The 117,644-nt window shown below is 46.0% G+C and overlaps 12 protein-coding genes and 4 long non-coding RNA genes across 35 annotated transcripts; 7 read left to right on the top strand and 9 right to left on the bottom strand.

Annotated features, from left to right (window-relative positions):
* Positions 1 to 9,915: 9,915 nt before the first annotated feature.
* LOC120701200 lies at positions 9,916 to 11,265 on the bottom strand. The gene is made up of 3 exons (XR_005686000.1): positions 11,043 to 11,265; positions 10,562 to 10,651; positions 9,916 to 10,464 (listed from the first exon to the last, which is right to left on the bottom strand). It is a non-coding gene; the product is annotated as an uncharacterized LOC120701200 (long non-coding RNA).
* Positions 11,266 to 21,498: 10,233 nt separating this feature from the next.
* LOC120701199 lies at positions 21,499 to 22,992 on the top strand. Its single transcript, XM_039985334.1, has 3 exons — positions 21,499 to 22,017; positions 22,101 to 22,300; positions 22,399 to 22,992. Exons 1-3 carry the CDS (start codon positions 21,588 to 21,590, stop codon positions 22,969 to 22,971), a joined length of 1,203 nt encoding a protein of 400 aa, XP_039841268.1. The 5' UTR covers positions 21,499 to 21,587; the 3' UTR covers positions 22,972 to 22,992.
* Positions 22,993 to 23,489: 497 nt separating this feature from the next.
* Positions 23,490 to 24,502, bottom strand: LOC120700567 (protein ALP1-like). Its single transcript, XM_039984818.1, has one exon. It carries the CDS (start codon positions 24,486 to 24,488, stop codon positions 23,490 to 23,492), a length of 999 nt encoding a protein of 332 aa, XP_039840752.1. The 5' UTR covers positions 24,489 to 24,502.
* A 1,401-nt stretch (positions 24,503 to 25,903) lies between these two features.
* LOC120697361 (translation initiation factor IF-2-like) lies at positions 25,904 to 30,247 on the top strand. Of its 8 annotated transcripts, none has more exons than XM_039980550.1 (7): positions 25,904 to 26,523; positions 27,418 to 27,834; positions 28,282 to 28,626; positions 28,705 to 28,772; positions 28,870 to 29,058; positions 29,138 to 29,406; positions 29,619 to 30,247. In XM_039980550.1, the coding sequence occupies exons 1-7, from the start codon at positions 26,062 to 26,064 to the stop codon at positions 29,996 to 29,998; spliced, it is 2,130 nt and encodes a 709-aa protein (XP_039836484.1). In that variant the 5' UTR covers positions 25,904 to 26,061; the 3' UTR covers positions 29,999 to 30,247. The 8 variants fall into 8 exon arrangements, with proteins under 8 accessions (XP_039836484.1, XP_039836481.1, XP_039836489.1 ...); XM_039980547.1 differs by having other exon boundaries at positions 28,705 to 28,790; XM_039980551.1 differs by having other exon boundaries at positions 25,910 to 26,523; positions 28,705 to 28,790; positions 28,870 to 28,989; positions 29,258 to 29,406.
* A 675-nt stretch (positions 30,248 to 30,922) lies between these two features.
* On the top strand, positions 30,923 to 36,373 carry LOC120697362 (protein AGENET DOMAIN (AGD)-CONTAINING P1-like). Its single transcript, XM_039980556.1, has 4 exons — positions 30,923 to 31,466; positions 32,991 to 33,407; positions 35,292 to 35,708; positions 35,928 to 36,373. Exons 1-4 carry the CDS (start codon positions 30,984 to 30,986, stop codon positions 35,940 to 35,942), a joined length of 1,332 nt encoding a protein of 443 aa, XP_039836490.1. The 5' UTR covers positions 30,923 to 30,983; the 3' UTR covers positions 35,943 to 36,373.
* A 5,297-nt stretch (positions 36,374 to 41,670) lies between these two features.
* Positions 41,671 to 43,671, bottom strand: LOC120697360. Its single transcript, XR_005684453.1, has 2 exons — positions 42,621 to 43,671; positions 41,671 to 42,202 (listed from the first exon to the last, which is right to left on the bottom strand). It is a non-coding gene; the product is annotated as an uncharacterized LOC120697360 (long non-coding RNA).
* Positions 43,672 to 44,997: 1,326 nt separating this feature from the next.
* Positions 44,998 to 54,934, bottom strand: LOC120697359 (pentatricopeptide repeat-containing protein At3g48810-like). Of its 4 annotated transcripts, XM_039980543.1 has the most exons (7): positions 52,851 to 54,934; positions 51,390 to 51,498; positions 51,117 to 51,151; positions 49,784 to 51,033; positions 47,239 to 47,342; positions 46,624 to 46,795; positions 44,998 to 45,378 (listed from the first exon to the last, which is right to left on the bottom strand). In XM_039980543.1, the coding sequence occupies exon 1, from the start codon at positions 54,816 to 54,818 to the stop codon at positions 52,875 to 52,877; it is 1,944 nt and encodes a 647-aa protein (XP_039836477.1). In that variant the 5' UTR covers positions 54,819 to 54,934; the 3' UTR covers positions 44,998 to 45,378; positions 46,624 to 46,795; positions 47,239 to 47,342; positions 49,784 to 51,033; positions 51,117 to 51,151; positions 51,390 to 51,498; positions 52,851 to 52,874. The 4 variants fall into 4 exon arrangements, with proteins under 4 accessions (XP_039836477.1, XP_039836479.1, XP_039836478.1 ...); XM_039980545.1 differs by lacking the exons at positions 44,998 to 45,378; positions 46,624 to 46,795; positions 47,239 to 47,342 and having other exon boundaries at positions 50,914 to 51,033; positions 51,390 to 51,459; XM_039980544.1 differs by lacking the exons at positions 44,998 to 45,378; positions 46,624 to 46,795; positions 47,239 to 47,342; positions 51,117 to 51,151 and having other exon boundaries at positions 50,914 to 51,033.
* Positions 45,945 to 51,690, top strand: LOC120697358 (long chain acyl-CoA synthetase 1-like). 2 transcript variants are annotated; one of them, XM_039980542.1, is made up of 21 exons: positions 45,945 to 46,087; positions 46,220 to 46,283; positions 46,643 to 46,826; positions 47,539 to 47,602; positions 47,708 to 47,797; positions 47,952 to 48,008; positions 48,099 to 48,147; positions 48,315 to 48,391; positions 48,477 to 48,516; positions 48,595 to 48,689; positions 48,857 to 49,024; positions 49,108 to 49,218; positions 49,313 to 49,400; positions 49,486 to 49,552; positions 49,636 to 49,711; positions 49,825 to 49,942; positions 50,323 to 50,568; positions 50,641 to 50,780; positions 50,871 to 51,053; positions 51,273 to 51,392; positions 51,472 to 51,690. In XM_039980542.1, the coding sequence occupies exons 3-21, from the start codon at positions 46,666 to 46,668 to the stop codon at positions 51,532 to 51,534; spliced, it is 2,013 nt and encodes a 670-aa protein (XP_039836476.1). In that variant the 5' UTR covers positions 45,945 to 46,087; positions 46,220 to 46,283; positions 46,643 to 46,665; the 3' UTR covers positions 51,535 to 51,690. The 2 variants fall into 2 exon arrangements, with proteins under 2 accessions (XP_039836476.1, XP_039836475.1); XM_039980541.1 differs by lacking the exon at positions 45,945 to 46,087 and having other exon boundaries at positions 46,105 to 46,283.
* Positions 54,935 to 56,901: 1,967 nt separating the features above from the next.
* On the bottom strand, positions 56,902 to 60,454 carry LOC120697357. 2 transcript variants are annotated; one of them, XM_039980538.1, is made up of 4 exons: positions 60,270 to 60,454; positions 58,211 to 58,885; positions 57,404 to 57,551; positions 56,902 to 57,259 (listed from the first exon to the last, which is right to left on the bottom strand). In XM_039980538.1, the coding sequence occupies exons 2-4, from the start codon at positions 58,743 to 58,745 to the stop codon at positions 57,199 to 57,201; spliced, it is 744 nt and encodes a 247-aa protein (XP_039836472.1). In that variant the 5' UTR covers positions 58,746 to 58,885; positions 60,270 to 60,454; the 3' UTR covers positions 56,902 to 57,198. The 2 variants fall into 2 exon arrangements, with proteins under 2 accessions (XP_039836472.1, XP_039836473.1); XM_039980539.1 differs by lacking the exon at positions 60,270 to 60,454 and adding an exon at positions 59,470 to 59,673.
* Positions 60,455 to 75,497: 15,043 nt separating this feature from the next.
* On the bottom strand, positions 75,498 to 81,140 carry LOC120697355 (cycloeucalenol cycloisomerase-like). The gene is made up of 8 exons (XM_039980537.1): positions 80,989 to 81,140; positions 80,726 to 80,904; positions 80,475 to 80,558; positions 79,596 to 79,637; positions 78,727 to 78,837; positions 77,378 to 77,569; positions 76,375 to 76,472; positions 75,498 to 76,073 (listed from the first exon to the last, which is right to left on the bottom strand). Exons 1-8 carry the CDS (start codon positions 80,993 to 80,995, stop codon positions 75,893 to 75,895), a joined length of 894 nt encoding a protein of 297 aa, XP_039836471.1. The 5' UTR covers positions 80,996 to 81,140; the 3' UTR covers positions 75,498 to 75,892.
* Positions 81,141 to 83,322: 2,182 nt separating this feature from the next.
* On the bottom strand, positions 83,323 to 86,566 carry LOC120697356. 7 transcript variants are annotated; one of them, XR_005684451.1, is made up of 8 exons: positions 86,278 to 86,561; positions 86,097 to 86,179; positions 85,524 to 85,694; positions 85,016 to 85,087; positions 84,628 to 84,760; positions 83,963 to 84,043; positions 83,819 to 83,873; positions 83,323 to 83,567 (listed from the first exon to the last, which is right to left on the bottom strand). It is a non-coding gene; the product is annotated as an uncharacterized LOC120697356 (long non-coding RNA). The 7 variants fall into 7 exon arrangements; XR_005684449.1 differs by having other exon boundaries at positions 85,016 to 85,694; positions 86,097 to 86,190; positions 86,278 to 86,566; XR_005684450.1 differs by having other exon boundaries at positions 85,016 to 85,694; positions 86,278 to 86,566.
* A 116-nt stretch (positions 86,567 to 86,682) lies between these two features.
* On the top strand, positions 86,683 to 89,886 carry LOC120697354 (solute carrier family 40 member 3, chloroplastic-like). 2 transcript variants are annotated; one of them, XM_039980536.1, is made up of 12 exons: positions 86,684 to 86,898; positions 87,002 to 87,276; positions 87,379 to 87,503; positions 87,600 to 87,689; positions 87,799 to 87,978; positions 88,087 to 88,161; positions 88,246 to 88,347; positions 88,461 to 88,590; positions 88,695 to 88,841; positions 88,931 to 89,037; positions 89,162 to 89,275; positions 89,366 to 89,886. In XM_039980536.1, exons 1-12 carry the CDS (start codon positions 86,765 to 86,767, stop codon positions 89,645 to 89,647), a joined length of 1,761 nt encoding a protein of 586 aa, XP_039836470.1. In that variant the 5' UTR covers positions 86,684 to 86,764; the 3' UTR covers positions 89,648 to 89,886. The 2 variants fall into 2 exon arrangements, with proteins under 2 accessions (XP_039836468.1, XP_039836470.1); XM_039980534.1 differs by having other exon boundaries at positions 86,683 to 86,898; positions 88,087 to 88,347.
* Positions 89,887 to 100,334: 10,448 nt separating this feature from the next.
* On the bottom strand, positions 100,335 to 101,678 carry LOC120701198. The gene has a single exon (XM_039985333.1). The coding sequence runs from the start codon at positions 101,525 to 101,527 to the stop codon at positions 100,391 to 100,393; it is 1,137 nt and encodes a 378-aa protein (XP_039841267.1). The 5' UTR covers positions 101,528 to 101,678; the 3' UTR covers positions 100,335 to 100,390.
* A 1,137-nt stretch (positions 101,679 to 102,815) lies between these two features.
* On the top strand, positions 102,816 to 105,557 carry LOC120697352 (beta-carotene isomerase D27, chloroplastic). Its single transcript, XM_039980533.1, has 8 exons — positions 102,816 to 103,007; positions 103,107 to 103,202; positions 104,049 to 104,153; positions 104,270 to 104,369; positions 104,473 to 104,564; positions 104,661 to 104,741; positions 104,971 to 105,039; positions 105,199 to 105,557. Exons 1-8 carry the CDS (start codon positions 102,867 to 102,869, stop codon positions 105,340 to 105,342), a joined length of 828 nt encoding a protein of 275 aa, XP_039836467.1. The 5' UTR covers positions 102,816 to 102,866; the 3' UTR covers positions 105,343 to 105,557.
* A 106-nt stretch (positions 105,558 to 105,663) lies between these two features.
* On the top strand, positions 105,664 to 108,088 carry LOC120697351 (UPF0481 protein At3g47200-like). The gene has a single exon (XM_039980532.1). It carries the CDS (start codon positions 106,318 to 106,320, stop codon positions 107,830 to 107,832), a length of 1,515 nt encoding a protein of 504 aa, XP_039836466.1. The 5' UTR covers positions 105,664 to 106,317; the 3' UTR covers positions 107,833 to 108,088.
* Positions 108,089 to 108,984: 896 nt separating this feature from the next.
* Positions 108,985 to 111,155, bottom strand: LOC120697353. The gene is made up of 8 exons (XR_005684445.1): positions 111,036 to 111,155; positions 110,788 to 110,939; positions 110,318 to 110,566; positions 110,069 to 110,158; positions 109,866 to 109,937; positions 109,588 to 109,694; positions 109,328 to 109,458; positions 108,985 to 109,224 (listed from the first exon to the last, which is right to left on the bottom strand). It is a non-coding gene; the product is annotated as an uncharacterized LOC120697353 (long non-coding RNA).
* Between the last annotated feature and the right edge of the window lie 6,489 nt (positions 111,156 to 117,644).

Here is a 117,644-nt window from a genome sequence, read left to right as displayed (position 1 = left end):
AGATATGATGGAGACCCCCAAAAGCGTTTCAAGCTGATGGGAAGGGCGTTGGCACGCATCGCGCGCGTCGATCAATCGGCCTCTTCTAGAGAAGTCCGTACCCGGCACGCGCGTTAGTTTCCGTCCCGAACTTGCCTTGCGGTATATAGTTTGTTATAGTTTGTTGCTAGCTAGCCAGTAGGTTCTTCCAATGGTTTCTTCCATGCCACCCACAAAGTGAGAAGGACGGTCGATGAAGAAGAAGTCTCCGTCAATGGCGATGGGAAAGGGGGTCGGTGAACCGGAGAGATCCCACCACCACCACCGTACCCCTTGCTGCTGCTGCTGCACCGTGTATGTACACACTCGTGTGGTACATTATGCCTGCTTCTTGTTGGACCATGCATGCATGCAAGCAAGCAACCACCGGCCGGTACGCACAGTGGCAGCGTCAAAACTACTATATGCTTGTTGATCGACCGGGTCCGGGGGCATCCAAAACCAACTAGGATTCGAGAACTTGTGCTTCAAAAAAGCTCTGCATGCATACTTAAACGTCTTGACCGGCCGGGTATTAGCTACGGACAACAACTTTACTAATTAACACTCGCTTCTGCGTAAGACAAAAACAAGTAGTAGTGTCATAGAGTTCTTCCTGGAACTATTGTAAAAATAATTCAGCAAACCTACATTATCTTATTCTTTTTTTCTTACTGCCATGTTACCTTCATTTCATATATAGAAAGCATTTAGTACGTATGAAGGTGGAGTGTCATACTCCGTACTATACAACTGCGTCGATCGACTTTGTGTAATTTTGCTACGCGTCAAGAACGAGCGTTTACCTCGGCCTTAATTTCCTCGCGTGGTAAACGTGGGGTCGGCGCCGCCAACCACCTAGCAGGCCAGCAAGCGGAAGCAGGTGACGTGGCGGCCAAGCTGGGCGTGCCAGCTGGGCGGTCAAAGGGAGCCGGCCGAGCCTGGTCTCCGGTCTCCGGCTCCGGTCATCGCGTCAACGTGGCCGGCGGGCGGTCAGCACGGTTACGTCCGCGACCGGATAAGGCAGGCCAGGCCCACTCGTGCGGCTGAATGGTGATCGGTCGTGGGGGAGCGCCGCCGAGAGATATGGTGGCCGTCCGATTTACCTGTCGCTGTGGCTCGGACAGATCGATCGACGCTGTAGCGGCAGCACTTGGCACCACCCGTGACATGCTGCTCCACTAGCTATAGTGGAGTGGACAGTGGAGTAACTCATTCTCGCCTCTCCGTGTGTAGCTAGGAGTCATGCACATCGTTGGTCTGCACTTGCGTGACATACATGTAACAACCATCATCATATATATCCTGTTATCATCTTCTCCATCATCTCCAAACAGAGATAGATAGAGAAGTAAAAAGATGAAAAAATTATTAGTTAGATATTAAACTTTTTTGGTTGAGGATGAAAAAAATTTCGCGAAAACGTTTTGGCCCTTTGACCACTAATTTAGAGTATTAAATGAAGTCTAATTACAAAACCACATTCACAACCCCCCGTGTAAATCGCGAGACGAATCTAATGTAGCAAATCATCAATTAAGTATCGTCATTAGATTCATCTCAAAAAGTTACATCCATCCCTAAAAAAATTTTGCAAATAGACTACATTTAGTACTCCATGCGGAAGTTCATTTTTTTGTGAAATCTTAATGGGACGTTTTACCAAACGCGCCCGATATTTGAATGCTTCTAGCTAGAACTCGAGTTTGCAAAATGCATGCAAGCGACACGTGGTTCCCTAGCATAAATGCATAGTTTGTCTTAAGAAAAACACAATGCGCAATTTGTTTTCCAAGGATCAAACATTCGAACAGTTCGACAACATAAACAACTGCGTACGTATATGCGAACAATTATTAGTTAGATATTTAAATATGTGGAGGATTTCGAAATGATAATTATTTTCCTGTCTCAGCTAACACATGCAAATAGCAAACATGGATAAAAAATCGTGGGTGCATAATGCGGCCGCTTTTGTTAAAAAAAAGAAAGAAAAAAACAACATTCATTCTTTTCGTTCGGCTGGCTGCACTGGACTGCTCTTGGCTGGAGCTGCTGCAGCCAAGTAGCAGCCGAGCAACAATGCCTGCTTACATCCGCACTGTAGCAGGGGAGGGCGACCAATGCAAAGTAGAGTAGCTGAACTTCTAGGCTAGCGAGATTCAACCCAACGGCCGAGAGCAGCCTAAACTATACCAGCCTGAATGGTGTGATTTATCGGCGGGCTGTGCTGCCGCCTCTTATCGACTTTAGCTTTCTCTTCTTCCTCATTTTTTTCGCTCCACGGAAAATTTTAAAAATGTTAGAATAATAATACATTTAATTTTTTGTAAAACAAGGAAAATAGTTAAAAACTTAAAATACACATACATTGGACTTACTGTGCTGCGTTTAGTACGAACACATGAGTTGAAGGGGATTTGGAAATGAATGACAAAGTAGAGCTCGAATAGATCGAAGGCCCATAAATACCTCGAATGGAAGGACAATGTGTATAAGTTTGCATTGTGGCCCAGCTCCTTCCGTTGGCCTGTTCGTTCTATCTACTATTTTATTTTTATCACGTGCTCAATCAACTCATGACACGGTGCGTATACGTACGAACCCCGGGACAAACAAGCTGATGATGACTAGTTACGTCGTCGTCACGTGCGAGAGCAAATAAAATCGAACGCTTTATCTTTACATGGATGGAGTACATGCACGCTTTGGGGGTTATATTAAATCTAAGTTTTCATCTATCATAGCTCAACTCTATACACCCACGCTCATCGAATATTTGGACACATACATGGAGCATTAAATACAATTAAAAAATAGAAAAAAATCCATTTTTGGCACCTCAACTATTGAGTTAGTCCAATTTTAACCCCCAAGTACAAAACCGAGTACAATTAACACCCTAACTTCTAATGCCAGGCAACTTTGACACCTGAGCTCGGATTCTGTGGTTTTTAGCTGACGTGGGCCGGTTTTGACCCGCCACGGTGGCATTAACTGCCAGATCGGATGCGACCGCAGTTAAAGGTGCCGCCGCCCGCTCCCCCTTCTCTCTCCGGTCATTCTCTCCGCCGACCCCGAACCCTAGCTCTGCCGCCGCCCGACCTGGCTCCCTCTCCCTCTCTGCACCGAAGCCTAGGTCCTCCTCCCTTCCCTGACTGCATCGTCGATAGTGAGCTCGAGCGGATCCAGCCATAACAGGGGGAGCTTTTGCTCCGCCTGGCGGAATGTGGACTCGTCATCCCCTGTTCCTTACCGGGAGAGGCCGCTGGACTACACCCCAGCCGTGATGTGCAAATGTGGGGCAAAAGCAGCGAGGTTCACATCATGGAGCGATTTGCACTCAGGGATGAGGTATCTGAAGTGTGCCAGAGCTAGGGTAAGTCATCAAATCGGGTGGCTTTGATTTCATTTTGGGTCCTGGCGATTTGATTCATTATTGTGTTGGATTCATGTTCCTTGATTCATTTGTTAGGTTGGAGGTTGTGATTTTTGGTTGTGGGTGGATCCACCGCACAGCCCATTCGTGAAGCAACTTCTGCTTGATTTACGTGATGCGGTAAGGAGTTTGAGGCAAAAAAAAAGCAGGACTGCAATGCCAACTCCAAGATGCAGAGAGGACCAATGCTGCTCTGCAGGGTGCTTTTGCTGATGTAGAGAGGAGCAATGCAGCTCTGCAGGATGCACTTGCTGATGCAAGAAGGGAGAATGCATCCCTACAAGCTGCATATGCCGAAGCAAGAAGAGAGAATGTGGCTAGGAGTCTCACTGTAGGTCGTGAAGATGCAGATGTTAATGCTAGAAGAGATGTACAAAGTCTGCAAGTTGTTTTAGTTGGTAGAATAGGTCAATTAGAGAAGGAGAGAATGAATTTGTTCAGTGTACTGCTATGCTGTGTTATGGTTGTCACTGCTGTGTTATGCTTGTCCCACTGAATGTAGATTCCATGTGTTCAATTATCAATGAATCTAAGTTATCAATGAATCTAAGTTTGGATTTTTGAGTCGAATGAACTATACTAACTTAGTGAAATGGAGCAGCTTGTACACAGAAATCACAGAAACACAGTATCACAAAAATAGAGAATCACAGAATCACAAGACCATAAACACAAGGCCATAAACATGTTCATAACTGAGACTGAGTGATAAGTTTGTAGCCAGACCATACAATGGTTCATAACTGGGAGTCTGGGACTAACATGGTTCATAATGTCACATATGCCAGAAGCTAATAATTAAGTTACATATTCATTCAGTCATATGGTTTGGCGCCTTCAGTAGCAAAGTAGTTGGAGCAGGTGGCTTTGGATGACTTGGCTTCTTGCTTGGAGGTGCTACAGCAAGTAGTTTGGTGCTGCTTGATGCCTTGCCCTTTGCAGATGTCCCGAGTACCCTCTGTCCAGGCAGTCCAGGCTACATTTACATAGAGACAACTAGTTAGAAAAATTGCATATGTGGTAAGTATATGTATTGTAGATTGGTGGCTTACATTTTTGAATTATTGCTCCTGTCTTTGATTTCTTAGATTTTGTACTTGTCGTCGTTGTTGCCTTCCTCTTTTGATTACTGGTAGAGCTTTGTTGAGATGTGTGGACCAGATCCTGAAATTTAGATGTCTCATATATGTCAAAAGGCACATTACTAAAGCGTAAACCATGACTAAGTTAAGGCACATTACCCTAGAGACACTGTCAGTTGGAGGAGGTGCTGACTGTCTAGTACTTCCACTGGTTGAACCTGTTCTCTTCTCACAAGTACTTCTATTGTGACCAATGCCTTTGCACTTCCTGCATCTGATTATTGTTCCTTTTTTTGACATTTTACCTTTAGCAGGCTTCTTTTTCTCCCCTACCTCTCTTTTCCTCTCTTTCTTTGGTCTGCCTGGCATCTTGACATATTTTGGAGGAAGTGGCCGCTCCCTGTCTGATATAGGCCAGCTTGTCCTGCCTTCTACAGGTTGCATGCAGTGCTCATAGGTCTTCTTGTACTCAGACACACAGTAGCATGGAGCTATGAATTCATCCAATTGCTTTGAGCAGAAGTATATACAAGAAATAGCATGTGGGCACGGCAAACCTGACAACTGCCAAAACCTACATGAACATGTTCTGTCATTTAGGTTGACAGTGAACCTATGAGCATTATGAGTTACTTCAAAATAATTGGCACCATTGCTTAGTGCATGACAGAACCCAGATACTCTGATGTATGTTGAGATCTTTCTGAATGTGTTTGGACAGATTAGTCCTGTCCACCTATCTGCCTTGCTCCTATTTTCTTGAATTCTAACCATTACTTGCCGTCTTATTCCTTCCAGCATACTGATTATAGTCAAAAATCTAGCTTTGAGAACCAAATGGTTAAAGGACTCACACATATTGTTGTCTACTGAGCCACAGAAAGACCCAAGTTGACACCAAGCTCGGCTCCAGTGATGTGGATCTTGCCTCATTATAGCATCAGCTCCTGCTAGTGTTTTCTCCCTTAGGATACTCAAATTATAGTTGAACAGGCTCATTGACGAAGACTTAGCACACCTCCAAAACAACTTCTGATACTTCTTTTGCTTGAACTTTTTCCTCCAATTAGCATATATGTGTCTGGCACACATCCTATGTTCTGCCTTGGGTACCCATTGCTCTACAGCATTGATGAGTCCTTTCTGTTGATCAGAAATGATTACCCAGCCCTCCCCATCACCAATCTGCAAGTCTTTGCTTAACAATGCCATGAAGAAATCCCAAGAGTCATTGTTCTCTTTTTCTACTACAGCCCAAGCAATAGGGTACATTTGATTATTAGCATCTGTACCCAAAGCACATAACAATTCCCCATTAGTTAAACCCTTGAAGAAACAACCATCTAACCCTACAACCTTCCTACAGCCAGCAAGAAACCCCTTCTTACATGCATCAAAACACACATAGAATCTCAAAAAATTAGGCCTAACCTCACCTGTATCAAGCTTCACCACAATTGTACTTCCTGGGTTACTTCTTAGCAGTTCAAGCTGGTAGTCAAAAACCAGACCATACTCTCCTCTAGTTGCATCAAACATTCTCTGCATCACTATTGATTTGGCCCTCATAATCTTTGAGATACTAACATCTGCCAACATTTCCTCTTGGATTGTTTCCCTCATGCTCTCAAGACTCCATTGTGAGTTAGCTTTGATGAATTTTTCATATCTATCTGCTATTCTCCTAGCTGTGACCAGAGAGTTATCTCTCCTTGGAGGACATGTATGTACATCTTTGCATGTGGCCAGGTGCCAACTTTCAGCTCTTGTTGTCTTTGAAAGATGCAAAACCCAGGGGCAATTAGGCCATGTACACACAGCTCTACACTTATTTGCTTCATTCTTCACAAACTTGATCACTTTCCTTTCCACAAGTTCATGATTTATAACAGCATGTCTGAAATCTTGCTTCTCACTGAAAGCCATTCCAACAGTGAAGCTAGGTACATTAGCATTACTTTCAAATGTAGGATAACTCTTTTTCTTCCTATGAAGCTCTCCATCACGACCTTCATCATATGAGTCATCCTCCTCATCACTATCAAAATAAGGTGTATCACTGTCATCATTTGTTTGTTCATTAGCTGCTGCATTTGATGCTGTTAATCCTTCTGCATTCACTTGTTGTCCTTCGCCATCAACAAGGACCAAGCAACCGGCTTTCAACTTCTTTTTCAATTCCTTCAATTCATTTCTGATATGGGCTGCTTCTTCATCATCGTCACTAGTTTCATCGTCACCTGGGTTGTAATCACTATCATTCTCAGAGTTTGACTCCACCACAACAGCCTTCTCCTTCCCCTTTGTCTGTCCAATCCATTCACAATATTTTCTGGCTGCTGCTACATCCTTCTGTATTTTTTCAGGTGATGAAATTATCCTAACAAAACCTTCCTTTGTAGCTTCTACCTCCCAGTCACTTCCCTCTGTGTCGAGCTCTTTATCATCAACAATGACCAGCTCTACATACACCTCGGAAACCCCTCTGTCAGTTATAGAATCACACATAACCTTGCAAGACTTATCATCTACCAAAGCTCTAAGGCCATCCACTAGCTGTTTACCAGGGAAAAGCCAGTGGAGAAGTACAGGGTCACTGGGCTAAAAATGGTCTTTGAGATGTCCAGTTATCTCAGGAAGGGAAATTTTGTCCCGCTCTATGGATGCAACCCCCTCTTTTCCACCGCAGTAGTGTAGAGCCTTCCCATCATTAATAAACTCTCCCCCAAAGTGAAATCGAACATCAAGAAAATCTAGTGGATCCATCTCTGGCAAAGACATTATAATCAGGTCCTCGATTATTTTACCCCCACGAAAGAAACAAGCAACAATCAGTCAAGCACATGGCTAAGAACATACCTTCCGCCTGGATCTCTAGCTTCGTCGGTGACGTCTACGGCTACGGTCGGGCGTGCGGCGAGAGGGAGGGAGCCAGGTCGGGCGGCGGCGGCGGCGGAGCTAGGATTCGGGGTCGGGGGAGAGAATGACGGGAGAGAGAAGGGAGAGCGGCGGCGGCACCTTTTACCGCGGTCGCGTCCGACCCGGCGGTCAATGCCACCGTGGCGGGTCAAAACCGGCCCACGTCAGCTCAAAACCACCGAACCCGAGCTCAGGTGTCAAAGTTGCCTGGTATTAGAAGTTAGGGTGTTAATTGTACTCGATTTCGTACTTGGGGGTTAAAGTTGGACGAACGCAATAGTTGAGGGACCAAAAATAGACTTTTTCCTAAAAAATAACTAATTACACAGTCTAACTGTTTCATACGGGATGAATTTTTTAAATATAATTAGTTCATAATTGAATATTAATTATTAAATAACAATGAAATATGCTACAATATCAAAACTCAAATTTTTTCGTGAAGTAAACACAGCCATAGTTTCACCACTGCACCGTGTTAAAAAGTTTGGCACATGCATCCATCCACGGCTAGCTGCTGGCTGCCTTGCTCACAAGCTCATGAGGAGGATTCAGCGGGAGGAGTCGCTACGCTCCAAGGTCCCCAACAGGCCAACACACACATGCGCATGAATGACTGCACCGGACAACGAGTAGTGGCACTGTACCACCCGCGAACAATTTCTGCAAAAAAGTTTACAGGTGGCGCAGTACACGTGTGTACTACAGATGTCGCTGTCGATCACGCACAGCGCACGTACGTGTCGACGGCGACACGTGACATGAACAGATCAGGCCGTATGACGTCCATACAGAGATCGGTCGAGGTGTTGTGTAGGCACACATGCATGTAAAAGAAAAGGACCGGCGTGGGCGCGTAATATAGGCACGCACGGGATCGGAGTTGCAAGCGGCAAGTACTCCCTCCGACCTCCATTCCACAGAAGAATACAACTTAGAAGTTTTTTTTGAGAATCACACAGTACAACGAAGACGTCCACAACACGCACGCACACTCACACCCTATGAATACACGTACGCAAATCCTAACCCTGGTGGGTAGGGTCCCACTGGACCGTCCTACCATTGGACTACAAGCCAATTCGCATACAACTTAGAAGTTAACATTTAATTTGACCAAATTCATATAAAATAGCATTACTATTTATGTTACAAAATAAGTATCATTAAATTAATCATGTAATTATAAAAAATTAGATTAATCATGTAATATATTTTCATACCAAATATATTTGAGAGACATAAATGTTAGTGACTTTTATATAAATTTAATTAAATTTAAAATTATTTGATTTCTCAGAAAGCAAGAGCTTCGATGCATTCTGTTTGGATGGAGGGTCGGAGGGAGCAATAGCTCACGCAGCAGACACCGCATGCATGCGAGCTCGCAGGGAATCTATCCAATCTGTGATCTGCGGAGTATACTACACTGCACAGAGATCAACATCGGCTGCGCGAATCCGTGGATGAGCTGAGCTAGCTGGTGAACAAATGAGGTCCAGCGGCAACCATCCGAGCGCATGCTGCAATGTACATCCCGGCGGCGTTGCATGCCAGCTGATGCTTCCTTCCACTTTTATAAAGCATAGTATAATATGACACGGTCTCACAAATAACACTTTAATCATTCATTTATCACATATTATATCAGTATCACTTATGGTTATAAACTTATAATCATGATAAGTATATTTGATTACGAATCTAATCATATAAGTTTACATTATAAAAATATAAAATTAAATAGTCAAATTATTATATTGGCCAAAGATTGCAAAATTTTAAATCTTGATATAAGTGTGGGCCTCATAAATAAAAGTGGAAAGAGCGAGTATATCATGCGCCTACGAATGAACTGAGCTGAGCTTTAATTTGCAGGCCCGCCGGGGAGACCATGTCCATGACCATGACCAGGCCGGCCTCCACGAGCTCTACCGTGGGCTACGCCAACCAGCCATGATCTGCAGCAGCAAAGCTACCAAATGATCTACCACAGGAAGTGGTCCTGCTTGCTGCACGAGATCGATCGATCGACCACCGTACCGTCCCCCAACAAGTGGCCGGATCGGATGCCTGCCCTGATAAAGCTACACAAAAGACGGCATGCACGCATAACCTGCGGCAGCTAGCGTGCACGCCTCTGCTCTGCAACTGCAATGCATGCTCCAGTAGTCAGTCTCATGCTCTCATGCATTATGCACATGCCTGGGAGCGGCCGGGATGCAGCAAGCCAGCCAACACTCACTTGAATGCACTCATGCATCGATCGGCCGGCAGGAAGCAGCTCAAGCTGGTCCGAGATCCAAGTGGCATTGTTTAATTTGCGGTTTCATTTCATCATCCGGCTGCTTTGTTCTTGATGAATTAATTAGTTCGTTGCCATGTGGTTTATTGCGAAAAATACTTTAACCGGCATCTCTCATGTCTCTTTTCAAACTATAAGGCACGCCAAATAAAGGAGTATAAATCAAACATGATTACCACTCTTTTTACAAATAAAGTAGATTAACCTACCCCAACACTTTATATAAATCAAACATGTGTGGTTACATGCATGGGATAAGCTAGCTCAGGAGGGATAGAAGGGAGCAGGAAATAGGTGGTTGCGGGACCCCGGCGAACACGGTAACGGTTAGACTGATTCCCCGCACGGAAAGAAAGAAGCGAGCAAGAGGTGTGAGGAGGAGCCAAGTGCAGGGGCAGGGCCTTACAAGGTCAAGAAGAGGCCTTACAAGGTCAAGAATGCTAGTTCTGGCATGAGAAACCAGAAAAAACGGATGTATGAGCCAACCAAGGCTGCAGAGGAGAGGTATGGAAAGCTCAATCGGGATAGCACCGGTTCATAGGCTATGCGGGAGCGACCACGCTAGCTTGTCCTTGAAATCGGGGTCGACGTGAAGATTCGGAGCTGGTTTTGTCGGTCTGGACGACGAAGTCAAAAACCGTTGTTTTCATGCACTGATCATGGGATGGAAACCGGCTCAACATTTGTTCCCTCTTGTTATCCTAGAAAGATGCGGAGAACAATAGACATATCACTGCAAGAACATTATATATATTTACTCTTTCCAAGCTCAAAGGAACGATAGTGTAATAGCCTTACATGGATGCTATTGGCAGTGTGAGATCTAGGGTTTTCATCATCCAGAGGATCATCGTTCACCATGATGTTGGGCAGCTTGGGATCAGAGATCTGCAGGAAAGCAAGGAAATTAATGATCACAAGTATACTAGCTAGCTAGTTTCCAGAAGATGAGATATGCCGGAATTGAAGCAAGGAACAAAGAGTGACTAAGTAGGCAAGTAGCTAGGGGAAATCTAGAAGACAAGCTGGGTCCGTCCGGAGATTATTAATAAGGTCCCAGAACACATCTCAAAGGTCCACTAAAGGCTAGCTTGTCGATCTTGTTAGGAGAACTTGCAAATCATTTAGAGAAGAAACACGGCAACCGAATGTCGAGAAGGAGAGCAGCAAAAACTATTGGCTACTGTTACCGTGAAGTGCAAAAAGAAGCTGAAGCTGCAGGAAAGAATCAAATAACTGAAAGCAAGGAGTAATAACATGCATGAGAAATGAAGATCACCTGCTCTTGATCGAGCTGAGGCTATAAAGTTATTCAGATCCCACTATCCCAGCAGAGAGATATTGGTAATAACCTAGCCGCGCGCTATCAGTGGCACATGAGAGAAGAGCAGGCTCCACATATCCCTCACCCTCACTACTATAGTTTGCTGCTTGGTCCTCACTCCTCACTCACTTGGATGCACAATTATTTATACTCCTAACAGGGAGTAGTAGCAAATCTGATGGGCTGATATGGAGGGCCTCCTTGAACTGGGAGCAGCGGACAAGTGGCTCCCAAGTCCCAAGCCTTTTAGCCTGGCTCTCAGACCAGGAGGGGAATCTCTGTCCTTTTCTCACCCCTATTCTTTTGTCATGATCTCCAGCTAACACAGTCCACTTATGCTTTTTTTTTCTTTAATTGTAAATCACCAAACTCAGGCATCTGATTACATAGAGATTTGCTGATCTCAAGCTAATACAGTTCACTTATGTATTTCTCTTTAATTGTAAAATTACCATAATCTCTGCAGATATATGGTTATAGAAATTTGCTTGTGATGCATGAAGAGTAAAAAAAAGACATCTAAGCTAGTTTGTGAAGATGATCAGGAAAAGTGACCAAGTTGTATCATGGAATCCCCCAAGGCACACATACATTCCTCCAAAATGTGCTTTAATTTGCACGCTTATGAAGATCACTCACTGACCTCTAAACAATGCTATCTGCATTACATTTCCCTTTTCATCTGCGTCGTTGTCGGAGTAGTTAACCAATGCTCGTCGTCAGCTCACGAACTCCGATGTGCATGAGAGAGCTGAAACCTGGAGAATGGAGTACTACTAGTATACTGTATTGCTCGAACTCGCAGTGCTCCAAACTCCCAAGCCATCTGATGGCGGGCACGTGGAGGAGCACGCAATTTGAAGCGCGCGCTGTAATAGAGAAGAAGAAGCTAGCGTCGTCGTCTTCGTGCTGAGTCCCCATGCATGAAGGAGGAGCTAGAGACGATGGGTAATGGTATGACCCCGTCTCTCTCTTCTCATAGAGAATGGGGGAGCATGTGGTCTTCAAGACACCCTGGATTCAGGAGAGGGATCAGACATGTCCCAGCCATGCCTGTCAAATAATTAAGAGCCCGTTTAGTTACCAAAAAATTTCACCCAAAAATTTTCACTTCTTTGAACACATGTATGAAGCACTAAATGTAATTAAATAACAAAACTAATTACACGTGCGAATCTTTTGAGCCTAATTAGTGCATGATTAGCCATAAGTGCTACAGTAACCCATATGTGTTAATGATGCGGTCAAATGCCTCAAAAGATTCGTCTCGCGGTTTCCAAATGAGTTCTGAAATTAGTTTTTTAATTAGTGTTCGAAAAGCCCTCCCGACATCTGGTCAAATATTGACGTGACACCCAAAAATTTTATTGTTTGGGAACTAAACAGGCTCTAAACAACATTTTACATACATATGGCTAGCTGCTGCAGAAGAGAGCAGTTTCTTGACTTCTTGTCTAACTTGCTCAATTTTCAGTATTGCACTGACTGCTTGGGTCTTCTGATGGAGAGGATGGGAAGCTGATCTCTGAAAACAGACACCAATAAATATATACAGGGATCCAGATAAGATGAGAGACATGCCTTCTTGGTATTAATTCCGATCCAAGCAAGCAGAGGGCACATATGATTACCAAATCAAAGCACCAAAAATTCATTCAGACAGGTGTATGCGTGCTATATCTGCTCTCTCAGTTGCCTCGATCAGTTCCCCCCTGCAGGCAGCTGTCTGCTACTCTTCTGCAGCACAACAGCATGCATATGTAGGTATAGCTAAGCTAGCTGATTAGCTACACAACCCATGCGTTTTTGTTCTGAACATGCATGTCTGCATCTGGGCACAGCACACTGATGTGCTATGCTGTGTTGCTGTGTGGCATGTGATCGATCCGTGGTGGTGAAAAAATTCCAAGCTCCATTGATGCAGATGATGACATTTGATGGCCCTTGGGACCGTTAGTTGATGGCTGCTAGGGTCGCTTGTCAAGTCAGTAATGAGGGTTTTCTATTTCTTTGTCTGTTCCTTTCATTTTGAGGAGGCCCAAACCCGATCTATCTGCGGCTTGGCTTTATTATTGGGCTAGTTTACTACTGTTTCAGTGTTTTGGGCTATCTATTCAGACAATCAGTCCACTGACCATCACCTTATACATGATCTCAAGATAATTGCTCTAATAGACTGATGATACTTGCTGGTTTGTAGCATAAAAAAGGATAATGTATCTGCTCTTTTATCTTATAAGTGAATTTTTGTGGGAGGATGAATGCAAAAATCTGGAATAGACCGAAATGGTTTCCGGATTAGTTAAACTAGTACATCAATGCGTACGTCCTCACGGGCTAGCAATTGTGAGAAATAAGTATCATAAATTCAGCGGCGGATCCAGTTGGAGCCCAGCCCTCCCTCCCCCACCCACCCCCCAAGAATTGTGAGGTGTTACGATTTTAAGCTTGGAAACAACTATCTTACTATTACTAATTAGAGGTTTCTTTTAAAGCCTCCAGGTGAAGCTGACTCAGATCTTAGGTGGACGGTCTAAAAAAATAGAGAAATTCTACAAATTTCCATAAAAATCAGAAACATCTAGCCATCAATTCGGCAATTTTTTTTGAACAAAACAATTCGGCAATTGTAATCATAATAACCATTGGATCTGTGATCTTTCTAATAAATTACACACCTATGCCATTATGAAAATAAACTAGAGTAACCCCCTAAACATGTATCTAAATTACTCACCTCTGCCATTATAAAAAATAATCTAAAGTAACCCTCTAATCTTCATGTAAATTATCCACATATGCCATTATAAAATAATATCAAATAGCCCCTAAATTTTTATGTATATTATCCAATGATAACATAATAAAAATTTAAAATAAAACCAAAATCTGAATATTATTATAATAAAATCTTAAAGCGGCAGCGTATCAATATAAAATTCTAAATTACTATTTCTATCATTATTAATATATTATTTATGTTATTATTTATATAAAAATACTAACCACAATCATGATGTTTGGCATCCTGGAGCTGGAGGCTGGAGCTAGAGTGGTGTGAGAGAAAAACACTGTTGCTTGGCTGGTGGTTAGAGGCTGGTGCTGGAGCGGTGTGAGAGGGAAATACTATAGGGCTGGAGGCTGGTACACCAACCGAACACGGTGAATGTGTCACCATATATTCATGTATAAGAGAAAGTATAAGAATACTAATTTTTATATTGTTCACATAGCTCAAACAATGTGTTCAATTAAATACGTATCAAATATATATGGATGTGTGATGCAAAGTGAGAAAAAATTATTAGTAAATAAATCTATCACATTTATTACAATTATATAATGATAAATATGTATCTTTACAATCCTTGATTAGAATATTTAATTAGTTAAAAAGAATGTAAAATAGATAATTATTAAATATTTCTAACTAGCATTGCGTACAAAGGGCTGTTTTCGAGCGTGGTTATCCATCACATCAGGCGATGAGTTGCGAGCTCATCGACTGAGGCCTTGTTTGGCTCCAGGACTTTTTTTCAGAAGTCCCTATCACATCAAAAGAAATCTTACTATTTTATAGTATTAAATAAAATCTGTTTATAAATGTTTTTTGACAGCTGAGTGCTTTTTCGCGAGACGAATCTAATGAGCCTAATTAATTCATAATTGCTACAGTGATGCTACAGTAACCGTTCGCTAATCATAGATTAAGATATCTCATTAGATTCGTCTCGCAGTTTAGCCCCAGGATTCTGCAATTAGTTTTATAATTAATATTTATTTAATACTTCTAAATACTAAAAAGTCCCTATGACTTTTTTGAAGTCTCTATTTCTAAACCACCCCTTAAGCGGATGGAGTACGGATGCGAGAGGATGGGCTGTAGCTGGGCTCGTGATGGACTGTTTCTGAGAACCAACGTTGCTGTGGAGAAAGATTCGGTGCACGATGTGACATTATCTCATGTTTGCAAATTTGAAATTTAAAAAAGCGATAAGTATTAAACCGATCATTCAAATTAAATTTTGATTACACCATTATATTTTTTATGACAAGATTTTCAAAACAAGACCACATATGACTATATTTGCATAATATTTTTAAAAATTATTTTTTAATACTAAATAATTAGCTTCAGCTACTTGGAACAAATATTTTTAAGAACACGAACAAATAATTATTTTCACGAACAAAAAAATCAGACATAACAAACAAAAAATAATATAAAATGAACAAAATATTAAACATCACGAACATTTGCTAGTACAGAATAAATAATAGAAAATAAATATTGCGAACAAATAAGTCAACATGGCTGAACAATTTAATCTACAACGTGAATAAATAATTTGACATTACGAACAAATTAGTTACTACACCTAGCAGATAAATAATTTTACATAAAGAACAACTTACTTTTATATACAAATATAATATGATTATGAGATGAACAAGTCAATATATAACTAAATTGTTTTACACACCAACTAGTGGGTCTAGAATGCAAAAAAATTTGTATACATTAAGCATGAGACTTTTAAAATATGAACAAGTAGATAGGAAAAAAAAACTCAATGAAATAAAGATAAAAATATATTAGCAGAAACAAATATCAAGTTAGGTATATACTCACACACTTAAAACATTGAAAATAAAAATAAAAATAATAAATGTGAATTATAAAATTTGTAAATCAATAATATAAATACTATATTGTTAAAGTAGAAAAATAGAAATAGAAATCAAATGAAAAGAAGAATACAATTTTCAAGCAGAGAAAATTATCTATAAAATAATTAGAAACAAAATTTAAAATACAAGTAGGAAAAAAATGAACAAAAGAGAAGAAATCAAAGGAAGAAGAAAAGAGAAGAGAAATAAATGTGCCAGCACACATGTTGGAGAAATAAGCATGCATGCATGTCGAGAAAAAAGAAAATAAGCCGCATGCACATGCATACTGCATAGAGAGAGAGAAAAGAAGAGCACAGGTATCGAAACACAAATCGAGGAAGGAAGGGAGAGAAGCACGGAGCACATGCGCCATGCCGCACATGCAGTCATGCACAAATACTCAAATAGCGCGTGGGCATAATTTTAGTGTTGGGCCGATTGACATCAACAAGCCTGCTCTAATTCTTCAGGCGACGGTTCCGACTTTTGCAGCTCGCGCGACATATAGCTTCTCGAGGAATGTTGAGTACTCTATTCTGTTTGTGATGAGTGAATTGTCAATCGTGCAGTGTAATCGTGCGTTTGGTCTTTGGATTGCAGGTACACGGGCAACGAGTGTCAACGGGGAGCTGCCGTGGAGGTGCTGTGGCCGATGGACCGTGCGGTGGACGGCCGTGAAGGGCAGCCGGGACCGGAGCTCGGACCGAGCGGCAGCTGTGGCGTCCACTCCTGGATCGAAGGCGCAAGCGGCGACGGAAGGCGGGTTTCTTGGTTTGCGCCACAAAACCAAGGAGGCGGACGGCGGTTGAAGACGCCAAGTCGTGGAGGCACGGGCGTCGGTCTCGGGACTGACGGAGGCGACGGGCGTCGACGGCGTCTAGGGCCTCGCTGCGGGCGAGGAGGTGACGGGCATCGGTCGGCGTCTAGGGCCGTCAGAAGGCCGAGGCGGGAACGGCGTCTAGGGTGTAGGATCAAGAACACCGACTAGAGGGGGGTGAATAGGCGGTTTAAAAACTAAAACCAATAACACTAGAGAAATTTAATTAGTAACAAAGGAAAGCCCTATGTTATGCTACTACTATCTCTAGATGGGTTTGCAACCTAGGGTAACAAGATACAAATCAAGCTCTAGTAAAGTAAATTGCTCAAAGTAAAACAACAATTAAAGTGAGCAAGAGAAGTAACCAAGCTTGACACAAGAGTTTATCCCGTGGTGTCGATGACTTGCCGGTCACCCCTAATCCACGTTGAGGTGGATTCCAAGAATCAACCGCTCCTCTATCAAGAACCTCTTGATCTTGAGCCGGCTTGAATCAAGAAACCGCTCCACACCTCGATTCCACTAGAGTTGATCTTCACCACTCCGGTGAGGTGAGCACAAAACCTCTCACAACCGAAATCGGGGCTCCTCAACAATCTCCTTGGAGGTGCTCCACGAAATCCTCTTCTCCAAGCCGTCTAGGAAGCGGCAACTCCCAAGAGTAACAAGTTGATGACGCTTGCTTGAAGTTTCCCTAATGCCACAAAGCTCAAACTCTTGATGCAATGCACTAGGAAGCTCTCACACTCTCAAGAATGCTATCTCTAAGCAAGTGTGTGTGAGAGAGGGATGTCTTAGCTCTAATGTGTCAAGAATGCTATCCAAATGGCCAAGAGACCCACCCAATGGCCGGGCATTGGGTATATATAGACACCCCTCAAAAAACTAGCCGTTACACTCTTTTCTGCGAAGTCGCGGACCGTCCGCGTTTCAAAAACCGGACTGTCCGCCGTTATAAACCAATGAGTCAGAGTGCAATAAACGCATCTCAGAACTAGCCGTTAAGCCCTGGCGGACCGTCCGCGCCCCAGTGGCGGACCGTCCGCAGTTAAGAGTTCCACACCACCAGAGACTAACATCGTCTCTGGAACAACTTTGAGATTAGCCTGTGGACCGTCCGCGCCTCAGCAGCGGACCGTCCGCAGTTTAACTTTTGAGCCCAAACCAGAGAAACATCCTCTCTAGTACAAACCTGAGATTAGCCGGCGGACCGTCCGCGCCCCATGGGCGGACTGTCCGCCGTTCAACTTTGAAGCTCACACCAGACAGATACCCTTTCTGGTACACATTTGAAAAACAGTGGCGGACCGTCCGCCCACCTGGGCCGGACCGTCTGCGAGCCCACCAGAGACTCTGCAAGCTCTCTGGAACGGGCGCGGACTGTCCGCCGTTACTCAGTCAGCTCTCAAACTTAGTCTTTTTCAAATCTTTTCAAAACACCGTTAGCCCTCATGCATGCAACTAGACATTTTGAGCAAAATGGCACTAAAGACCCGTCAAGCATGAGTACACAACCCCTCTTGATAGTACGACTATCTATCCAACAAATCCGGTCACTTTTCATCCACTAAACGCCTTGTGACCGGTAAAATACAAAAGCCCTATTTTATACCTTTGCCTTGAGCCCGAGCTTTGCTCATCATCTCCAAAACTCCATACGTTCACAATCAAATCTCTTTCATCCGTGGATCAACCTATACTCATTATCTCAACTGAAATCGTTAATCCACAAACTGTTGTCATTAATTACCAAAACTCGAATTAGGGGCCTAGATGTTTTCATAGGGCCACAGCGTGGAGGCGGGAATCTTCCCGCGCGTGAGATTTTGGCGGTTTTCTCAAAACCGGCCACTTACCCGGGTTTCGCGGACCCTCCAAAACCGCAGACTGGATCTTCATCAAGACGGCGGCATCGTGGAGAAGACTTCGTTCCGAAGAAAGAATCTCGGCCGTCGGATGAGATCGTGTAGGGGGTGCTGCAGGCCAACCGGTCTGACCGGTCCCTAGCACCGGTCTGACCGGTCTAACCAACCGGTCTGACTGGCCCCTGGCACCGGTCTGACCGGTCCCGTGGGTATAAATACCCCTTCACTTGTGTTAGGTCAAGTGCGGCTTTTGTATTGTGTCCGTGAATTGTTCTGTTCTCCAGGCCGCCGCCCCTGTGTTCCTCTCCCCCTGTTCATCTCTTTAGGGTAGATTTGAATGTTGTTTGTGTGATAACTCTTGTGGATTTGATTGGGAAAGGAGGCCCTAACCTCCTCGTGCCTTCTGGGCGGTTTGAATCAATCCATCTCCTCGTTTTGTGCCTTGTTTGATGAAATTTCGATTTCGTTTTGGTGCACTTGATTGCGAGGAGTTCACGAGTTCTTTGCTGTAATTCCCATGCCTCTACTTTGTTCTTGAACCCTCTGGAATCACTAACTCGTTCAAATTCGATCTCTTGGAGACTAGAGAAAACCCCACCCCCTTTGATCTCATCCCGAAATTCTCATGCTATGGATATCTTTAGGGTGAGATTTCTTGGGGATATACTCTTGGGGTAGGAACGAAGCTATCCTCCAAGTTTCATTCAATTTGGACGTGATTTGCTCTCGATTCACGGTTTTGGAACTGAATTTTCGGGGTTTTCTGGACGCTACCGGTCAGACCGGTTGGCGAGACCGGTCAGACCGATCTGCCTGTGTTTGAACTGCTTGACCGGTCAGACCGGTCTTCTATACCGGTCAGACCGATCTGTGCATGAGCAGACTTGATTTGAGTTGGTTCTCTCGCTTTTGCTTCCACGTTTAGATCTGAGTTTTCGGAGTTGAGATAGCTTGTCCATAGCTATTCTCACTGTTCTCAGTTTGAAGGTTTGTGGTGATTTTGAGACATAGGCCGACGATTCAAATTTCGAAAAAATTTTGATCGGCTCTCATTCACCCCCCTCTGGTCGCCGGATCCGGTCCTTCACTTCCGCGCCTCATCGTCGCTATCCAAGCGAACTAACCACTTCCCCAAAAAGAGCAGTGTTCATTCCTCCGGTGTCAATGAAACCGAGCCCCCATCTCTTTCGGTTTGCTGAGAGCTACCCATTTTGCTATGTGATATTTTTTCTTTTTCCCTACCCTTGCCAGAAGAATCTCGCCCAAGCCTTGCCGTGTCCAACCGCTGGTGAGTGCCCGCGTGCAGTTTGTAGGACTGAACAAAAAGTTGGTGGCTCGTCAGCTCGCTTGGCTTGTAACTTAATCAGCTCGGCTCGTTAGAGATTGCGAGCGAGCCGAGCTAAGATTTGAGCTAAGATTTTTGCTCGTTAGTTTATAACGAACTGGGTCGAGCTGCTCAAACAAGTTGAGCCCAGCGTGCAACGATGGAGAAACGGCCCAGTATCACAAGCCCAATCCGACTCTCCAACCCTATTCGTGACCACATCGATAGGTTCCTCCCTCACGACCTCTACCTTCCCCTCCCACCCACTCCTACCACCGCACACGCAAGACGCAGCTACGCTGCCGCGCTTCTCCTCCTGCTCCACCTCCATTGGACCACTTCGTCTCCATCGCCTCCCTCGTTCCAGTCCGCAAGCGGCCGTCCTTGGTGTGATCCGTCCTTATCTCATCTCAGGCTACCTCCAACGGGACACCGAAAACGGCCCCCTCCCCCCACATACCGTGCACAGTCCTCCCCGGGTACGCTCCAACGGGACACCCCACATCGCCCCCCCACATCCGGTGAGCGGCTTGGCCTCTGCAAATGTGGAGGGAGCTCGGCGTCCCTGGACGCGCGAGCCGTTGCAACCTCCCTCTCTCGCGCGCAGGGAGCGAGCCCGTGGACGCGCGTGGCGGCGGCGGGGAAGTCTGGGGCGCCGGCCGTTTGGCTAGCCCACGGGAGGTAGGATCCGCGAAGCTGGAGGCGGGGAGCGAGGTGGGTGAGGTGGTGGCGGTAGATCTGGTCGGCGGGTGCGGCGGGAGGTCCGGCGAGGTGGCGGGCGTGGAGGGCCGGCCTAGCGGGGGAAAATCCAGGAGCTCGTCGCGCGCGGGAAGCAGATCCGGAAACCGGGGGAAGAAGCGGAGCGGCGGCATCCGGCGGCGGTCGCAGAGCTCGTCGCCGAAGCCTCCCCCGAAGAAGGCCCGGTCTGCAAGGTAAGTCTCCGCTGCAACTTTCGTTTTCCGAAAATCTCCATGGTGCTCTGCAGTTGGCGTTGATTCCACTTTATTGACCTTTGATTTTGCAACCTAAATGGGGAACGAATCCTAGATCTAGGGACTGATTTAGCTTTGATTACGTTTTTGGAAAAATCCAAGAACATGTAGATCTAGGGACTGATTTAGTTTATTGACCTTTGATTACGTTCTTGGAAAAATCCAGCACATGAACATGTAGATCTCTAGGTACTGATCTAGGGAAACTTGTGAGCTCATTTGTTCTCTGTAGTGTTATGAGTCCTATGAATTGCAAATAATTTTTCCTTGTACTGTGATAGAAATATGCAGCGATTGTTAATGTTCCTTCATTGATCTGCACGGCAGTTGCATATAGGAATCTTTGTCTTGGTATTTCGATGTCTGTTTGTAGGGGGAATAGATGGGTTGGGAAAGAAATTTCTAGTAATTATGCACGGCTTTGGAAATTGCAATGATTCTTTATAGCAATGCACCCCAACATGTTGTTCAGTTATGTCGGCTAGATCAATAATTATGATTGTAACTTATCATAACTAGTAATTTTCCAATCTTTTTGTTACTCTGCATCCATGTTAGTACAGTATGCAATTAAAATGTTACATTTTAAGTTCTTATTGTTTTTGACAGATAACATCATAGTACTGAATTTAATATGACAGCCTAAACCCCTTCAATGAGTGTGGTCTTGACAGTATTGAATTTTGTTGATAATACTGATTTTTTTGGTAGATTAGATCATAGACAGATCATAAGCACAGCCTGCTAGGTTACTAAAACTGCTTTGCATCGAAGGAACTGCTTCTACTCGGGCATGTATTATGTTTCGTTTCGGCTGTGATTTATATGTGCAATGTTATTTGTGAGATATTTGTGCTGCTGCTTATGTTTTCCTGGTTAACATGCTTGCGCTATGTTAACTGTGAGATATCTTGGTTCCTTTTGCATCTCATAATGGCTGACCAATCCTGTTTTTGTCATCAACGCTTGGCATGCTTCTTGTCCAGGGCCATGGATGGCGGGTGGGACTTCCAGACGGGCCTCCCGGACCTCTCTGGTCCCTCCAACACACCTTATCAAGACATGCTCAATATTAATTTTGAAGCACCGGGTGCAGCAGCTGGTAGTCCGGCCTTTCAGCCCGGTTCCAGCCAAGGTGGTTCGGGGAAGGCGCGCAAGAAAATTGTGTCCAGACCGAAGCAAAACAACTTTTCAATCGAGGAAGACAAAAACCTAGTGTCCAGCTGGCTCAATGTGAGCTTGGATGCAGTTAAAGGTGATGTGTCAATGTGAATTTGTTTCAGGTGCACATTTTTTAAAGGACTAACCATGTGTTTCTCATGTATGGGTATGTTCCAGGCGCGGGCCAGCGCAAGGCTTCATTTTGGAAGGCCATTGAACGGAACTACAATGCCCATAAAGGGCCCATCTACCCTATCCGCTCCCTTCGCAGCCTTGAGGGTCGCTGGTCTGATATTAAGGAACAAGCAAATAAGTTTGAGAGCCACTACAACAATGTCCTTAATGAGAGGCGCAGTGGCTACAGCGATATGGACAAGGTCAGATTTCTATAACCCTTTGTTTGTAATGCTTATCATGAACTTACTTGTCAATATGACCCTTGGTACTTGCTTACTGTTATTTCATTTTGGTGCAGATCGCAGCAGCCATTGAGTTGTACAATAGTCTCGAAGATAGGCCGTTCAGCACGATCCACTGCTGGGAGATGCTTCGCAACGAACCTAAGTGGATGGACCTAAACAACCGTGGAAAGCTGGACCGAGGTCGGGTCCCCGAAGATGTTAATGCGCCCATCGATCTCACAGAATCTGGATGTGGGGAAGCCGGGAGCGAGAGTCAGATTGGTACTTCCAAGAGGCCTCCGGGGAGGGACATTTCGAGGTCAGGCAAACGGACTTGCTCCAGTGGGTCTCCTAGTGATGCAGGGTCCGAGTTCTCTTCTATGCTGTCTGCAATGCACATCCAGAAGATGGACTTGATCAGGACATTTGACGGTTCTGTGGCAAGCAAAATGGACCGGCTGGTTACCATTCAGGAAGAGCACATTGAGTTGAAGAAGAAAAAAGATGCCCGGGAGCAGGAGTTACGGGACGAGCGCATCATGGCTATTGACCTGACCACTTGCAATCCCGGACAGCGTGTCCTGTACGAGGCAATGCAGCGAGAGATTTTACAGCGGTGGGGTGCACGCAACAAAGATGCTCCGTAGATTGTTCTATTACTTTTACTGTGAACTATTTCATTTGTCGTTGGATTTGTTCTGAACTATTTCATTTGGACCCGTGTTGTACTGTGAACTATTTCATTTGTCGTTGGATTTGCCGTGCTATATGTTGCAAACTACTACATATTGTTTTCAACTTTTTAGTGTGTGAGTCCACGCTTTTCTATCTACTACGTTTATACGTGCTTCTTCTTGAGTACACACACTAGCAGCCCCCTGGTCAGCGCAAGGGGAGGGTGCCCTCCCTGCCCTGCAGGCTGCAGTATCTCTCTCCCTCCCCATTTTATCTGTGTTGGTAATGTTAAAACATGAATGACAATAAACACGCGACTTGCATTCATAAGGTCTTAAAGACAATTCGGAAAAGTACATAACAACTTCAAACGTAACAAACACATGGAACATCTACTCTCAACATGAAGACAACAGATGACTACATTATTCAAATACAAGCCTAAGGTACTTCATATGTAAATCCGAAGGAACTAGCAGACATCATACAGCTAAGAAGACCCAAACAAGGACCAAATATGCTCGATGTGGTCGCGCTTGAGCTTGTGTGCCGTGTCACGGTCACGTAGCCTATGGTGGGCCGCGATGAAATCAGTCTGCTCGCGAGTACCAGACCTGAAAGGCTGCACCGGTGGACCATTGCTGTCGTACACGTACGGTAGGTTCTCACCGCGCTCGTCATCAATTATCATATTGTGCAAGATGATGCACGCCATCATGATGTTCTTCAGCCTGTACCGGTCCCAACCGTAAGCAGGTCCACGAATGATTCCCCACCGAACCTGCAAAACTCCGAAAGCACGCTCGATGTCCTTGCGTGCCCCCTCCTGAACCTGGGCGAACCGACAATCTTTGTTCGTCATGGGGTGACGAACAGTTTTAAGAAAAGCTGGCCAATCAGGGTAAATCCCATCTGCTAGGTAGTACCCCATATTGTAGGTGTTGCCATTTACGGTGAAGTGCACGGGGGGTGCCTCATCCCTAATCTGCCTACGAAATAGAGGGGACCTATGCAGCACATTGATATCATTGTTACTACCGGGCATCCCAAAATATGCATGCCATATCCATAGGTCATGGGAAGCCACTGCCTCTAGCACCATCGAGGCTTGCTTCCCACGGCCAGTGAACATGCCCTTCCAAGCGGTTGGACAGTTCTTCCACTCCCAATGCATGCAATCTATGCTCCCCAACATACCCGGAAACCCACGAGTGCTGTTGAATGCAAGGAGAGCCGCGACATCCGTCGCAGTAGGTGCGCGGAGGTACTGCTCCTCAAAGAGCTCAATCACCGCTGCGCAAAACCGATTCAGAGCCTCCAACGAGGTGGACTCTGCGATGCGCACATACTCGTCAACCGCATCGGCCGGAACACCGTACGCCAGGATGCGTAATGGCGCGATGCACTTCTGGAACGGGGATAGACCCATTTTCCCCGTCGCATCAGGCCGGCAAGAGAACCAAGGGTCCCTCGCCGTCACGCTTTCCATGATGCGAAGGAACAAGGCACGCCTCATTCGGTACCTACACAAATAGCATGAGTCAGCAAACAAACATTTTCCCCCTACGCACAACGAGAACAAAAAATGACAAGTACCGGCGGCGGAATTGAGCATCAGTGTACACCGGGTTCTCTACAAAGTAGTCCGCCATGATCCTTGCATGCCCAGAACCATGTTCCCGGTCGATCACGATGTGACCGGGAATGGAACCACGCCTCCCGCCTTCCCGGCGCCTTGCTTCTTCTTCGTGGATGATGTGACCGACGACGGTGGTGTCGTCATCATCGTCGATCAGTAGCCTAGCTCTACTACTACTCACCCACTGGAAGATCGCGGCGGTGGTGAGGTTGTCATCCACCATAGTGTTTGTGGTTCACAACAGATAGGATCAACTGAGTGGGTCAATACATTTGGGTTGCCCAGCGTCGATTATATAGCGCTAGAAGCTTGCGATGGAAGAATCTTCCTCCGCAAGATTCAGCCAAGCTTCTGTCACAAGCCTCCGACTTCCTTCCAACACAAGCTACTCCCGTATCATGACAAATGCACAGCAGAACTGGTACGATTCTTCGACCTCAAGCCTTTGAATTAAATAATTACATTTTAATAGGAATTAAAAATTAATGACAAATTAATTGTAACGCCAATATTAAAATGCATGCCTGAATTAAAATTGGTACTGTTCATTTATACAAATACGCATCGCGTAAAGTCCATATACGTTGTTTTCGAATGAGAAGTTCAAATGAATACAAAATGATGGTAGTTGGTTTAGGGGGAATGTATAGAGAGAATGGTTGGAGAGGAGGAATTATAGGGGGAGGAATCTTTTAGGGAGAGGTAGTAAAAAATAATAAAAAGTACATTTAGGGGGAGTTGGATGGGGGGAACCGTTGGAGGAAGCCTCATGCTCCTTCTTTTAGGTCAGTCTCAGTAGAAATATCATCGACATAATTATTTAGACTAGAATTTTAAGAGCTATGCTAGTGAAGGGTTATCATTATGACACTCCTCTCACATTTCATGACACTTTTTTTTCTCTCTCCTCATATTATTGATATATATTAGTAAATTTAATGTCATAATACTTTTACGACACTCCCACTTAGATTGATGAGCTCGTGAAGATGGCGTGTGATTCTGTGTTCTCTCGGAAATCAAAGTTTCTTCTTAATTTCATTCACGGTTGCCTGCCCACTCCGACTTCAAATCTGAGATTTGCTTGTTCATCTGCGTCTAGCTCGCTCGAGCTCGTAACGATCCGAGCCGAGCTGCTGTTTCTGCTCGTTGGAGAAACGAGTCGAGCCCAGCCAGCTCGTTAACGCAGCGAGCTAGGCCGAGCCGAGCCGGCTTGTGAGGCTAGTGTTTAGAAGGACTCTGCTTTTCCTAAGACGAAGTGCCAACACTAGTCCCAGGTTTCGAGTCTTCTCTCATCCACTCTTCTCTGCTTTCCGGTCTCCGCTCCCGCACCAAAACTCACTCGAACAGGCAATCTCCCCCTCCACCTCCTCCTCCGCCCCCCTCCCGCAATCTCCGCCGAGCTCCCACCTCCGCCGCGTCAATGAAGCCGCCGCAGTGGACCGAGCTGCAGCGGTTCAACCCGGGGGATCTCGTCGAGGTGGTCCCCGACGAGCCCGGCGAGCAAGGGGCCCACTACGCAGCCGTCGTCGTGGAGCGCAGCACCCAGCCCCGCGGCTACACCGTCGAGTACGACGACCTCGTCGAGCGCGAGGGCTCCGACCGCCCGCTCCGGGAGGTCGTGCCGGCGCAGATCCTCCGCCCGCACCCGCCGCCACGCTGCACCTACTCGGGGGAGGCTCCCGGGGAGCACGCCGCCGTCGACGCGTTCCTCGACGTCGCCTGGTGGCTCGCGGTCTACCTCGGCGTCGTGGACGGGGGCGGGAAGGTCAGGGTGTGCTTCCCGGATACGCGGGAGGTCATGAACTTCGACGCCGCCGACGTCCGACCCCACTTCGAGTGGGGGTGGGGCGGCTCTTTTAGGAAGCGCTCCGCCTTGGGCATGGTAAGGCCTTCCATTCCATCCTTCGACGAGCCGACGAGCCACTAATCCGTGAAAAAATCTGCCCTTTTCCGTATTTCCAGGTGATTCATTATTTTAGGGTTAGAAATGTCCATTCCATGTATGATGTATCGTCGGTTGGAGATTTGAGAGAGCGAGACAATGTCGATATTGGAACGGATAGGGATGAGTGCTGTACTGCTATGACCTGTGTGATACCATTCGTACCTACCATTGTATTTGATTGATTTCTATATATATTAGTTTGACTGATTTCTATCCATATTAGCTTGAGTAATTCAGCAGTTAGAGAAGGGTTTTGGATGTTGCAGGACATGGAAATTGTGCTTGTCGTCCCGCTAGCTGGAAGATTGCCAGACATCCGATTTTTTATTAAATTGAGTTACCAACCAAAATAAGCTATCTGGTGCGTTGAATGTGTTCGATTGGAGATAGATCGTGCTGGGATGAAGTCGAACTAGTCTATCTGTACTTGTTTTTTTTCCTTTTCTACTTTTGAGCCTCATAAAGCCAGAATGCTCAAAACTATTGAAAGAAGTTGTGAGCCCTCAATTCCGAATAACGTTACAAACGCTTTCTGTTGGAAATTTAAATCTTTGGGTAGATGTTAGATATGTTAGAGATATATATGCTGTTGTACTTCCTAGCATGGTTTCACTGCCTGGCGTTGTTGCTTAGAAGTTAGATCATTTGTGATAATTCAATTTCCTTTCTTGATTGCTAACAGAAATTTATAGGAGTCAATATCTGCATTTCCCCCTCATTATTGTAGATTAGCTTTTGCTATAAGTTTTTTTAACCTGTATAAAGTCCCCCCCCCCCCCCCCTCTTTTGGGCTGTTCATTGAGTGCTAAACCACTACACTTTGCCTGCTAGGAGATGACCGTGGCAGTGCCGTACACGAAAGGAATGACAATTGAAGTTTCCATGTTGGTAGATAATTCTGTTGTTGCTTGGTTGCCTGCATTTGTTGTGAAGACTTTCTGGAAGAGCAACCTCTTAGTGGATTACACTGTTTCGAATAGTGATGGTACTGCATTGCCTGGGGAGATTGTTGATGTGAAGCACGTCAGGCCATGCCTACCACAGGCATCAGCTATTAGTTTCTGCATCAATGATAAGGTTGAAGCATTCCAAGGCGGTGGCTGGTGGCTAGGGGTGATCACTGATGTTCATCCAGAATTAAAATACACATTTAAGTCAGCACATTTAGGGGTGGAAGTTCAGTTGAGCCAAAAATTACTGAGGCCTAGATATGACTGGGTTTATGGTCCACGGAAACAAGAATCAGAGGTCTGCACAAATCTCCCTAGAATCTATTTCTTCAAATATTTGTTAATCTTGAATTTGGTGCCCTTAGCGTCACTATATGTTTCCTGTATGTTCTGGAAGTGCAAGATAGGTTACATGCTCATAATGCTGATAATGTGCTACTGTGTTTTATTTCCTAAATTTGGTAATGTACCTAACCAAATTATTTTTGTGCCTCTTTTTTAGAATGTATCAATAACAAAATTTACACAATGCTTGTTCTATTCTTTACTGTGTTTTAAGTGTCGATCAAAGTTATGGTAGAACGTTCCTCTTAGGTTGGGTAATCTACAAAGTATCTACTTTTCTGCATGTTCAGAAACTACTAGATTAGTTAGAAGCAAATAATACTGATGATGCACAACTGCGTGTAATTCCTTTTTAACTGCTAATGTTTCTTGTTTTATGCCCTTTGGTTGTCCTTTCCAGAATGTCAGCAGCAATGATGAAAAGTTTGGTGGAGCTTGGTTTGAGGTTGCACGCAGCAAGGGTACTGCTTCTCCTAGCAAAAAACAACAACCAAATAATCCCTCTTGGAAGAGCACTACTCCCAAATCCAGCCCTCCTCCCAGAGCTGCTCCAATAAAGAAGAGGAAACGTCGAGCTGATGGTCATGGACGACCGGACCTTGCGCCAAGCCTGGTGAAGAAACACAGGTCTCCCAAACTCAGGCCATCTGAAGAAAACAAACTCTGCAAGTCGTCTTCCAAGGGGATATATCCAGACCTCCATGAAAAGCATCTGCTCAGAGATGCCCCTCGTCCAGATGAGCAGGTACCGCTGATGATAGTGTTCAGCCATTTATTTGCTCATGTTACATCATTGAAACCTGTTTGATGGAATTCTGGCCAGGCGAAACCTGCTCCACAACCTGAGCCCACTCCTGCACCTGCTCAAAGGAGGAAAACCATTCTGAATCTGTCTGTTCCAATGATTCAGTGAGTTATGTGGACTTGGTGTGTTTTGCAGAGTTCTCTTTTTGGAGAATTTCGCTCATGATGCTACTTTTGCTTTCAGGCCTGCTGCTGTACCAGACGCCACCATCTCACCCCATACTCGGGCATCCGATGTTCAGAATAATGAGGCAGTACAGAATACTGTTCCTGAGGTAGGGACGTGCACCAAGTCCCCAGCCAAATCCCTGCCCACTCCTGCACCTGCTCAAAGGAGGAAAACCATTCTGAATCTGTCTCTTCCAATGATTCAGTGAGTTATGTGGACTTGGTGTGTTTTGCAGAGTTCTCTTTTTGAAGAATTTCGCTCATGATGCTACTTTTGCTTTCAGGCCTGCAGCTGTACCAGATGCCACCGTCTCACTCCATACTCGGGCATCCGATGTTCAGAATAATGAGGCAGTACAGAATACTGTTCCTGAGGTAGGGACGTGCACCAAGTCCCCAGCCAAATCCCTGCCCACTCCCTTGGATAACATAATCAAAGAGCTGAAAGATTGCCGAGAGCAATGGCTTCAAGCCCAGTCACAACTAGATCATTCAGCGACTAAGGCCAAGGAAATGGAGGGACAGGTGGCCAAACTCCGAGCAGCCCATGAAGGTTGGTGCTTTAATTCTTCTGATCATGAGTTCCAGGCCTCTAACCCTATAACCCTGTAATATTTTGTACTAGGGGCTCTTTCCCCCCATCCTTTTTTCTTAATATATTGATGCGCAGCTCTCCTGCGTGTTCGAGGGGAAAAAATCATGAGTTCCAGGCTTCCAGGCTCCAGCATCTGGTTCATTCTCTTACACCCTTGTTTTGGCCTGTAGCTGATGCACAGCACCTTCGGGAGGTGATGAACAAGCAGGCAAGCCTTGAACAAAGACTCAAGCTGAAGGACAAGGAGATTGAAGACCTGAAAGAGAAGCTCGTTGATTTGGATGAGCAGAAGTCCTGCGTTGAAGCTGAGCTTCCCCGGGGCGCTGTGATGGCCGCTTCCCATGCTCTTGGAGTGCTGAAAAATCATGTCCCTGATCTAGATATTGGGATCTTAAGCAAGGGGTATGCATGCACGCCTGCAGAGGCCCAAGCTCTGGCCGATCAAGTTCGTCCAATAGTTGAACCCTTCATCGAGCGTCTTGGGCTGTCGGTGAGTGTTGTGGACGCCTTTGTTGGGCGTACCTATATGTGTAGGGCCAAGGAGGGGTAGGCATCAGCAAGTTGGGTGTTAGTTTCGTCAGAAGATCAGCAAGAGGTTAGGATAGTTGGAAGGCAATCTTATCAGGTCAGGTTTGTTAGGGATTTGTTAGTAGCCGGCGTTATATAAGCCGGGGAAGTCCTGGAGTCTGTAAGAACTAAGAAGGAATTTATCACTAAGTTGAGAGAGCCTCTTCGGAGGGAGAACAGGGAGATATCCTTGTAAATTTCAATTAATAAAGCTGATCTCGTTAAGCCCGCATCAGTGAGTAGTGCATCTGAAGATGCAGTATGAGTTTGCACCTGTAATGATACAATGGTTTAGTTAGTGATGTGCATATGCAAAATGCAGAACTGGCTTTGCCCCCTCAGTTGCTGCGTGTGTGAGAGTTAGTTGAGCAGGTCTGGTCTGTACTTGGTTGATTGCTAAAGAGTTTGCTACGGAGTTCAGTTGGCGCTCCACATGCTTGTGCTATGAATGGAAAAATGTTGTGAAACTATCGCAAACCTACTGGTTTTGCGTCTATGTGACGTCTATGTGAAACGTCTCTGTTCCACATCAAATCTGCTCATGTTTGGATAAAAAATTGTCTAAAAATGATTAAGTGACGGAATTGTTTCCAAATTCTGTGGGAATTTTCTGTGAAGATTACTTCTGCGGGAATTGAACTGTTTCATGTAATGTAACATCCATTTTATAGAATGTATTTTTCGGAGAAGTCAAGCTTAACCAACGATTAGTCAAAATGCATCGATAGATTTGTATTGCGAGTTAATTCCAATATGATGTTCATTTCTGTTTTCAAAAGTCTCATTTGCAATTTTTTGCAAAAATTTTGAAAGTTCGACAGCGACGATCCCTGAATGTGGAATCCTGCAGTGATCTGGCCGTCCACGTGCACATCCAACGGCGGGTAACTTCTCCCCGGGCCGTAGGAACCCTGTCTCGTGCACTCCACTCCAGTTCCCCCAACCCTCCGTCCTCCGCCGCTGCCCCAATGCGCCCGCCGCGAACACCCCGCCGGCGCGACGCGGCGTCGTTGCAGCCTGCCGCGGCGTTTAGCCCCGGCGACCTCGTGGAGGTGCTCCCTGACGAGCCCGGCCTGCGCGGTGCCCACTTCGCGGCAGTTGTCGTGGGGCCCAGCACCAAGCCCCGGGGCTACACCGTCGAGTACGACGCCCTCCTCGAGTCCGAGGACTCCGACCGCAAGCTCCGGGAGGCCGTGCCGGCTCGGAACCTCCGCCCGCGCCCGCCGCCGCCCCGGGCGCCCACCACGGGGGAGGCGCCCGCGGTGCACGCCGCCGTCGATGCGCTCCTGGACGACGCCTGGTGGCACGGGGTCACCCTCGGCGGCGCGGATGGGGCCGGGAAGGTGAAGGTGTGCTTCCCGGAGACCAGAGAGGTCATGGAGTTCGACGCCTCCGACGTCCGGCCCCACCTCGAGTGGGCCGACGGCGAGTGGTGCTCCCCCGATAGCATGGTATTGAGAATTTCCATCTTCTGATGAGCTCTAGTCCGTGAAAAACCGTGTCCTTTCAGTCATTCTATGTGGTTCCATTGTTAGCGTTAGAAATGGCGATCCTTGGATTAGTTTGAAAACCTTGGGCGTTGGAACAGACAGAGATGCATGGCTTGAGCAATTCAGGAGTTAGAGAAGGGGTCAGGATGTTGCAGGATATGGACCTCGAGAGCTGTTGTGCTTGTGATACTGCTGGCAGCTGGCTGGAATATTACTAGTCACAAGATTATATGTTAAGTTGAGTTACCAAAGCAAGCTACTTAGATGCGCTGAATGTGTTCAGTTAGAGATGATGGTGCTGGAATGAAGTGATACTAGTTGATCTCAACCAGAAAAGCATTTGAGACCCTGATTCATGGGGGTTTTAGTCAATCGTAGTTGTTTGTTCTTTCTAGTTGAGTTAAATACACCAACGGCCCTTGAACTTGTCCCCAGGTGCCACTTAGGTACACGAACTCGCAAAATCAAAATCTGGCACCCTGAACTTGTTAAGTGGTGTCACTTAGGTCCATAACCCTTCAATGGGCATGAATATATGCAAAAAAGCCCTTGAGTTTTTTCATCTTCTATATCTATGTCCTCCTCGTCTCTTTCACCTCTCTCTCCTCCCCCACAAGTGCCGCCGCTGCCGCCGGAGGCCGCCAGGAGCGAGCGAGGCAGACACGGCGCGCGTAGCGAACGCGGCGGGCATGGCGGGCGAGGCGGTCGCGGCGCGCGCAGCGAGTGCGGCGGGCGCGGCGAGCGGGCGGGCGCGGCGGGCATGGCGGTCCGCGTGTGCTCCGGCGAGGAGGCGGGGGGCTGCTCGGAGGAAGCCACGCCGAAGGAGGGAGGAGCTTGCTCGGAGGAAGCCGCGCCGGAGGAGGGAGGACCTCGCGCCGGCCCTGCTCGCCACCGGTCGTCCCCCGCCGCCCGGATCTGCTCGGAGCCGCGCCGCGGGCGCCGCGAACGGGAGCGAGGCCGAGGCGGCGGCGAGGTGGGCCCAAGCCCCCGCGGGGCCAGATTTTGATTTTGCGAGTTCGTGGACCTAAGTGGCACCTGGGGACAAGTTCGAGGGCCGTTGGTGTATTTAACTCTTTATAGTTTATTAGCCTCATCAAGTCAGAATGCTAAAAAATATTGAAGTAGTGAGCCCTCAATTTTGTAATGATGTTACAATGCTTTCTGTTGAAAGCAGAAATCTTTGAAGGATTTTCTGTTTCAGTTACATAGTAGATGTGCTAGAGATGGATGCTGTTGGATCTCCTAGTAGTGTTTTACTGCTTAGCATTGTTGGTTAGAGTTAGGTCATTTTCATTAATTCAATTTCCTTCTTTGATTGCTAATATAAATATGCAGGCTTCAACATCTGTATTTTTTTTCCTCAATTGTGCGGTCATGTTAGATCAGCTCTTGTTATTAGTTTTTTTTCCTGTAACCTGGATAATTTTTCTTCCCCCTCTGCTCTGTTCATTGAGTGTTCAACCACTGCTTTTTGTTGCCTGCCAGGAGATACCCAGGACAATGCCATACACAAAAGGAATGCAAATAGAAGTTTCCAAAGTTGAGGATAATTCTGTTGTTGCTTGGTTACCTGCAGTTGTGGCAAAGACTATCTGGAAGAACAACCTCTTAGTGGAGTACACTGTATCGAAGAGTGGTGGTATTGCCTTGTCTGAGGAGATTGTTGATGTGAAGCATGTTAGGCCTTGCCCACCACAAGCATCAGCTATTAGTTTCTGCATCAATGATGAGGTTGAAGCATTCCAAGGTGGTGGCTGGTGGCTAGGGGTGATTACTGAGGTTCATCCAGAATTAAAATACACAATTAAGTCAATACATTTAGGGGTGGAAGTTCAGTTGAGCCAGAAATTACTGAGGCTTCGATATGACTGGGTTGATGGTCAATGGAAACAAGAATCACAGGTCTGCACAAATCTCTCAAGGATCTATATTTCTTTCAAATATTTGTTGAACTTGAATTCGGTGCACCTACTGTTCACACTTCCTGGGTTGATCTGTTCTTATTTTAACTAATTACAATTGTGACTTCTGAAATGAGTGAAATTTACATGTTTTGTTAGCATATGAGATTTTAACTATTAGCTGCAATTTGTGTTAGATCTTTTTAAGTTATGATTGATGGTGCATGTGGACTTTGCACCATTTCTGATGCAAATGCTATTCTTTGGACATTAAATTGGAAGTAGATGTTACAACCTCGAAGCTTCTGTTCGATTTGTAGTCAGTTGGCCAGTTCCACAGTTCCTTCAGATGTGACATTTTTAAGATCTCAATTATGTTCCATGAAGTTCTGTATGGTTAAGTATTTCTTATATGGAAGTCTTTAGTTCTTGCACATTTCACAGCCACAATATCTGCTTCAGTGACACAAAGATACAATACACTTTACATTCGCCTTTGTTGTTCTCTGGAAGTTTCAGCTTCTCTTAACAATGCTAATGAAGTACAATGATTTCTGCAATTAGAATAACAAATGATAGAATCTTAGCATGCATCTGTTGTTTGGATTGCTTAGGTATTGATTTTGCAAGCAAATGTTGCTTGTATTCTGTTTCCTTTGTATGGCTGTCTTGGTTCTCTTGGAACTCAAAGAGTAACGTACAACTGACTAGTCTGCAGACTTAGTATTCTAAAAATTCACTTTTGCTTAAAATCAGACTCTGAATTGTTATTTGTTGTGGGTTATTTTTCTTTCACTCTTTAGTAAGTACATAAGTATACATATTAAAAGGGGTGAAGAATACCCACCAGTCCCAAACGTTCTTAGCTAAGATAATCTAAATTATGTTACAGCTTCAGTATAGATGGGTACTTCGGTTGAATTTGTATCCTAATATTGTGGATATGTTGTATAATGTAATCTCTTAACATTATAACATACACTCCTAATTCATGCCTTCTTGTAATCTGATGTCATGCCACTGTATGATCCATGAGGAAGTTGATTACAGTGATTTTGTTTCATTCCAAAGCATTATCTGGTTCTTGTCTTTTATGTTTATAGAAAAGATATGATATTAAGAACATCTAGTCTATTTAGTTCTCTGCTTTTATTTCTTTACATGTGATCAATTGATCACCGTGAATTTTTTCCCTTGGATGTCTATTCTATATCATGTGACTCCTTACGTCATGATTATCAGGCACTTTCTGCGTACTAAGAATAAAGCCTCTGCATCTTTTTATTTGGATGTGAAGTTTGCTTTACACCAATAGTCTTCCTTTACTCAAGCATTTTGGTTCAGAGTTGACATCTTCTGCATTGTCTAGTGTTATTGGTTTGAATGGGAGACTGCATTGTATGCTGTTTATCTGTGGCTGATTCCTACCACCAATTAAGACAGTTGTTCCTTGAGGTTTTATGTGTCTTCCCTAAGTAGCCTACAAACTCTCAGCTATATTACTCTGGCAACTTGTGGAAGAATAGCACATAGCAATAGCTGTTTATCCATGATGTGCTGCTTTTTGTTATGCCTTATAATTGCTATTGTACCTAACCAAAATACTATTTCTGCCTTCTTTAGAATGTATCGAAAGCAAAATTTACATGTTGCTTGTTCTCTTCTTTATTCCTGTTCTAAGTGTCTATCAAGGTTTTGGTAAGGATGTTCCTCTTAGGTTGGGTGTAATCTAGAAAGTACTATCTGCTTTCCTGTATGTTCTGAAACTACAAGATTAGTTACAGGATCATAATACTGATGATGCACAGTTTAATTCCTTTTTAACTGCTAATAATGTGGCTAACTAACCGATTTGCTCTTTTATGCCTTTGATTGTCCTTTCCAGAATACACTCAAACCAAAACTTACACATGGCGTCAAGGTTGAAGTCAGCAGCGATGATGAAGGTTTTCGCGGAGCTTGGTTTGAGGCAACTGTTGTTAAATCCGCTGGCAGCAAGTTTCTGGTGGAATATGTTGCACTGAAGGCCGATGACGAGACCAAACCTTTGAAAGAAGCTGTAGAAGCGCGGCACATTAGACCTTCCCCTCCATGTATCCCTGTTGTCGACGGATTCAAGTTACTTGATGAGGTTGATGCCTACTGCAACGATGGATGGTGGGTTGGTGTGGTATCCAAGGTTATCAGCAATCAGAAGTACATGGTCTACTTCAGGCCTTGGAAGGAAGAGAGGGAATTCGAGCATGGACAGCTGAGGTTTCACTGCGACTGGATGGGAGGAAGGTGGATGCGGGCCTCCCCGGTACGCTTTGCTTATCTGTTTTCCCTGCGTCTTTGGTTGCGGTTCCTAAGGAATCCGTCGCGCAGACAATTTGATCGTAACTGCTACTGTCTCTGGATATAGTCCGCTTACATTCCCTTTTTGTTTCTTTAGCTTAGTCGTCATGGTATAATATTATACTCTGCGCTACATATTTGCTTGTCGCACACAATCTGATCGGCAATCCACAACCCTTTTCAGGCACTGGAGATGTGAAGGCTGAAGAACTGGGCGCACACTTTTGTACAGGACCTTGGGGGTAACAGTAACACCCAAATGAATGGCCTTACTAGCTTATCACGCCCCTTTCCTCTCCGCACTCCAGTTCCCTCGTGTCATATGGCATGGCAAAGGTCAGCAAGTTGGGTGATGATCATTTTGCACTTGCTGCAAGTTGCCACTCCGTCAGATCAGGTGTGCATTCTGGTAGGTGCATTCTGCTAGTGTTGATGGTGACGAACTGGCATCTGGACTCTGCAGTGCTAATGTTAGAGAGTTGAGTGACCACGATCGCTCTAGTATCTTTCTTCCGTGCCATGTTTGCAGTAGCTTGCTTGAACACCCATGAAGATTTTTTCCCCCAAAAAACCTTGATCATCCATGGGACTTCAATCTTTTTTCGAATATAAATCGACTCGAAACGAACACGAAGCGCGCGTACGTTCACTGTTGAACCTTCATTTAAGAAGGCTCCCTGATTGAATCTGGACCACCTCATTGTGGCTTTTTAAGCAGTAAATTCAATGTGTTCTGGGGGCGAGAACATGGCCGAGTAATGCCCTTGCCAGGTGTGAGACGATCAGATGAGCTAGGGCAGCCGGCAGGCCCTTGTGTCATCAGCCGCTACATGTACTGGTAACACCTCTACTACTGAGGTGGCCCGTCTTTTCATCGTGCAACTTTATTTGCTGGGAGCACTGTGGCAGCATGAAACGGGAGAACAAGGCCCTACTCGTGTCCTCGGATGCTAGGCTGTTTGGTCTGTCTGATCATCACGTAAAGTGGACTGATGATCCAACAGCCCCAGCATAACTTCTTGTAGGTGCACGAACGAACGATGCCAGCTGAATCTCTTCTCTTTCGGTTGTAGTAGATGGTTATTGTCAGCCTGACGAGTCTCGACTGCGTTGTTTGTGCGACTTAACTGAATAATGGCTCATCAGATTAGCGTTTCCCCTGCATCCTGCCAGACGCGGGGGGGGGGGGGGGGGGGGGGGGGGGGGGGGGGGCGATGAGATGCAGCCACAGACGGCGTCGCGCGCGATCAGCTTTGCTCCGGGTCCGGGCTGCCGAAAAAAGATCGATCCTTGGCTCTTTCCGGTACAGCGGTTGGAGGGTCACGATCGCCTGCTTTTTTTTCTTTCTTAACTTCCACCGGCCACCAGGATCCTGCAGTAGAGTCATGGCCGTGCAGAGCGCTGCCATGAATTGGATTGGATGAGGAATGGTTCTGCGTCGTATCGCCGCCTGGTTTCGTGTCATGGCGTTGGTCGAAATGACAGGAGTTTCTACGAAAGGAATGTCCGGGGTAATAAAATTGGTTGGATACCCTGACAACATGATTTACTCTCAGAATCAGGCAGCGTTACACTAGCTCCCTCCCTTCCATCGCAGGTATAGGTCGTTTCAGAGGTGGATACGGATTGAAGACTGAAGAGTGCGGTGAAAATGACTGCCGCCTAACTCACTCCCGCCCTCCCTCTTTTCAACCAGGAAATGAATAGCAAGATGGGGAAGGGGGTTGGGGGTGGAATCGAACATCCTAATATGCAATGCAAGTACAAGGCCGGCAATTAGCGCTTTTAAAGCACTTGAATGGAAACAGAAAAAAGGGCAGTACAAAGCACTACTGCTACCAGTAGGCAGTAGCAGACTAGCAGTAGCAGCAGCATCGCCCTATCGATGGAGAGGCAGAGCGAGAGCGACCACCAGCACACCCCAGCGGTAGCAGGAAACCCCAGTTACTCCGTCGTCAGATTCACATGGCCGGACGCACGCAGAGGCAGAGCGCCCGCCGTGCATCCACAATGTATATGGAACAAGTAGTCCATATAAACAGTTTTTGTATAAGTAGTTCATAGCTATTGTTGTTTCCACAATATATATGGATATGTCATGATGAGATCTCGAGTGAGATAGTAATATTTGTTTATTTTTTATGAGTAGTCCATAGCACTATGGGTACTTTTGCTATAGACTGCTATATAGACCACTTCTATAATATTTGAGTTAGCCTGTAGTGAATATTTTATTACTAAGGACTACCTTATGGCAAACATTGTATTGTGGTTGCTCTGCCGCTGCGTTGCGATCACTCCGCTGCTGCGTCGACGTCGACGTCGATGTCGACGAGCTGTACGTTCTCGGTGTAGTGTAGCGTACGTACTGCAGTGCTGCCGGCCGGTACCAGCTGCTAGCAGCGACCGGGCGGCCGGCACGCCGTGTGCGATTGTATTGCCGCCACATAACGCTACTACTATACGCCACCGTACAATGGAAGCATGTTCGGACCATTACATCCATGCTTCCAGTGAAGTGAAAACGATCGATGGCGGCGATCGCTTGCATTGCGGCCTAGCCTACCTGTTGTTGAGCTAGGTGGCTTATTAGCTAAGCTAGGCAGCGCAGCAGGGCCAGGCAATGCAAGGGAGAGATGAACGTGATCGAGCAGATTTAAAGGGTGCCGTTGATGCTGCTGCTTTAAGATGGGCAGCCGCGCAGTTATGTTGGCGACGATGATGACACATAGCTAGGGACTAGGGTGGCATGTTCGTGTGGATCCGGATCCATCGACCCGATGATCGTCCAGCACACCGTTCCCGGACAGACTCGTAGCATTTTTTCTTTTTTGAATGAGTCACATTGCACGCCGAAATAATGTTAGAATGGATATTTATGCCTCCAACAAAGTATACATAGTTCCCTTTCCTATTTAAGTTCACTGCTCGTCTGCTGACCTCATGCAGTGCCCTACTCGCGTGTGTGTGTGTATGTGGCCCAAAAGCTTGCTGCCTGTCAGTCTAGGTCAGCCACGTATGTAGGTGGTCCATTCCGTTTGTTGCCGCAGCTGGATGTGCGTGCACATGTTCGGGTTAGGGTCTGTTTGGGCCGGCTTCCGGCTCTGGCTACTGTAACATACTGCAGTGGTACTGTAATGCGAAGCTGGTAAAGTCACGTTTTTCAGCTCCACCGGCTCCTATCCCGCAGTTGACTCTAGTGTGGAGCTTGCGGTTTCAGCTCCGCGCTACGGTGCCGCACAGTGCGGTTTACTGTAGCACAGAGCCGGAGCGCCTCGGGACGGAGCCGTCCCAAACACGCCCTTAATGTCGATCGATTTTTGTGCGGTCCAACAAGACATGATTCAAAACTGTACGCATGTAAAACGAAAAAAAGAGTGAAATGCATGACGAACTTCAAAGCGAAAGTGTACATAAAGCAATATAAACATGTTAAAATGTACTCCCCTCCTCCCCGTTTTAGCTTTTCTAAATACATATTTGGAATTTTTTAAATTCAAAAGGGTACGCAGGCCCAATACTGCTTTTACAATTGCCCGTGTCTAGAGAAAGTCCCGGTCGACCCACCATCGTGGTGAGCCCCACACGCATGTATGTGATTATCTCTTTCCCACCAACTCGTCTCTCGCTCCGTTCCCCTTCCCTTCTCTCATCTGGTTTTTCTTTCTCCGCAGCAGACTCCTGGGAGCCTCCGCCCCGAGGGGCGAGTGGCACGACGGCGGGCTCCGCCCCTTCGGGGAGGGGCGCGACGGCGGGCTCCCCGGGGCCGAGCTCCGCGAGTGGTGGCGGCGGCAGGTTCACTCGGCCGAGCTCTGTGAGCGGGGGTGGCAAGCTTCGCACGCGATGCTGGGGCGGCGGCGGCGCGGCAAGGCGGCGATGGAGTGGCGCGGCGAGGTGGGAGCAGCGGAGCAGTGCGGCTGGCAGCTTGGCGGCGGCAGCACAACTTTTTTTCCTTTTTTCTTTTTCTTGGATGCAAAAAATTTTACAAAACTTTTTTCCCACTTTTTTTTATTTTTGATGGAAAAGTTTTACGAAATATTTTTACCTGAATTTTTCTTGATTTTGGATGCAAAAGTTGTTTCTTCAAAAAAAATTCTCTTTCAATTTTTTCTCATCAAAATTTTTACAAGTTCCTCTCCCGATTTTTTCCTGAAAAAATTTATCACAAAATGACAAAAAATTACTAGAAAAAAAAACATCAGGAGATCACCTGCAGGGAGAGGATTCCCTCTTATCGGAAATCGACCGGACGCAACAAAACTCACGGGCCCCCGCAAATTAGACAGCCCCGTGCACAGGGGCAGTGGGAGGGAGGATCGATTTGTAAAATTATGATTAGAGGCGGGCGGTTAATTACAAAATTATTCAATCTCACATGCTCTTTGGATGTTGACCCGGTGACCCGGATTAAGTTTGCACGGTTTGCACGGAGAGATTGGTTTGCACTTATATGTTCTCTACATAATTTTTGATATGCATATAGATATACGTCATATCTAGATGTATAAATATAAAAAAAATCAGAAAGAGCAATAATTTTGGAACGGGGGAGTATCATCTATGTCAATTGTGTCCAAAATGCTCATATGATTTATTAACTTATCAATATGAAACATTGACACATACATGCCACATCAACAGAAATAGTGATAATCGATTAGGGCACTCCGGGAATTGATAAGACCATTTGGGATATAACAGATCACGGATCATAATCTTTATCACTGGAATTACAGATCATCAATCATAACCTTTAGCACTAGAATTACAGATCACCAGTCATAAACTTGTTGATCTATCTGCCATTTGGAATTACAGATCACCAAACAACCTTGCATGGGTGAGCCCGGGCTCGTCAACATTCCCCGGCCCATGTCCTGGTCTCCTCAGGCATCACCAGAAGTAGGTGAATTTAGTACGGATCACCAAACATCGAGGGATGGGGCGGCAACTTTCCCCGGTTGCTCACGAAGTAGTGTCACATGATATCTTCAATTTTTTCTGGATTTATTTCAAGATTTAAATGGCACTATTCTTTCGGTGGTAGCCAACGTGACCATCGATAGTGAGGTGCCAGTGGTGATTTTGGCATTCTCAAGGATTTTCTGGCTTAGTCTCTTGGAGGTGTTCATAGGTGTAGGACTACGTGCGTGTATTAATGGAGGCGAGTGTGCGGTCGTTTGTGAGCTTCTACGTTTGCACTGTATTTAGTAAAAAAAATCTAGCATCAACGGGCTCAGTAAAAAAAAATTCTCCCAACCATTTGCTTGGCGAAAAACAAACGAAATCATTGCGGTCCGGTGGTGAGACGTCTGCCTTTTAATGCATTAAGTTTTGGTTTGCAAATGTTGTTAAACTAGGTAAAGAAATGGTCCACCAGATGATCTTCTTTTGAAAAGGGCGCGTTTAGTTCCTAAAAATTTTCACCTCGAAATTTGTTCATCTCCCATTGGACACGTGTATGGAGTACTAAATATAGTTAAACAACAAAACTAATTGCACAGTTTGAATGTACACGGCGAGATGAATCTTTTGAGTCTAATTAGTGCATGATTAGCCATAAGTGCTACAGTAAACCCCTTGTGCTAATGATGCGGTCAAAGACCTCAAAAGATTCGTCTCGCGGTTTCCAGGTGAGTTCTGAAATTATTTTTTAATTAGTGTCCGAAAAATCCTTCTGCCATTTGGTCAAACTGTTGATTTGAAAAAAAAATTGGTTTGAGAACTAAACGCGCCCTAAGAATGCCTAGCAGACAGAACGATATGTCCTCGAGAAGCTATCAATCATCATAGAGTAGTTGTCTGGATGCCAACCGTTCCACATGAGACCACATCCAGGTGCAGTTCCCTTGACCCTGGGGCCTGGGGCACCCACTCAGGATTAGATTAGATAGAGTAATAAATAAAAATAATATACGCGCAAAACATCCGGCCAAGTTCATCCACGAATTAATCGCGTCTGATCTTGACACTATTATCCCAAGTTTCAGAACGCCTATTAGGGAACTAGACTTGTAATCACCAAATCACGCTAGCGAGAGAAGTAGAGAACTGCATTGTAAGTCATTCCATTACCTGAATGAAGTGTAGGAAGGAGAATGAGACGCATCAGCTTGCTGCGTTTACAAAATTCAGGTCAGGCCAAGCGCTTCCCTTGGCGTGTGAAGCTGTGCAGGCGGATGCAACAAGGCGGAGTTAAGTCCAACTGCCCACACCCACTCTGCATCTGCATGACATCGCCACTATGGCTGCTTTCCTGCTATCCCTCTTTGTTCGGCAGCCTCCGATCCATTGCTTTGCTTGGCTCCTCTTTCCGGCAAGGGAATGAACGGATGGTCCAGTGGACGGAGCTTGAGACCTGACCCACAGAATTGAGTCCTGGACAGGGGCTGGTAGGTGTGCCCTGTTAAATGGCCCTGTCAAGTACTATGCCTTGTGCACAAGGAGCTTTCAGATCATCTGAAAAAGAATACGAAAGACTGAGGCTGTGTTTAGTTCGTGAAAATGTATAGATTTTGATACTGTAGCACATCAAGTTATTACTTGAAAAATAATATTTAATTATGGACTAATTAGACTTAAAAAATTTATTTGTGCTAATCAGTTAGACTATGTAGTTAGTTGTTTTTAACTACATTTAATGTTTTATGTATGTGTCTAACGATTCGATGTGAGGAGTGCTATAGATTTTTTTTTAGAAAATTCGATGTGAAATTGCCTACTGATACTTCATCACGCGAGCATCGAGCTGGTATGACCCAGCTTTTTCATAGGAGTTAGATTAGCAGCAGGTACACTTGCAGGAACGATCAATGCAGTAGTCCTAGTCAGATTTATGAAAATTGAAAGAACTCGTCTTCTTGAGACAACGGTTCACCTTGCTAACTGCTTCCCATACAGGTAGTGATATTTTTCCTTTTCTCACGAGAGGCAAAAATAGGACCCATGTTCAGCTGATTGCAACCACCTGATAGCGCCGGGATTGGGAAATGAAACTGCGAGGGAAGGAAATTTATGGAGAGGCATCGCGATCAAACTGACCTAGCATATCTCAATTTCCTCTAAAGAAAAGTCATATCTGGAGTTAAAAAATAAATAAAAAGCAATATGGGACTTTTAAATTTGAGCTTTTTTTTTTCTTAGAAAGAGGTCGAGCATTCCCTGTGTTATTGATACTTTTATCGGTGGCAAGCAGCCCAACCAACACCTCTACTACCTTACAAATTAATTGACCCATACGAATCAATCCAGTACTTCACCGTGCAGCGACCTAATGTAATCAGCCGATTATTTTTTTTAACACGGATGGGCATGAACAACCAAATTAATGTTGGCCCATAAGTATGTCCAAGTTTCCACCTTGCCCAACATGCATAAAGCCTAGCCCCATACCATGCATCAATGGCACTACTGTTTTACCTACAGCTGCCCGTGGATTGCAATGTTGCTCCTGCAATCTAATATGACTGCTTGCTCATAATTATGGGGGGGAGAGAGAGAGAGAGAGAGAGAGAGAGAGGATTTCATATGAGGGTAGAAGCCAATCACAGCCTCGTTACATTTCTCCTGGATGAACGATTTCTATGTTTGGTTATGCCGTTGCCGGGTACCCTCTGATTTGGTACTGGCATTCAATCATTCATCATCGGCAATCTAAGAGGATCTTCAAGAAAAACTCTGGTATCTTAGGTGAGTTTTCTAAAAAGAAAAGAAAAACAAAAAATCTCTATCCAACAGAAATTCTATCTACCTCGTCTTCTATTATCTTTTTCTATCCAAAGGTGCCGTTGGGCATCTTTACCTAGCGCTGAGCGCTAGCCATTTCTTTTTAGATTTTGGAGAAGCTGTTGAATTTTGTCTTTTTTTGCTATCTATTTTGTTTTACATAATAGCTATATCAAAATTTTAGCTATTTATAAATACAAAAGCTTTTAAAGATACTAACCCGTTTGGTGTGGCTCCAGCTCCGGCTCCACCCGCGGTTCTCGCGGGAGCCGCACCAAACACACTGGTATGTGAAGCGCTTCTGCCGGAGGTTTTGGAAGAGCTGGAGTCCTTTTTTTTGGGCGGACAAGCGGAGCCAAAAAAAATATGCCTGCTTAGTTCAGCTCCGCGCTCGTGCGGAGCACTCCCAAACGGCCTCTTACTCGTTCCTGGCGGTACAACATTACTCAGTAATTAGTATAAGGGTATTTTGATATGAAAATGTCTCAAATGGAATTTGACCTTTAATTACTCTTATATTACCGATTGATACGAAATCAACACCATATTGATTGCACCTTGAAATAAAAACCTATTAATCATGCTACCAAGTTTGATATGAAAAAGATAGAAGCTTACAACTAGCATTCTAAGAAGCCACATATTTATTTATTTATTTTAAATATAAAAGGTTTCGGTCTTGATCATTCACTTGCCAATGACAACACAACACACAGGCTGGCTGTGTCAAAGCATATTTATTTCTAGCTAGTAAAATAAATAAATAAATAGATGCAATTAATGGCTACCTGCCGCCTGCCTGGAAGGGCTATTGCAGGTTGCATCAACGACCACGGTGAAATGACACCCACATACAGTACGCAGCAGCGGTGGTGCTCCATTGATGCTGGGGCCATTAACAGGACGGGCATCAACCAGGATCGGTTAATTACTCTACAGTACGGCTGATATACTGTTGATCATTTATTCCTTGATGGGAATTATCATGTACAAAGCTACGCCCTCAGCACATTTCTGAAAGGATTAAAACCAGTTGAATATGACAGGCCTTGATGGCTCGGTCACGTAATGGAGTGGCACGACTCCATTGTGCGTACAGTAGGATTCAAACCGATTTAATCAGTAAAACGATGATTTTCTTCTTCTCGCACTGCTATAATCTTCTTAAAGCGAGCAGAATTGGCATCCTCGCATGGGAGTAGGCTAGTGTTTTGAATTCTTCTGGCAGGATGTCCATGCTGGGTGCGTTCTCACAATAATAAAGAAATTTAACTGAGAGAAAAACACGACTCGGTCAATGACCAGATAATCCTAAGTCGAGTTGGCAATTGGTTGATTGGTAGTGTTGGTTAGTGGTTACTTGATAACTCAGTAAGTCTTACTACTTGATCAAATTTAATAGTTCATGAGGAAAGCGCACTGTTCACGTGACAAATTCCTTTCACCGTCTGCCTGAGAGCTACGAACGTGTGTGTGTGTGTGTGTATCAAATGGAACGGCACCATGGTTGGTCAGTTGCACCGGCAGCGTTAAGGCACCTGAATCATGTATGTGTGCATTCCGACTGGTATATGAGTGCTCAGAATAATTTTTTCGAGTCCAGGACCTGTACCCGTGTAGGAGTAACACTCAGTATGTCACAACGTTTTAGAGCTATATCCCAGAGTCCAGGTCAGGAAAATTCAGATTTTGTTGGTACCCAGGAGATGAAGGAAAGAAAGATAACAGCAGATTAAACAGAAAGCTGGAGACATCCAACAGAAGCCTTTGTAGTGTAATGTTTACCTTCCAATCACAAAGGGACGTCGATGCTGAGAGAGGTCGCCAGTCACCACTCACCGCCAGTACCATACACAGCCATCGTATCTCCAGACGGAGTGCAGACCGCTGCATCCCTATCTTCTCCTACACTGTACTACACGACAAAGTTATTTTCTTTATATATAAACATGAAACTTTATTATCTTTTCTAAAAAAAGGCTTTAGAATCTGTGAAACACATGACGATGCCTGCCTGCCTGATTTTTATCTCTTTCTGCGAACTACTGTCACGCTATCCGTGCCACTTTTTAAATGAGCTTCCGTATGTTTCTGGGCTATGATCTCAACGCCTTCGGTTTCCATGAAACCGGGGCAGGCCATGTTTTTCTTTCCCTTTTTTTTTCAAGCATAGAAAGTATACAATGTTGTTCATGGATAGTATCGCCACCACTGTAAACAGCGGCTAAACCTCAAGTGTACAATGTTTTTCAGGCTTTAGAATGTTGTATGGTTCTATTCCACGGCCTGATACCAACAAACAGCGGCTAAACCTCAAGTGTAAATCATGTGGGTGGCTATGACAAATCATGTTAATGCAGTGAAAAAACGCATCATATATATTCTACTGAGTGATAACTTTGTGAGGACTGACCTTACGGACCAACTGATAGGGAAAGGAAGGTACAATAGTTATTCCTGGGCCAACCACCCTCTCTCTCTCTCTCTCCGGCTCTGCGCGGCGTGCGTGTGCTGACGCTCAATCTCTCTGTGCGAAAGATCGACTGCTCACGCGCTAAGCACACAAAGCTTAATTGTTTGGAAGATTCTCTCTCTAAACCTGGGGGCAAGCGGTTTCAGGTTCAGCGTTCGGTCTCTCAACATGCGGGCCCCACCTACGCCACTTCTCCATCGCCGCACAACTTTGCTTCGCCATGGCGCCCAGCTCCGCTTATATAGTAAAGAGAACTCTCTTCTTCCTCTCATCGACAGGGCATCAGTGCGAGCTTCTTCTCAACTCGGTCCAAGAACTCTACGCTTTCCAGCTCCCTTGTCTGTAAGCTCTCTCTCTCTCTCTCTCTGGACTGCATCCAGTAAACACATAAGTTTGATCAACAAAACCTGCTGAAAGCCAGGAATGTTCTTCGACTAGACACGGACACAAGGACATCGTTTTCTAATAATGTTAAGTAGGAGGAGCTATAAAGTCTGAAATAGTCTTCCGTGGAAACTTCCTTGCTCACTATTCAACTCTATGCTTAGTAGATTTTTCTCTTTTTCTTAGCACATACGGAACTTTCGGTTCACACAATTTTTTGGTTCAATTACTGTACTTCAAATACACCTTTTAAGGGAGTCACAGAGTGGCAGAATCCAAAGCTCTGAGAGGAACTAACCTTGAGTTCTGGATGTTAGAGGCTTTGACGCCATCCTAAGAGATGGAGGCAAATCCGAAGAACATCTTCACAATTAAAGTGGAAGATGGGAAGCCCAGCAAGGACGGCCACCCAGCGGTAGGGCCAGTGTTCCGGAGCGTGCTGGCCAAGGATGGATTCCCACAGCTTGAGCCTGACATGAAAACATCATGGGATGTGTTCAGGTAACGCACAACTGAAACAACAATAAAGCTCACTTGTCTAATTTTATATGCTTCTTTAGTTTCTGTTACAAATTTGCAGTGTTACACACCTTTTTATCAATGACACAGGCAAAGGCAGTATTAAGCAATAATTTAAACATAATACTTCCAACTCTTCCAGTATACGTCATCCATGTTTATGTTCAGCACATATATGACTTTGAGGAGTACGAGATGTTTCTTTTTGTAGCCACCAAAGCAAATTCTGCACTAAAAGTATAAAACTTGAATTGTTCTCTGTACTGTAAGGATCTTTTGTGCCCTATCCTTTTCTTTGTTTACTCTTTCTGCATAAACTATTCAAATTTGAAGGAATCTTCAGGAGTAGTTGGATTCAAGTAGCACTTGCTATGAAATGGAAATTGAGACATACAATAGCGGCGTAGCATGGCATCAACAATTCAATAAGCATGTCCAGCATTAGTCTTGAAGTAATGTTGTGCCTAATTGAACTTCATCTGACATCTTTTAGAGAACCTGTAGATTATAATGCCAAAGAGAATATATCAAAGGACATTTCAACTTCATATAGAATGTAATTTAGCATACTATACATGGAAACTTTTTTACTCATATTGCGTGGAAAATAATTGATGCAGAAAAAGGAACTGAGTGTAATTATGTACATTGCTAAGAAAATCTTAGTAACCACCCTTTTCTTGTGTTCATGCAGGGTAGCAGCAGACAAGTATCCCAACAACCGGATGCTTGGGTGGCGTCCACTTAAAGATGGAGTGGTACGCTCACATAAATGATGGGGTCGTGCATATTATGTATCTGGTCTTTCTTAATTTATAATTTTCTTAATAATTGGTGAAAACTTCTCTTTTCCTATTTTCTAGCCAGGGCCCTACTTGTGGAAATCATACAAGGAGGTCTACGATGAAGTGCTGCAAGTTGGCTCTGCATTGCAGCAGCTCGGAGTGCAACCAGTAAGAGCACAAACTTAAGCTAAGTTTGAACTACAAGTATTAGGCTCTATTCCAGTGTTGGTAAATTGGGCTCTGCATATTCCATATAGATCCTGTATCATTCACATGAATCAGGTAAACTAATGATTCTTTGTTTGACTTACACTGGTACTAGGGTTCCAGGGTCGGAATCTATGGATCCAATTGCCCTCAGTGGATAGTGGCAATGCAGGTAACCATCAGTGACTTAATGAATGTTAACTGTTAATTTCCTCTATCTCCTCTTCCAAATAAAATGTTAATCCACAATAAACTTTTGCAGGCTTGCAATGGCTACAGTCTAATCTGTGTCCCACTATACGATACTTTAGGTAAGTTGGAAACCATTAAATAGTACTGGACCCTCATCATAGAATGTTTCAGATTGATTAATAAAATTATTTGAAATGCATTTGTTTTTATTAAAAACATTCTTTTTTTAATAAAAGACATGCCATGCATTAGGATTTTAGCATTAATAACTTTCCATGGTGTACAGGTGCAGGAGCTGTTGACTACATTATTGATCATGCTGAGATTGATGTTGTCTTCATACAGGACAAGAAAATAAAAGAGGTATAATTAATATGGATCAACTGTCAGTAACTTTAGTATTTTTCATCTTGAATTCTGACATTACATGAGAGCTTTTCATGTCCAGATACTATCCCCAAATTGCAAGTCTGCTAAGAGGCTAAAAGGTAAGCAAAGGCAATAGGGCCCATTTGTAATTTGGAAAGACTATAGTTTCAAACATCACTATCTAAATATGGATACAGCATTGGTGGCATTCACTTCGGCAACAAGGGAGCAGATCAAAGAAGCAGATGAGATTGGGATTAAAGTGTACTCCTGGAATGATTTCTTAAAAATGGTAGGGGCATATACTGTACGATGTTTACAATTAACCCTATAAAATCTACAGGGAAAAAAATCTAAGTCAGTTTTGTAGTCACGTTTGTAAAATTTATATTTGAAATGAACTAACAATGTTTTTATGGCATATATGTGTTGAGTGAGCATTGGAATTGGATTTTTCAGGGAAAAGTTAATGCTTGTCAACCTTGCCCTCCGAAAGAAAATGATATATGTACTATCATGTATACAAGTGGAACAAGTGGACAGCCCAAAGGTGTGATGCTGACCCATGAAAGCCATGCACTGTATGTAAAAGGAGTGAACCTCTTTATGGATCAGTTTGATGATAAGGTCACTCCCTTCCCTGAAATTTTTACTTCTCCGAATATGATTCAATACGTTTTATGCCTAACTCGGTGCCTTCGTATAATCAGATGACAACAGATGATGTCTTTCTATCCTTTCTCCCACTTGCTCACATTCTTGACCGCATGATCGAAGAGTATTTCTTTCACAAAGGAGCCTCAATTGGCTATTACCACGGAGTGAGTAAATCCACTATACATTGCCCTTTCTAATCATACAAGTCGTCATTCGTTATCATCAAAAAGCACAATAAAATATTTCCTTTTTTTTCAGGATTTGAATGCCTTAAGGGATGATATCCAGGAGCTAAAGCCAACTCTACTTGTTGGGGTACCCCGAGTGTATGAAAGAATTTATGAAGGTAGTAAAATTAGAACGTATCTGTATTCTGTATAATTTAAGCTCATATTTTGTTAACTCAGACAACTCATTATGACTGGCTCTAGGTATCTTAAAAGCCATTGCGGAACTCAGACCACTTAGAAGGGTGATTTTTAATGCTTTGTACAACCGGTAAGTGGTTTGGCATCATGAGTTCCCTCAAGCTGCAAATCAGTTATGTCTGCTTGGTGCTTACTGTAGCTTTTGTAATCCAGCAAACTGGCAAGCATGAAATCAGGCTACTCACACAAAACTGCTTCACCTTTTGCGGACATGCTGGGTTTTCGCAAGGTTCCATGTTCCTTAGGCATAAGTATCTAACTGAGAACAAAAATTCTCTAGAGTCAAAGAAGCAGTACTCACAATTCCTATACTGGGTACTTCCTTGTCATTTGCTTGATTAGGTCAAGGCAAGGCTTGGAGGTCGTCTTCGCTTATTAATCTCAGGAGGGGCTCCATTAAGTACTGAGATTGAAGAGTTCTTGAGAGTGACCACCTGTGCATACTTTATCCAAGGCTATGGTAATACTTTCTACAGTTTCCTTTAGCATCAAAACAAAGTTACCGATTCAATCTTAAAAAGGAATACCTTAGGCTGTTTTCGCAATGTATTATAGAGAAATGGGTAGAGAGTCGAGCGTAATAAAAGGGAATTAAATACTTTTAATGCCAATTACTTGTCTATGCTGAGCTCAGGTTTCCTTTTTACTATCCTAGTCCAATGATATGAATCACAATTTCATATTTTTCACTGCATATACTAGTTTTCTGAACTTTTGCCAACTTACTATGTGAAGTATTTAGCTTATCGCACTTGCTTGCACCTTACTCATAACAAGAAGCAAGGTCTTTTAGGACATCTGTTTTTCCAGTTGCAACTTGGATTTCTTTCCTTTTCTCAGGTTTAACAGAAACACTGGGACCTAGCACAGTCTGCTATATTGATGACATGGCCCTGGTTGGAAGTGTTGGCGTACCTGCCACTTACACTGATATACGACTGGAAGCAGTACCTGAGATGGGCTATGATCCACTTGGTGTCCCTTCACGAGGTGAAATTTGCATCCGAGGGAAGTCTCTCTTCGCTGGGTACTACAAAAATCCTGAGCTCACAAACGAAGCCATTGTTGATGGATGGTTTCATACAGGTGAGTACTTAATTTAACCAAAAAATAGATAAGGTTCTGCAATAGAATGCTTAGACACACTCTTATTTTAAGGCGACATTGGAGAGATGAGCCCGGATGGAATCCTGAAGGTAATTGACCGAAAAAAGAACATATTTAAGTTGTCACAGGGGGAGTATGTTGCAGTTGAGTACCTCGAGAAAGTATATGGCTTCCCTCCACTTGTTGAAGATGTAAGAAAAAAAATTGAGTGGATATAGTAACTTGAATTAAGAGAGAATACTGGTCAACATCTAATACTGTCATTTCCATCCTTTCTTTAGATCTGGGTATATGGGGACAGCTTCAGATCAAATTTAGTCGCAGTAGTCAATCCACATGAAGAAAACACCATGAAGTGGGCAGAGTCCAACGGCTACAAAGGGTCTTTCAGTGAAATCTGCAAACTTGAAGGCCTTAAGGAGTATATCCTGAAAGAGCTGGCAGCTGTTGCACAGAAGAACAAGGTAAGGTCATCTATTCACTCTGACAGACTTATAGGATGGATTAAATACTTTATCATGTCACACCTTAAATTATCATTAGTGATTTTTGTGCTTGTTTCCTGCATTTGCATAAGATAAGAAAAGAGTAAGTATCTTAGTTCTGTAGACTTCTTGCGTTTCACCCTTTCTCTGCATTTCTGAGTGTTCCATATGGTAACGTCATTGTGTTCCACAAATCAGCTACGAGGTTTCGAGTACATCAAAGGCATAGTGTTGGATCCTATACCTTTTGACATTGAAAGGGATCTGGTGACGGCAACAATGAAGAAGAGAAGAAACAATATGCTGAAATATTACCAGGTGAGGCAGACGAGACTCTTGATCTTCTCCAGTTCTTGCTGATTTTGAGTCATTCTAATCCGATGTTCTATATGTGCAGTCCGAGATCAATACAGTATACAAAAAGCTGGAAACACAGAAGAATGCTGCCAAAGCTAAGTAAAATTATGTGTCCTGTTTTATCGTAAGCTGAAAAGAAGGGAAACATCATTGTAAATCTTTTATGAACCTTGACAATCAACTACTCAGAGCTATTTGTAAGAAATAAAATGTATATGGTGCCATTGTATAGCTACGGTGATCATATGAGTCTCAAACAGGGTTCTGAAGATCTTCACCTACAAGCTGGTGAACCGAAACTACCCTACATCTTTTTCGAAAACATCGACCCACTTCACCCCACTGTCCAAAACGTGGCATCCTAGCCCATACAGGCAGTGCTCAGACACTAATTTTTCCCGCCTTGCCTAACCCATATGGGCAGAAGGAATCGCCATATTTCCTGCCTAGCAGCTAGGGCTTACCAGATTCTTACTTCCAACTCCAAAACAGTTTCTAAAAGACTATAACCCCTTTATGAACTTGCAGTATAGTTATAGATAATGGAAAATTTGTAAGAAAACATTTTTGTCTGTCTCCATGTCCCTATGTAAATAAGTATGACGAGAGTGCAGAAGCTAATAGTAACCATATATTTTGGAAAGCATTTCGTACAAAAGTTTTACTAGTAAGAGTGTAAGTTTGTCATCTGGGATTCTGGGGCCTCTTCTACAGCCTGGCATAACAAGAAGAAAATAACGGTAGCAGAAGGTTTAGTGAAGGCTTAGGCGATAAGCTATTTTGTTCGCTAGTTAGCTTGGATAATAAGTTTGTTACTCTAGTCAGTTGGTTTAGATATTAAGTTTGTTAGGATTTTTGTTCATCGACTCGGCAGCATATAAGCCCTGACCCTGCGTGGTTTAGTTAGACAGAAGATTGTGATCCATCTCTTCCTTGTTGCCCTGCCATCACAGTGCGCCATCGAGCTGCCATCACAGCTCCGCCGCGCCGTCAGGGTCTGCATCCCCCTACCACTTTCAAGTACAATCTTCACCCTCGTGCATTCATCCCATATTCCCATCGTACACCCGTGACAGTAAGACCAAGTGCTAATGACATGAACAGAGAACATATGCCAATGGTAAATAAGAATATCCATGACTGAAATTTTCAAAGTTCTCAGGAAACATTGATATTTTGCACAGTGCACTGTAATGGATTCGACTGCACAGTGATAGAACAAGTGAAGCAGATTATGCGAGTTTGACTAATGCCTCCTAGTGAGACCTCAAGGAACATCTTCATAACCTCAATTCATCTGATTACTGTCATCGGAATATTTATAAATGAGTGCGGGAAGCCTACGACATTGGGTACGCCCTTTTTATGTAATTTGCTCATTGTGATAAAAGATTGTTAAAGTTGCATAATTTAGCGTACCTCAAAGAATGGCAATAGTGGACCTCAGATCCCTGCCGATGATTCTGTGGTGATGCGCTGGAACAAATCAATTGGTTCAATGCAGCCAAGGTTTCTAAAAGCTCCACGGACCAACACATTCCATGTTGCTGTATTTGGATGTATACCTTCGTATAACATTTTTAGTAGGTACACCATGGCATCTTCCGTCCTATGCTGATTGCAAAGTTCTGCCATCAGAATAGTGTATGCAACTATGTTCCGAGGGCAGTTCACTGCACTCATCCCACCTAACATCCAAGCAGCCATCCTGATTTTCCCTTCCTTGCAGTAAGCATGAATCATTGCATTGAAGGTAAATGCATCTGGTTGGATTCCTTGAACTATCATTCTCCCCAGAAAAAGCATAGCTTCTCTGCTCATTTTCATCTGACAAAGACCACTTACTACAGTGTTGTATGTCACTAGACTCAACTCCATGCCATGGTTTCTCATCTCGATCACCAATTGAAGGGCGTCTTCACGGTTTCCCTCTCTAAAAAGACCATGAAGCAACTCATTATAGGTCCAATCATTTGGCGGGCATCCATGCCTTCTCATCTCATGGAACACACCTAGAGCTCTCCTTACTCTTCCACAGTCGCACAGGTTTCTGATCAACGTGTTGAAAGTCACTGTGTTAGGAAGACAATTTTCAAATAGCATCTTATCAATAAGATTCTCAGCCTGATCGAACATCAACTTCTTGCAAAACACATCCACCATGTTCGTGTAAACAACAACATTTGGCTTGCAACCAGCACCTGCCATGTCATTCCATATTGACAGGGCACCATCTAGGTCCCCAGCTTTGGAGAAACCATCAATAAGAGTGGAGTAGGTCCTCACATTAGGAAAACAGCCGTGTTTCTCCATGCCATTGAGAACAGACAATGCTCCCTTGAGATCACCAATGCTGCAGAGGCCACGGATGAGAACATTGTAAGATACCGTTGATGGTGCCCATCCTTCAGCCACCATCCATTTCCACATGCGGAGTGCATCATGGAAACATCCACTATCAAAGAGACCTTTCACCAACGCAGTGAATGTTGGGACATTTGGAGTGCATCCGGTGACCACCATCCTAGCCAGAATGGCGCATGCCATCCTCAGCTTCCTGGCCTTGCAGAACGCGTCGACTATAGTTGTGTACGTGATCACATTAGGCCGCAATCCCCTCTGAACCATCTCCTTGACAATCAAAAACACGTCCTGCATCCTGAATTCGCTGCACAGAGCTAGGACGACGGCATTGTATGAGGCGCACACCGGCGGTGCCACAGCCAGCACCTCTCTGGCCTCTTCCACTCTGCCATGCTTGCACAGCGCGGATACGATGGTGGCCTGGGTCACGTCGTCCGGGGGACACCCCTTACTGGCCATTTCGTCGAGCATCCTGCGGGCGGCCCCGACCCGGTTGTTCTGGCACAGCGCCTTGACCAGCAGGTTGTAGGTGAACACGTTGGGCTCGACGCCGTCCCTCTTCATGTTCTCGTAGACCGGCACGACGGCCGCGACCATGTTCTCCCGCAGAAGCGCGTCGATGAGGTGGTTGTAGAGCCGCGGCGCGGTGGGGCGCGCGCAGCCGAGGTCGTGGACCGCGCGGTAGAACGTCTTGAGCGCGCGGTCGGGCGCCCCCGCGCGGGCGAAGGCGCCGATGGCGGCGACGAGGGCGCCCTCGGTGCAGGGAACCCCGCGGAGCCGCATCTCCTGCAGCGCGAGCTGCACGCCGTCCACGTCGCCCGCCGCCGCGAGCCGCTTGACCGCCGCCTCGTGGGCTCTCGCAGCGCCCCCGGCGCCCGGCGCGGGAGGCGGACCAGCCCCCCGTGGAAGATCCTCTGCATGATTCCTCCGTGGGAGGCTAGAGTTCGCCGCCGCCGCGGAGAAGTGGCGGCTGCGGTGGCAGCAGAGCCGCCTGAGGAGGAGGCGGCATTTGATCGAACACATGGCACTCAGGTGAAGTCCGTTCGAATGAGCGGGGGCGTTTGGTTGGCGCGTTGCTGATGATATGGGGGTAATTTCGGAAATTCGATGAGTTCGGGTTCCTGCCGCGGGGATGGGTCGCGCACCGTTTCTGAGGAGGCCCTTATTTGGATCGACAAAGCGGGACAAATGGGCCGTCTCAATCAGAAAGATTCGGCCCAGTGTTCCACTCATGTAAGAACACTTCCATTCTCCATTTCTGTCTCACTAGTCACTAGTTTCCCTTTTTTTTCAAGATAATAATGGAATATAGATCTCTCCTACAATGACGCATAACTAGGATGGCCTGAGAAAAATAAAATTATGCAGGTATTAGTCAACTAAGATAATAATGGAATAATAAATAAATTATAGATCATTTTGATATTTAAATACATAGTTTTTATTTTTTATATCTAGACATAACGCATAACAAAAATTATGTATTTAGAAAAGTTGAAATAAATATATTATAAAGATGACATAGGGGTCGATTAGTCTATTACACACCCAACCTCAACTATGCCTGTACAACCAAGTTCGAAGCCATCTATCCTAGGTCAGATAGTCAATGAGCATTAAGCTCGACAGTCATGGTAGCCAGATCTAGTGCCATTACTTAACCAGTTCAAGTAAGTCTAACTCGCAAAGTGAGAGCCCGTAAACGCGTCTCACCGGCCGGTTCAGAAGCTTTGCCGTCCGCTTAGGAAGCAATGTCATGTGGCATTTACCACTAGAGCACTCAAAAAACACACGCACACACTGACACACATATCAAGGTATATTTCTCAGACCAAGGGCCTGTTTAGCTCCAGCGCAAAAAATTTTGCGTTGGAATCTTACTAATTTGAAGTACTAAATAAAGTCTATTTACAAAACTTTTTGCAAAGATGGGTTGTAAATCGTGAGACGAATCTAATGATGCTAATTAATCCATGATCAATCAATAATTAGCGGATGGTTACTGTAGCATCACTGTTGCAAATCATGGATTAAGTAGACTCATTAGATTCGTCTTGCAATTTACAGCCCATCTATGCAAAAAGTTTTATAAATAAACTTCATTTAGTACTCCATGCATGTGTCGAAATATTCGATGTGATGATTTTTTTTTTTTGCATTTACGGGGTTTATGAGGTAGAAACTAAACATGGTTCAAGTCAAACAGCGGAGATCTAGTGCTTTGTGTAGGTGCACTCATCTGCACAAGTCAACTCACTAGGCGTGTAGTGCTCGTCTTGGCCTGTTCTCTCACAAGTTGTCAATCTGGTCAGCAAGCAATGCCATGGCTGTGTTTAGTTCCAAAATTTCTTTCTCCAAACTTCACTATTCATCTACCACATCAAATTTTTTATCTCATGTATGGAGCATTAAATGTAGGTAAATAAAAAAACTAATTATATAGTTTTGATGTACATGACGAGACGAATTTTTTGAACCTAGTTAGATCATGGTAGGACAACAATTACCACAAACAAACGAAAAATACTACAGTGTGCTACAGTATCCAATATGACTCTTTTTACCATTATTTTACGGATCTAAATACAGCCCATGTGGAACTTTGCCATTACAACACTGAAAAAGTGCACACGGAGACGGGAGACAGAAACCTGTGGATCCGATCTGATCATCTGAATCGTATCTCATCTGATCGTCCAGCGACCTCTGGAACAAATACCTGGAGCATCCACACTACGCACAGTGGGCAGCAGATCTACAACCTGTATGCATCTTTCCTGGATCTCGCTGAACAGTCTGGACTCTGGAGTCTGAGCTGAGAATTTCCAGCTGCAGCATATGCTCCTGTGAATCTAAGCTCTTTAACATTCTGAACTGATACTTTTTTCAGTTAAGGCCAATGTGTTGCTGCATACAGATCTTAAGGTAATGACAAGATTCTCTCCTATGGGGTTCCACAGTAACTAAGGTGTATTCTTGTACAAGCATTTATTGCTTAACGCTACTTTTTTTCAACACATTGTGGAGCGCACATGAACAGCAGCCGGCCACAGCATATACCGGGCACCGCAAATCTCAGCAACAGACTAACACATGCAGCATTTGCACAGCACAAGGTGCATCAGATGAGCTTTCATTATTAAGCGCAAACCTTTATTATTGTAATCGGGCATACAGCTTGCTTTCCTTTCTAAGTGCCGTGACCAAAGGGCACGGCAGCCAACAGGTCCACTAGTTAGCGTACGACACAGGCGCACAACACACTAGGAGTTCATTTTTACAGCGAGGATGGCGCCTCGAGGAAGCGCGCTAACGGTCTCCGAAAATTTACATAACCCGGGTCAAGACAAGGCTTGAAAATGTGGCGAGTTTTGAGGCGCACTGTGGTGGCCACCATGTGCCATCATCGAGCCAACCTTCTCGCTTGGTTATGATTCAACAGCGTTGAGACCGCTTCTACATTACTGCAAAGGTTAAAGAAAACATTGGGATCAGCTTCAGATAAAGCATGATATGTAACATATACAGAGTTCGATGCTAAACAGAAAAGAAAAAAAATTGCAACAAGTATTCCCAGATATATATGCTAACAAAACAAGTTCACTTACTCCGGAGCTGCAGTGGTCACACTGGGCGGTCTCACAATAGAATGGTTCTTCTTGTAGAACCTGATGGAGATCAGGCTGCTATGTGCTCTAATTGATGATTCAGGAGATCCATGGAAGCTTACGGCTGAACCATGTCCTGAGAAAAAACCTACAAAATCCAGATGAGAAGCTTTGAGGAAATGTTTTCTGATGAACCAACTCTAGTATTACTATTATTTGGTTCCACTATCATTACACCTGGTTGAAGTTATCCTTTGCATCAACAAGCCATATTCTAAAATATTTATAGGGACAAAAGTTGGCAGTGTTGCAGAAGTTATATCAAGTGGCAACTGAAAGTTATTTGCTGACTATTTTTTCCAATCATGTCTCAAATTAGTTTCATATTCAAATCATATTATGAGGAGTAATAAAAGAAGAATCAAACATACAAAGCAAATAAAAGCACACGGTCTAGCCTTTTTAACATTACTGCAGGGCAGATGCCATCTGCTGAGAACATAAGCTAACAGAGTCCAGTACCCAGGCTATCCTAAAAGCGCAGGGCCATATAGAACTTATGAAGGTCTAATAATATATACTCTGGCAATTATGTCACTAAGTTTGCTAAAGTTTGACAGGATATTTAACTGTGAAGCAAATGCAGCAATTTTGCATTAGCAGCTATCAACATAGAAACAGAAAAAAAAATTCTAATTGACAAGGTTTGTCTGTGATTAATCAAGTTTTTTATTCATCATATGAACTTCTGTTCGTTACAAGCATGTCAAACAACAGTATCCCTAACATTGAACTAATTTGGCATACCTTGCCAGAGTATGACGACGCAGAAGATAATGGTAATGATCAGTGGGCATAAGTTGCCACCTGATGCCCCTTGTTTGGCATTCTTCATCTTCTTCAAAGCCTTCATTCTCTCAATCCTCGCCTTTTTCAACATTGCAAGCTCACTCAGTTCATTGAGGAGCTTTTGGTCAGAAACATCCAATGGTGTAGGTGTCAACGGCCTTGGTGGCCGTGGTGGCTTTTTTGACCGCTTCTTCTTTGCTTTCTCCCCTCCTGAACTGTCCAGAAGGCCCAGCTTCTCCTCCCCTTCAGACTTCCTGTCGTCTCCGTTTTTAGCAACAACATCTGAAGCAGGAGGGGAGCAATCCATGTGCTGATTCTTGTCATCCTTCAAACATCCATTGGCGCCCACGCAACCATTCCACACACCATTAGACGATGTTCTTCCGTGACCTACGGAGAAACTAGCATCCACACCATTGTTACGATTGCTTATTGCAGTGCCATTGCCACTCTCCAGGTCGACCAAAGCATCCTGATCATCCTTAACCTCCATCAGCACTGCAAAAACTTGTGTACTTGGATCTAAAACATCAATAGCAAAAACTCTCTTATACTAGGAATCACGAATCAGAGTTCCCCTCCGTCAATCAGGAGAAATCAATCAGGAGAAATCGCCTCTGAAATACCAGCTACCTGTGGAGATAAGTTAGGCACAAATTAGGTCACTCCCGTTAAAAAGTCTAAATCAGGGGATAGGTGTAACCAAAGAATGAATCAAACAAGAAACAGTTTCAAACTTCCCTACCTGAATTACCAAACCAAAACACCCGACGGATTCCTAGAAAGCCTAACCATTACAAGAAAATCACACATGTAACGCGTGTTAGGACTCATGGACCGAGGGCAGCAAAATAAAGGAGGTTGCTTCCTAACAAGAGGTGGTACAAAGAGAGAAAACAGGCTGCCTAAATTAAGCAGAAGCGCAGGAGGGAAACACGCAAAGGTGGCAACCTTTATCCTCGTTTAACGCCACAAGCAAGGCCGTTACAGTCGTTCTCCCTCCCCTCTCCCTTCCACACGAGGCTTTGCAAGCAAACAAAGCATGGCATTGCTTACACATGGCAATCTCTCCTGTTTGCATTTTTTTAAGAAAAAAAGTTGCTCAGCTAGGCAAGCAGGGGCATCCAAACTAACAACTCCTGATCGCAAGAGACGTCCCATTTGGAGCAATGGAAACCTCATTTTGGCCGTGGCAGAAAGGGAACGCTATTTCTTACCCAGACTACTCTAAAAAAGGAGGCCAAACCATCACCATTTCGAGTCAGGCACAACTCCAAATGAGAAAACAGGAGGGCGCAACCAAATCATCCACCGAAACAGGGCATGGACAAACCAAGCAGGCACATAAGAACTCATCACCAGTCAGAAAACAAACTAATATTCTTTTCGTTACACCTAAACTGAACGGCAGTTAGAAAGCATGGGGAAAGGGGAAAAAAGGGGGGGAAAGGAAACAAAATACTTTGATTTGGCACATGAAGCGTTAGGTGACCAAACAGAACAGGAAGAATCCTTCGAATTTGCTGGACAATTGGCAGCCACAGCATGCAGAAATGACGAGGGGAAGAGGACACGCAGTAGGACGAGGTCAGGTACGGCCTACGGTCAAGCTCGCCGCTCCGCCGAGCTTATCCTGTAACAGGAATCCGACACGGAAAAAGACAAGCGAACACGCGCAATGCGGAGAGGGGAGCCGACCCCGCACGAATTTCTGGCGGAGGCTGTTGGAGGGGAGGGGAAATGCAGGAAAATCCCCTGTCTGTAAAAACAAAAACAAAAAAAAATCCTAGAGGAGGTAGGCTCCCAGGAAGACCGCGATTCCATCAAAATTGCAGCTTTTGGGCTCACGGCCTCGCGCATACACCACCCCGGCAAGAAGGGGATAAAACCACACACTCTCTACCGGAATCACGCCCCCAAATCCCCTAAATTCCTCAAAAATCACACCTTTCCCCCATATAAACAACGAACAGCAGAGAAATCCGAACAGAGGAAACGGTAACAGCAGGAGCCCCACCTACAGAGCTGCAGCGGCCACGGCGCGCCCTCCCATGGCGATCCCCCCGCCGAATCGAGAACTCCCCGGCCTGCGCGGTCACCGAACCCGGGGAGGAAAGGGCGGCGACTCGCGAACCCACGCGTGAGCAACGGGAGGAGAGGGGGGAGAGGGGAGGGAGAGAGTGCTTGGGGATCGGGGGAGGGGGGAGGAAGGCAGAGTGGGGGTGTGTGGGGTCCCGTGCGTCCCGGGGCAGGGCTTGGGTTGGGTTGCGCCGTGTTGGGTTAGCCTCGCGAGAATTTTGACGAATTGCGTGAAGTATTAAATAAAATTTATTTGTGAAATTTTTTTATGGATGAGTATAATTTTCCAAGACGAATATAATAAAACAAGTTTAACTATGATTGGTTACAGTGATGCTACAATAACCATGTCTAATTATTTTCAAATCATGCGGTCAAATGTCTCGTTAGCTACAGTAACTGCTACGATACTATAGTTGTGCAGATTGTTTTGTAATTAGATTTTATTTAATATCTTTAATTAATAGTCAAAGTGATGAAAAGTTTTTATGAAAATTTTCTCAAAGAACAACCAAACACGGCTTTGAAGCATACAGATTTGCCCGCCGGCTACCTCGGGGATCACGCGGTATTTAATCCCGTTCCTCGTGCAGAACCCATCGCCGGCTGTCGGATCGCCAAATGAATGATCCGCACCGTGATCGTGCTGGTGCTTCATTTTTGCCTCCTCTTCTTTTTCTGTCCTCTTAAATTTAGCTGACTGATCTCCGGGAGGAGAAAAAGACTTCCTTTGTCCTCACACCGAATATCCACTTTTGGTTCTCCCTGTATTTTGGTGATGGTTAGCCTGCTTTCTCTCGATTTTTTTAATTTCTTTCTCTCGAATTTTAGTAGAGCTACTTTTTGCCAACTTTTTTTTTTTTTGCTTCGATTAGAAATGGGACAAGCCATCTAATAAGAGCGTGACTGGCCTTTCTTAAGAACCACAATTAAGTCAAACATTTGGCATTGTCGACGAGGTCAAACTTAAAATTTGTGTTATACCAAATAAGACTATTTATACTTGGAATTTAGAGGTTGCTAGCCAAAATAGAAAAATGTTTGACTAAGGATAAACAAAATTCATGTGTATTATTTTTTGCTGATAAATTCATGCATATTTTTTATCAATGGGCATTGATCATACAAGTACAATTCAGGAGCTGTTTGGGAGGGCTTCTCTGGTTCTCCCAAAACTTCATTTTTACCTCAATGACAAAACAAATTCACACTACAGTATTTTAAATTTGCGTAAAATAGTTGAAGTCGAAGCCAGTAAAAATCCTCCTAAATTTGAACCTCATTCTCTAAAATATGGCTACGAATTGAGGTGTAGATATATTATGGCAAACGAGACCTGCTTAGAATTTTACCTCGCCGTTTTGGGTAAACAAGCACTACTGGTAGCAGGATTTGCTCGATGACGTTCATAGTGCTGGAGTCCAAAAAAGCGCAAAAGATTGCTAGCTGGTTGGTTTTTCTTTAATCACAAAGCCCAAGGTTTTGCTGAACCCCTGTCACAGAGCCCACGGAGAAAGGGAATCGAAGACCTTAGACGTGCATGTCGGTCTCGACGCCGCTCTCCGCCGGCGTCAGCTAGCCAGCTGCTTCCAATTGACAAAAACCAAAAAATACTCTGTGTTATTTTAAGGCGATTGACGCAGACTTGCAAGGAAAACGTCCTTGGACTTAAAAATTGAAATATCCTAGACAATTGTAGTAATGCAGTAAGGTGTTCAGACCCTAACAGGTGCAGCTCTAATATAATTAAGATCTTCTCCCCTCCTTCGAAAAAATAAGTTATTTTTGGTTCAAATTTTATTAAATTTCTTTTCTATTTAGTATATGCACATAACAATTAATTAGTGTAAAATGTGGCTACTAGATGTGGGCAGTAAAATTATTTTACTTTCTTTATAATTTATATAATATTCTATTTTTGGTGGAGGGAGTACTTGGCATCGGTATTATCATCTAGATAATGCTGAACAAATTAACTTTATCATGTTGCCCCCAAAGTGAATTCTGCTATAGACTAGCACTTGGGATACTGATGTAGTGCGGCATCACTGGAGCTACCCTCAGGATAGGGAAAGTGCAGGAGCAGCTTCATTCTCACCATTCATTGGTGGGGTCTGCACAAGATTTTTTTAAAAACTCGTGTGGGGTCTGAGTGTGGACATGGTCAGGACAGGAGAGATAAACCAGGGTCTGCTGGTAGATGCTGGCCAGCTCAAGAAAGGAGCAGTCGCAGTGAGTGCTACACCTGTCCTCCCTACGTGCCAAGCACAAGGGTAAGGACCCTGACCAACCGACGGAAAGGATATTGTTCTCCTAGCAAGACCTTCTCCTTCGTAAATACTAGTATTGTTCTAGCAAGACCGTTTTCTCATTAATAATTTTCTTGTAGCAATTCTTGAAGCCGACCTCACCCCTTTGATCTTGATAGCAGAGTTGTTAAAAGTACAGTATCTTTCAGGTATTTTACATTACCAACTTTTCATAAAAAAAATACACTACCAAGGCCACCGGTCCATTGTTGTGCCTTATTAAATACGGCTTTCGTGAATGTGCTTTTGGAAGATTTTTGGACACCTCGCGGTGATGAACGCGGCGGCAGCGGTCGAGCGTGATGACCGGGACAAAAGCGTCGCGCTGGCAGATTTGGATGTGCTTTTTCTTCTCTCTCTCTCTCTATATTGCTGGGCGGGCAGGGGACCGGTGGATTGATGATGATCCTCTCCATCTCGCAGTGGGCCACGCCACACGTGTTGCTGCTGCCCCCGTCTTGGAGTGGAGGCCGCGCGCCCGCCCGCGCCTGCGTCGGCGTCGACGTCGGCGGCGAAGCGTCGGGAGCCCAGGCCCCAGGGTCCTCGAGTGCCAGCCACTAGCGTCATGTTTGCCGTGGACTGGAAGCCCTCACTCGCAGGGCCCCTGCTCACTCGCTGTATGACTGTATGCCCGTCTTCTCCTGTTCTCCATCGCCCATCGGTGTGTGCGTGCGTCGATGCGTCATACTCCCTCCGCATAGAATCTAAATGACATTTTGGACAAGATTTAAGTTAAATATTGGAAATATAAATTATGAATAACTTTGTGGGATCGAAGCCGGCGACCAGAGGGGGGAGTGAATGGGAGCCGATCAAAATTTCTTCCGAAATTGAAACCATCGGCCTATATCCCGAAAATCACCCGAACCCTCAAGCGTTCTCGCCAAAGTTTGGAATAGCTATGGAAAAGCTAAACCAACACAAAAGACCTCGAACGAGCGAGCGAAACCACAAAGCAAATCGGAAGCGAATTGGAAAATCTGCAGCACTGATCTGCCAGGACCGGTCTGACCGGTGCGCTGTACCGGTCTGACTGGTGCGCTGTACCGGTCTGACCAGTCGTGCCTACCGGTCTGACCGGTAGCACCCAGAAAACCCCCGAGAAAATTGATTCAAACGGTGAATCCTGAGCAAACGACCACGAAATCCGACGAAACTTGGGGGATTGCTTCGCCCCTACCCCGTGAGCATATCCCCAAAAGATCTCGCCCCAAGGATCAACGAATCGTGAGAATTATGGGGAAGATCAAAAGGGATTGGGGTTTTCTCAAACACTCAAGAACTCGAATTCGAACACGCCAGTGATTCCAGAGGGTTTAGATCAGAGTTGGGAGCACGAGAATCACAGCAAAGAACTCAAGGCCTCCTCTCAATCAAGTGTGCCAAAAAAGAAATCGAAAATCCATTGCACAAGGCACAAAACCAGGGGATTGAATCAAATCAAAAGCCCAGAGGGCACGAGGAGGATAGGGCCTCCTTTCCCAATCAAATCTCTTACAAGGTTTCAACAATCCATGGACAAAATGAACTCAAACGAGAGGAACAGAGGGAGGGAGACGCAGGGGCGGCGGCCTGGAGAAACAGAGAGTCCACGAACAGATTACAAAAGCCGCCATTAACCTAACACAAGTGAAGGGGTATTTATACCCACGGGACCGGTCAGACCGGTACGCTGGACCGGTCAGACCGGTTGGTTAGACCGGTCAGACCGGTGCCAGGGACCGGTCAGACCGGTTGGCCTGCAGCACCCCCTGTACAACGATCTCATCCGACGGCCGAGATTCTTTCTTCGAAACGAAGTCTTCTCCGCGATGCCGCCGTCTTGATGAAGATCCAGTCCGCGGTTTTGGAGGGTCCGCGAAACTCGGGTAGGTGGCCGGTTTTGAGAAAACCGCCAAAACCTCACGCGCGGGAAGATTCCCACCTCCACGCCGTGGCCCTAGACGCCGTTCCCGCCTCGGCCTTCTGACGGCCCTAGATGCCGCCCGACGCCCGTCACCTCCTCGCCCGCAGCGAGGCCCTAGACGCCGTCGACGCCCGTCGTCTCCGTCAGTCCCGAGACCGACGCCCGTGCCTCCACGACTTGGCGTCTTCAACCGCCGTCCGCCTCCTTGGTTTTGTGGCGCAAACCAAGAAACCCGCCTTCCGTCGCCGCTTGCGCCCTCGATCCAGGAGTGGACGCCACAGCTGCCGCCCGGTCCGAGCTCCGGTCCTGGCTGCCCTTCACCGCCGTCCACCGCACGGTCCATCGGCCACAGCACCTCCACGGCAGCTCCCCGTCGACACTAGACGCCCGTGTACCTGTAATCCAAAGACCAAGCGCACGATCACACCGCACGGTTGACAATTCACTCATCACAGGTAGGATAGAGTACTCTCGTTCCTCAATCTCCCCCTTGATGAGTGCATTGTCAACACACCACAAACGAATCAAGAGAAGTGAAAAGAAGAGAAGCAAGAAAGCGAAGAACCCAAGCAAGTGACAAAAAGCTCAGAAAGGCAAGAACAGTCACTTACTCAAGCACAGATCGATCCCCTAAGACAAGGGCAACGGCTCGACGCAATCGATTAAAAGCCAAAACATGACTCCTCAAAGACAGAGGTAACGCTCGACGCAGTCATGCAAGCAGCAGAGGGAAAACGAGAAAACCAGGAGCCAAAACCAAAGCAGAAACTCCACAAGCAAAGTTTTTCCCTCTCACATGTGCAACTCTCCCAAAATGATGCACTCTCAAAGCCCTGTGCACAACAAGTTTTTCAAAAATCAAACAAGTCTCCCCCTTGTTCGATCACTTCTCTCAAAAATTCTCCCCCTTGTTGGCACATGCACACATCAAGTCTAAAAAGACCTAAAGCTCCCCTGAAGCTGAGACTCCCCTTAAACAGATGCTATGCAATGAATGCAATGCAGGAGGTGTAAGTGAAAGCATTCAGGGATACAAGGATATGAACAACATCTAGTCACAAGCACGTGTGCATCCAAAAACAAGACCTGCATCTAGCTCAACAGGGTATATCATATCAGTCTAGAGCTAGACAAGTTCAGTTTATGAGAAATAAAAGCATCACCCATGATCTAGCACTAACAAGTAGGGAATGAAAAACAGTGCTACTCAAACTCATACAGGTGAGCCAAAACAGCCAAAACAAGTTGCCAACATTCCTTTTTCAATCAACTTTATCTCAATCAATTTTATCTCAATCAACACAAGCATGAGAGGAACTGAACAAAGCACACACCCTGAGCTAGCAAGAGTCATGACAATATGAAAACCACAAAAACTAGCATACAGAGTGGCTAGTCCACCATAGCACAAGTACAGACCTAGCAAGCAGAGCAAGTATGAGATAAAGAATCTACAACAAGTCACAAGCAGAAAGTGTACAAAGAACTCAAAGAGCAAACTCAAATGTACATATGATACACAAACCACCACGGACTATCCACCAGCCTTGGAGAACCATCAAGTCTTGATCAAACCTGCATAAGACTAAGATCCATGGAGCACTTGTTCTCCAGGCCTCCAACCTGCATCACCATCGAGACAAAGGAGGAGCAAACGTCTCGACACTGGGGTTAGCAAAGTGAGAAGCAAACCAGTGACGAGCCATTTGCTCTACAGAAGGGTAACCAAAGTCAGGCAAAACGTATCCCCTGTCCCGTCTACTGCGAGGCTGACGATCACCACCGCGAGGAAAGCGTGGAGTCTCAAAACCTCCTCCAAAGCCTCGGTCCCGTGGTCCATAGCCGTACTGAAAACGACCAGGAGCACGACCGGCAAAGCGACCACCTGCTGGAGCACGGTAACCACCACCGCCTCCCTGACCTACACCTACATGGAGCGCCCTAGCATCTCGCCTATCACCACGCCGAGAAGGATCATGCACCCGAGCAGAGTACATGTCCGCGTTCAGTCTCTCCTGCTCTCTCCTCACAGCCCGCTTCCTCCTGAAGCAAAACTCCTCCAGGTGACCTTCCCTGTCACAGAACTCGCAGTGGTACCTCACCTCACGCTTGGGAGGTGGAGGCCTAGCCTGCGGACGGGGAGGAGCGGCCCTCTTCTTCTGGGCAACCTGGGTTGTGGCAGCAGGGAGCGTGTCGAGGGAGTTCCTCAGCTCATTGGGCTTTGGAACCCAAACCTGCTTCTGCGGAGGTGCTTTCGGTGGTTCTTTAAGCACACCATCCGCGGGGTCAACAAGCGAAGGCTGCGTGCTCGTGCTAGCAGTGTTTCCAGCAGCCTTGCCAATCTTACCGTACAACTTGTCAAAGTCTGACTTCGTGTATGTGTAACCGACCCCAAAGCCATCACCACGCTTGAACTGCTTAATCATCATGCCCAACTGCGGCTCACTGCTAGAGACCCAACTCAGAATCGCCCTAAGATAGGTATTCTCATTCTCCAGGTTGGCTTTCTCTACTGCAAGACTATCTAAATCAGCAATCAAACCAGGGCAAACAGAGCAGTCAATAGGTGGGCTAGACTCTACGACCTTAGTCTTTCCAAAAGACTTGATCAAAGCGTTCTTCTCCTCTAGCTCCAACCTAAGCGTGGGACAAAGCTTACAAGCGCCAAGCAAAGCAGGCCTAGATCTAAACTCCTCTAGTTCACAAACAACAGTAGCAAACTTGGACTGCAAAGAAGCTAGATCTGACTTGAAGATAGGACACTCATCGCATTCAAGCACATCACTAACAATGGGAGCGTCCTTGACAAGTTCAAGCTCATGCTTGACCTTGGCTAGCTCGTGAGACACGTCAGAAAGCGAAGTCTTAGCAACATCTAAGTTCGCGACGTTCTCATCATGCTTGGCACGGAGAGCAACAAGATCATTCATGTGAGATATGCAGCCAGCGCACTCATCGTCACTAGACTTCTCCCTAGCACAAGCCAGCTCAGCCCTAAGCTTTCTACGCTCTCTAGCTGCTTCCTTAAGCAGCCTCTTCTTGTTGTCGAGAGCGGCGTACAACTCCCTAACCTCTGTATCAAGCAGGTCGATCGTGGAGTTTACCTCTGAATCGCTCTCGGATCCAGGAGAAGAGCCGGAGTGCGTCGGTGTAGCGTGTCCACCCGAAGACGCACGAGCACCATTGGCTTCGCCCGCCATGGTGCAGAAGCTCTTGCGCCGACCGGCCGCCAAGCAAAGGCCAATGAAGCCGGTGGCTTCCTTGTCCCGCTTCTTCTTCTTCTTGTCGTCGTCGTCGGAGGTCGGTGAAGAAGAGCGGTCGGTGTCGGAGCTCTTGTCGAGGTCGCTGAGCTGCGCCAGGAAGGCCTTCTCCCGCTTCTTGGCCTTGTACTGGAAGCGCTTCTTGAGCGACTCCTTGTCGAAGCGTCCTCCCCGGTCACGACTGCGGTGCTTGTGGCGCCGACGCTCCTTGTTGGAGCCTCCCTCGTCGCGGTCGCGGTGGCGGTAGTAGTTGAAGGAGTTGTTCTGGCCACCGTCGGACTTCTTGGGGCAATCGGCGACGAAGTGGTTCAGATCGCCGCAGTTGTAGCACCCGGGGTTCTTCTTCCTCTGCCTGTTGTGGTAGACGCGCTGGAACTTGCTGATGAGGAGGCACAAGTCGTCATCGCCCAGCGTCTCCAGCTGCTCATCTGAGACAGAAGGCAAAGAGCCAAGAGAAAAGCCAAGAGCAGAGTTAGCGTTAGAGCTCGATCCACCTGGGCCAGTCACAAGAGCGACGCTCTTGGAAGGAGGGGCACCATTGAGCTTGGCTCGTGTCTGGTTATCCACCTCCGTGGCCTTGAGCTTGCTGAAAAGCTCGTTCACCGTCAGAGTCTCATAGCCAGCAGACTCAATGATGGTGTTCACCTTGAGATCCCACACAGAGCGATCAAGTGCGTAAAGCAACTTAAGGGCCTTCTCGTGCTCTGTGTACTCAAGGGCACCAGCAGATCTGTTCGCATTGACCTTGTTCACAATCGACTGAAAACGACTGAACATCAGGTCAATGCTCTCACCCGGCTCCTGTGTGAAGTTCTCTGTAACACCTCCGGTGTTTAGCACTGTTTAAACATGCCATTAACATCAAATGACACGTTAAACCCTCCCCCAACTTCTCAATTACTGCAAAGCCGAAATTCAGTTTAAACACGCCAAAAAGTCAACCCTCACACTTTTGCTCAAATGAACTCTTGCCCAAAACGAAAGTCGTAGCGTTGGACAAAACAAACAACTTTCGTGTTCAAAGTTTTTCAAGTTCTAACATGAAAATTTGAATTAACCCCGAAAAACAAGCGGGATCATTAAACTTGAATTCAAATTTTGAACTTCCAAACCATCGCTCAAATGAAGTTTTGCCTGAAAGGAAAGTTGTAGGAAATTTAATTTTGAACAACTTTCGTGTTCAAAATTTTTCGAGTTTCAATTGAAAATTTTGAGTTTTTGCTAAGTCAAACAGTGGACTTTCTTTTCTCTCTCTCCACTCCCTTTTCCTCTCTCCTCTCTCTCTCCCTCGCTGACTCCCCCTCGCTGCGCGCGCAGGCGTCCAGGCATGCCGCGCGTGCGCCCGCTGCCGCGCTGCGCCGCTACACGCTCCCGCTCGCTGCCCTGCTGCCTGGCCGCGCGCCGCTGACCCCCTCCCCGCTCGAGTGCGCACGCCCGCACGGCGCTGACCTCCCCCCCCATCCCGTCACGCCTGCCATCGTTGAGCGCGCCGCGACACGCGCTCGGCGACGCGCCGCGACGCCGCCGTGGCACCCCAACGGGCCGGCCGTGCCTCTGCCGCCGCACGCCACCCCGCCATCATCGCCCCGCCCCCGCTGCGTCACTGCCCCGCTGCTGCCTTGCCGCACGGCCACGCCGCCGCGCCTTAAACGCGCACGCAGAGCGCCACGCCACCCTCACCGCCGACGCCCTGCTTCCCCCGCGCGGGCGCCTAGTCCCCTCCTCGCGCCCTCATTTCGCCATTTAGCTCGCGCCGCGCGTGTGCCCGCTCGCCCACACCCCATTCCCCACGTCCACACCCACCCCTTCGCCTAGAACGGCCAGCGCCGCCGCGCCACTGCGCAGCGCCGCCGCGCCCCCTTTCCCGCCCGCCGAGCTACGGCTCTCGTGGAGAGCCCAGCTCACCCCTCCTCCACCCCCACCGAGCACCCCGCGAGCTCCATTTCACCCCCAGGCAACTCCCAGGCCCGCCCATCTCCGCCCGGAGCCTCCCAGTGCCGCGGAACGCCGCCGCCCACGCCATTGCCGCCGCCGAGCACCCCCTCACCGCGGAGCCCCTTCCCCGCCCTTCCCCGACTCCAATCGACCCCGGAGCTAGCTTCCTCATGGCGCCGTGAAGCTCCCCGGCCTGCTCTTGCCCCTCCTCTCGCACCGGAGCGCCGCCGCCCGCTGCAGCCGCCGCCGCCGCTCCCTGGGTGCCGCCGCCGAACCTGCTCCGGCCACCCCCGTCGACCACATCACCTCCCCCTAGGTAGAGCTCGGTGAGCTCTCACCCCTGGACCCCCTCCCCGCCGCCGGCGAGCCCCTCCTCGCCGGGAAACGCGCCGCCGCCGCCTCCCCTGTCTCCTACCTCCGGCCAGGGACCCCGGCGCAAATTGTTTTAGGTTTCCAGGGGGTTAAGTGAAAGATCCAGGGGTCCCTTTGCAAATCTGAGTTTATGTTTTCTAATTTTTCCAGTGAACTTGTAAATTCGTTTAAAAATCGTAGAAAAATCAGAAAAATTCAAACTCAACTGTTCTGGAATCTTTGAGAAGAGATCTACAACTTTTGTTACATGCACTTTTTCATTTGCTCAATAGTTTTTACTTCATTTAAAATACAAAGGAAATGTGCTTTATATTAGATCTCCAGTTACAAGCATGTATTGTTAGCCATTTTTGGTCAGTAGGGTACATGTTATATGTATAACCTTGTGTAAAAGTTTCATAGACTTTTGACATGGCTAGCTATCGGTTTATTAAAACTCGCTTTATGCCTTGTTTAAAATAGTTTGTTTGTACCTACTGTTTAACTTAGTTTACTGAGCTCAAACTTTTACAGTACCTTTAACTTGATGTTTTGTTGCTGTACAAAAATTTTGAGAAATTTTAGATGGGTGGAACCTGTCCAACTAATTAATAGTATAGATATTTACACTAAATCCAGAAAAATAGTTTCTTTGCATAGAAAAATCTGATAATTTTTCTAAGGGATGAAATTGAGTTTATAACCATTCTGGTAAAATATGAGACTATGTAACTTGCTAGAACAGTCTGTAGAAATTAATTTTTGATCCATGCAGCATTACTTTGTGCTATTTTTCATGCCCTGTAAAATGCTTAGTTAATTGTGAAAAATTTATGGCAGGCTTATCTTTAGGTATAAAACCTTCAGTTAAAATTTCATTACCAGTACTTGCATAGTTTGACCTGTAAAATTCATTTTTGTTTCCAGCAGTAGCTGTTTGTTTTATTTTTCGTGGTAAATAGGCTGCATAAAATGGGCTGAAAATTTCACAGTAGGCAAGTTATTTAGATATGTATCATACATAAAAATTTCAAACCCAGAATCTCTGTTTAACATTATTTATGATAAGGACATGCTTAACCTAGCAATAAATAAGAAAAATCTTTCTTTTGCTGCATAGGGATAAAAGAGACAACCCATCCGAGTTACTTTGTGGAGTCAGTATAATGATTATTACTCTATAAAGGGTTGCCCAAACAATGTAGCAGAATATTTTATAAATCGTCTTGAGTTGCGTTGAATTACGGCTCTTTAGTGAAGAATTAATTAAATCGTATCACTAAAATAACTCACGCATATGCATTTCATATAGATTCGACTACTCTCCCTGACGGTTCATACGAGTTGGTGCCGGAGTCCGAGAGTGAGCCGCGTGAAGCTCAAGTGAACCTAACTGAAGTCACTGAAGATCCGAACCGAGTTTCGGAAGAGCCCACAGCTAGTTACGCTCAGGAAGGCAAGCCCCGGAGCATGTCCTACCTATTTTGTTATTTATGCAACTATCTGTATTCCTGGTTATTGTGCATTTAAGTTGCAGGAATTGATTGGAACCTTAGTTGCATGATCCTAGGTACCTATGCTTGAACACTAGTATGTGTAGGTCGCTAGTTGGCTATGCTAATGATTCGGTAGAAGTCGAGTGATTTCCTGTCACTCGCGAGCTCATAGGAGTTGAATGCTTACTACACACTGCAATATAAGGTTTACGGGCGGGGTTGTTGTACTTGTGATACCCCGTCTGTTTAGTGAAAATGGATAAGGCCGCGGTGTGTGGTAGTGGTGGTTAAGCGTTTGAACGTACTAACCACATGCCGAGAATATGGTAATCGGTAAGCTTAAGTACCTGATGGAACCGGCCGTGGAACATACTCCCCACTGTCTGGTCTATGGTCACGCACGGGTGCAGGGCACCCTAGGACGGTGGGCCTGTTTCATGCCCGGGGAAAAAGGGGAAAAGTCGCGTGGGTGATTGCATTCCCCATGCGTGTGTTTAGGTCTGCCTGGCCAGGTTAACAAATTCGATTCGAATCGTCCGTCTCTCACGGATATTGAGACTGCTTAACCCTTTTACCACATAGAGTAAGAAGTGGAACCATGATGATGAGAAATTTGGTTGATTGATGAAAAATAATTGCTTTCCACCATGTATGCTTTAGGATAGATGCTAATGTAGAATGGTTAATCATAATAGAACTTGAAAGCTAAAATCGGAAAATAAGGACTCACTGCTATTCGGCAAAGACAAACCCCTCAAGCCAAAAGCCTTGCATGTCTAGTTAGAGGGTTAGTTATATCCTAGTCGGGTAAGCCTTGCGGAGTATTAGTATACTCAGCCTTGCTTGTGGCTCAATTTTTGTTTCAGGTAATACTTTTGAGGACATGATTGCTAGCTTGACTTGGCCGTGTACCTTACCCCCTGGTTGGTCGGTGGAGTGGGATACGACTCCGGCCAACGATGGCAATGCTGAGTGATGTCATGTACGGGCTTCATCATGACATCATGTATCGTCGTTTAGAACTCGTTTTATTTCCGCTGCAATGAACTCTGAACTACTTTCATTTCGAATTTCAAGTACCTTTCAAAGACTTCGAACTTGGTTTGTAATAATTAAGTTAAGACCCTGTAATGTAATATATTTGTGAAATGTTGTACTCTCTGGACTCACCTTCGTGTGGGTTACATGTAAGCTTTGGGTTCGATCGACGCTTAGGTGGATTCTTCGGGACTTTACCCGACAGCACTGCCGAATTACTCCGTTTGAAGTGCGTGTTAGCCGGGATTGTCTTTAAGATGATGGTTAGCGCACTTGAGCCGGATTAATTAGGGCGGTACTGCCACATTCTCGTACTCATGCCAGTGAGTCTCGAACAGTCTGGCCTTCACCTGAGGTGTACCCTCGTGGTAGTTCTCAAGACACGTCCAAATCTTGTGGGCTTCCTGAAAACCCTGGACGCGTGAGAACTCCGCACGAGAAACGCCAGCGAACAAGGCATTGACAGCCTTGGCGTTAGCCTCTTGCTGGGTCACCTGAAGAGGCGTGGTCCGAACAGCCAGCACCTCGTAGAGCTGGTTCGTGGTAATCTCCCAGACATCGGCTCCCATGCTCTGCAGGAAGGCTCTCATGCGAACCTTCCAGTAGGCATAATCCTCGCCGGAAAACACCGGCATCTTACCAAGACTCGCCATGGTCGTCGAGTGGTTTTCGAACCGGTTAAGGTACTGAAAACCTCAACCGAGCTCTGATACCAATTGTGGGACCGAAGCCGGCGACCAGAGGGGGGGTGAATGGGAGCCGATCAAAATTTCTTCCGAAATTCAAACCATCGGCCTATATCCCGAAAATCACCCGAACCCTCAAGCGTTCTAGCCAAAGTTTGGAATAGCTATGGAAAAGCTAAACCAACACAAAAGACCTCGAACGAGCGAGCGAAACCACAAAGCAAATCGGAAGCGAATTGGAAAATCTGCAGCACTGATCTGCCAGGACCGGTCTGACCGGTGCGCCGGACCGGTCTGACCGGTGCGCTGTACCGGTCTGACCGGTCGTGCCTACCGGTCTGACCGGTAGCACCCAGAAAACCCCCGAGAAAATTGATTCAAACGGTGAATCCTGAGCAAACGACCACGAAATCCGACGAAACTTGGGGGATTGCTTCGCCCCTACCCCGTGAGCATATCCCCAAAAGATCTCGCCCCAAGGATCAACGAATCGTGAGAATTATGGGGAAGATCAAAAGGGATTGGGGTTTTCTCAAACACTCAAGAACTCGAATTCGAACACGCCAGTGATTCCAGAGGGTTTAGATCAGAGTTGGGAGCACGGGAATCACAGCAAAGAACTCAAGGCCTCCTCTCAATCAAGTGTGCCAAAAAAGAAATCGAAAATCCATTGCACAAGGCACAAAACCAGGGGATTGAATCAAATCAAAAGCCCAGAGGGCACGAGGAGGATAGGGCCTCCTTTCCCAATCAAATCCCTTACAAGGTTTCAACAATCCATGGACAAAATCAACTCAAACGAGAGGAACAGAGGGAGGGAGACGCAGGGGCGGCGGCCTGGAGAAACAGAGAGTCCACGAACAGATTACAAAAGCCGCCATTAACCTAACACAAGTGAAGGGGTATTTATACCCACGGGACCGGTCAGACCGGTACGCTGGACCGGTCAGACCGGTTAGTTAGACCGGTCAGACCGGTGCCAGGGACCGGTCAGACCGGTTGGCCTGCAGCACCCCCTGTACAACGATCTCATCCGACGGCCGAGGTTCTTTCTTCGAAACGAAGTCTTCTCCGCGATGCCGCCGTCTTGATGAAGATCCAGTCCGCGGTTTTGGAGGATCCGCGAAACCTGGGTAGGTGGCCGGTTTTGAGAAAACCGCCAAAACCTCACGCGCGGGAAGATTCCCGCCTCCACGCCGTGGCCCTAGACGCCGTTCCCGCATCGGCCTTCTGACGGCCCTAGACGCCGCCCGACGCCCGTCACCTCCTCGCCCGCAGCGAGGCCCTAGACGCCGTCGACGCCCGTCGCCTCCGTCAGTCCCGAGACCGACGCCTGTGCCTCCACGACTTGGCGTCTTCAACCGCCGTCTGCCTCCTTGGTTTTGTGGCGCAAACCAAGAAACCCCTTTGGTCGCCGGCTTCGGTCCCACAAACTTTTAATTTTTTTAGTTTGAAAAAGTAAAAATTATATGAATAGATTTATCTTTAAAAATATTTTTATAAATATATATATATCACTTTTTAACAAATATTTTTATAAAAATAAGCAATCAAAGTTATGCTTTAAAGACCGTATCGCTGTCCTAAATATCATCTATTTACTATATAGAGGGAGTACTCTCTCGATTTATATCTCTGGATAGATTGGAGAATAAATTGGATCGCCAGTGTTTGTTTCTCCATGGAAAAAGCATGATTAGACCATCGCCTATTCGCCTTTTCTGTGTGGCACCATCGACCTGTTTAGTTGCTACTCCTACTCAACTTCTTTTTTTAGAGGAACTCCTGCACAACTTCTTTTTTTTTTGTGTGTCCTGCACAACTTGATGTGGGCTGTGGAGCAGTACAACACTGATTCGTGGCCCAAAGTGCTACAGGCCATGGGCATGGGCCTTGGGCAAGTGTTTCTTCCTTACAGCTTTGTTTGGAATACTAGATAGAACGATTTTTCGATATACTAATAACACCAATTTAACATTTGCGTACATAAACATGCTGCTGCTTCACGAATGACGAGCATAATGCCAAAAGCTATGTTGTTTGACGATCCTTAGCAATTCAAGTTAACTAGGTGGGCGGCTAGAATGACACAAAAATGAAAAGGAAAAAAAAAAGAGGAATGATCACCACTGCTGGAATGCACCCTTGCACGATAGCTATTAATCAATCAAATGGATGGCCATAATGAAATGCAGAACAAAACCCAAAAAAAAAAATCACTCTCCTTTCTACAACAATGTTGCGGACCACGGGAAGGCGAAGCTACATCGTACAGATAGACCACAGACATGCAAATTACTGCTCTGTGCGAAGCTTTATTCACTACTAGCTTCACCTGTGGCTGACGCATCCTAGCAAAGACCAAGCAGAATTCAGCAGAGTACCAGTACCAATATGGCATGGACCTGATACATAACATTACAAGACGACAACACGCAAATATTCACGATGACAAAGCCGCTCTGCACTTCACATCATGCCTCTGGTGCAGCCTCAGCCGACGGGAGAGGAGGATTTTATCAGTCTCCAATAATGCTCGTGGAAACACAGGATCATTGCAGCTTCGCCGGGTCAGATGCTTTAGTTCTGTGCATGGAACCACGCGAGCCCCGGCTGACCGCACCGCCTGGACTCGGGGATGGGTACTATTGGCCCCAGAAATATGCGCCAGAGGTCCAGTATTATCGTAACGAGCATGGCTGCGCCCAAAGAGTCAACAGCTACCCTGGACAGGTTCCACTTCTCATCTTTCTCGTCGATCCTGAATCACAAGAGCAGAGGCTCACTAAGTTGCATAGGGGTTATGATGATTATCTGTGTTTTCTATAAAAACAAGCACTGAAACAAATCATAGCCACGACTTGTTAACTAAATAAAATCATGGGAAGTGCTATTGATCTTCATGACACGTTTTATCAAAGGCAAACAGCATGGCGGATAAAGCACAAAGAAATAGTAGTTGACGAGGAGGGGGGAGGGGGATGCATTCAGCTACAAGAAATTGAATAAAAAGGATATCTGCAGGAACTAGTTCATCATATCCAAGTTAGATTTAAGTTTACCTTGAAAACATTGGGAAGCTGACAATGAAATATATTGCGTAGAACAATGAACCTACTTTGTACATTATATCCCGATCAACAAATTCATAATACGGGAACTGCAAAAGTCAGCAGAAAACATCAACCGCATGTGAAAACAAGAAAGAGACATACAGTCACATATATCTACAAAGTACAAACACAAATGCTTGGCTTCTTGGATAGCATTCTTGAAACATGAAAAGCAAGATCACTTGTATTTGGTTTCATATGCAGGCCATCTTATTGAACATACACCGCGTCAACTATGCCCAGAAATAAAATGTACTGAACATGCAACTCGTACCTGCCCAAACTTAGATTGAATATATTTATCCCAAATTTGGTATATATAGTTAAGCCAAATGAACCCTGACTCTTTCATTATGCAGGCTACCAATTATACATTCAAGCTATATTTTTCCACTTGACTAATAGGAAGCATGTCATGCCAAAAGGAATTGATAGATGGATGCTCTCAATTAGTTAAACTCCACAATTATTGTCACATGATCTGATAATAAATGATAATACACCAATACTTACAATAATTTAATCAAAATAATCATTTTTCTAGGAGTACAACAATGATCAAATGAAGCTAACACATTGTGTTCTGGAAACATAATGGGAACTATCACATCATGCAAATTTGCAACTGATGATACATGCACATGACTTACTGAAATAATGAGTCTTCAAAAACATGGTTTATTCAGAAGCTTTATGTTCTATTGTCAACAACTATGTATGTCCAAATGACCTGATTCCTGAACTGTCTACCAGGTCCAGCATGCAAACATTAGAAATGATATGCGTATGCCCAATGGACTAAGCAAGGGATATACAGAAACATCACTACAAAATGGTGGCCACTAAACCTTTTACTACAGTAATAAGACATGAACTCATCAAACACAAGGAAAATTAGTTGTGCTAGAACAAGAAATCAGGAAGTTAACTAGAAATATACGCTCGAACATACATTTGCAATGGCTAGGGTCTCCAAGTATGCGATGAAGTATGAAAGTGCCAAAATCCATGCGGCATCAAATAACCATCGAATAGACTGTGGTAAGTGAGCTGTAGAGTGATGTAATCTGCGAAGTGTCATATTTGATGCCATATGATAGAACAGGAAACAAGCATGAGTCAGGAGAAACGTCGTGTGGGGCACCTGAAACATGAAAGTAATTAAAAAACATTACAAATTATAGAACCACTAAAACAATGATCTATGATTAACTCAGCAAAATGGGCACAAAAGTTCTTGGACATATTTGCGAGAAGTAATTTGTGTAGTACCTGGATTAAATTTGTATTGAGAAAGAATTGACAAAAGCAGAAAAGTGATTATAATCCATTGATTGCACCACAAAGAAGTCTTTTTTTTGTAGAATATTTTTTTTCGGAAAACGCAGGAGAGCTGTACCAAACCCAAACAAAGGACCCTGATTGCTATTACAAAAATACTACAAGGTGGGGCCTGACCAACCAGAGCTAAGAACTAGAACTTAAGCCACATGAGATCCAAGGGCGAGGAGGTGTGACACTCCTCGAGCCCCGGCAAAAGACCATTGATGCAGTTCCTCTTTGATACCCAAAATAACACAAGATATATTGGGTGTATTTTTTTTTGTAGAATATACATGCCAGGTAGCTAACTAGTTTCCATTATCACCTATTTCGAGTTTTCGATGAAAGTAAACTGATGGAAGGGTGTACATGATGTAGGAAGAGAAGTAAGCATGCAAATTTGCATTATCAGATTCAAGTACAATAAAACTTTCAGAAAAGGTGCTAATATAGGCGAACCTTGCAAAATCGGATGCAAATCTTGATACCAGAGTTGTTCCACGTGATAAGTAAATACCATTTTTTTTTTGCCATTTTTACTGGAAGGAAAGAAACAGATGCACTGCAGCCCCCGCCTTGTGTATGAAAAATTATTGGCGGTACATAGTCTTATGTTACTATGATACCACAGCAAATTTCAGTAGAGCTTGGAGAAAGGTTGATAGAGGTGGAAGTGGAACTAGACCTTACATACCCAAAACGCCACGGATAGGAGACACAATCTCACTAAACCAGCTGACCGCAACACCGGAAAAACTAATATTGAATTGACCTAAACTTATCTAAGATAGAGATAATTCAGTTTAACTGCTCTTACATAGGATTGGAAACACGAAAACATCTACTTATGCAATCACATGCATGTTGGCACACATGATAACAAATCGCAGTCTTATAACTGTGCATGTGTACAATAGAGATGCCACTGCAAAGGAGGGATAACATCAACACGAACAACTATAGGCCATCAAATCTTACATTATTCATCCGCCATGAGGGAAAAGTATACGAAGCACCAAGAACCGTGAAGAAGTAATGTGTCCAGAAGTAGTTACCAACATAGCTAAAAATTATAATCCAGATATTAGCCTGCAATGATAAGATAAATTTTATATTTATATAGCAAATAAAGTTAAAAAGATAATTAACCAACAAATCCTCAGCACTCGAAGGAAGCCCATAAACAGTTGAGAACTAGTACAAGTCTAGTTCTTTGTATTAGACCATTACTAGATGGCTACAGAATCCCTTTTATGTAATAGCTCTTTGATGTTTCTGCAGCCCTCTCCCTGGTCCAAGGAGATGAGCTGGACTCTGTAATTTGGACCAACCCCCCTTTTTCTCTTAATACAAAGATACGCAGCTCTCCTGCGTGTTCGAGAAAAAGATGGCTACAGAATCATTAGAATAACTGCACACTAAATTCAGATTATAAATAGTTTTAAAAGTGCAAATTCATCATAGACAAATTGGCAAAAATCCCAAATATCCATTATATGCCACCAAGAATTTTGTTTTTCCAGCACTCACCAGATCAAGCTGCAAATCATTAAAGTTAACTAGCTGAAATTTTACTATTTTAGGACCTGATGTACAGTAACAAATACAATTTACAAAATGTTTTTTTTCTCGAATGCGCAGGAGAACTGCGCATCAATATATATTAAGAAGAAAAAGGGGGTGAGATCCCCGGAGTGTTACAGATATAAAGGGTCTGTAACCCACCCTAAGAACAGGTTAGCTACTCTTACACTAGACCATTAACAAGAATTTACAAAATGTTGACCTATTAAGTGAAAATGACTTCTATAAAACATAAACAAATGATTCACAGAGAGAATAATTACCTTGACCCAGTATCGATCTTTCAAACTTCTCACACTATCTGCCTGAAAAGTGAAAGCGCAAATGAATTAGTTTGTGAAACTATGAATTCTCTTTATGTTAAGAAGAAAGGTTCAAACTAAATATTCTTATGAAAATGAGTGCATTTATAATACAAAAATGAATTGATGTATCTTTAAGGGCACCAAAAATGTCTAACACCAGCTCTTTTCTTTTTATCTCCAGAATGATAGCTAGCACGCAAAATGGAAGTAAAGTAATGGACCGACAGAATAAGGGTAAACGTTCAGGAGTAAACTAAGCAATGAGGACACATGAACATGAGAGTATGAGACCTGGTATGAATTGTACAAATCAATCATGTGGTTGTCTTCACGAGTACATAGAAAATGAACCTGTTTTGATACATGATTAAAAAATAACCAGGTCCTCTCAAAGGTGGAAAGAAGAGTGCATCTAGTGTTTGTTCAGGCACAGTGAGCCCGCAAGGTGCAAGCTGTGCCATGACATATGTGAAATATAGGCAAAAGGACCTGTACTGGTGTGGCCTTAAATCTCAAGATCTGGCAACAACAAAGCATCATCTCTCTCTCTCCCCATACCAAACATTTAATATTTTGCTTCGTACCCAGCCATCACGCACAAAGACAAGCGCCACTCTGGATTCTCAGTTTTATGCCAATGTTGTTGCATACAGGCACTCACCACTCAGTGTTTCTCGATTGCATGGTTTTTTGGTCTCACCTAATGGTAGGTGCCTGATACATATCGGTGAAATTATATCTACATTGTCCTCTAAAGAATGACAATGACATAGTGACATAGAGCAAATGTTGACGAGCTGACAGAGACGAGGGAACAAGAGGGTGTTATTTATTTACCTTCCCTACGAGGAAGAGGGGGATGAGGAACGCCGGCACGGTGGACACCAATCCGAGAATCAGGTACTCCAGCTCCGTGAACCTCTGCACATGGCACAAGAAGGCCTTAGATAATTTAATAATTGATCCGCTCACCCACTCCACTAGCCACATCCGAGATCCGACAGATCGGATCGAGGACCCGACCGAGGGTGAACCATGAACCGATAACCAAACCAAGAATGCGGCGTCAGGTCAACCGGGAGGAGTACCTCGTAGAGCTTGAAGGGGACGATGACGCCGAGGCAGAGCGTGAGCCAGAAGGGCGTGTAGAGCAGGAAGAAGGCCTCCCCCCAGCGTTTGCTCCCGTCCGCGGCCAGCCACGCGCTCCTCCTCCCCGCGCCTCCGCCGCCGCCCCTCGCCTTCGCCCCCGCCGCCGGCCGCCGCGCAGCTGCGAGAGGAGGAGAAAACCCGGTCAGGTGCGCGGACGGACCCCCGCCGGAAGCGCGCGCGGGCGGGCGGGCTCGAGACGCACCTGCCATTGGCCGGCCGGTTCCGTCGCGCGCTGGACGCCAGCCGAGGAAGGATCCGATGGAATCCGAGTCGCCGCCGGGCTCCGCGGCCAAACGGGGAGTGGGGGTCTGGGGGAGCAGGCTTCACTGCACTGGTGCGCGGAACTGAGGATGGAGACGGCTACAAAATTAGTGGGGATCTCGGCACCAACCAAACCAACCCCACCACCCCCCTCTCGCGCGTGCAAATCAGGGCCTTCCCGCGCGTGTACATGGGCCGATCTTCTTAGTGGGCCGTTTCTTGAGCAAGGCCCACCAAGTTGCGCGTTGCCCATTGCAATTGGAGGCCTGGTCTGGCCTACGTGTCCGAACGACTTGGGCGTGGAATTTTTTCTTTTTTATATTTAAAAAAAATCAAAATTTCAAAAATATATGTCCGTTTTGAAATATTTCAAAACTACCCCCGGTCGCCCTATGGAGGGCGACAGGCCCTAAGTGTATTTTTTTCTTCAAATTTGCAACGAGGTTCCTGGCAAAAAAAAAAAAAAAGGGGGCCTGTCGCCCCACCAACGGGCGACAGGGGCCTGTCGCCCACCCCAGGGGCGACAGGGCCCTGTCGCCCACCAGAGGGGCGACTGCCTCCCACCCTGAAAGCGCTGCGCTCTGGGTCAGGTCACGCATGCAAGCGCTGCGCTCTGGGTTGCGCTCTGGGTCAGGTCACGCATGCAAGCGCTGCGCTCTGGGTCAGGTCACGCATGCAGCTCAGTGAGGTTTGAGTGCTCTGGGTTAGGGTCACGCATGCAGCTCAGCGAGGTTTGAGTTTCAGGTTTGGGAAATTGTGCCCACCCATAATTAGCTCTAGTCTGTTAGTGGCCTCCCGGTTGGCACGCGGAATGATCCATTGATGCTTCTTTCTTTAGATTATGATCCACTGATGCTAGCTAGAGCCAAGTCGGGTGTCTGCGCCGAACCCATCACCGCATGCTACCAAGTCGGGAGGTTTACCTGCGCACACAGTGAGCTGGCGCCGGCTGCAGCAACGGCGGATCAGCGTGCAACGACAGGAGTTTAATGATACTTTAGTTTTTAATTACGTAGTAGTAAATTAGTTTAGAAAATTAGTACTACGCATTTATTAATATAATTGCAGTACTATTAGAGACGTGTTTATAAATTAATTACGATTTAGAATAGAATTTCGCATATGCAGCATAGAATTTGAGTGTCATCACGTAGTTATGAATAATTATAGTATGGAATTTCGCAATTGCAGTACTGCATATGCGAAATTCTATTCTAAATCATAATTAATTTATAAACACGTCTCTAATAGTACTGCAATTGTATTAATAAATGCGTAGTACTAATTTTCTAAACTAATTTACTACTACGTAATTAAAAACTAAAGTATCATTAAACTCCTGTCGTTGCACGCCGATCCGCCGTTGCTGCGGCCGGCGCCAGCTCACTGTGTGCGCAGGTAAACCTCCCGACTTGGCAGCATGCGGTGATGGGTTCGGCGCAGACACCCGACTTGGCTCTAGCTAGCATCAGTGGATCATAATCTAAAGAAAGAAGCATCAATGGATCATTCCGCGTGCCAACCGGGAGGCCACTAACAGACTAGAGCTAATTATGGGTGGGCACAATTTCCCAAACCTGAAACTCAAACCTCGCTGAGCTGCATGCGTGACCCTGACCCAGAGCACTCAAACCTCACTGAGCTGCATGCGTGACCCTGACCCAGAGCTTAGCCACTGAGCTGCATGCGTGACCTGACCCAGAGCGCAGCGCTTGCATGCGTGAGCTGACCCAGAGCGCAGCGCTTTCAGGGTGGGAGGCAGTCGCCCCTCTAGTGGGCGACAGGGCCCTGTCGCCCCTGGGGTGGGCGACAGGCCCCTGTCGCCTGTTGGTGGGGCGACAGACCCCCTTGTTTTTTTTTTTGCCAGAAACCTCGTTGCAAATTTGAAGAAAAAAAAATTACACTTAGGGCCTGTCGCCCCCCATAGGGCGACCGGGGGTAGTTTTGAAATATTTCAAAACGGACATATATTTTTGAAATTTTGATTTTTTTTTAAATATAAAAAAGAAAAAATTCCACGAGCCATCCACCTTAGGGCTAGTTTGGGAATGAGGGGATTAATCCCCGGGGAACCCTAGGCCAACCCCCCCTGCGCCCGTCAGACCCCGGGGTGCCATCTCCCCGCAGGGGTGCCCATCCCGGGCAGCATTTAGCGCCTCCCCTGGGTGCTGGGCTGCTCTGCTGCAGCAGCAGCCAAGAGCAGCCCACTCCAGCCCTCCCAACACGTAAATATATTCAATAGATCAAATCTACAACGTACACACACTTTGGCATGTAACTCAAAATCCAAGCACGTGTGAAAACTCAAAATCTGCGACGTACAAAATATATTCAATTCATTCTCAACCGATCGCAATGCAAGCCAGAGTAGTTTTCCATCAATCAAATCCCAACACGTCCAATTAATCCATCACACAACAGGATAAAATTCTTGAGAAATTCATGAAGACAGAAGCAGAAGCTGCACTCGCATGTCTCGTGGCAGGCCAACAGCAGAAGTAGAAGCACGCGGTGAACAGGCTGCCAAAGGAAGAAAGAAACAATACTAGGCATCATCATCCGGAGTAAAAATATGATCAGTAGGAATTAAAAATTTAATTGTTCAAGCAGCACATATGCAATACACAATGAACTAAAGATCATGAAGCTTCACTAGATATAGCTAGTAGCAACCTTTTACCATCGACTAGATCTTAATTTTCAAAAAAGCTCAGTAGTTAGCACCACAACATAACCTTAGACGCTGAAAGTATAAAAAAATGTTACTGTACCTTAATCAGCCAGAAGGGTCGGACCAACAAAATTGCCATCCTCAAACTGCGGAACCTGCACATTTCACAGATTTCAGGACCGGTGGCAACAATATATAGTAGAACTTCAGGTAGGCAAATAAATAAGTGAAGTATTGAAATTACCACAATATCCCTCCCGTCAAGCAAAAGACGCGCACCACTGTCAACACCATTTTGGACTAACTTGCAGATACGGTCCTTCGCCTAATTACAGTAAAATGTTAGGAGAGAACCATGAATAATGAGAAGAGATAAAGGACCTTAATTACCAAACTAGCAACTCTTTTGAGTATTAAAGTAAGACTGTAAGACAAAAGATCATCCAATTTAAAAATATATGGGCACCATTAGAAAACAAGTATCTGCAATCATGATATGACTATATGAATGCCATGCTGCTACTTTTAAAGCCAAAGCCAAAGTTTAATTCGTACCCTTGTTTTGAGAAACAACCTGACATAGTTCTGAAAACTAGCAACACCTTGATTTGGTAGTGTACTAGCAATTCATGTTTGCACTCAGCATAAATAATTCACAAAGTCTCATAATTCTCTAACAAATTTACTGCAACCCCAATACATGGCAACATAAATCACCGAAAACTAATACCAAGCAGAAGCAGACCATATCCGCATTGCCATAATTTATTGATGGACTGAAACTACTTTCTAGTAAATGACTTCAATTGAAGCAACATCTTACGCAAATTACATATCTACCAACTGCATACAAATCAGTAAATAACACAGCCAGCAGGTACCAAGAGGGCAGATTTCATCATGCTATACCTGCGGACGGCGAGGCCTCCAAGGAGCTTGTAGCGGAGGGACTCGGCCTGGGCGATGGAGCAGAGGCCGCGGTTGACGACCTTCGGCAGTAGCAGAAAGCTCACACAGAAAGACACTCCTCCAAGGCAGGACACTACGAAAGCTCACACAGAACTATAGATAAGAGATCGGCAACAAAAAAACAAAACTGAATGCTAACATAGGCAGGCAACAAATCTTTGATCAGATCATAAACATCAGGATGCTGGTGAGTTAGAACATGCTGGTGAGTCTAATGATTCTATGTGCAGGATGCCATTGTTCAGTTGTTTAACCAAAAAAGAACCAAAATTGGCGCGAAATCTAATGATTCTATGTGCAGGGTAAGCAAAAAGGCAAATGCTTGAACCTGAAAACGCTCATGATTGGATACAATGTGACCCATCAGAATCCCTCTTGTCGTGAATGGATAGCTGCAGACCTGCAGAATGTGAGTAAAATGAGACATGGAAAAGAATTCAGTAATGTGCAGCATGTGAGTAAAATGAGACATGGAAAAAAAATTAGTAATGAGCTAACTGTAATGTTCAGAGAAGTCTACTATAGCTATCAATGCTTTAATGATGACATAGAAACTGAAGGATCAGAACCAAAAGTCACATATTTCCTATAATGTATCTTAGTTTGATGATAGAGAGAAGAGTTATGCTACTAGGCACAGCCTCCAAAAGATGTTAGTAATTCCAGAAATAAATCATTTGATACAAGAACGGATGAGGCATGAACATTGGAAACTTCTAGAAGAAGCTATATCCGACCATGTTGAATAACAGGGAAGTCAAAGAAAGTGTATATATAAAATCTAGAAGCTGCAAAGGTCAGAAACTCAAGTAAATATGGGTAAGTAATTAACAAACCACTCAAGCAAGTGTACCCTTATTCCCAAAATCTGCATGCACAGTACTTCTATCTGCGATGGGAGGCCAAGAATTAACCGGCAAACAGATGGGAGGCTTATCACACATGAAAGATGCTCCAGCACCAATTTCTCTCGATAGTGCCATCTATAGCACTACTCGTAGATATACCTGAGAAGTTTTTTGTTTAACAAAAATAATTAGTTTAACAACTAAACTTTGCAGCAGGGACACGCTCAGAAACTAAAAAAATTTCAAGCGTAAAGGACATGCTCAGAAACAGGGCCATCATTTATGTTGAGATTAATCCGTGATTCGTTTCTTTTTGTGCAAAGCAAATTGAATACATTATCACATCTTTTTGTGACTGCTTGCATCCACTAGTTGGTATGCAAGTTTTAGAGATATCAGCCGGCAGCAACAACATTAGCATATTATTTTCATAGGGTACCAGGACTGAATGACCATATAATAATTTACCATACATTGACAGTTTGGAAATAAAATAGAGTGATTATTGGAGATGACAAAGGAACCGATGGAAAGTGATTTTCCTCAGCAACCAGAGCTTACCTAGGCCAACAATGTCGATTCAAGTGATCAGCAGGTTGCGAATCTTGGAGATGACAGCCAATCAGATAAAAAATCACCAAGATCTAAACAAGATCTAGGAATCAGGAGAGAGGAGATCAAACCCTAGGCAATATAGGAGAGGAGAGGAAATATGACGAGGAAGAAGATGAAGTGGAGGCACCGTGGTGGCTCTGGAGGCGGCGGCGGCGGCCGAGGTGGTGCCGTCGTCGCAGATCGGATGCCGTGGGGGTGCGGAGGCGGAGCAGCATCACCAACGGGGAGCTGCAGGGGTGGCGTCTAGACGGGGGTGGAACGGCAGCGCCGAGCCGAGCCTAGGAGCGCAGGTGAAGCGGCAGCACAAGCAGGGAGGCAGAGCAGGCGGCGCGGCGGCGGAGCGCTCGCCTCGCCTCGCCTCGCGTCGCTCGCGAGCGGACAGGGATGATGTGCCCGGACCCAAGAGGTGGGGACGAGTCTCCCCGGGGAAAACGCGAGGATCGGGTCGCCGAGCCCCCCGGTGTGGGCTTCCAAACATCAGGGATGTTTAGCCCGGGTTAAACTTCCACGTGGGCCTCTAACCCAGGGAAAAGACCGGGATCCCCGCCGGGATTGGGGCTCCCAAACTAGCCCTTATCCGTTTCGGCTCCCGCGCAGAGCACAGGACACCGGCCATGGCGGCGTCCGTGTCCAAGCTGCTCGCCCCGCCTCGCTCGCGGCACGCCGCCACCTCCCGGCGCTTCCTCCCTCCCCGCACATCGTCCGCGCGGAGCCCGGCCGGCCGTCGAGTCGCGGCGCCGCCGTCCAGGTGGGTACCGAGCGGCGCTGCCCTGCTCTGCTCTCGCCTCTTCCCGTTCTCGCAACCTCACCCTACCGTGCCCGCGTGCCGGCCGCGTTGCGCGTTGTTGCAGCCTAGTGCCAGCAAGGCGCGTCACCGCGAGCTGCGCCTCCGCAGACCGCGCCGGCTCGACGGGCACGGACCTCGCCGCCGCCACCGAGGAGGAGGAGCTCGACGACGGCCTGCCATTCGTCCAGCTGTCCTCGGACATCCTCCGGACAGAGCTGAGCCTGCTCAAGGACGGCGCGCCCGCCGCCGGCTCGTCTCTCCTCGCCGCCCTTCCGAGGAGGGACGCCGACGGCGATCGCCTCTTGGGCGAAACCGCGGCTTACCCGGCCGCCATGACAGGTGCTCTGCCCAACACGAGTCAGCAATTTCGAGCACTCATTCGTTGTTGGCACGTCTCGTAACTAAACTGAACTGAACCCAAGCGCGTGCATTGCATGACAGCGCTGTACGCCGCCTGCCTCGCCGGGAACGCGACGGAGCAGCTCTGGAACTTCACCTGGCCCGCCGCCATGGCCGCGCTCCACCCGAGCCTCCTCCCCGTCGCCGTCCTAGGCTTCTTCACCAAGGTGCGCCGTGCTCTGTTACTGCCATCTGATTGCAGTTCAAGCCACGCTCGATCTCTGCAGACTGGCTTTGAGCTCTGACGAAATTCCGATGCGCAGCTCGTGGTGTTCGCGGCCGGTCCGCTGGTCGGGGAGCTCATCAGCTCGCTCCCTCGCATCCCCGCGTACAGATATCTGACCGTGATCCAGGTGAATGCAGCAAGGATCCGTTCCGTCTGCATGATTCTAGCGCCTGCACTGTGAATGTTTTGTATCAGCTACTGTAGCTAGTTCTGACAGTGCCCGTGCGTGTCATCAGGCCGCAGCGCACTGGGTGTCGGCCGCGATGATCGCGTACGCGTTCACGCTCCCCCGGGCTTCCACGGCGCCGGCGCTGCTCCTGCAGCCGTGGTTCGCGGCGCTGGTGGCGTCCACCGCCGTCGACCGGCTCTCCTGCGTCTCCCTCGGCGTCATCGCCGAGCGCGACTTCGTCGTCCAGGTGACTTAACTTCCGAGCACGCATTCCCCTAAAAAAAGGTCAGATTTGTAGCCAGTTTCGCTCATGAGATCGCTGCTGCCACGCCACTTGTTGTGACTGTGGCTGAAGCTAGCAGGGGAAGGCAGGCCGGTCGCGCTGGCGCGGGCGAACGCGACGCTCAGCAGGGTCGAGCTCCTCTGCGAGGTGCGCACCGGCGATCACTGCAAGCTCTTGCGATCCCGTTCTGTTACTATGCCCTGTAATCTGCGCGTGCTGTCTTGTGTGCAGACGGCAGGGGCGTCAATCTTCGCCGTCCTGCTCTCCAGGAACGACCCGCTGACCTGCATCAGGCTCTCCTGCGCCGTCTCGCTCTGCGCTCTCCCCCTTCTGGTGCAGTGCTTGTGGCTCTTGATCTTTTCGGTCTCTAGCTACCTGCAGGCACAGTCCGTGCTCATTAGTATGCTGCATTCGACAGTTTCAGAAATCCCTGATTTGTTCTACAGTTATTTCTAGGTGGTGCGATGAATCGACTAGCTGACGGCATCTTCGACCACTCTGCTGGTCTGGGTTCGCTCCAGCGCTCTGAACATGGGAGCACGCACACAACTTCTGCTTTCAGCATCAGGAAAAAAGGTTGGAGTCCTGAAACCTGAAACTGTAGGCCACGATGATCGATCGAGGCAGCTTAAGTGCAGTAGCAGCAGCGGTAAACTTTGTTCCCTTCTCTCTAATGGCAGCTGAAGAGGCCTGGGCGACCATCAAGCACGGCTGGACGGAGTACCTCCGGCAGCCCGTCCTTCCGGCGAGCCTCGCCTACGTGCTCGTCTGCTTCAACGTCGCGCTCGCCCCCGGCGCTCTCATGACCACGTTCCTCATCCACCACGGTATATTCTTCGTTCGGTGATCATCGAGCTCGCCGTATACTATACTAGCTACCTGTTCATTCATGGCGTTCGCTCGACGGCGTTGGCAGGCGTGAGCGCGTCGGTGCTCGGCGTGTTCGGCGGGTCGTCGGCGCTGATGGGGATCCTCGCGACGTTCGTGGTTCCGAAGCTCGTCAAGGAGCTGGGCATCCTCAAGGTCAGTCAGGCCAGGGCCAGCTACGCCATGCATCCATCCGGGAAGAAGGAGCATGACATCGTGTTCGATCGTTCCAGTTCTGAAACCGAATGTCGCCTTACTATCTTCCGTTCCACCGTGACAGGCCGGAGCTGCTGGGCTGGTCGCTCAGAGTGCGCTCCTCGGCGCGGCGGTCCTGGTCTTCCTCACCGGCCCCGTCTCACGGCAAGGCGGCCTCTTCGTCTTCCTTGGCTTGATCGTAATAAGGCCCCGCCACCTCATCTCACCATGGGTAGAACAGCCATAGCTTGAGCCCGGATTTTTTTTTTAATACGATCATCGATTGCAGGTGGCGTCGCGGCTGGGGCACATGGCGTACAGCGTGGTCAGCCTGCAGGTGGTGCAGACGGGGAACCCGGTGGGAAAGGCTAAGCTCATCGGCGCGACGGAGATCGCAGTGGCCAGCCTCGCCGAGCTCGCCATGATGGCCGTGGCGATGGTCACCAAGGACGCTGCACACTTCGGCTGGCTGGCCGCGCTATCGGCGGCATCGGTGACCGTGGCCGCGAGCCTGTTCTGCGCGTGGCTGGCCAACCCCACCGACGAGCTCAAGCGACTCTTCCCATGTTGATACAAGAGAAACATTCTGTTAACTACTTGTGTAGCTCCAAGCGTGTTAAATGTCTATATACTGCCTAGCTCCACAATTTTGTTGCCATCAGAAAGAAAAGCTCCAAAATTAGAATTCTAGATACATTATAAATACTAGTCTATCAACCTGTGCTTCCACACAGGCTAGTTAGAGATATCTAATAATTATCTATCTCACGCTCTTTTAACTAATTAAATATTCTAATCTAGTACTATAAAGATACATATTTATCATTATGTAATTGCAATAAATGTGATAGGTTTAGTTACTAATATTTTTTCTCACTTTGCATCACACATCCATATGTTTTTTATATGTATTCAATTGAACACTTTGTTTGAGCTATGTGAACAGCATGAAAATTGGTAATCTTATATCTTCACTTATACATGAACTAGACAATTATGCCCGTGCGTTGCTACGGACAAAGTTGGTATAAGTATCGGATATATATTGGTGCCCGTGTGTTAATTTATAGAGATCAACATGATCGAGTTGTGGACGGAAGGGGTTGATCCGACTCGCATATGGGATGGACTAAGATCCACCAGTCAACAACACAAGCGGACTAAACTAACGTACCAAACCAAAAAATTGGGTGGAAACCTCACTCACTTTAGTAATAGGTATAGATATGGTGACACACACATTATGATTAGTATTTTATATAAATAATAATATAAATAATATATCAATAGTGATAGAAATAGTAATTTAGAATTTTATATTAATCACGTTAAGATTTTATTATAACAATATAATTTTGATTCAGATTTTAGGTTTATTATAACTTTTTATTATGTTATCATTGGATAATATGTATAAAAATTTAAGGGGTTATTTGATATTATTTTAAAATGACAAAGATGGGTAATTTATATAAAGATTAGGGGGTTACTTTAGATTATTGTTTATAATGTCAAAGATGGGTAATTTAGATACATATTTAGGGGGTTACTTTAGTCTATTTTCATAATGGCAAAGGTGGGTAATTTATTAAAAAAATAACATATCCTATGGCTATTATGATTAGAGTTGCCGAATTGATGGCCGGATGTTTCTGATTTTTGTGTGAATTTATAGGATTTCTTTATTTTTTAGACTGTCCACCTAGGATCCTAGGTGGCTTCACTTGGAGGCTTCAAAAGGAGCTTCCAATTAGTAATAGTAAGATATATATTAAATAAGTAGGTTAATAAAATTGTTCTTTGAATCTAGAAATTATCCGTTCGAGACAAGTGGGCCTGACCTCGCTATTTCAGTGGCTGACAAGTGGGCCTGACCCCGTGCAACGGTAATGGGCAAAGGCGATTACCAGCACTCGTATATAATAAAGAGAGGCCAGGCCACGCCGGCAAGACCCAGCGAAGCCAAATCCGCCGCCGAGCCGAGCCCCCGCAGGAGAGTTGCGTTGCGCCCGAGCCCAAGCCCGAGCGATCCGGCCGCACCCGCCGCCATAGGTTGCGCCTTAACTCCTGTTGACGCAAAATCTATACATCAAACCTGAGAGCACGGTTCGCTAAGCTCAGACTATAATTTACGAATCAAGTGTGCCAGTCAGTTTGACCATTCAACTGACAAGGTCAAAGGGGATCGACCCATCAGGCTGATTTGATCCTAGTACCAGCAGTGATAACAGCATGATAAATAAATGAGTAAAATGCACTGGGGGTCTTAAACTAGTGAGGGTGTGTCAAGTAGGTCCACGAACTCCGAAAATACAGATTCGGCCCCCTAATCTATTTAAGTGTGTCACTGGAGGTCCAAAACCCCTTTGACCGGGTCTGACCGCCTACGTGGCCTGCCACGTCGGTTCTCCTCACTCCCAGCCTCCTCTCTCTCTCCCACCCGCCCCCTCCCCTGTTCCGGCCCCTGCTCGCCTCCTCCGCCCCTGCTCCGTCGCGCGTGGGGATGGCCGCCGGGGAGGAGGATGGCCGGCGCAGGGAGGCGCCGAGGCCGCCGTCAAGCATTGCCCCTGCCACCGCCGTCCAGGGCCGCCCCGAGCGCCGTCACCGCTGTCCCAAGCTGCCGGCGAGCGCGGCCCCCACCCTCGCCGTCCCGAGCCGCCGTCGAGCACCGCCCCCACCCCCTCCACCGTTGTCTCTGGCCGCCCCCGAGCACCGCCCCCGCTGTCTTGGGCCGCCAGCGAGCGCCGCCCCACCCTGTCCCGCGCCACCTGCTCCGCACCACCGCCGGCGGTCCCGCGCACCACCCCAGCTCCCGCCAAGAGCTCCGCGCCGCCCCCACCGCTTGCTCTGCGCCCCGCCGGGGGATCCGCTTCGCTCCCGCTCCAGCTCGCAACTTGCTACTCGAAAGCCGCTGGACGGCCGCCCCGCCGTCCTCATCCGCGCGCGCGAGCTCCGTGCCCGGCGTAGAGCTGCGGCCATGGCGTCCGCGTCCGCCGCCGCCGCGGCCGCCGCCGCCGACGCACACCACGCGCACAGCGCCGCCGCACGCGTGAGCACGAGCTCCGCGCGCCCGACGTCGACACCGCTGGAGCAGGGGAAGGGCGAGCCGCCGTCGCCTCCGCACTGCCCGCGGCGCTCCGGCCGCCCGCCCATGCGCGCACCTCTGCGGCCTACCTCGCCGCCGCTTGGCCTGCCGCGTGCTCCGCCCGTCATCGCGCTTGGCCCGCAGAGGCCGCTCCTCTCCGCCGCGCCGCGCCGCGGTCGGCCAGCCGCGGCCGCTCCTCTCCGCTGCGCCGCACCGCGGTCGGCCCGCAGCGGCCGCTCCTCTCCGCACGGCCGGCGCGGTAGGGAGGCCGGATCTCGCGCGGCCTCCACCGCTGCGGCCATGGTCTCCACCGTCGTGGCCGAGCTTGCCGGCATGGAGAAGAGGGAGGGAGGCGATGGGGGGAGGAGGGTAGCCGGCCGCCATGGCGCGTTCGCCTCGCGCTCGCCGGCCGCCATGGCGCGAGCGCAGGCCGCCGAGTCACAAGGAGGGTCCGCCGTCCGTGCCGGCCGCCCGCTCGCCCGTCGCCGCGGAGCCTCGCTGCCCGGCGCCGGGAGGGGAGCGGAGCCGCCGGGGGGGAGGGGCGCAGCCGCTGGAGGACGGCCGCAGGCCGGAACAGGGGAGGGGGCGGGTGGGAGAGAGAGAGGAGGCTGGGAGTGAGGAGAACCGACGTGGCAGGCCACGTAGGCGGTCAGACCCGGTCAAAGGGGTTTTGGACCTCCAGTGACACACTTATATAGATTAGGGGGCCGAATCTGCATTTTCGGAGTTCGTGGACCTACTTGACACACCCTCACTAGTTTAAGGACCCCCAGTGCATTTTACTCTAAATAAATAATCGACCATGAGGCCGATTCCGGCATCCTGACGAGTACAAGCGGCTCATTAGCTATCCAAACTAGATGTGTACAATTAATGGCAACATAGCTCGAAAGCTATCGGCTAGAAAGCCGATAGGAAACATGGCGCCATTGATCTCTTGATCCACTATGAATAAAACCATAAACCAGTGCAGTTTCGACTAACATTACTACCAGTATTTCTAGATCAAACGACAGCGATGTGTCCGGAAGTTGCAATCTAGAAATACTACTAGCAAGAAGTTAATCTAGATTTCGCCAGACAATAGATCTATCCACAGTATGACTTGATCCCAACGGCACATGATAGATATCCAAGAATAAGATGCAACAGGCCATTAATTAATCTATCATTTATTTCAATGGAATAAAAGCTAATCAAATCAATTTGAACAACGAAACGACAGATTAAAAAAAATCAGCCGATGCAAATGGTGAATATTGTAAATCCAGACAGAAGCCATCTGTCGTCGGTCGAAAATCCAAGGTACTCGATAACTGGTGGATAAGAACCAGATTCAACGACAGCGATGAGCCCGGAAGTTGAGATCTGGGATACCCGATAGATGAAGATTGCGGTGAACTGGAGATCGAGGCGATGCAGCCCAACTTGCTGAAGAACTCATCGAAAAAGGTACATTACTCCTACTCCTAGGACAGAAAGCCAAATTAAGCCAAATATATCTCCGCACTATTTGCAACACAGACCAATGAATATATGCACATGCAGACTCTATTTTCATTTGGCTTGCCTCCATTATTAAATAAAATAATCTGGCCATGTGCTAACCATATTTGATTAACGAGGACTCTTCCCGCCAGTATATACTTGCAAATCTTATTAGCTTTCTGCCCTTGCCTTCACTGTGTGAACTCCGCATACTTGCATGGATCTGTCGACAACTGTCAATGCATAATCGTTCTCCACGTTGATACTCCGTCCAAGTACACCAACAACCGATTGCTTCACAATCCAGACTATATCAGATTTACCAAAATCAGCCGGTCCGCCGCGTCTCTCCCGCGCCGCCGGGATCTTGCTCTGGCCGCTCCCCTCGGCTCTCCAGCCTCGAGGGGAAGGTGGCTCGGGATGCGGTTCTTGCGGTGGCAACAACCCCTCCTTCGTCGCTCCGCAGCCAGAGGTCCGCTCCGGCGCCTTGCCCACTCCCCATTCCCTCCCACTCGCTCATTCCCTCCCGTTCTGGCCTCAAGGGGAAGGGGGAGGGGGACTGCAAGATGGAGGCCGCCCCCGCTGCAGTCCCCTCAACGTCCATGGTGGTCAAGAAGAAGAAGACAAGGCCTTTGTGGCCCCCTGTCTTTCTCGTCAGGTGCCCCCATTCCCATTGGGAGGATCGCGTGCTGTTTCTTGCCATGTTCCTGCACGAGCAGTCGTGTAGCCACCGTGTGAAGGGCCGGAACGAGTGACCAGAGAAGTGGAGAGTGAATGGGAGCCCTTAAAGCTTATGTCCCGATTTCAATCTGTTGGGTGACCACCATTATTGGTCCCCCAACGTGCCAGGAGAGCAGCCACGGAGGCTGTGGACAGGCTCCGACGCAAGCACGAGGACTAGGAGAAGAGGGGCCACAGTCATGCGGATGTAAAAGGGAAGGCGTAACTGAGAATTCGATCAGAAAATCAATCGAAGGCTTGTCAGATAGTTGCAGAGTTGTTGGTCAGAAATTGGGTATATGCTTGATGGAAAACTAAGTAATGTTTGGATGGTATTGGCCGATTTCAAGATCTAGTAATGAAATTCGAAGTATTCAGTCTGATTCAAATAAATATTGTGCAGGGGCGTGTTATTCTCCTCCTCTCACCCTCACTTCCTCTCTCATCCGCAGCTCCCTTCCCGACCAAAATTCTCATTGTGTATATTTGTGGTTTTCACTTGCCGTCAAACATATCTAATTTGTAGGCTGGTGTCATTTGACCTACTTTGTTGCTATTATCAGTGTGATATACTTGTCCCTGCTTTAGATTGTATTTTATATTTATATATGATGCATATTGTTGACGACCAAAATTGGCACTGGTTGAACAGACCGGTCTGACCGGTGCTTGAGAGCGGTCTGACCGGTCTGGACCATGTAGCCGGTCTGGCAACACCGACCGGTCTAACCGGTGGGTCTGACCGGTCAGACCGGTCTACCTGGAATCCGAGTACAACTAGAACTCTTTGTAGATTTAGATCTGTAATAGGATTTCTCGCGGGATAAGTCCACCCCACCCTATAAATATAAAGGGTCACGGCCGATTAGGGTATCCAATCGATCAAATAAATACAACTTTTATCTTTTTACTTTTCTCTTGCCCTAGCTTTTTCCAATCTACTATTTGCTGTTCCTCCGTCGTCTCTACGCCGATTGAGGGCGTTCTAGGTGGCCTGCCGACCCTAGAACAACCCTACATGCGCCTGCCCCGACGGGTCTTCCCGGGCTAATGTTCGTAGGCTTCGTCACTGTTCTGCCGGCGGTGACCGGTCTGACCGCTCCAAGGGACCGGTCTGACCGGTCTACGCAGGAGGCGCTGCAGCGAGCTGCCTCTTTGCGCCGCACGTTCGAGTGTGTTCGTGTGTTGATCCTGAAAGGCGTCAACATACTTTTTGGCGACTCCGCTGGGGAAAGAATCAATCGGCTGCCATGGCCGGTAAAATTCCTAAACCTAGCGATGTTGATGCCGCCAACATCCAAAGGCCGACTGTTCAGCAACTTTCGGCCGAACAACAGAAGGCTCTTGATGACATCCAGAAGAAGATCAGAGAGGAGAAGGAGAAGGAGATCCAGAAGCTGGAGGAAGAATCCATGAAGCAGTACATCTCACACTTCTCCATCGACCGACAAGGGAAGGTCACGACGGATGCCGGCTTCGATGCTTCACAGTTTGAGGTAAAATTCGATGAGAGCGAACAGACCGTTCTTAATTCTGAAATAGCTAATGCTATAGATGATGATGTTTCTTCTCATGTGAATAATAAGTTGGAATTTATTGGTCAAAATATGCATGATATGTTTGATGATCGCTTTAGCCGAATTGAAATACATCTTGGTATGAAGTCTGTCGGTAATAATGCATCTACATCTAATACCGATAAGAGAATTCGTGGCTCGGCAATTCCAACTAATAATGCTATTGTGACTAATTCGGCTAATCAGCAAAGCCGAATTAATTATAATGCATCACCTCATGTCAATGTGCCATATGGGGCAGCAAGTTCGTTGCGACATTCCACACCGCCGAACTTTGCTCAACTTGGTAGTACACCGATCACAAATCGGCTTAACGCCGATGATGTTGGATCAGGTAGTATCAAAGAGGAGGTGATTAAGATATTTCGGCAAACTTTTGGTATAGAGCCTAAAGTCAAATGCCGATCTTATCAAAGGCCATACCCTGAGAATTATGATTATGTTGCATATCCTCAAGGGTTTAAAATTCCTGAATTTGTTAAATTCACTGGTGATGATAGTAGAACTACATTGGAATATATAGGTCAATTTATTATACAATGTGGTGAAGCTAGCACTAATGATATTTACAAATTGAGGTTATTTCCTTTATCTCTAACGGGTGCTACATTTACATGGTTTATTTCATTGCCACCCAATTCAGTTTTCACTTTTGCTGATTTAGAACAGAAGTTTCATGATTATTTCTTTAGTGGTGAAACTGAATTGAAATTGTCACATCTCACATCGGTTAAGCAAAAGATACATGAAGGTGTTTCTGAGTATATTAGAAGATTTAGAGATACTAGAAACCGATGTTATAGTTTGACAATTTCTGATAGAGATTTAGCTGATCTAGCTTTTGCTGGTTTACTTGATTTTCATAAAGCAAAGCTAGAGGGACAAGAATTTCTAGATGTTAGTCAAGTCTTACAAAAGGCTCTGGCTAATGAAAGCCGAGCTAAAGAAGCTAGAGATTCTCAAAAGTCCAATGAAAAATCTAATCGTCCTGTTTATGTGCTCGGGTGTGATTCCAATTGTTCGGACGATGAAGGTAAAGATGTTTATACTGCTGAATTTGTTTGGTCCTCTAATGATAAACCTTGCGTTTGCGGTTCTCTTAAGCCGATTCATAAAGATCGGCAAGAAAGATTTACTTTTGATGTATCCAAATGTGAGAGGATATTTGATGAATTATATAAGAATGGGTACATCAAGATGTCGCATGTCATACCACCGCTTGAAGAATTAAAGCGGCGAGCTTATTGCAAATTTCATAATACTTTCTCTCATGCGACTAATGATTGCAATGTGCTTCGAAGGCAAATTCAATCGGCTGTTAATGAAGGCCGAATAATTGTTCCACAAATGCAGGTGGATCAGAATCCTTTCCCTGCGCATACACATGTGCTTGAATTGAGTAATCCTAAAGTGTTAATTCGGCCAAATCAAGCCGAATCAACAAAAGGAAAAAATATAATCATTGGTGAAGAAAGGTCTGAGCCTTCGAAATCTCATCAGGAAGCTCCAGCAAAGAAAGTCCCTGAAGATTCATTGAAGAATTCAACACTCGGGGGGCAAGAACAGAAGAAGGGCGCCAGGTCTGCTCAGACCGGTCTGGAGATCGGTCTGACCGGTCGATCTGGAATTTCTGGAAAGAATTCCAGAAACAAGAAAGAAAAAGAAATGCCGAGTTTTAAAGAACTCTTAGCCAAATATGAGAAGAAATGAGTCATCCAGAGGCAGAGGGAACGGCCGGACAAAGTTAAAGATACAAATCCATCATCGGAGCATCGTGAGCAATCGGCTTCTCATGTTCAACAAGGTAATAATGCTTTTGCGCCATATTCATTTGGTGGGCCGATTGCTCTATGTTTCTGGTCGTATCCTTACTATTACACACCTATGGATTATAGTAGAATGTATATGCATCCATATTTTATTCAATATTCTTCTATATATCCAAATTATGGTGCCTCTCAAAGACCGATTGTTGCTAGCAATAATCTGGTCAAAAGCAAACCTGATTGCAGCGAGGAGGGTGAGAAAGACATAAAGCAAGACAACAAGTATTTACAGCCGAAGTGGTGCCCTTCAGGCTTGTCTCACACTCAAAAGAGAAGGCTGCAGCGGATGTGCAAGAAGGAGTCTATGGAACAGCAAGCGGAGGTTGTACCAGCAAGGTCGGCGACCATGAAGCAGGTATGGAGGCCTAAGCAAGTTGTTTCGTCATCAGCTTAAAAAAGAAGCAAGATATGGCCGATAGAATTTATCGCCCTTAGAACAAAATATGGCCGATGCATATTTATCATCGTCCTTAGACAATTTTGGTCCAGAGGCTTGTTTTTTGGCATGCTAGCATCACCAAAAAACAGAGGGGCATATGTTGACGACCAAAATTGGCACTGGTCGAACAGACTGGTCTGACCGGTGCTTGAGAGCGGTCTGACCGGTCTGGACCATGTAGCCGGTCTGGCAACACCGACCGGTCTAACCGGTGGGTCTGACCGGTCAGACCGGTCTACCTGGAATCCGAGTACAACTAGAACTCTTTGTAGATTTAGATCTGTAATAGGATTTCTCGCGGGATAAGTCCACCTCACCCTATAAATATAAAGGGTCACGGCCGATTAGGGTATCCAATCGATCAAATCAATACAACTTTTATCTTTTTACTTTTCTCTTGCCCTAGCTTTTTCCAATCTACTATTTGATGTTCCTCCGTCGTCTCTACGTCGATTGAGGGCGTTCTAGGTGGCCTGCCGACCCTAGAACAACCCTACGTGTGCCTGCCCCGACGGGTCTTCCCGGGCTAACGTTCGTAGGCTTCGTCACCGTTCTGCCGGCGGTGACCGGTCTGACCGCTCCAAGGGACCGGTCTGACCGGTCTACGCAGGAGGCGCTGCAGCGAGCTGCCTCTTTGCGCCGCACGTTCGAGTGCGTTCGTGTGTTGATCCTGAAAGGCGTCAACACATATGTAATATACACTTTAAATAATCTTTTGTTCAGTATGCCTAGCTAACTTACGAACTAATCATTTCTTCTTAGTTTGTTATTGACCATTTGTTGCTTTTATTTGATATGGCCTGGAACAGAAGTCTTTTAATGCATAAAACAAGATCAATATCATTGAAAATATAAGTGTGACTCAATTTGCAGAAAACATGTTGAAGAGATGATTTTAGTGAGCACTCTTTTATATCTTATGAACTTCAAAGTTATTGTTTGTTGAAAAATATCAATGCATATGTGAGAAGGTTCTGGAAGAATTTGGAAATAAAAAGAGAGAGAGGAGTTATCATGCTTCATAGCAAGATGAAAATTCTTTAGAATTAGATATTTTGCATAGTTGGATAAGATCAGAAACATTCTAGAGTTACATTTTGTAAAGAAAAGTGCGGAAGTTGCCACATGACAACGCCATAACCTCCATGATCTGTATGCGTGATCTGTAGAAATATTACTTACTTGGAATTTGTATCAAACTACTTGGATGTTCTAGTATATGGATAACCGACTGTATCAACATTAGTTATTTGGTCAAGTTATTTGGTCTCTTAGATGCATCTTGTTTTGTTTTTTTACCACCCCAAAGTCATGTTTTCTATTGATCATGATGCATTATTGGCAAGTTAGTCTAACTTGAGCAACTACCTAGAGTTCTACAAGCTCATACCTGGGAAAAAATTAGACCTGCAAGAGTGAGACAGCCGGTGATGCTGCAAGGATGGATGTGAACCAAGCTAGGCAGCCAAAGCCATACACAACAAATAAGTTACCTGCTACAACGGACTGCTGTGGTGTCCAATGGTAGATTTTATGTAGTGCACCAGCAACTAATTCTTGGATTACACTTTCTCATGCTTTGCTTGCTTGTGATGATTACTTCCATGAAGAGGATAGAAGACCGTGTGGACTTACTTCCTGGTGACTTGTACGACGTTTCACACAAGCTCATGAAGGAACTTGCAGATGGGCGCCTGCATCGACCTTGCCTGCTAGAGAACATTCAAGGCGCAATTGCCATTGCGTAGAAAATATTATGAACTCGTCAATAAATGATTGTGATTTTATTATGATACAAGTTGATGAACCTCTGCACATTGATTCTTTTTTTATCATGTGTATATGATTTGTGATCTTATTATACTTTTTCTATATTCTTCCTTTTTTATTTGAATAAATAATCAATTGATGAGATGAATTGCCAAGTCCGATATATCCTGAAACATGACTATTTTTACTTTTATGCACAAGACAAGACTGATAGCGTGGCAAACATTAGTGAGTGAATGCAAGCTTTGGACACATGCAGCAAGCATGAACAACTAGAAAGTAAGATAAATATTTGTCCGATAAATGGCACAACCAGCAGGATCTTGGAAGTAAAAAATCAGAAAATGTATGAAAGCTATCACTACATTATAAGTAGGTCTGGGAAGTTGTTGAATTCCTAGTGCTAATCTCATTCAGCTGTAGGCAACATCCAGAAAGGCGGGCGCAGCGAGTCCACGAAATCTTTGAAGGGCCGTTGCACTTCATTGGTCCCTTTGTCCAAGTCAACGATATGCACAAAGTTCTCGTTCGTTGCAAAGTGATTGAGAAAATATATGCAGTTGCCCGAGAGACCGTGTTCCCCAGCAGGGCACGACGCTCCGAAGTTGGATTCCCCGAGCCTGTCTCCACCGAGAAGAAACACCCTGTCATCACCAATCCTGTCGACCTTGCACCAAGCTGGTGTCGAGAAATCCATCTTGTACACAGCAACCTCGGCCACCTTGTGAACATTGTGCCCGTCAAAGATGATGACGACCTGAAAGAGCTCGCCACAGGACTCGACGAGGTAGCTCGACCACATCGGCGCGCCATCCGGAATGTCGACATGGTCGACATCGATCATCCCATGGATCGGCTCAGGATCGTCATCGGCTGGGTCGAAGTCGACGAATCCCAGTTGGTATCCGGTGAACTCGTAGTAGATTTTGCCTCCAACGGCGGCGATGCCATGGCGCGTGGCCATATGCCTCTCCACCGGTTCGTCCTGGGCGTTGTACATGGTGAGCGTGTAGCCATGGCGTCCCCACTTGCTGCCTCCGACGGTGCAGAGCCAGAACTCGCACTCGTCCAGGTCGAGGACCATCACGGCGCAGAAGCTGGCGCCGGGCCTGTCGGAGAGCACGCACTTGCAGTTGGTGGGGAAGTCCTGCTCCATGGGCGGCAGGGCGATCCGCTCGCCGCTGTCCTCCGGCCGCCATAGGAAGGTGCGCAGGGAGGCCGGGTCCAGCGCGAGCACCCACCCTTGCGGCGTCTCGAAGCAGCGGTGGTCTTGGAGCAGGTCGATGGTCGCGTTCACCAGCGATTGACTTGAGATGCTGTACTGCGCCTGGGGCTCGGAGTACCCGGGTCCGACGTCGTGCAATGGCAGCGACACCGCCGGCGTGCGTGGTGAAGGGCCAGAAGCTGCCATGGCTTGCATTGCTCTCGATGGAATTCGTGGACGGATCAAATCGATCGGCTTTGATTGATTGTTGCTGCTGCTGCAGCGCCTCCCGCGGGGTGACTTAAATAGTCGCGCTGGGGGACGAGCGTACGAGTCCGTCATCTACCCGTCCCCGTCTCCGAGAAGGTCATGGCGTGGCAGCGCCGCCGCCGCCGCTACGGGTTCTGCATCCGAACGCGCGCTCGCTTCTTCCGGCAGCTCTCCCGGCCGTGTGCGGTGCCGAGCGGGCAAGCGTCGTGGGCCGTCCACAAATAAAATAGCCAAAAGTCTATTTTACCTCCTCCAATTATCACCAAAGTTTAGTTTTCCTCCTACAACTATAAAACCGGGTATTTCACCTCCCTCAACTTTTCAAACCGTCCATTTTACCTCCCTCGAGCGGTTTTGAAGACTGTTTGCTACAGTAACCGTAGTTTTGTCTTTTTCTTTTTTTTAAATTTCAGTTGAATCTTTGAAAAATCATAGTAAATCACAAAAAAATCATAAAATAGAAAATCCAATTTTGTTGGACTCCACATGAGTAGATATACGCAGTGAATATATTATATGGTATACTTTAGTACAATTTTTTTACTGTAACTTTAGATATATACTTTTCTGTAATTAATTTATAGCTACAGTTTTCGTCGTCCCATTATGGTGAAATTTTTATGGTGAGCTAATCATTATATGATTGAGCTGTAGTAAAAATTTTATGATTATTACATCATGTATGACTGAGTTATAGATTTATCTATAGATTCGTCTAGATTTTTCTATAGATTTATCTAGTTTATATGGATAAATCTATAGATCAGTCAAACATGATCTAATAATCATAAAATTTTTACTACAGCTCAATCATATAATGATTAGCTCACCATAAAAATTTCACCATAATGGGACGACGAAAACTGTAGCTATAAATTAATTACAGAAAAGTATATATCTAAAGTTACAGTAAAAAAATTGTACTAAAGTATATCATATAATATATTCACTGCGTATATCTACTCATGTGGAGTCCAACAAAATTGAATTTTCTATTTTATAATTTTTTTGTGATTTACTATGATTTTTCAAAGATTCAACTGAATTTTTTTTAAAAAAAGAAAAAGACAAAACTATGGTTACTGTAGCAAACAGTCTTCAAAACCGCTCGAGGGAGGTAAAATGGACGGTTTGAAAAATTGAAGGAGCCGAAATACCCGGTTTTATAGTTGTAGGAGGAAAACCAAACTTTGGTGATAGTTGGAGGAGGTAAAATAGACTTTTGCCTATAAAATAATCCCAGCTGTGTTTTTACTTGGGCTGTCCTATGGCTCATGACATACGACTTCCATCCTTGGACTGGGTCCCACACAGCTGCGGAGAGGTTCGCGGGCCGGCTATCCCCGATGCTCTGCTCACCGTCCTCGCTCTCACACCAGACACCACCAGCGGACCTCGGTTGTCCGTGCCCATGGCGACGCCGCTCGCGACAAGCGGCCCGCCCCTCGCCTCCCGCGGCTTGCCGTCTTCCTCCTCCTGCTCCTCGTCGCCGCCCTCTTCTCTCCTGCTCGGCCGCCGGCCTAGCCGCAGGCTCCGCTCCTCCTCGCCGCAGGTGATTTCTTTGGTGCCAAACCACGTACCTTTATGTGTCCATCGGCGGTGGTGGCCGGAGATGATGATGATGGTGCGGTGCTACTTGATTCCGATGCAGGTAGATGCTGCGGCCGCGCAGGGGAAGGGCGGCGAGTACCGGCCCTCCTTCGTGGACGACCTCCTCCTCTCCTTCTTCCGGAGCAAGATGGTGGAGGTGAGCTCCATCGACCCGCTCGTTCCTTCCTTCCTGCAGTTAGACCTTGCACGGTGCTTCTTTTCGATGTGCTAGCTTCTTTTTCGGTCAATAAAAAAGTGTGAATTCGAATTGACATTATTGACTTCGTTGGTTCAGAGTTATGTCGGGATAGATAGAGGGGTCTTCTGAACATTACTCAACTAGAGACTCTGCTCTGCTTCCAAATAGATTGACTCTCAAGGAACCAGCTAGAAATTCTCTGTCTAAAATGGGATTTTTTTTCTTGTGTAAACTAAACTGAACGCTCAATTTATTGAGTTCAAGGAGAAAAAAAAGCTAAATATGTTAACATTGATTTGTTTCAGATGATGTGGGGGATGGAAATCTATCTTCCTTTCCTTTCAGATTTTAACCATAAAAGAAGTGCAATGGCAGATTTCATATGTTACCATAGTTTTCAGACAGGCTGCCACTCCAGAAACATAAAATACTCAGATGTCATATCGATGGAAAAATTACACTTGACTCTAATCTGACAATTCCCTGGAAGTGGTAAAAGAAAATTCATATGAATTCGCATAAGGTACACCTAGAGGTGTCAATGGGTGACCCTTAAGGGCACCTCCAACCCTTTTTAGTTCAAAATTTTGTACTACTTCTCCAAAATGATATTCTATTTTGGAAAACTAGTACAATATTTTGAACTAAAGAGGGTTGGAGGTGCCCCTAAGAGTTACCCATTGGCACCCCTAGGTACACCAATCCCCTATTCACGTGTATCTACTAAATTCTTGGTCAATATGATATCTTAGTTTTGAACAAAAGACATGCAATTACATTTTTTAATTCTCTGAAAAGCTGTAGGAGGTTGGATGGGATTCCGAAAACCCTGGGTATGCCGGGCTGATGGAGGTTGCAAATCGTCTCATGGTCAAGGGGAAGAGTGCTTCAGAGACTGAGCAGGCAGCTGTATATCACCTCACTTGTTCCTCGCATGTTTGTTCTGTTGGACATCTGTCTAGCATGTGAGCTTAATACCTAAATCAATTTTAGTTTTCTGCATCTCTCCTCCTTAAAAACTCCAGGTCAGAGTACTACAATCATTGTTTCCGCCTCTCTTGCTTGTTCTTTACAAAGCTCTTTTAGCACCAATTGCTAATGGTCAACTAGCTGCCATGATGCTCGGTGAGTTCACTTCAAGGAAATAGTACATCATTTCCAATTGTACTTCATATTCTTCTCTATTTAACTTGGTTTATATGGAATTGCTGGCGTCTTACTTGACAAGCTAGAGCGACAGCACTTTCATGCCAATGGTTGATGGGCCCATGTTCAGTTAATTCCGTCACTCTGCCTGATGGAAAATCTTGGTCAAGTGGGGTATCGATTTGTTCCAACTTTCAACACCTTTTTTATTTTCTCTTTGCTAAGACTCTGGTTGAAATCATGTTTGATTTTCTTGATGACAATCGCCAGGTGTTTGTTGAGAAATGCAAGTATCTGGAAGAGAGCAAATGCCTTGGTATTTGCATCAACACGTGCAAACTGCCAACTCAGGTTTACTAATGCGTTGCATATGGAATTCTAGATTTCTATCCTCCAGATATTCCTTTACCGCTATTGCCACTTGTGCCCAAGTGGAATTGTATATCAAAAGTACAGGCACAATGATATGCAATCTAGCTATGCTTTTTGTATGGCTACTGTCGGTTTCACGGAATGGTCTTCAAAAGGTCTTTTCCCCCCAAAAGAAAGTTCCTGAATGAAGTGCACTTTCTATTTTCAGACTTTCTTCAAAGAACACATGGGCGTTGATTTATACATGGAGCCAAATTTTGAAGACTACAGCTGTCAGGTAAAATAGTTCCAGACTTTCAGAGTGTACTAGATTGTCAGGCTAAACAAAAACTTAGGGCCTGCAATCTGTACATGCCCACTTTTGTGCAATATACATCCAAAATCCGAGCGAAAACACACCACCTGACTACACAGTTTACGCTGTTGTTTATTGCAGTTCAACTTTGGGTTGCCGCCGCCACCTCTTGATACTGACAAAGCACTCAAGGAACCCTGCTTGGACACTTGCACAAACGCCAGGCGACGCAGGGAGCTCGGCAGAAGTAGTAGCCCGGATGAGCTCAGTTGCCCCCAAGTTTGATACGCTGCTCGTGAACAAGTATGAGCATCATTCGTAGATAAGATGGTACAGCCCAGTGATGGTGCCACTGTCTTGATCCTTGCACGCTGTGCAAGGTGTGGTACGCTGCCCGAACTCACCAGTATCGTGGTATACCAATTCTAAAAGATTAACTGTGGTATACGAATTCTACATTGCAATGCATACACATGTTGACATAATTTCTTTTTCAAATAGTTGCCCAGACACACCTCTGATGATTGTGCATTTCGTCGCATAATTCCTGGACCTCCCTACCTGTATTTGTGAACCTAATGTCACCAGCAGACTGCATCCTGCCATCCTAGACAACATGCTAAATCATCCATGGTAGCACTACTGGCAGAGGTAACATCGACAGTAATTCAGTAAAACAAAGATTGACCTGTCCTCCAATTATTGCAGTTGCCAAACATGGAGTTTGAAGCTCTGAAGTATGAACACAGAACAAGATCAGGTGTAGGTTGATCAAATGACGCTCTCTTAGGCCCCCTTTGGATGCAAGTGCTAATAGGTAAAAGTTTCGATCCTGATCCTTGCTCCAGTCAGAAGCACAACTTGGAGTCATGGTGACGTTCGATTATGTCGTCTTCTCCAGCTAAAAACAGTCTGATTTTGGACGCGAATACCCTGACATATCCTGCTGTGCCTCATCCACAAGCAAAGCAAGGAATCGTTCCCTGCCACACTAATAGCTAGTATAGCTCATCTTTGTTACGTACCAAGGGAAGCTACGAATCCCCCATTTCCTCACTCCAGAGATCGTATGCTGAGATGCTTGCGTGTCCATGTCATCATCGTCTCTAACCGTTCTCGGTTCAGGTTCCGTCCCTCCACTGCACGCCGTTACTACCTTGATCTGCCACTCCCTACCTATATAATGCATGGTGGTCGCCCACAGTGCTGCGGCGGCCTGCGGCACCCTTGGTTGATACCTCTAGCTAGACACCGGTGACCATGCCGACCGCCGGGGACGACATCACGGTGCACGTGGAGTGGCTGGCGCGGCGCCTGACGCAGCAGCAGGAGGACGCGGCGGCCACGGAGGAAGACCGGATCACGGTGAGCACCCACCGCGTGTCCCGCGTCCCGGGCCACGTCCGCATCCGCAACCCGGACGCCTACACGCCGGGGCTCGTCGCCATCGGCCCGCTCCACGCCAAGGACGCTGAGCGCCGCCTCCGCCCGGGCAACCGCCTCAAGATGGCCTACCTCCACAGCCTCATCTCCCGCGGCCACCCGGACCCGGCGGGCCACCTCGGCGTCATCCAGGGCTACGTCCGCCTCGTCGCCGCGCGCGAGCGGGAGGCCCGCGCCATGTACACCGCCGAGGACGTGGACGACGTCACCGCCGAGGACTTCATCCAGATGCTGGTGCTCGACGGCTGCTTCATCCTCGAGCACCTCGTCAACGTCGCCACGGGCAGGGCGGAGCCGTCGCTGCACGCCACGTCCTTCGGCCCGGCGCAGCTGTCCATGGACCTCGTCCTCGCCGAGAACCAGATCCCCTTCTTCGTCCTCACCGACCTCATCGGCAGCACCAGGCTGCCGGAGTTCGACACCACCGGCTACGCCCCGCCGGTCCTGCTGATGAAGCTGGCGCTCTACTACCTCGGCGGCGAGAAGGGCCGCGACATGAGCGAGGAGGCGCTGCCGCCCCCGGGCGCCGTCTGCCACATCCTGCACCTGCTCCATGCCTTGGTCAGCGCGGCGCGCACGCAGTGGGAACCGCCGACGCGGGCGATCCAGGACGGCGCGGCGCTGGAGATGATGCAGGAGGCGGCGCGGCTGCTGCGGCGCCTCCCGGTGCTGCTCCTGGTGCCGCTGCTGTACCCGATCCTGCCCGAGGAGCGGCGGTGGCGCGCGAGCTACGGGCGGGAGGACCTGCCGTCGGCGAGCGACCTCAAGCGGATGTGGGTGCAGTTCAAGAAGGCGCGCGGCGGCGGGAAGGCCCCGGCGGGCATCGCGTCGGTGCTGGGCCCGGTGCCGCTGGCCGTGAAGCTGGCGCACGAGGACCGGCTGCGGCTGCCGCAGCTGCGGATCGAGTTCCAGACGGCGCCGCTGCTGCTCAACCTGATGGCGTTCGAGCAGTCGGCGGAGCAGCGCGCCGGGGCCGTGTCGGCGTACGTGTGGCTCATGGCGAAGCTGGCGCAGTCGGCGGAGGACGCGGGGGTGCTGGTGGCGGCGGAGGTGGTGCAGAGCAGCACGGCGGGGAGCGAGAGCAAGGAGGACGTGGCGCGCTTCTTCCGGCAGGTGGGCGCGGCGAGCGAGGCGGCGGGGGAGCTGGAGAAGAGCTACCTGGGGGAGACGCTGCACAAGCTGCGGGAGCGGAGCCAGCACCCGCTCTTCATGATGTGGGCGGACGTGCAGCGCAATTACTTCACCGTGCCGTGGGCCGTCGTCGCCGAGTTCGTCGCGCTCATCACCTTCATCTCCACCATACTGCAGACCTACGGATCCTTCAAGCACTAATTAAGGATGGTGTTGCTTCGAGCATCACAATCTTCCCTACTGAAAGTTATTAGCAGCACTCAACTCATCAATTTTCTTCAAGAAACAAAATTTGATTAATTAATTTGCTTGTACGGTGATTCTTTTGTTTATATATGTTCCCAGGCCCAAGGATCGAAACTGCCTGAGTAACTGTATGATTATTCTTTTGTTAATCCTCAGTTATATTTTGATTAACTAGATCAAAACACGAACACTGATGCTGGTCGTTCAACCATCTCTGCCTTTGGACGGCACTCAGGTTATTTGGCTGCTGGCCCATTCACTCTCTCTCAGCAGTAGTAGTAGTAGTAGTGTGTGTGTGTGTGTGTTGCGGGTCTCATGTTCCTTGTCCATCGCCAATCAATTCTCTCGATCAACATCCACCTTTACCGCACGGCGCATCTGTAAACATCATTAGTTGTTCTTCTGATGCTTCTACTGCTTTGTTCAGTTTTTTTTGGAAAAAAAATCAATTTACTCCTTCAAGTATATCCAAAGTCTGAATAATCTCTTAAACTATAACTTGGTTCAATTTACCTCTAAACTATATCATTTAGTTGAATTTTTTCCCATAATATAATTTGTCTTTTTTGTTTCTCTATACACAAATTGAATTTTAATTTTAAATTTTGCAGGGTAGTAGTGGACATCACAATGCATATTAAAAAAGTGTTATAATATTTTTAGCGTTACTTTTCAAATAATTTTGAACTCCATTGATTAATTTATTATTAAATATACTAATCTATCAAAATAATAATAAAAAATATGTTGTATTTTTTCTAACATGTGTTATGATGTGCACTATTATTTTGTAAAATTTCAACTTAAACCCCACCTATGCATGGAGAAATAAAAAATACCAACTTTATTAGGGGTAATTTGAACAAAGAGCATAGTTTGGGGGTAAAATGAACCAAACGATAGTTTAGAGGGTTATCCGGATTTTGGCTATAGTTGAGGGAGTAATTTAGACTTTTTTCTTTAAACTATGGCATAATCAATTTTCATATAGAAAGACAGACATGAAGCTTCAATTTCAACAACCAATTATGCACAATTTATTGAGCGTACCTTCAGATTTGATAGTTTACGATTTGTAACCAGTCATGTAATACAAACCATATCATCTCTAGAAGACTCCAAATCTTATTCTATATATAATCCAACATCGAGCTAAGGCTCGAGACAATCATCAAACTTACACGAATTCTCTCTTGTTTACATAATTGGAAAGTTTCACTTTGCTCAGGACTTATTTGTAGTGGCTCATAAAAAATTCAAGTTTTTTTTATAAGTTTCACATGAAAGCCATTAGGAAATGAAAGTACAGGAGAAAGCACCATGTCCCCTCCATTGACCACTTCCCACCTGTTGATATATAAATGTTACAAATATTATTACTTCAGAGCCTTGCTTTTTATTTAAAATAAATATATATCAGTGTAGATCACAATTTGTGCAGGTATAGTACCTATAGTTAATAACTAAGCAGTGGAGGAATGTCGCAATCTGAAGCTTTGCAAAGTCAGCACCAAGACAAGACCTCAGTCCCAATCCAAAGACAAGAAAATCCTTGGAGCCTCCAACAGGCTCGGAAATATCCTGCATATGATCTTATTTAATTACAAAAAAATTTATAATACTAATTTAAGCTTAAATTCTAGAAGTGTCTCATCGAGTCTGCAGTTTCCTAGAGTTCAACATTTACTTCCTGACAATAATTTTACAAACCTTCCATCTCCATGGATTGAATATGTTGGGGTCTGTATAAGTAATTGGATTCAGATGAGTTGCCAGGGGGCAAATCATTACTGTCCATCCCTCTGGAATAGTGTAGCCTTCAAGAAACACAAATTTTTAAAACATCAATTGGAAAGTGACATGCAAATACACATCCATTATTCATATATTTCCTATAAGAATTTTGCTTAATTTCCGAAACGTTGCGGTAAAGTATGAAAGTGTGTGCGCGCGTGGGTGCAAGAACTTGGTTAATAGAATCTAAGTACCTTTCATGTGAACATCTTGGTTTGCTTTCCTGAATAGCATCGGGGCAATGTTGGCTAGGATTCATATATAACCTACAATGCAGACATATCACATCATAGATAAGAACACCACCCATACAAAGCCACTATATTGGTTACATATCCTCGAATCCGTGCTTTATTGTTGTAAGCTGATGAAAATGAGTGCTCCAGTTCTAACTTACATTAGAGGTGAATTTCATGGACTTGTATTCTTCCCATGTGATTTCTGAACTGGCATCGGTCCTTCCTTTGATGATATTCTCATTTTCCTCCTGCCAAGTGTCACATGTGTATATGTTGGTGACCTTAGATTTCACTCTTTATTTTTCAGGGAAACCAGATTTAATTTGGTCTTCAAACCCCTTTCTTTTTATAATTGTTTAGTTCGAACAAAGAAATTTTGCATGGGACAAGAGTATGCATATACTTACTGCTAGTTCTTGTAGTGCTTTAGGGTTGTCTGTCAGAAACTTGAGTGCTGCAGTTAGCGCGGTTGATGTCGTATGGATACTAGCAAAGAGCAGCCCAAACAATACATCCAAACAAAAGTTCTCGTCTAGCACAGGCTTCTCCTTTAACTCATCAACCACGAGATCCAAGAAATCCATCGTTTCTTGCCTTTCTGCCTCCTTCCTCTCATCAAGCATGTGTTTCAAAGCCTCCATTATATTCTTGCGTCCCTAGTATTTCAAAATATTTTTTGTTTCAAAAAAAATGAAGCCAGACTCTTAGCTACTGATGAAATTATTCTAGGTGCGAGTCGAATGGAGGAAGAAGAAGAAGAAGATTGTTCTAAATGAAGGGGGGGGGGGGGGGGGGGGGGGAGAAAATGGGTAAGATTGTGCAAAGTAGTTGATGGGTTTACCATAATTTCACATTTGTTTGTATATGTGTACCGTACCTTTAGACATTTATAAAACCCTGTCCAGGGATGTTCACTGGAAATGACATTAGTCCGGTGGTGAATGCATCATAATGTTTCCACAGCTCTCCTGCTGATGACGTGGACGCATCGTAGTTGATCAACAATTTTGCAGTAACACTGAATATCATCTACACCAAAAAAAATATTCCCAATAAACGAATGTCAGATATCTTTTTCGGAGAAAAAAAACTGACATAGATGGATAAAGGCGCAAGCATGCATACACTTGAGACAGCCTCTTTGAGCTCAATGCTTGGCCTATGAGCCCACGAGCTCAGGTTGCTGCGAGCAGCTCCCTGCACATGACGGAGCAGCACCAGCCTGAGGTTTTCTGGGCCGAAGACTGTCACACCCGATTTTAAGGACAAAACCGAATGCATAACTATATGTATGCCAGGATCAAGTTTCATACATATAGAGACATTATAAGTGATTAATCAGTAACAGTATCACGTAAAAACAACAATTAAAAGATTATCAGAGTTATACAGCTTATCCTGGAAACGAAGGCTCCAAACTTCACAGGCAATCGACTGGGGGTTGCGTACGCCTAGAACTCAGCAACATCTTCAGAAAACTTCATAAACCTTCTCCTTCTGAGCAGCAGTAAGCAAGGGTGAGTACACTTATGGTTGGTACTCAGCAAGGCCACAAGAAATAACCAGAATGTGATTTATATCCATCTTCAAGTTTATTAATCATGTGAGGGTCCAAGCCGCTCTTGACCGTGAGCACGGCTAACCGGTTAGTTTTAACTCTGCAGAGGTTGTACACTTTCACCATAATTCGCGTAAAAGTTCCGAAGAACTTTGAACCCTAACCACGCAATGTGCTAGCTAGGCACAATACCACACTTCCGAGGTGTGATTGCATAGGGACGCTACGAGGCCTTTACAAAGATTCCCTAACCTATGACAACCCGCTAAGGTTTCAAGCCAAAGTGGTCATAACACTGCCCTAATGAGGTGATACCTTGCCAAAGGATCATAAAACAATACCAATTGCCCCAAAAGGACTGAGCTATATCCCATCAATGCGTCCCCTCTTGCCCTTTCGGTAAGATTGTCACAAGCTAGAGTCTCTAATTAATCAGCCAAGACCAGAGCCATATAGTATTGTGGTTGTACTGTTTTCTTGGGTGGTTCTCCATGTTCCAATTAAATCATATCATCTTGTAAATAAAGCATAGATAGAAGTATGGTTAGGATCACTTGCCTTTCTCCAACGAAAAGCTACTCTTACTGCTCTTCACTGCTCTTCAGCTCTTGCTCACTTGGGATTCTTGATTCTTCAAGCTTCAAACAACGATCTTTCTACTCGAAGCAAACACCGAGCAAACATACAAAGCAAACAAGAAGATACAACTAAGAACATTACACCAGAACAAAAGAAAGGCTTTAAGAGAGCGTACTAAAGGATAGAGCTTGCTGCTACGGTTACGAGAGCGCAAGAAACACAGAAAACAGAACTAAAACGGTGATTCTATGGGATAAACGATGCTTCAGGGATCTAGTCGCGATTAACTATAGAGTTAAGAGCTAGCGGAAAAGATTTGTAAGACACAGAAAATTGTGCTCACAGAGGATGAAAAGGTTATAAAGCTATCGCACACGTCACAAGGATCACGTGAGCGCGAGAATCGATGAAAACGGAGTTAAAACGTGGAAGATATGGCTAAAACAAGGTTCTAGGGGCTTATTTGCGAAGAAACAGAGCTTCCAGGGGTTAGATTTGAAGAAACCAGGGGCTAAAACCTAATTAACCATAGACTTCAAGGGCTAGCACGTAAAAACACCTAAGCAGGACTGCGGGTTCTATTTTGGAAAAGCAGAGGGGTTAAACCATAAAAGAAAGGACTGGTTTGTAAATTCTTTTCACCTGGAATGGACCGCGGGTTGAAACTGGGTAAACAGAGGGGCCTTTTTGAAAGTATGCAAAAGTTGACCGGTATCTTGGGGCTGACTCCGGTTGGATAGATCTGATCCCATCCGTTGGATCGGGATCGGGCGGCCAGAGGTCGATCAGGCGAGCGGGCGGCGGCGCTGGGCGCCCGACGGCGAGGCGTGGCGGCGGCGTGCGGCGGTGGGTCACCGGAGTTGGCGTTCTAGGCGCCTCAGGCCCGATTTGGCTCGGGACCAGGATAGGGAGCACGGGTATGCCACGGCGAACTCAATTTGGGCCGCGGCGCGGGCTATAACGGGCGGGGTGGATCTCGCGGCGGCGCATGGCGAAACGACAGCGACGGCGAGCGGTTCCAGGCGGAGCAGAGTGAGAAGGAGGGGGAGAACGAGCCTGCGGCTTCACTACCTTGAGGCGGAACTCCGGGGCGGCTCGAGGTCGTCGGGAAAGCGGAGGAACTGCGGCGCGGCGGAGAGCTCCGAGCTCGGGCGGAGCTTCAACAATGGCGGCTAGGGTTTGCGCGTGAAGGGGCGGCGGCTTCGGCTTGATAGGGTTCCAGGGGAGGTGCGAGTCCCTGCTTATATAGGGGCGGGGATCCTTGGCGTGCGGCCCAAGGCCGGCAGGCACGGCCGGACTCGGGAGAGTCCCGATCCGTCCCGAGCTCGGGGACGACCCCGACAGGCGGGCCCCGCCTGTCGGTGGGCTGCGGGAGGGGGCGGCGTCGGGTTGGGCCTAGACGAGGAGATGGGCCGCGCGCGGGGGAGGTGCTGGGCAGCGAGGAAAGCGAAGCGGGCTGCGGGAGAGGGAAACGGGCGGGCCGCCGGGGAAGGAAAAAAATGCTGGGCCGGCTTGGAGTTTTAGGCTGAAAGAGGTTTTTTTTTTCCATTTGCAAGAGATTCAAACAAATTCAATTTGAATTCAAATTTGAAGAATTCTAATTCAAATTGAACCACAACATTAAAACAATGCAAGGGTATCATGAGTGCAACACGCAACCAACTTCATTTTATTTTATTTTTTAAATCCAAACAAACTTTATTTATTTTTGCTAAATTCCCTGTGAACAAAAGAAAATGTTGCAAAATTTTAAAACTATGAGAAAATTGTTTATTTATTTTTAATTTTAATCACATCCTGAAATCCAAAAATTTCAGGGTGTGACAGAACTACCCCCCTTAAAAGGAATCTCGCCCCGAGATTCACAAGGCTAGCAAGAGACAAGGGTTTAGGCGGGTAGCATCCGATACACATTAACTTTCTTCTCAGTTATTCCTTCTTACAATGTATACTTCTTAATTCCTGGTGACTCACACAAAACACTTCACGGGAACTCAGTCTATCTCCATTTTCTTTAACTATTCATTCTTTCCTCAGCTTCGTTGGCGCATCTTTCATATCTTGATAAAGTGATTTGAAAAGAGCTTGATTGCTTCTTTTCTGGCTTGGGTGTCTTGTATCATCTCTCAAGTCTTCATGTACCTCTGTCATTAATTATCATTTTTTTTCACACCAACTGGCAAGATGTCCGTCTTCTCCACACTTGAGGCAATACAACCCAAGATCATGGGACCTGGTCTTCTTATGCTTTGTTGGACAACTATGGGCATAGTGCCCTCCTTTACCACAATTGTAGCATGACCACTGAGTATTGTCTACATCTCGCTTTGCTGGGCATCTTCTAGTGTGATGACCTAACTTGCTACGGTTGCAACACTGTTGTGAAATATTCCCCTGTTCACATGAAATAGCAAGACATCCATCTGGGCTATTTTTTTGCTCCACCATAACTCTTTGCACATCATGATTCTTCTTGATAGAGTTGTCATGCGGAGGTTGAACAGCTTTAGGCTGTGGTTGGTTGAAACTGGATTGAGTACGGCTATCTGCCAATGATTGTGGTAACTCCAACTTTTCTTGGCTTGCCTTACTAATTCGTTTCTTAGGCTGCTTGCTTCTTTTAGGCTGATATTCTTTGAAAGTGATAGTCCAATCCTCGAGGTTTATAGTCGGATTTCTATCTTCAGCTTGAGTAATTCCTTCTAGGTTTGGAACATGCATAGATAACTTTCCATTGATATCTGAATGATAACGTTGCCTTGCTTCTGCTGTCATTAAGCTATCTTCTTGTAGACATCGACGGCCATAATGCTCACAACATTGGCACTTTTCTGACGTCTTACTAATCTCATGTTGTTCCTCTATCTGTGGCTTTGGTGCTTCATAGTTTCTCTTACGCTTTTCATTGTTCCATGCTTCAGCTACTTGCCTCTTCACTGGTCCAGTGGGGATTTCTGTCTTGGTCGTCTCCATGTTATTCGAGGATGTTGTTGTAGATTGCAACCTTCCTTGTAGGACACGAGCTTGCATAGCTAATAGCTTCTCTTTATCAAAAGCTGGCAGACCGGTTAGGACTTGATTATCACTGCTAACAGAGTTGTGGCTCCTACGAGAGGAGGCTTGCTCTGTAACATGCTGTTGGTTGTTGACTCTGATTGGAACCATTGCTTGTACTCCTTGAGTTTGTGCTAGAATGTTGATGTCTTCTTTCTCCTTTCTGCTGGGGCTCACCATCTGGTTGCGTGGTAGGGACAAGGTCAGCAGAGAGAAAGAAAAAGCGAGTATCAAGGTAACATCCATATTATCATCTTCACAAACTCTTGGTGGTTGCAACTTAAATAAATCAAGGAGGAGGTGAGAAAGATATGGGGGTAACAGAAAGGAAAAGAGAGCATTCTTGTCTTCAGTTTCTTTCATTTGTTGATCATTGTAGACGAGTGTTGCCATAAACTTTCTTTTTGACATCCTCTAGAGGATTCGGTAAAAAAAGATAGAAGATAACAAGGAGGTGGGAGGTACATAAGAACCCATCTAGGCAACCGATGTTATTGTAGGTAGAAGACCCCCAATACACCGACAATCATTACAAAGAAACGAAATCAAACAAGGTCATAAAGACAAACATCATCATGCAAACACAGAATTCCACCAGACAACACAGTCAAGGAGCGATGCTGCACGTTGTTAATAGAATTAGAAGGGGGTACTCCTAAGCATGGTTATATCTTCTAGCTTCGTTGTTGATGACACATGCCTCCTTCAACTTGTTCAGCGTTGACTTCACCTTCATGATTGTAGTGGCAGTGAGAGTGTCATAACTTTGCTCAGGCTTGATTCTATGGTAGTGCTCTGAATTCTTCATCCAACATGAACAGAAATATGAGCAGGTGGTATAGTATCCAATTGCTTCGACTTGGCTCCACATGATGAACTAGCAGTCACATTCTTCAGATGATTTGGATAGACAAACATTAGGATAAATGGCGCGGATCATCTTTTTTTTTTTGAATCAGAAGAGATACTTTGGAATCAAAAATCAAGGGATGATTCCAGAGCGGTATTGTTGTTATTATTATTATTTTGGAAAGAAGAGGCACAATGTGAAAACTGAGCACATTGTAAAAAAAATTAAAGAAAATAGGCACAAGAAAGATAAGTTAAAAGAAATTTAAGGATGGAATTTGTATAATCATACATCAAGGAGGAATTAAAATCAAGGAGTGATCCAGAAGGGGAAATTAGACCGACCAGAATTGAGGGTCTAACATTTGCGAAATAATAAAGTGCAAATGAGAAGGGGTCAGACGAGAAAGGTTAGTTATCAAAGCGGATTGAGAGAAGAAAAAGCTAAGGAGTGAGAGTATTCAATGGAGTGGGTCAAGGAATAAGTATGAATGGATTTTATATCAAAACAAACCTTAGAAAACGACCATTGCTACCTAGGCTTACGTCCTACAGTCGATACAGCTCTGATACCACTTCTGTCACACCCGATTTTAAGGACAAAACCGAATGCATAACTATATGTATGCCAGGATCAAGTTTCATACATATAGAGACATTATAAGTGATTAATCAGTAACAGTATCACGTAAAAACAACAATTAAAAGATTATCAGAGTTATACAGCTTATCCTGGAAACGAAGGCTCCAAACTTCACATGCAATCGACTGGGGGTTGCGTACGCCTAGAACTCAGCAACATCTTCAGAAAACTTCATAAACCTTCTCCTTCTGAGCAGCAGTAAGCAAGGGTGAGTACACTTATGGTTGGTACTCAGCAAGGCCACAAGAAATAACCAGAATGTGATTTATATCCATCTTTAAGTTTATTAATCATGTGAGGGTCCAAGCCGCTCTTGACCGTGAGCACGGCTAACCGGTTAGTTTTAACTCTGCAGAGGTTGTACACTTTCACCACAATTCGCGTAAAAGTTCCGAAGAACTTTGAACCCTAACCACGCAATGTGCTAGCTAGGCACAATACCACACTTCCGAGGTGTGATTGCATAGGGACGCTACGAGGCCTTTACAAAGATTCCCTAACCTATGACAACCCGCTAAGGTTTCAAGCCAAAGTGGTCATAACACTGCCCTAATGAGGTGATACCTTGCCAAAGGATCATAAAACAATACCAATTGCCCCAAGAGGACTGAGCTATATCCCATCAATGCGTCCCCTCTTGCCCTTTCGGTAAGATTGTCACAAGCTAGAGTCTCTAATTAATCAGCCAAGACCAGAGCCATATAGTATTGTGGTTGTACTGTTTTCTTGGGTGGTTCTCCATGTTCCAATTAAATCATATCATCTTGTAAATAAAGCATAGATAGAAGTATGGTTAGGATCACTTGCCTTTCTCCAACGAAAAGCTACTCTTACTGCTCTTCACTGCTCTTCAGCTCTTGCTCACTTGGGATTCTTGATTCTTCAAGCTTCAAACAACGATCTTTCTACTCGAAGCAAACACCGAGCAAACATACAAAGCAAACAAGAAGATACAACTAAGAACATTACACCAGAACAAAAGAAAGGCTTTAAGAGAGCGTACTAAAGGATAGAGCTTGCTGCTACGGTTACGAGAGCGCAAGAAACACAG

Source organism: Panicum virgatum, chromosome 3K, assembly GCF_016808335.1.
Source record: "Panicum virgatum strain AP13 chromosome 3K, P.virgatum_v5, whole genome shotgun sequence".
NCBI classification, from domain to species: domain Eukaryota; kingdom Viridiplantae; phylum Streptophyta; class Magnoliopsida; order Poales; family Poaceae; genus Panicum; species Panicum virgatum.
Note: the sequence above shows the minus strand (reverse complement) of the source record. Positions and strands in the feature narration are given on the sequence as shown.

Coding starts and splice junctions, on each gene's coding strand:
- LOC120701199 (XM_039985334.1), top strand. CDS start 21,588: ATGTGCAATGTTATTTGTGAGATATTTGTGCTGCTGCTTATGTTTTCC. Junction 22,018..22,100: donor GAGCTTGGATGCAGTTAAAG/GTGATGTGTCAA, acceptor GGTATGTTCCAG/GCGCGGGCCAGCGCAAGGCT. Junction 22,301..22,398: donor GCTACAGCGATATGGACAAG/GTCAGATTTCTA, acceptor ATTTTGGTGCAG/ATCGCAGCAGCCATTGAGTT.
- LOC120700567 (XM_039984818.1), bottom strand. CDS start 24,488: ATGGAAAGCGTGACGGCGAGGGACCCTTGGTTCTCTTGCCGGCCTGAT.
- LOC120697361 (XM_039980547.1), top strand. CDS start 26,062: ATGAAGCCGCCGCAGTGGACCGAGCTGCAGCGGTTCAACCCGGGGGAT. Junction 27,835..28,281: donor CACGGAAACAAGAATCAGAG/GTCTGCACAAAT, acceptor TGTCCTTTCCAG/AATGTCAGCAGCAATGATGA. Junction 29,407..29,618: donor ACTCCGAGCAGCCCATGAAG/GTTGGTGCTTTA, acceptor TTTGGCCTGTAG/CTGATGCACAGCACCTTCGG.
- LOC120697362 (XM_039980556.1), top strand. CDS start 30,984: ATGCGCCCGCCGCGAACACCCCGCCGGCGCGACGCGGCGTCGTTGCAG. Junction 31,467..32,990: donor GGTGCTCCCCCGATAGCATG/GTATTGAGAATT, acceptor GTTGCCTGCCAG/GAGATACCCAGGACAATGCC. Junction 33,408..35,291: donor AATGGAAACAAGAATCACAG/GTCTGCACAAAT, acceptor TGTCCTTTCCAG/AATACACTCAAACCAAAACT.
- LOC120697358 (XM_039980542.1), top strand. CDS start 46,666: ATGGAGGCAAATCCGAAGAACATCTTCACAATTAAAGTGGAAGATGGG. Junction 49,219..49,312: donor CAATTGGCTATTACCACGGA/GTGAGTAAATCC, acceptor CTTTTTTTTCAG/GATTTGAATGCCTTAAGGGA. Junction 49,943..50,322: donor ATACTTTATCCAAGGCTATG/GTAATACTTTCT, acceptor TCCTTTTCTCAG/GTTTAACAGAAACACTGGGA.
- LOC120697359 (XM_039980543.1), bottom strand. CDS start 54,818: ATGTGTTCGATCAAATGCCGCCTCCTCCTCAGGCGGCTCTGCTGCCAC.
- LOC120697357 (XM_039980538.1), bottom strand. CDS start 58,745: ATGGAGGTTAAGGATGATCAGGATGCTTTGGTCGACCTGGAGAGTGGC. Junction 57,552..58,210: donor CGTCGTCATACTCTGGCAAG/GTATGCCAAATT, acceptor TGGATTTTGTAG/GTTTTTTCTCAGGACATGGT. Junction 57,260..57,403: donor GTGACCACTGCAGCTCCGGA/GTAAGTGAACTT, acceptor TAACCTTTGCAG/TAATGTAGAAGCGGTCTCAA.
- LOC120697355 (XM_039980537.1), bottom strand. Junction 76,473..77,377: donor AGACCCTAGCCATTGCAAAT/GTATGTTCGAGC, acceptor TGACTTTTGCAG/TTCCCGTATTATGAATTTGT. Junction 76,074..76,374: donor AGCTTCCCAATGTTTTCAAG/GTAAACTTAAAT, acceptor CTTGTGATTCAG/GATCGACGAGAAAGATGAGA.
- LOC120697354 (XM_039980534.1), top strand. CDS start 86,765: ATGGCGGCGTCCGTGTCCAAGCTGCTCGCCCCGCCTCGCTCGCGGCAC. Junction 88,348..88,460: donor TCTGCGCTCTCCCCCTTCTG/GTGCAGTGCTTG, acceptor TTTGTTCTACAG/TTATTTCTAGGTGGTGCGAT. Junction 89,038..89,161: donor AGGAGCTGGGCATCCTCAAG/GTCAGTCAGGCC, acceptor CCACCGTGACAG/GCCGGAGCTGCTGGGCTGGT.
- LOC120701198 (XM_039985333.1), bottom strand. CDS start 101,527: ATGACGGACTCGTACGCTCGTCCCCCAGCGCGACTATTTAAGTCACCC.
- LOC120697352 (XM_039980533.1), top strand. CDS start 102,867: ATGGCGACGCCGCTCGCGACAAGCGGCCCGCCCCTCGCCTCCCGCGGC. Junction 103,203..104,048: donor TCCGGAGCAAGATGGTGGAG/GTGAGCTCCATC, acceptor GAAAAGCTGTAG/GAGGTTGGATGGGATTCCGA. Junction 104,154..104,269: donor CAGAGACTGAGCAGGCAGCT/GTATATCACCTC, acceptor TAAAAACTCCAG/GTCAGAGTACTACAATCATT.
- LOC120697351 (XM_039980532.1), top strand. CDS start 106,318: ATGCCGACCGCCGGGGACGACATCACGGTGCACGTGGAGTGGCTGGCG.